General features: G+C 53.3%; 4 protein-coding genes, 1 long non-coding RNA gene and 1 other non-coding gene across 7 annotated transcripts; 3 read left to right on the top strand and 3 right to left on the bottom strand.

Annotated features, from left to right (window-relative positions):
- The first annotated feature begins 1353 nt into the window (after positions 1 to 1353).
- MPP1 (MAGUK p55 scaffold protein 1) lies at positions 1354 to 22625 on the top strand. Its single transcript, XM_003135524.5, has 12 exons — positions 1354 to 1603; positions 11983 to 12126; positions 12264 to 12342; positions 13375 to 13460; positions 16488 to 16556; positions 17494 to 17690; positions 18207 to 18313; positions 18953 to 19033; positions 19728 to 19808; positions 20809 to 21011; positions 21148 to 21222; positions 22052 to 22625. The coding sequence occupies exons 1-12, from the start codon at positions 1502 to 1504 to the stop codon at positions 22226 to 22228; spliced, it is 1401 nt and encodes a 466-aa protein (XP_003135572.1). The 5' UTR covers positions 1354 to 1501; the 3' UTR covers positions 22229 to 22625.
- A 1551-nt stretch (positions 22626 to 24176) lies between these two features.
- On the bottom strand, positions 24177 to 34120 carry DKC1 (dyskerin pseudouridine synthase 1). The gene is given in 15 exon segments (NM_001142668.1): positions 24177 to 24272; positions 24467 to 24595; positions 24827 to 24935; positions 25186 to 25289; positions 26149 to 26267; positions 26938 to 27058; positions 29284 to 29427; positions 29804 to 29934; positions 30119 to 30245; positions 30608 to 30672; positions 31285 to 31469; positions 31683 to 31774; positions 32861 to 32947; positions 33379 to 33449; positions 34093 to 34120. Coding segments are annotated over 15 exon segments (1566 nt in total). The 5' UTR covers positions 34109 to 34120; the 3' UTR covers positions 24177 to 24206.
- LOC146394841 (uncharacterized) lies at positions 27917 to 29128 on the top strand. Its single transcript, XR_014835202.1, has 2 exons — positions 27917 to 27971; positions 29083 to 29128. It is a non-coding gene; the product is annotated as an uncharacterized LOC146394841 (long non-coding RNA).
- Positions 29576 to 29709, bottom strand: LOC146394840 (small nucleolar RNA SNORA36 family). The gene has a single exon (XR_014835937.1). It is a non-coding gene; the product is annotated as a small nucleolar RNA SNORA36 family (small nucleolar RNA).
- Positions 34121 to 44019: 9899 nt separating the features above from the next.
- Positions 44020 to 94925, top strand: GAB3 (GRB2 associated binding protein 3). 2 transcript variants are annotated; one of them, XM_085007558.1, is made up of 11 exons: positions 44020 to 44120; positions 69060 to 69363; positions 71382 to 71595; positions 72053 to 72510; positions 80359 to 80414; positions 80867 to 81074; positions 82440 to 82521; positions 83349 to 83451; positions 90782 to 90898; positions 92250 to 92276; positions 93070 to 94925. In XM_085007558.1, the coding sequence occupies exons 1-11, from the start codon at positions 44049 to 44051 to the stop codon at positions 93172 to 93174; spliced, it is 1746 nt and encodes a 581-aa protein (XP_084863684.1). In that variant the 5' UTR covers positions 44020 to 44048; the 3' UTR covers positions 93175 to 94925. The 2 variants fall into 2 exon arrangements, with proteins under 2 accessions (XP_084863684.1, XP_020935555.1); XM_021079896.2 differs by lacking the exon at positions 93070 to 94925 and having other exon boundaries at positions 92250 to 92500.
- Positions 94926 to 101085: 6160 nt separating this feature from the next.
- On the bottom strand, positions 101086 to 102317 carry LOC102166335 (EKC/KEOPS complex subunit LAGE3-like). Its single transcript, XM_021080048.2, has 3 exons — positions 102027 to 102317; positions 101570 to 101698; positions 101086 to 101393 (listed from the first exon to the last, which is right to left on the bottom strand). Exons 1-3 carry the CDS (start codon positions 102266 to 102268, stop codon positions 101201 to 101203), a joined length of 564 nt encoding a protein of 187 aa, XP_020935707.1. The 5' UTR covers positions 102269 to 102317; the 3' UTR covers positions 101086 to 101200.
- Between the last annotated feature and the right edge of the window lie 5479 nt (positions 102318 to 107796).

Genomic DNA, 107796 nt, shown 5'->3' with positions numbered 1-107796 from the left:
CATGGTGGCTTGATGTGGGGTCTCAGTTCCCAGATCAGAGATTGAACCTGGGCCACAGGGGTGAGAGCATGGAATCCTAACCAGTAGACCACCAGGGAACTCCCTTTAGTTTGTCTTTTGTTGAGTAAAATTTCTTAAAGTCGAATTGGTCAGTATTATCTTATAGAAAATGGTTTATTTGCATTGTTTAAGAAATCTTTCTTTATCCCACAGTCTAAAAGTTCTTTGCTGATGTTTTCTGTCAAGAGCTTTAAAGTTGTGTTTTCGACATATTCTTAATTGATGTGGAATAGACTTTTTTTTCCATGCGGCATGGAGGAGAGTTCCCATTTCATGTCTTCCATACAAATAACCATTTCCAGCTTCAGTTAATGACAACTTACTTTCTTAGCTAACATGGAACCTGCATCATTTACACAGTTACACACATGCCAATGTGTGTTTCTTCATTTTCTAACCCATCTTGTTGCTCAATTATTCTATCCCTCCACCAACATCCCACTGTCTTAATTTCAATAGCTCTCTTCCGTCTCCCCCCCGCCCCCGTGTGGGCGCGTGTGAGTGTGGGTGTGTGTTCCTGTTATAGTTCCTTAAGGGTAATATTGGTGAAGGGAGCCATCAATCACGTGAGCTCAGGCTTTTAGCAGAAAACACTGGGCTATCTGGCTCCAAACTCTTGCCCTTGGATTTTCTCCTCTTGGCCCTGAGCTCCTGGAAGGTCCGACTAAGACTGCATAGAGTAACGAACTGCTTCTACTGGGAATTTACTCCCTTGGGGTCAAGGTGTGTACAGATGGTGAACAGCCCTGAGTTCTGGAAGCTCAGTAAAGGTTCCGTTCAGAATGTCTTTCGTCCTTCAGGCTGCAGTTTTAAGCTACGAAGGTGTCAGGATACGAAGGAATTCTGCTCTAGGATTTGTAAGAAGTGTTGGCTCACTTTGCTTCCACTGATCCCTCAATTTTTTCGTGGCGTGAACAGTAGGAGACGCAGCCTAAGTAAGAACAGTTTGCCGTTGGAGGCAAGCAGGTCTTCCTTCCATCGCTGAACTACAGGCGAAACGTAGATGACAGTGTACCCGCCGCACAGGAGCCTGAAAACGCGTTTCCTCAACGTCCTGTGCCGGCGTCGATTTCCGGGTAGAGCCTGGAGTTGGAGCGGCCGCCAGCACAGCCCGCGGACGCTTCCGCGCCGCCCCCGCGAGCTCGGGGAGACGAAGAGCCCGAGCTCGAGCGGGCGGGGTGGGGGAGGCCCCGCCCAGTCCGGGCCCGGGAGGCGGGCTCGGGGGCGGGGCGGGAGGCGGGCTCGGGGGCGGGGCGGGGCTCCTCCCACGCCCGCCCGGCGCGCCGCCCGCGGGGTGGTGACGGGCCCAGCCGCGCCGCGTTCCCTCGGTCTCCGCCGCCTCCGCCGCCTCCGCGCCGCAGGCCCGGGGCGCTCGCACTCCAGGCTCTGCCCGGCCCCGAGTCTCTGCGTCCCCGCGTCCCCGCGCCCCGGCTCCCGCAGGATGACGCTCAAGGCGAGCGAGAGCGAGGGCGGGGGCAGCATGCGCACGGCGCTCTCCGACCTCTACCTGGAGCACTTGCTGCAGAAGCGCAGCCGGCCCGAGGTGAGCGGCCCCCGGATCCCCCGGGCGCAGCAGGAGGGGCCGGCCCGCGTCTCTAGGCCGCGCCGCCCGCCGCGGCCCTGTCCTCGGGGGTCCTGCCCCCCGGGCGGAGGTCCCGCCCCCGGGGTTCCGTGCGGGACCTCGGGCGCGATGGGTTGTTGCCCCCAACGGAACCTCTGGGCGGGAAACGGAGAGGCCGCGGCCTGGCCAGGGAGCGTCTTAAGGTCAAGGAAAACTTCTCTGTGGACGGAAGTCTGGGTAACGGAGAGACACGAAGGAGCAGATCTGGGAGTAGGTCCGCTCGGTGTTGTTGAGATGCTTGTTTTTGTGTCAGCAAAAAGGCTGTGAAAGCCAACCCCGGCTCTAAAGTGCTCGCTCACCGGCCTCTGCATTTCGGCAGGGCCCCTGGTGCCGGCCGGCGGAGGATCCTTTCGGAGATGATTCTGCCCTCCAGACTCCCGGGGTGGCCGGGACAGAGCTCCCAACCACTGTCCCCAAAGACGCCCAGAGGGGAGGCTGGTCGTCTTCTTCTTATCTCATACTCGTAGATGCGGCTCGCACGCAGCACGTAGGTCTCTCCCGCGGGCGCATCTCTCATTGCAGCCACCAGCCGGCACAGGCCAGCGCCCCTCCGCGCAGCCTGGTGGCCAGGTACCAAGAGAGAGCGGCCGCAGGGACAGAGAAACAGAGAGCGCGCCGGGCAGAAGCACGGTGGCCTTTGAGAACCCAGGGTCCGAACTCACAGTGGGAATCTCTCGTGCACCACAGGGCAGGGCTGTTTCACACTCGCTTTTTACAAGTTAAATGCCTAGTAAGTGGGCCTTCCGAAATGTTTGCTGGATGAGTTGGAGACGGGAGAGCTGGCCGTGAGCGTCGGCCTCGCCTTCTCCTTGCGCGGATGAAGGACCGAAGATCCTCAGGGAAAGCAGACTGGGGCTGTGGGGAACGATTTTGTATCTGCAGAGCTGAGGCACAGCGCACATCCTGCCTGTGGTTTAGATTCTGCACCAGAGTGCAGTGTTCGCACCTGCCTGTCCTTTCAAGTCAAGACCTCGATAGTCGAGGCTGAAATGCGTGCCAGGCTGAGCAGGACACTGCAGTTATTCCGATGAGGGCACGGAATTGGAAGTTAGGCACTAGGAGGAAATCACAGTCTCAAACCACTTGGTTCCTCATAAGCTCGGACATGTGATTTTTTTTTTCTTCCTCACCATCAGCTCACTTGGCTGAGGCTTCACAACCACCGCCCTACACACACACCCCTGGGGGGGGGAGGGCAAAAAACTCCTTTAAATTTACTTCCAGCAATTGTATTGAGTTATAGTCGGTGTACACATAATGCACGAATTTGTGCGGTTCAGTGCTATTTGCCGGATGCATACGTACAACCGTGTAACTCGCCCCATAAGCGTTATGTAGAGCGTCGTGGTCCTTTCGGGTCGTTGGGAACACACTCACTTTGCCTCACCCGGGACTCCTTGCCCAGACCTCGTGCACGGCTGTCTGCGAGGGCGTTCCCGTGTGGCTCCGAGGTTAAGGAACCCGACTGGCATCCATGAGGACGTGGGTTCAATCCCTGGCCACGCTCAGAGGTTAAGGATCTGGCGTTGCCATGAGCTGTGGTGTGGGTGGTGGATGCCGCTCAGATCCGGCGTGGCTGTGGCTGTGCTGCAGGCCGGCAGCTGCAGCTCCGGTTCGACCCCTAGCCTGGGAACCTCCATACGCCGCGGGTGTGGCCCTAAAAAGACAAAAAAGACAGCAACAAAAAAATGCTGTCTGCGCTTGTGGCTGTGCTTGAGAGGCTGTGTGCATTTTTGAAAAAGAGGCCCCGTTGCTACCCTCTGATTGTTGCTGGAGCTGTGAGTTTATCCTGAAACACTGGACACGGGGTCCTGGTAGCCGGTTTGTTTCAGTGTATGAGAGGATCTGAAGAAGCTGAAATAGGAAGACTGGGTAAAGCCAGGAATGAGAAGCACCCCACTTGGGCAAGATATGGCCACGGGAGACTGCACGTGATGAACATGGCTTTGACCCCGTGAACCTGCTGATTCTTATTTCTTGAGGTTCACCGTCCCTGTGGGCTCTTTGCCAGGCTTTGCTGCCAACACGAGGCTCTGCCTCTCGCTCAGGTTTCTCAGCTCTGGAAAATGGACCTGCTCGAAGGGCTCTGGTGATGTTTACCTGACGTAATGCTTTCAAGGAATTCATAAACTTATGTTGGTGAAGGCTTCATTAAGGGGGATTGCTTTCCAGAAAAGTTTTAAAGTCTCAAAACCCAAAGTTTCACTCCTGATCATAACCCATATTTAATATTGGAAAAGTATCGCCTGAAGCTAATTTTGCAAGAGGTTTGAACTGTAGCCTGTCTCCCATGTTTAAGTACGTTTCCTTCCTTAGAAACTCGAAACTAATTTTATAAGCTCTCTTTGGCTTGTTCTTTTTTTTCTTTTTTTCTTTCTCTTTTTAGGGCCACACCTGCAGCATATGTGGAGGTTCTCAGGCTAGGGGTTGAATTGGAGCTGTAGCCACCCAGCCTACACCACAGCCACAGCCACACAGGATCTGAGCAGCGTCTGCGACCTACACCACAGCGCATGGCAACGCTAGATCCTTAACCCACAGAGCGAGGCCAGGGATCGAACCTGCATCCTCATGGATCCTAGTTGGATTCGTTTCCGCTGCTCCACAACGGGAACTTGTGTCCTTGTTCTTTACCGCAATCCTTCCGTGCACCTAAAATTTGTTGCAAAATGCCTAAGACTACATTTCTCTTCAGTCCCGTTTGAAATAGCATTTTCCCCATGACCTGAAGCAATAGGTTGAAAGTCCTGAAACATTCACCTGGGCCTAAAGCTACATTGAAGATGATCCAAGATGGACTTCCTGTTGTGGCTCAGCAGTAATGAACCCGACCAGGATCCATGAGGATGCGGGTTTGATCCCTGCCCTCGCTCAGTGGGTTAAGGAACCGGTGCTGCTGTGAGCGGTGGTGTAGGCCAGCAGCTACAGCTCTGATTTGACCCCTCACCTGGGAACTTCCATACACCTCGTGTGTGGCCGCAAAAGCAAAAAAAAAAAAAAGAAAAGAAAAGAAAAGAAAATGACCTAAGAAATTCCCTCAGGCTCCAGGTGTTTCATGGGGGAAACCTGTCTGCTGGCGGCACCCTCTGCACTGGGGCAGCTGAGTCGCCGCGCTGGCAGCAGCCCACATGGCCTGCTGTGCCCTCTGCCTCTGCGGGGCCAGTGGAGGAGCCAGGATGCCCAGGCGTGACTGGGGGCTGAGAGGGTGCTGGAGCCGGAGTCTGGAGGATGGACTTGGCAAAGAGCACTCCAGGCAGGGCACAGGCTAGGCTGACGGGGTCTTTTTTTTTTTTTTGACGGGGTCTTGAGACGTTTGCCCAATGTCCCTGGGGCAGGAGAGATGAAATCAGTTGACATTTCATTGATTGCAGACATTTTTCCCCTAAGCAGTGAGTTGCTCAAATCTTTCCCTGTTGCTAAAACAGGAGGGCTCGGTGGAGGGGAAGTGGCCCTGGGGCTGGGAAAGGGGAAGAAAACTCTGAATTAGCAACCAGAATACAACTCTTGTAACATGGAGTTTTCTTTCCAGATTCTTTATTTTCCCTTTTCTCCTTCATGTAGAGAAATATACATCAGCAAAAGCCGTAGACAGGTGACCCTGGAACTACGTAGGGACTGGAGAGGCCAAACCTCCAGGCAGTTAAAAATTGGTTCTAGGGAGTTCCCGTTGTGGCTCAGCGGGTTAAGAATCCAACTAGGATCCATGAGGTTGCGGGTTCGATCCCTGGCCTCGCTCCGTGGGTGAAGGATCCGGCGTTGCCGTGAGCTGGGGTGTGGGTCACAGACGCAGCTCCGATCCCGCGTGGCTGTGGCTGTGGTGTAGGCTGGCAGCTGCAGCTCTGATTCGACCCCTAGCCTGGGAACCTCCATGTGCCGCTGGGTGCGGCCCTAAAAAGCAAAACAGGTTGTGTTAACTTCTAGTTGGCCTTTCTTTATAACCATCATTCCGGCTGTAGAACCAACCCAGTGCGGATCATGTCGTGCCGTGGTATTTACTGCAGAAAAGAGTCTGCTTGGAAGTGGACCTGTGCCGATCGAAGCCGTCACGTGCCAGGGTCCGCTGTGCAGGTTTTCGCTGCACAGCCCCCTGCCCGGCAAGGCCGCTGGGCTGTGCCCCGTCCCCCATCCGCCTCCGCCGCAGGTGCCTGGCGCGTTGCGATCTGGAGAGAGCGGGCGCCCCAAACCCCGGCCCCGCTCGTCACCGCAGCTCTTGTGGTGGGTGCTTTCAGACACCCTGAGGGGCTTGGTTTTCTGTTTCCCGTGCTTCCCCCGAGGCGGAGGCCTCTGCCCTCTTTGCCCAGTGCTTGGCTCCTGGGCCCGGGCCTCCCCCCGAGTCTCCCTGTGGAGACAGTTGGCAAAGAGCCGGACTGTAGGCTGAACAAATGTTTGTTCTCTCCTCCGGTCGCTGTCCCTGGCCCCCCTCCGACTGTGGGATGAGAAAACGGCCGTTTAGGTGCCCCCCCCGCCAAGCTCCTTTGTTGTCGGGTCGTGATCGCAGCTCCCTTGGAGCCTCTGCCCTTTGCACCCACCGCGGCTGCGGCCTCGAGGCCCAGAGCCCGCCCATCCCACGCCCGGGCCATCGCTGCCCCCAAGGGGGGCGGGTTGGAAGCTGTGAAGTGACCTCTGCAGGAGGCAGCCTGGCACCTCTGACCACCAGCAGGACGTTGGGCGCCTCGGGTCCCTCACCAGCCACGTGGCCGTGCTGGTCCTGCTGGCGGGCAGGACTCAGAAAGCCCGGGGAGGACGAGCAGGTGGAATACAGAAGATGGGTGTGTGGCACATGGCAGCGGGTTCCCAGCTGGGGCGTCAGGGGCAGGACAGAGAGCTGGAACGTGGCAGGTGACGTGTCCACCGGACGAGCCAGTGCTCCCGATTGCAGGCTCTCTCTGGGCCTGCCGTGTGGTCGGAAGGCTGGGGCGACTTGTGTCTGAGCCCCCGCTCTTCTGTTGTCGCCACACCCGCCACCGAAGGGCACACGTGCCCCTTCCCCGCTCCCCCGGGTCAGGCTCCACTCTTGCTCTGTGCTCTTCGAGGGCTCAGAGTCGAGGGCCGCGTTTCTCATTTCTGTGGGCTGAGCAACCGAGTGCTTTCTCCTCAGAGCGGTGGACTGTTGGAGGCCCGAGAGCAGGACGATGCTGGATCCTGGAGTTCCCTGGTGGCTCAGCAGGTTAAGGATCTGGCATTGTCACTCCAGTGGCTCAGGTCGCTGCTGTGACACGGGTCCGATCCCTGACCCGGGAACTTCCACGTGCCGAGCTCTCTGGCCCTGCAGTCTCAGACCCGCGGGTCACAGCACGGCGCCACCTTGGCCCTGTGCACACGCACACACTTGGATCGGGTGTGACTGGACACCCTTAGCCTTCTTTCTGTAAGGTGAGGTCGATGAGAAGCCAGGCCCCAAGGAGGCCTTTGCGGGCTGTGTAGACAGGGGGCTCGGGGACGAGCCGGTGGTGGAGAGGACGGTACTTTGCAAGTTCGTTCCTGACCCACCACGTTGGAGGTTTCCGTGTATCTTACTCATCGCTCGAAACTTCTGACTCATCGCCAAGGGGAACATCTCGATGGATAAGCACATTTAAAAGACCAGCCTCTGGGATATTAGCGACTCTTGAACCTTTCTCCCTCGAGAAAGCTCTGCTGAGTCCTTAATTTAAAGGCTGACATGTTAAAAGCAATCTTGGTAATAAAGCTGAATAAGAAGCATATGACGCACGTTTGTCTGCCTGTTCTTGGAACACTGCTGTGGAGGGTTCTACCCCTTACAAAGGTCATCTTACAGTCTGTGGACCGACTTGCTAATCTGTCATTGTTGAGAAGCACAGGTCAATCGTCATAAATGCTTTACTGAGGGTAATTGCCTTGGACCTGCTGTACTTCCTGACGCCCGTAAATGGTACTTGCTGATAAATCCATACAAGTAATTTCTTTTTTTTTTTTTTTAATCTTTTTGTCTTTTTAGGGCCGCTCCCACAGCACATGGAGGTTCCCAGGCTAGGGGTCGAATCAGAGCTGCAGCCGCCGGCCTCCACCCCAGCCACAGCAACTCGGGATCCGAGCCATATCTGCGACCTACACCACAGCTCACAGCAACGCCGGATCCCGAACCCACTGAGCAAGGCCAGGGATCGAACCCGCAACCTCATGGTGCCTAGTCGGATTCATTAACCACTGCGCCACAATGGGAGCTCCCCTGTAGAAGTAATTTCGAAGTTGGGTTTTCAGCTTTCCCAACCACAACTACTGTGAAAAGAGATTTTTTAAGTCATCGTCAAGGAAACTGCTAACTTTTATTTCATGTTCTGAGGCCAGAAATTTGAGATTTGAGCTCGCCATTGATTCATAGTCAGTGAGCCTTGAATTCCTCATTCTACACATTCAATCTGTAACACATGCCCTTGGTGAAAGCGTACACGTAGTACAGATGCTTAATTTGCAAAAAAGCATTTTCTTCCCGCTTGATGCTGCTTTTCTTCCAGTCTTCTCGAGTCCACTTATAGAGATATTTGATCTCATTCTCTTTTTGCATTTTTTTTTCATACAGTCTTCTATCATGGGTCTGTCCTGAGACTGGATAGAGTTCCCTGTGCTGTGCAGCAGGACCCCGTTGCTTGTCTGTTCTCAGTGTCATGCTTTGCATCTACCGACCCCAAACTCCCTCTCCACCTTGGCAACCACAAGTCTCTTCTTCTCCACATCTGAGTCTGTTTCTATTTTGTAGATAGCTTCATCTCTGCCATATTTTAGACTCCACATATAAGTGATATCATAGGATGGCTTTCTCTTTCTGACTTACTTCACTTAGTATGAGAGTCTCTAGTTGCGTCCATGTTGCTGCAAATGATATTATTTTCTCCTTCTTTATGGCTGAGTAGTATTCTATTGTGTATGTGTACCACACCTTCTTCATCCATTCATGTGGCAATGGACATCTGGGTTGTTTCCATGCCTTGGCTCTTATGGATAATGGTGCTGTGCCCCTTGGGGTGCGTGTATCTTTTAGAATTATACTTTTGTCAGAATATATGCCTAGGAGTGGGATTGCTGGATCATATATGGCAGTTCTATATGTCGTTTTCTGAGGACCCTGCATACCGTTCTGCATAGTGGTTGTATCAGTTTATATTCCCACCGACAGCGAAGTCTCTTTAAATGGATCTGTGGCAGTAGCTCTACCTACTTAGAAGAGGTTTTTTTGTTTTTTTTTTTTAAATGGTTATTTCCCCAATAGATTTTTTTTTCTACTGTGCAGCACGGTGACCCCGTCACACATACATGTCCACATTCTATTTTCGCACAAGATCAGGCTCCATCATAAGTGACCAGACATAGTTCCCAGTGCGACACAGCAGGACTTCATGGCTCATCCATTCCAAAGGCAACAGTCCGCATCTCTGAACCCCAAGCTCCCAACCACCCCACTCCCTCCCCCTCCCCCTTGGCCACCACACGTCTGTTCTCCAAGCCCATGATTTTCTGTTCTGTGCCTTATATTAGACTCCAGGCATAACCTCCTGGGAAGAGTTTTAACCGCATGGTTCCAGGGGAATCTCGGGGTCTGAAAGCCGGCCTGGCTACTGTGTGTTTCTCAAGGATCTGCTACTAGGCTCTCAGTTCTACCTGCCAGCCATTTTGCTTGCTATTTTATGCAGTACCTTCCGCTCTTATCTGCTACAAGGTCACAGATAGTACCGGGTCAGCTTGTAGTGTCGACATGAGCTTGATGTGTGAGTGTAGTTCGGTGCCATTTTGTCATATGTGTAAAAATATGTGACCGCCGCCACGGTGACGCTACGGAGCTGCTCCATCACCACAAAGACCTCCCTGGTGCCACCCTTTTATAGCCACATCTGCCCTCATCACCTTGGCAACCACTAATCCGTTCTCCAGCTCTATAATTTCGTCATCTCAGAATGTTCTTTATTGCTGGGAAATGCTCTGCGGTCTGGATGGACCACAGTCTGTTGAGCTGCTCACCCATTCTAGGCCATTCTAGGCCATTCTGGTTGTTTCCAGGTTTTCGTTATTCTGAATAAAGCGGTTCTGAACCTTTGACTTGTGCTGTTGAGTTTTTAAAGAAAGGACCGCGACCTCTTGGCGAGTGGCTGTACCCTTGTGCATTCGCAGCAGCAGTGGATGGGGGCCGTTTCTTTGCATGCTCACCAGCATTTGCTGTCGGCACTCGTTTTGGGCGTAGCAGTTTGACAGGTGGCATTTCCTTATGGTTTGAACGTGCCCTTTGCCCTGCGTGATAATGATGGGACTGGACGTCTTTTCACATATGCCCATTGGCTCGCCTTCCTGTGTGTTTAGGGAGCTCCGAGCTGGGCTGGTGCTTGGGATTCGGCGCTTTCGCCCCTGCAGCCTGGGTTCGGTCTCCGGTCCGGGAACCGAGATCCCCCATGAAGCCACTGCACACCCCTCCCCCCGCAAGAAAAGCCACAAAAAAACGAAACCCCACAACAACAAAAAAGAACTTTCTGTCTAGCCCTCAATCCTGATGATGGTGTCCTGTGCTTTTTTCCCTAAACCATCTTGGGCTTCGTATATTTAGGTCCATGACCCGTTTGCAGAGGTCTGAGGTCTAGTTCAGTGCTGCTTTCTTTGCCTGCAGGTCTCCCACTGCTGCCGCACCGCCTGCTGGTTGTCGCTGAACGCAGGGAAAGCTATGTCGCTAAAATCAAGCAGAACTTGAGGATACAGCCCCCAGCCCCTCCTGCCTTTCGTGTCTTTGCTCCACTCGACGTCTGGTCTTTAGCTACAGTTGTCTCGTGACTCGTTCTGGGAGGTTCTAGAACAGGAGAGTCAGTACATGGGGTTTGCGATTGTGGCTAGCTGCCGACCCGCCGCTCTGCCCTCTCGCTTCTCCCACTTGAGGTAGCAGGGTGCCCGCGTCACTTCTCATCGTTGCAGCCCCTCGGGCAGCCTGGGCGGCTGTGCGGTGTCCTGCAGTCCTGCTGGTGACACATGAACAGAGCCCACCGGCCTGGGCCTTCTTCCTGCCTTGAAAGCGAAGGTTGGATTGGCAGCTTCTGGGGAGAGGTTCTCGAAGTCTGGGCCCCAGGCTGCTGCGTCCACCTTCCAGGCTCTGCTGTCTTCTCGAACGTTTCGGAACTCTCTCATCCCTTCATTTTCCCTCCTCTCTTTGCTCTCATTGAAACAGGGTCCCCTCCGCCTTGCACCCAAAGCACAGGGACTCAGGCAAGTTCTGTCGCGACAGCATAGAAAGCATGGTACTTTGTAGAGCCTGTGGGAGTGGCAGGTGTTCTTGAAATGACCTGGAAATGCAGGGTCTGAGCGGCGGCCCCGGCCGGGGTTTGCTGCTCCTCCTCAGGCTGCCGGCGCTGCTGTCTGCGTGCTGCTCTCCCATCCTCTTTGCTGCTCCCTGAACGATGCACCTTCACGCGTGGGCCCCGAGACTCCTTCCACAGCCCTGTTTGTTTGGTGCAGCCCGTGGCATGTGCAAGTTCCGGGGTAACCGGAGCCTCCCTAGGGACAGGGCCAGACCCTTAACCCGCCGCACCACCACGGGAGCTCCTAGACCTTCTGTGCGGCCCTGAAAAACACGATGAGGAAGACCCAGGGAAGGGGGCTGCCCCATCCAGACCCCTCGTGGTCTCAGGCCTGGGATCAGGGTGCCTGGGCCTCAGGCTGAACGTGTGTTTCACCTCACGTGCGACATCACTCGCCTGCTTCCCGCTGGCAGCACTTTTTCCGGAGCCAATGGGCTCCTCGGGGGTCTTGATGGAGACGCTTCCGAGCTTGCGTCCGCCTCCTCGTGGCCCGGCATTCTGCTCCTGGAGCCGAGGGAGTTCTCTGCGCGTCCGGCCTCATTGTCTTTTCGGGAGAACTTTTCGTCCTTGGTCGTTGGTTTTCTGGCCCCGCCCACGGCATGTGCAGAACTTCCTGGGACTTTGTCGTTGGGATGAAATAATCCTTGGCTTGCAGGCTGGTGCCTCGTCCACGAAATCGCTGCCTCTCTCAGGGCGGGTTCTCGATGCTCACACGTTCCAAAGCGGATGGGGGGGTTCACGGGTTCCGTTTCGTTGGCCGCCTTCTCCCAGGTGACGCAGCTGGTCCATGCTCGCTTCTCAGCCCTTGGTCCTTTGACCTGTCACGTTGGGAGCCGGGTTTGGAATATAAAACGACACTCTTTTGCCAGGGATCGCAGGCCCCGGCACTCTGTCCTCTGCCTCAGCGCCTTCAGGCTGCTAGTGAAGGCGTCCTTCTAGCTTTGCCGTTGTCATGATCAGGTGGCCTTGGGGTTTCCAAAGCGCCGCTTACTTCGTCGTTTGCCCTGACAGGCCCTGTCGCAGCAGGCCAGCGCCGTGGCCGAGGACATGTACACCAACGGCTCCGCCGCCCCAGGCAGCCCCGCGCAGGCCAAGGGGCAGGAGGTGCGGAAGGTGCGGCTCATCCAGTTTGAGAAGGTCACCGAGGAGCCCATGGTAAAGGCTGCCTGTCCCCGCCGGCCCGGCAGCGCCAACGCCCGCTCGAGTTGGGCCCCCCCCGGGGGTAGGAGGGGAATCTGTGCCCCAAGAAATCACCTGCGACAAAGCTCACGGTGCCCTCGTCTCTGTTTCAGGGCATCACGCTGAAGCTGAATGAGAAGCAGTCCTGCACGGTGGCCAGGATTCTCCACGGCGGCATGGTTCACAGACAAGGTGGCCTGGGCTGGGGGTCGTAGGTCACATGTCCCTTGGGGGTTGAGGGACATAGAGCTTAGAATCTTCCAGACCGGGAACATCTTTGTGTTTGTGCCAAGAGATGTTTTGGTGGCGTAAGAGCGGGCTCTTTAGCATAATTTTATGACAAGCTCTTCCTCTGACTTGCCCAGAGCCAGCGTCTCTCCCTCTGAGCATCCTGTACACGTGGTCACGGCAGTATTTTTCCACGTGGTTAACACTCGAGCCATTACTTTATGCAGCCCCTGCGTTCAACTTTGACTACATGACAATGAGGAAAACAGGCCATGTCTACCTCCTGGGGCCAGGAGTGAAACTGAGAAAATAGTAAAGAAGTAACTGACACTGACCGTTGTACCTCTTATTTTTTTGTCTTTTTGTCTTTTTAGGGCCGCACACGCGGCATATGGAGGTTCCCGGGCCAGGGGTGGAATTGGAGCCATAGCCACCAGCCTATGTCACAGCCACAGCAACGCGGGATCTGAGCCGCGTCTGCGACCTGCACCACAGCTCACGGCAACACCGGATCCTTCACCCACTGATGGAGGCCAGGGATCGAACCCGCAACCTCATGGTTCCTAGTCGGATGCGTTAACCATTGCGCCACGACGGGAACTCCCTGTTGTACTCTTTAATGTGAAGCTGCCATCAGCCATCAGATGCATGGTTTGGGACCCGCGCGTTGTTCTTTTGTCTAGGGTAGCACACGTGTTGACAGCCACTCTTCCGTGGCCCCTAGGCAGGAACTTCGGCAGTCGGTAGCATTCGGAGCTCTTGGATGAACAGCAGAGAAACATCGACCTTGCTAGTGTCTCTGCAGCCGGGCCACAGCCTCTGGACATCAGTAGGGCCTCTGGTGCAGGGAACTGAGGCCAAAGTGCTTTTATTCTGCTGTTGGGGTCCTGAGGCCAGGGAGGCTGGGTGTCACGTGGTGGTTGGATACCATGCTCCGAGCATCGCCGCCGCTTTTCTGTGCCGACTGCTACTTGAGCTTCTCTTCTTCTGCAACAGGTTCCCTCCACGTCGGGGATGAGATCCTAGAAATCAATGGCACCAATGTGACAGATCACTCGGTGGATCAGCTGCAGAAGGCGATGGTGCGTATCTTGACCTCACGAAGGGGCAGTCGACCTCATTTTTCTGTCAGTGTTTATACCTCGTTGCAGGGACTCTTACCACTGCTAATCTTGACCGTGTGCGAGAAGTGACAGCTCTCTGCTTTCATTCAGTAAACGTCTAAAGCGAGGCAAACAACCCAGAGTGTCTATCCGGAAAGAACATTGGGAGCTCCCGTCGTGGCTCAGCAGTGACCAACCTGACTGGCATCCATGAGGACGCAGGTTCAATACCCAGCCTCACTCAGGGGGTTAAAGGATCCAGCATTGCCATGAGCTGTGGCGTAGGCCGGCAGCTGCAGCTCCGATTAGACCCCTAGCCTGGGAACCTCCATATGCCGTGGGTGCAGACCTAAAAAGGCAAAAAAAAAAAAAAAAAATTGGGCGGGGTGTCACAACACCTCAGTCTTTAATGGCAGGTCAGTTAGCTTCTCTAAGTCATCTGTAAAATGAGGTTGGTAGTAATTGCCTTTTTTTTTTTTTTTTTTTTTTTTGGCTTCTTAGGGGCTGCCTTTGTGGCATATGGAAGTTCTCAGGCTAGGCATCGAATCAGAGTGACAGCCACTGGCCTGCACCACAGCCACACCAGATCTGAACCACATATGCACCCTACACCACAGCCTATGGCAACACCAGATCTTTAATTAAGCCACCGAGCAAGGCCAGGGATGGAACCTGCATCCTCATGGATCCTCGTCAGGTTCATAACCTGCTGAGCCACACCGGGAACTCCCAGTAGTTGCTCTTATGTAATCGATTGGTTATGAACAGTGAACGGGATATAATAGCTGAAAGTCGAATGTGCTTTTTCGATTCAGTTGATGATATTTGTCAGGCAGCGCCTATGAGCCCGGATCGTGCTTGGTGTCTGCCCCCAAATTGGACATGAATCTGATCCAACCGTTTTCTCGGTTCAGCTGATGATTTCTAGGACCTGTAGAGGGACAAGCATGTCCCTACCCCGTGCTGAAGTCTAGGGCCAACCGCCCAGTCCCTTCCACGCAACAAAAGACTAGAAAAGGAGGCAGCGTGGGGGGTACGGGCAGAGGAAGCGGCTTGCGAGGCCCGTCAGCCAGGCACACGGTGCGGCGCTTTGTTTGGATCCTGATGCAAAGACGGTGCCGAACTGCAGGCCCGAGACCCACGCGGTGGTCAGAGTTTCAGCCATGTCCTTGACCTTCTCCTTTGTAAACAGCCCCGCCAGTCACCTGTCCTCCCCACCCTCTGGAGCGGCCACAAACCCTGATTATAGATGTTCGTTCTGAGCCGATCCCTTCGTCCTGTGTAGACAATGTTTCAAATGTGTGAACATTCGCACTGTGTGCTTCTTTTTGATTTACGCAAATACAATCAACTGCCTGAAAGTTAATATGTGTCATGTGGCAAAAGACACCATAAACAATAGGCTGAGAAAAATATTAGCTGTGCATATAATAGGTAGATAGTTAATAACTCTAATTATTTTTGTCTTTTTAGGGCCGCACCCGCGGCATATGGCAGTTCCCAGGCTGGGGGTCAAATCAGAGCTAGAGTTGCCGGCCTACGCCAGAGCCACAGCAAGACCACATCCCAGCCGCATTTGCGACCTACACCCCAGCTCACAGCCACGCCGGATCCTTAACCCCCTGAGCAAGGCCAGGGATCGAACCCGTGTCCTCATGGATCCTAGTTGGTTTCGTTCCCACTGCGCCACGACAGGAACTCCAACTCTAAAATTTAAAGTACTCCGAAACTTTATTATGAAAAGAAAAACAACCGCATAAAGAACCAGACAAAGGATATAAGAATAAAAAGCGTATAGCCAATAAGCTTTTGAAAAGATGGTCAATTTTGTTTACGGTAATACAATTACAAAATAAAGCAACCATGCAATACTCTCCACCCATCATATTTGCGGAGATTTAAAGGGAATGTTAGAGTTCCCTAGTGGCTCAGTGGGTTAAGGATCTGGCATCGTCACTGCTGTGGCTTGGGTCGCTGCTAGGACACAGGTTTGATCCCTGGCCCAGGAACTTTCGCATGTGGTGGGCACAGCCAAAAAATAATAAATACATCAAAGGAATGTTAATATGTAATTCTGGTGAGTTTCAAGGGTAAGGGCCTCTCATATACTCCTGGTCATAGTAGAATTTCTTTGGTCTTTTAGAAAAGTCATTTGAGGATAGCTATTAATATATTTTTACCCTTCGATTCAGCACTTCCATCATGGGTTTCTATATAAATCAAATGCAAATATATAAAGACAAATGTTCAAGGATGTCTGTTCTAGCAGACTGTAGATTTTAAAAAAACTGGAAACATGGAGTTCCCGTCGTGGCTCAGTGGTAACAAACCCGACTAGGAACCATGAGGATGTGGGTTCGATCCCTGACCTCGCTCAGTGGGTTAAGTAAGGATCCGGTGTGGCTGTGAGCTGTGGTGTAGGTCGCAGACTCGGCTCGGATCCCGTGTGGCTGTGACTGTGGCGCAGGCCGGGTGGCTATAGCTCTGATTTGACCGCTCGCCTGGGAACCTCCGTATGCCGCGGGTGCGGCCCAAAAAACCAAAAAAAACCGAAACACACCTGCCAACCATGGACCTGGCCAATGATGGCGATGATGGCAGAGCCATTGAAGCGGATGCGCGGGGTCTTCGCGCATCAACTAGTGAAGTAAAGCAAGCTAGACAGGAACGCGTGCAGCATAATCCCGTTTTTGTGATAAACAGCAACACATGCATGTGAATATGTACATGTGTGTGTAAATATGTGTGATGTTTTTATTGGTGCAGATATGTGTGCTAGGGTTCATTTTAGGTACTGCTGGAACTTTGGGGGTCGACTCGGGACATTCTTCTTTGTACGTCTCCGTGTCATCGTGCTGGGTTATGGGGCACATGACACTTGCGTTGAAGGAGGGGTCATCCTGCAAGATGGCTCTTGGGACTTGGAGAGACTGGAAACATGAGTTAATGCAATTCATTCAAGTTAGTTTTACTTCACGATTTTTTTTCACCTTTCTTCTTGAATAGAAAGAAACCAAAGGAACCATCTCCTTAAAAGTGATTCCCAACCAGCAAAATCGGCTGCCTGCGCTGCAGGTGGGTGGCAACTTTGTGTCTGTTGCGACGATGGCAGGATTCAGGCCCAGTGGTGTGAGTCTCAGTATCTCAGTGACGCTTGCTGAACAAAACCAGCCCGTGTTATAACCGGCAGGGCTTCTTTTTGGGGAGTTGGCTATGTTCGCAATTCACACAGAGCTTATCATGGGTGGAAGAGGAATTTTTCAGAAAATCGCCTGAAGTTTGTCACAGGTTACTTATAGTATGATGGTATAATTTCATTTTTAAGTAAACGTTCTTTTTTTTTTTTTTTTTTTTGCTTTGCTTTTTAGGGCTGCACTCTTGGCATATGTAGCTTCCCAGGCTAGGGGTCCAATCAGAGCTATAGCCGCCGGCCTACACCAGAGCCACAGCAACTCGGGATCCGAGCCACATCTGCGACCGACACCACAGCTCACGGCAACGCCGGATCCTTAACCTGCTGAGTGAAGCCAGGGATTGAACCTGCAACCTCATGGTTCCTAGTGGGATTCGCTAACCACTGAGCCACGACGGGAACTCCCAGATTGATTTTTACAGTTGCATGGAAATGTATTCAGTAGAGGACCATGTTTAATTAATTCCCCATCCTTGGAAAATTAGGAGGTTTGCATGTGTCGTCACTGACGGCCTCTGCGGATCAGAGGGTGTCCACATTCCCAGACTTGGCTCTCATTCCTGCTGTTTACGTCACACGCTCAGGACAGGATTTGTCACGGGAACAGACGCATTTCCCGGAGTCGCTGCTTTGTCCTGAGAGGCCGGCTGCGCCCTGGTGGCCGCCCACACGTGAACAGAGAGGCGGTTCGGCTGACCTGGGCCTGGCTCGCGGCCCTGCCCTCCCTGAAGTCCGGCCGGGCCCGGCCCGGCCCCCTTTGTTTTCAGCAGCACGTTCTCCTTCCAGGCGCTGAGGCCGTCCCCGTGCCTTCTCTTTCAGATGTTCATGCGGGCCCAGTTCGACTACGACCCCAGAAAGGACAACCTGATCCCTTGCAAGGAGGCCGGCCTGAAGTTTGCTACCGGCGACGTCATCCAGATCATCAACAAGGACGACAGCAACTGGTGGCAGGGGCGAGTGGAAGGCTCCGCCAGGGAGTCCGCGGGCTTGATCCCTTCTCCCGAGCTGCAGGAGTGGTGAGTGGCTTTGTTGCGCTGCAGAACGACCCCGGGCCAAGAGGCCAGCCCGGTGGGCTTTTCACGCACCCGGCTTCCCGGTCGGAGCCAGGGTGGGCACAGCGGAAGCCCCCAAGCCCGGGACGTGTTGTTCGGAAGTCCGCTTGTGGAGGCAGTGCTGAGGCCCAAGTGTGTGGGCGGCCAAGGCCGACCCAGAGAGGAGAGGGAAATCCCGCTAGATGCCAGGAGCAACGGGGGCTCCAGCCACCCCCGGAGCGTATTAATGAGACGTGGAATCCGCGCCATAGGCTACAAAGCGTATTTCCTTTAAAAAAGGACATCAGGAGTTCCCGTCGTGGCACAGATGAAGCGAATCCGACTAGGAACCCGGAGCTTGTGGGTTCGAGAGGCCCTGGGTCAGAGAGGGAAGGGGAGCGGGGGTGAGAGAGGGCCACACGCGGGCCGTGAGGGGCGCAGAGAGAGCCGGGGGCAGGTGCAGGGAAGGAGGCGGGTGACCCGGGCTGTCTCTCCCACCAGGCGAGTGGCGAGCACAGCGCAGTCGGCCCCGAGCGAGGCTCCGAGCTGCAGTCCCTTCGGGAAGAAGAAGAAGTACAAGGACAAGTACCTGGCCAAGCACAGCGCGAGTAAGCGTCCGGCTGCGGCTCCCGGGACCCACGGGGCGCGCAAGGCGGGCCGCGTCCCCTCTGCTGCCCCTGGGCCTTGCCCCCCGGGCCCGGCCCACGGCCCGCACGGCCGCCGCGTGTCCGTGTCCGCCGCCTTCCAGACCTTTCCGCCCGAGCGCGACCCAGTGCAGGGTCTGAGCAGCCCCGCGCCAGGCAGGCGTCCCCGAGGGCTGGGTCTGCCTGTGTTCCTGGCCTGCTGAGCTTGGAAACACCCGAAAACGCGCGCCGGTCCGAGCGGACTGCAGGAAACGTGGGAATGTGCCAGTTAGACGCCGCCCTCCCGCTCCTGCCCGTGCGCTTCTGGATCAAAACAGGAAGGCGAGCAGCTCCCGGAACCTGAAATCCCTGCGCCGGCAGGAGGCCTCGCCGCTGGGGGGACAGAGCCAGGCCCGGGCTGGGGGCCCCATCCGTGCCCCCGACGTCGGCGCGGCTGCTGGCGGCTGGGGGGCGGGACGCGGGCGACAGACTGGGGAGGGGGGGTGGACGGGGAGGCGGGCGGGCAGTGGCCACCCGGACGCGCCGCCGTCACCCGCGCCCCCTGCTTGTCCCGGACACTGTCCCGGCTCCCGAGGGAACTTTGCTGGGTTTCTTCGTCTTTAGTTTTTGACCAGTTGGATGTCGTCTCCTACGAGGAGGTGGTTCGGCTGCCCGCGTTCAAGAGGAAGACGCTGGTGCTGATTGGTATCTGCCCGCAGCCTGGGGCCCCCTCCCCTCCCTCCGAAAAGGGCAGTGAGAGGCGGAAGCAAAAAGGCACACCCGAGGACTCTGTAGGGCCATGACCGGGACACCCCCCACCCCCGGGGTTCACCTTAGAAGCTAAAGGAAACCCGGCAGGAGTCCGAGCAGCTAATTCTCTCAGGTGCTCTGTGCACCTGCCGGCGCTCGGGTGTCCCCCCCACGCGGCTTTAACCGGCACAGCAGGGGACCCGAGAGCGCGGGTGGGGCCCCCTGACATGCCGCGTGCGTCCGGGCTGAAGAGATTAGCCGGGTTAGAGGATCTACATCCGGGTTCTGTTTAAAGTTCAGCACAAACTCTGGCTTCAGTTCCGTTCCCTTAGCTTTGGAGAGCGCCCAGCAGAGCGCGTATGCCTAGAAAATAAACAGCACATCCCGAGAGTGAGCTGGCTCCTCCGTGCAGATGACAGGCTCTGAATCCTGATCCTTAGCCTGTGGGAAGGGCCTCGAATCCTCCTCCACTTAAAGCAGTGCTTGTCCCTGACCCCAGCCTGGAAGCTGTGCCAACTCACTGTCACCTGTTGGTGATGTCAGGCTCTGCCCATTCATGTTCCAAGCCCCAGCTTTGTTTGGGGGGAAGAGACGGGAGCCCCCATTTGCCTCACAGCGGCCTCTGTGTTCTCCCTTCTCCCTCACGCAGGAGCCAGCGGGGTGGGCCGGAGCCACGTCAAGAGTGCCCTGCTCAGCCGGAACCCGGAGAAGTTCGCCTACCCCGCGCCCTGTGAGTAGCTGGCTCGGGGTCAAGAGTGGCTTTTTGCTCTGTGATTCTACCTTAAATGTTTGATTACAGAAACAGACGAGTGGTTCCCGCCGTGGTGCAGCGGGATCAGTGGTGTCTCTGCAATGCCAGGACGCAGGCTGGCTCCCTGGCCCAGCTCTGTGGGTCAAAGGATCCGGTGTTGCCGCAGCTGTGGTTACTGCTGCAGCTCGGATCTGATCCCTGGCCCGGGAACTCCATATGCCCCGGGGTGGCCAAACTGAAAAAGAAAGCAAGAGAAACATGAACATTTGGGTCTAAGATCCACATTTGTACCCATAATTGCTCCCCGTAACAAAGGAGCAATGCTGTTTGTCTCCCTAGCAGAAGCCGTGCTAGCCGTTTTTATCCTGCTCTTAAAAATGAAGTAAATAATGTTCTTAAAAACTTACATTACTTTTTCCATTTTATTTGTGGTATCAACATCTTCCCATATGCCCGCATCACTCTGAGCGCTCTTCCAGGCCCACTCGTTTTCACGGACTATTTTCCCAGTCACAGCCGTGCTCAGGCAGACCCCCGCGTGGCAGCGGCTGCCCAGAGGGAAGAAGCGGGCTGGGGGTCAGGTGGATGCTGAGATCCTTTCCAGCTCCAGAAGTGAATCTGTGGAGAAAGCTGGATGCTGAACCTGCTAGTGTTTTTTTCCTTGCCTCTCCACGTTTGCCTTTAGGGACATTCTGGGGTCAGAAAGCAGAAGGCTGTGGAGGTAGAACTGCCGGACGGCTGTTCCGACGAGTACCGATATGAGTTAGTTGTGTTCTTTCCAAAGGATGAGGAGGAGCCTTGACCTTAAGGAAATCCTGCCTGTAGCTTGTAGATCTGTCTGGAAAACATTTCCCGCCGTCACGCCTTCATTTCTGAGCTCCAGCGTCCCCGGGGCAAGGGGGATAGGCGAGCTGTCAGCCGGGCCTCGGGGGCAGGTGCCTCCTGGATCGATGGGTCAGGGCTCTGGGGTCTCCCGCAGATACCACGCGGCCGCCCAGGAAGAGCGAGGAGGACGGCGGGGCTTATCACTTCATCTCCACGGAGGAGATGACGCGCAGCATCTCTGCCAACGAGTTCTTGGAGTTCGGCAGCTACCAGGGCAACATGTTTGGCACCAAGTTTGAAACCGTGCATCAGATTCATCAGCAGGACAAGATCGCCATCCTTGACATTGAGCCACAGGTGGGTGGGAAAGGGGCCCGTGGGAATCCTGGGGAACAAGGGCCGGGCTTGGGGCGGACGCTGGTTGGCAGGAGTGCGTCGCGGCTGCCAACTCCGGTCTTTGCGCTTCTTCCTTCCTCCACCTCCTCTTTCCCAGACCCTGAAGATCGTTCGGACAGCAGAACTTTCGCCTTTCATTGTGTTCATCGCACCTACTGACCAGGGCGCTCAGGTGGGCATGAAGCTCTGGCGCGAGGCCCGGGAAGGGGACAGCTGTTCCCGCGCGAGAGAGGCCAGTGGCCACGCTCTGCAGCGGGACGGACACGTCCGTCACTGCCAGCCACGCAGAGGTGGACCATGGGGCAGGTCCTGACACAGCCGCCGTTCAGGCTTGAGAGGGACGAGCAGGGGTCGGGGAGGAACAGAGGGACCCCGCCTGCTGCATACCCACCCTCCAGCACGCCCGTCTCCCGGGGCGCTGGCTGTTCATAAGTCATATACTCTGGTCGTCAGCCGCCCGGTGCCTGTGGCATCTCACGGGTGCAGATGGACCTACGGGAAACTCCAGGTGGCATGGCCGGGTCAACGAACGTGTGGCCCGGGCAGCGGGCACGTGCCCCCACTTGCAGTCTTGGCCACAGCGGCAGCCCTGCGCTTGCAGCTTTTTTTCGCTGGAAGGGCCTGAGTGGCGGGTCAGGCTGCTGAGGGCTGCGAACTGCCTGGTCAGGTCCTTGGCGTACTGCTTGGGGTACCAGCCTTTGTTTCATTTCTCGGGAATTCCGCGGGGGTAACCAGCCCCTTGTGACGTCAGCTGTGCGTCCCCCCCAACCACCCCCACCCCCCACCCCCCGGGGCGGCCTGTCCTTCAGTGTTTATTGCGGCCCCGACGGGGTTCCTTTTGTGGAGTTGAGTTCTCAGGCACGTCCTCCAGAGTTTAAGGGCATAGGCGCGTGATTCAGAGCCAGGCGACGGGCACAGCCATCAGTGGCCACTGCAGATCTGTCTCTGGCCTGTCCGGCGGGGCGCGGACAGCCTGCTCATCCGTGCTCTCTCCTTTGCAGACGGAGGCCCTGCAGCAGCTGCAGAAGGACTCGGAGGCCATCCGCAGCCAGTACGCTCACTACTTCGACCTGTCGCTGGTCAACAATGGTGTCGACGAAACGCTGAAGCAGCTGCAGGAAGCCTTCGACCAGGCGTGCACTTCTCCGCAGTGGGTGCCTGTGTCCTGGGTTTACTAACTCGCGCTGCCCTTTGCTTTAAGACCGCCAGGTCGCCCCGGCTCGTTTTCTGTCAGCTTCCAGCTCTCCACAGCTGTCCTCGTGAGGCAAGTGGGTTTGTCTGGCTCCAGCTGCTGCTCAGGATTTCCAAAGGCTCTCTGGAAATCAGGGGCCGGAGGCCCTGCGCCGAGGCAGCTGCTCACCGGAGATGGCACGCGAGGGGAGGCAGAGCGAAGAGCCCGTCCCTCTAAAGCCTGCACTCCCTCCGCTGCCGTCCCTCTGGGCTTCTCCTTTGCTTTCAAAAAAGCGTTACCTGCAACTTTCTAAATGCCACCCTGAACCAGCTGTGCAATAGGACGCCGTGTGCACTAGGCAAACCCTCAAAAGCAATAAACGTGTCGCTGTGTTTAAACGCCAATGACCTGGCAACTCTCTGGGTTTCTACCTGCGGCCCCAGCCTCGGGGAGGGGCTTTATCTCCTGCCCCCAGAAGAGGGCACGCAGTGGGCTCTCTCCGGGGTCAGGCTTGGAGGCTTGGAGGCGGCGGTGGCAGCGGAAGCTGGAGGGGAGGGCGTGCAGAGGCTGGTGACCAGGTCCCGCCCCAGCAGGGAGCGCGGCCTGAGGTCCTTGGCGGGCCCTTGCCGCCCAAGCTGCCGTCTCCACCTAACAGCCAGTCCTCTGAGCGTTTCGCTCTACTCTCCAGACATGGCTTCACGGCACCCACCGCGACGTCCCAGGTTAAACTAACTTGTCCACACACAGCCGGGACGCACAGCAGCCCCAAGGCACTCACCCTGATGGGACCCCATCCAGGGCACACGCCAAACTTGCTGCTGATGCTTAGCAGAGGCCTACACTAAGGTGGCGCTTGGAGCAGGGAGGACCAGCCTCCTGACCTCTGTACTCTTCGCAGTGATTTTGGTACCGAAGGAGGCGGCGTCTCAGAGCTCTGCTCTCACCAAAGGCTCCAGATTCCCAACAGCCACCGCCCCTCCCCGCAGACCACCTCCTGGCAATTCATCCAGCCGCCAGCACAGGAGCCTGCCCATCCCTCCAGCCCCGCTGGCAGCCCCCGAGCATTTACTAGCCGCTCTCGAGCGGTTGGTTGATCACTGAGTTTGTTAAGAGCCCCTCGTACCTAGTCAATGTCTTGAGTGAAGATTCCAGAATATCTGATCCCATGCCAAATGAAAGGCCCAAAGGCGGAGAAAGGGAAGGCATCAAATTGCAAGTAGGCCATGAAGGTCCTACCTTTTTTTAATGAAAATACATTTCTTGTTCTACTAGCTTGAGGTCAGCAGTTAGAAAATCCAACAGGAATACTTAAAAACTTCATAAGTAAACTTTAATAAGTAAAAATTACAACCTTCTCCCAGCAATGAAAGTAAATGAAGGTTAAAATGAAAAATAGAGGAATGCTTTGTTGGCTTCTCTCACGAACACAAGCAGCCAGATGGGTTTAGGTGCATGAAGTGGGTACAAGCTCTGAACAAGGGCCAGAGGGGCTGGAAAGAGCTGACCAGATGCAACGCCAAGGCGCTTGGCCAGGCTTCTATCCGGAAGGAAACGGGGTGACAGAGGTGGCTCCGACGCTGGCATAGACCGCTGTCCTCAAAGGACACTGGAAAGACGGTTTATCCCCTCAATCCACAACCCAGCTCTACAGCATTTCGTGGAGCTGACTGAATGCTTCCGAACTTTCTAGACAAGGGAAGGGGCGGGGGAGCAAAGCAGGAGAGGCCCGTGACGCTACAAGGGTTCCTGGGTGGCGCGGGGCCTGAGGAGGAGGCCCCCCAACTCTCTCGGGCAGAGAAGGGGCGAGGCTAGGTCTGCCCGCTTCAGCGGATCCTTAGAACAGGACGAGGTGTGGGAAGGCTGCCCCAGGCCCGTCACCAGCTGAGCCGCGCGGGAACTCTCCGCCCTTTCTGGGCCTTAAGTTCCATTCCCTCGAGAACAAACGGAACGAAGTTTTCTCAATAAGGCTTTAATTTCTCCATCCACTACTCAGAAACCACTTCCACTTTTATTTTCTTCTTTTTCTTTTTCTTTTTGGTGGTGTCACTGTCCTGGGAAAAAGAGAAAGCAAGCCTGTGTTCACCACGGCCAGTCCGCTCGCAGGGCAGTGCCACGCAACCAGGCGGCCGGCCCTCGCAGCGCCTGCCCACAGCCCGGCTTAACCTCGATTCTGCCCCGAATGCCCGAGCCCTTTAACAACAGGGCGCACGCGGGTCCCCGGCTGCACACCCGCACGGCTACGCACCCCATCTCCCGGCTCGGCTGCGCCCTCGGGAGCAGCCTTGGGCTTCTTGTCCTTCTTCTTCTTCTTCTCCTTCTTCGGCAGCTGAGCAGCCGCTGGGGAGGTTTCATCACTTTCGCTCTCCCGCTTCCGCTACGGTAGAGACGGGACACGGGCGTTAGGGTTCAGGCAAGAACGGACGCGCACATTTCAGGTCAAAGGCACGCAGGACGGGCTCCAAGTGTCGCACCTCACTTGCAAGACACTTGCGCCACCACCGCCTGACCCGACGCTGTCGCGCAGCAGAGGTGGCAGTCAAGGGCAGGCTGGTTCCCAAGCCTCGGCCCCCAAAGGACATTCCAAACAGGTCACAGCGCCGCTCACCTTTGGGGTTTTTGCTGCTTCAGCCACCAGCTGTGGGGCTTTTGCTGCTTCAGCCACTGCCGGTGGGGCTTTCACGGCTTTGGCCGCCGCCTCCTTCTTCGCAGGATCACTGCAAGAGATGGCACCGTAAGCCATGTGCGCTGAGCGGCTGGCCGCTCGTAGCCGGCTGCCAACCAGCGTCCCGCGGGCCAGACTCGAAAGGGGTGACTGCGTGTGGTGTGGGCCCAAGGCCCTCCCAGACCGGGGCAGCCAGGGGAAGCACCTGCAAGGCCCCACGGGCCAAGTGCCCGCCATGGTGCGCTGAGCAAGCCGCGCCCCCCACAGCCCAGGCGGCACCGCGTGCGGCCAGGCGCCCCCACCTGTAGTCCACATAGTCCTGCGTCCAGGCGGCGGGCGTGCTGTCGGTGGGCTTGCCGTGCTTGTCCAAAAGGCCCTGCTTGATCATCAGCCTCTTCTGACTCGCCTGGGACCGGCGGGGGGTCAAGGTTAGAGCAGCGTCAGCCCGAGATCAGGAGCGCGCACAGCTCACACCAGAACTCGCCCTCCCGGGAGGAGCCAAGCTGGGGCTGGGCCCGGGCTGGGCAGAGGCTGCACGGCCGACCGTCCTGGTGGGAGCCACGTCACTCGGACCACAGGGCCTTCTCACCTGCCATTCCTGCTGTCCAGGATGCGGCGCGCACACACACACCCGCCCCCCTCCGCCCTCCCTCAACATCTAGCACCAGGAACCTGGCACAGCGCACCTCAAGTCCAGACCTGTCACCCAGAGTCCCTCACTGGGGACTCCGGAGGGGCCAGGCACCTCTGCCCCCACCAGGCTGAGATCTCCGAGGCCTGAGGCAGGCCCATTTCTACCTACCATGGACTCCCCAGGGCCCAGGGCAAGGACACAAGCTGCCGAGTGAGCGCTCAATGAGGCAAGACACGAGTTCCCATCATGGCTCAGCGGTAACCCGACTAGGATCCATGAGGAAGCGGGTTCGACCCCTGGCCTCGCTCAGTGGGTGAAGGATCCGGCGTTGCCGTGAGCTGTGGTGTAGGTCACAGACGCGGCTCGGATCCCGTGTTGCTGTGGCTCTGGTGTAGGCCGGCAGCTACAGCTCCGATTCGACCCCTAGCCTGGGACCCTCCAGATGCCGCGGGTGCGGCCCTAAAAAGACAAAAAATAAAGTTCACCTAACCCCGACTGAGAACCTTTTTGAAAAGCATAGAAAGAATCCGCCCCTGTCTCTAGACCCGACTTCCGATTAGCAAACATCACCATCATTCAACACCGCTGCTAAAAAAGAAAAGCACAAGGCGAGACAAGTCAGAGCGCTTACTTTGGGGCCTAAGCCCCACTTCCGAGGGTACGTGTCCCTCTCCATGATCACCCTCTTGATCTTGGCGACCACGCCGTGGTCGCAGGTGGAGATCACCGCCGTGGTCATTAACGCGACAGCTGCGGGTGGGGGGAGAGAGAAGAGAAGGCTGCGAAGGGGAACACTGGTGACTCACGGACCCCAGACCCATCTCAGAGCCTGAGCCCTACGGCCTCGGCCTCGAGGGGCCCTCTGCCGAGGACCGCGCAGAGAAAAGCCACTATCAGGGGAAGCAAGCCCGGGAAGTCACGTCCAACTTATCTTAGCAAGTTGAAAAAAAACCCCCACCCACGGGTGCTACTCCGTCCAAGAAAAACGGATGCTTCCTCGGCCCTTAGGCGAGGCCTCTCAATAAGTTAAGTCAGAGGCCTGTGTTTCACCCCTGTCACTTGCGCCGGAAAAGCAGCACGTCTTCAGGATCCCTTCCAGGTCTGAGCAAGACCAGCGCGAAGGCGCCCTCCCGGCGGACAGCAGCCCCGGACCAACCCTGAACACACGCGTCATGCTTGCAGCTCCGGCCACACACACGGCCCCTGCGACGGCCGGCCTTTGTCAGCGGCACTCACCGTCCGGGAGTGGACGAGGGGCTGTCCCCTCATCGCGGACGTGCACCCGTCCCCGGCAGGCCAATTCGCGGCGCCACGGCCCCCCACCGCAGCCAGCGGGACACGCGGCAGCGCGCCGCCCTCCCCGCCGCCTGTGCCTGCAGAGCCCCCTCGGTGGGCCCGGCTGGGCCGCTGCCCCTCGTACCCATGCAGATGGCCTCCCCTTTGGTGGTGATGACCACGATCTCCTGGTTGACCTCGATGCCGTCCTCGTACCGGAGGACGCCCGGCAGCATGATCTTCGCCCCGTAGCAGATGGCATTGACCTGCGGGGACGGCCCCACCGTGAGAGGCCGGCCCGGCGCCCAGCCGGCTCGGCAGCGCTTTCGCTGGAAAGCAGGACCCGGGCCTCGTTTCCTGCAGCGGCTCCTCCCCACCCCTCACGAGCGAGCGGGCGGAAGCCCTGGCAGAGCCGGGACACCTGAGAAGAGGCTCCCACGTAGCCGACCAGCCAGCCTGCCTCGCAGGGACCGTCGAGCCCTGGGGACCGAGGTCCAGGCCACCTGCCCCTGAGCTCTCGCTCCCGCACCGTACTCCACCCTCCCCGGGACTCTCCCAGAAGCCACCGTCTGACCCCGGCTGGTGGGGGGGGCACGCTCACGCTCTTCTGTTGGACGTGATTAAGCTGCTCGGTGACTGTTAGCACCTACACAGTTGAGGTCATCAAACTGTGTAACTGAAGACCCGCATGTGAATGAGGAAGCTCAAATTATTAAACGTATGCAAAACTGTATCTTTTTATGGCTACATGATCCTCAACAATAACTGACTGTGCACTTGGCCGCAAAGAATCTCACCTTCTGAAAGGCCACCTTCTCTGATCGTAATATGCCGTTAGAAATACAAAGGCTATTTACGCCACTCAGCAATGATTTGAAAAGGAAAAAACTCATCCTTAAATCACTACTAAAGAGAAAACCCAAACCAACACAATTAACTGTGTGTTTCCTTTCATCATGAGATGAATTACTCTAACTTTACTTAGTAAATATGCTTAGAAAAAAAGACTTGACAAGCCCAGTGACATTTGGGTTTTACAGCCTCAAACTAGGATTTAAACAAAGACTTGAACTGAGATTCCTAAAGGAGAAATACTTTATCTCTGAAACTCTCTAGTCTCAACCTTTTTTTTTTTTTGGCTTTTTGCCTTTACGTGAGCCACTCCCGTGGCATATGGAGGTTCCCAGGCCAAGGGTCGAATCGGAGCTGTAGCTGCCGGCCTATGCCAGAGCCACAGCAACGCGGGATCCGAGCCACGTCTGCGACCTACACCACAGCTCACGGCAACGCCGGATCGTTAACCCACTGAGCAAGGGCAGGGACCGAACCCGCAACCTCATGGTTCCTAGTCGGATTCGTTAACCACTGCGCCACGACGGGAACTCCTCAACCTTTTTTTTTTTCCCTCCTCTTGAGCGCTGTGCCCACAGCATAGGTTAAGTTCCCAGGCCAGGGGTCGAATCGGAGGTGTAGCTGCCGGCCTACACCACAGCCACAGCCACGCTAGGTACGAGCTGCGTCTGCAACCTACACCACAGCTCACAGCAAGGCCTGATTCCCGACCCACTGAGCAAGGCCCGGGATGGAACCCGCATCCTCATGGATACTAGTTAGACTGGTTTCCACTATACCACAGTGGGAACTCCCTAGTCTGAACCTTTCATCCCCATCAAAACAACCCTTGCCAGCAATAATTTAAATAAACCAAGGTTTCTAGTCACATTTCCCGAAGGGCAAATTTTCTGCACCACAAATTGCCTATTTCTTGAACCAAGTTACTTACTTTGGGCGAATTCTGAAAGGAGTTAACTTGCCTGATTTCAAAATGGAATTAGGCCTAATATATATTTGGGTTTGACTTAATGAAAAATTCATCATAAATGCTTCCATTGACAAAAATAAAAGAATCCAGTGTCCAATCTACAAAATCAGAAAAAAAGAAAATACACCCCAAATGAAAAAGCAATTACTAAGTTCAAAAAGTTGTATTTCATGCCTTTAAACAGAATGAAGTTCTCAGAACACTGAGCACAGCCGGTTTTTTTTTTGGGGGGGGGGCACGCCCGTAGCATGCAGGAGTTCCAAGACCCAGGATCAAACCCCTGCTACAGGAGTTACCCATTGTGGCTCGGCAGAAACGAATCTGACCAGCATCCATGAAGACGCAGGTTCGATCCCTGGCCTTGCTCAATGGGCTAAGGATCCAGTGTTGCCGTGAGCTGTGGTGTACGGAGGCTGGCGGCTACAGCTCCGAATGGACCCCTAGCCTGGGAACCTCCATATGCTATAGGTACGGCCCTAAAAAGACAAAAAAAAAAAACAAAACAAAAAACAAACCAACAACACCAAAAAAACCATGCTACCACAGTAACCTGAGCCACTGCAGTTACAATGCCAGATCCTTAACCCACTGTACCACCAGGGAACTCCCCACATCTCATTTTTTGAAATCACATTTTGGCCGACTGTGGACTCAAAATCCAGAACTTACCGCACTGTCTTTCATGACCAGCCGCTTATGAGATGTCAATAGCTTTTCCAAAGGGTAGACAACTCGCCGCAGGTAACTCTCATCCTTGTGGTTGTCGTACAGCCACTGGGCGTCAAGCACATCATGCATCGTCACCATGTGGTCCTGAAAAGCAGCCGCAGGTGAAAACGACTCCGCTGCCCCTCGGCCTCCAGTAGCCAGAGGCTCTCAAGGGTCCAAGCTCGCTGCTCTTCACACTTACGCCTCCTTCCCGAAGGCCTCCAACTGGGGACACGTAACCCTAAGCAGGCATCTCTGTCGGCCGAGGAGGCAATGAACAGAGTCACGCTCTCCGGTCAATCACCTCCCCGAGCCTGCGTTTCAATGTCCCAAAGTTTAATTAACAGAACAGGGGAGCAGCCCTGAACTGAACTCAACACTTTGGAAACTGCCTTCGCCAGGAGGGGGAGCAGGGAGAGTTCTATCAAGGGCCGAAGGTCCAGGCACCAGCCAGGGCGGCCACTCGAGCCACAGCACGTACCTTTTCACTCATGACTCCAGACCGAACTCGCCGAAGTTCCTGCATCTGCCCGCCAACGCCCAGCAGCAAACCAAGGTGTACGCACAGCGTCCGGATGTAAGTGCCGGCCTCACAACTCACCCAGAAGATGCCTAAGACACACACACCAGGGCAGCACATGTTTCTTTCCCTAAGTAAACCCAGGCCCGGCTGCGAAGCCCCAAGTCACTCCATCTGCCCCAGCGAGACGCGAGACCACGGCTGGAGGCCGCGCCCACACCAGACTCCCGCTCGGCCCCCGCGGCCGCCCACCCCCTCACAGGCCTAGCGGCCCACCTAGTCTCCTCTCGGGGTCGAACTCAATCATCTTGCTCTCGTAGACTGTCCGCACCCGCAGCTGTCTCTTCACTGCAGCAATGAGTGGGGGGCGCTGGAACAGGGCACCGGTCAGGGTTTCCAGGGCCTGAGAACCAGCACAAACCACAACAGAGACTCGCTGCATGGACTCTAAATGAGACCAAGGGCCGACGTGGGGAGACAAGCGAAACGCGAAGGGCCTCTCTCGAACCCTCGGGCCCTAACAGGTGCTCTCCATTGCCGAGGCTCTCGTCGGCTCCCCAGGGGCGGCTCAGACCCTCTCCTCAGAAGGGACGTGACTGCCCGTGCCTCTGCCACCTGCAGTCACGTGTCCCAGTCGGCTGCGGCAGCCATGGAAAAGGGCGCAAGACAGGCCAGCCAGGAAAACCGACCTGTCTCCAGAGGCCCGGGGACTCGGAGACCCAAGCTGCTACCTGAAAGGCGCCGGCCCTCCAGTCACAGACTTACCCTAGAGAGCTGAGTCCCCCCTTCGATAGCATTGTGCAGCCGGACAATCCCCACGTACTCTTTGCCTGGAAGATGACAAAAGAGTAGTCAGGCGTGGCCGCTGAGTTTTCTGTATCTTTTATACGCTTCTACCACTCCCACTTTGTGCAACCAGAAAAGGCAGGCAGTTTGACCTCCTTGCTGTTTCTATAAAATTTGCCTCAAGAGCAGGTTCACGGTGCCGATGTGAGAAACGCATGAGGACACCGGCTCCTACGGAGGTCAAAGTCCACAGACTTTCCCAGATGCAGATGAGGGGCGGGGGCTTCAGGCAGAAGCAGCAGCATGGAGTTACAGGTGACAGAGGCCTAGAGCCGGATTCAGCGTGCAGAACTCATACCTCAAACTACAAGAAAGGCAGACCCGCCAGGATCTGGCAGAGGAGAGGCGGTACGCAGAAACCAACAGAACCCCTGCTTATGTTCTGGGGATTTTCGGGGGTCATGCCTGCGCCACAGTAGTGACCCAAGCTGCTGCAATGACCCCCAGGTCCTTAGCCCACTGCACCACCAGGGAACTCCCCTTGTCTGCTTTTACTAATGCAGAGATCACTTCCGAGAACCAAGATGTCATCGAATGGAAAGGAAATGCAGAACGCCTTCCAGCCTCAAAGTGGCCCCCTCGCCCCCTCCACATACCTGCGCTCTGCTGGGACTTCACCAAGCGGGTGGCTCGTTCAATGCACACTATTAAACAGCCGGTCACCTTGGGATCCAGGGTCCCGCTGTGGCCCGTCTTCTCCACCCGAAGGATCCGTCGAATCCAGGCTACCACCTCATGTGAGGAGGGGTTGGAGGGCTTGTCAAGGTTGATGAAGCCTGTCCTGGAACACGGGAAAGACAGCATGGCGTCATGGGCTCTGGTCCTCTAGTGAGAACGCAGTCTGAAGAGGGAAAGAGAAGAGCCCGCCTCGGGAACGGTTACCCGTTACCCGGCGCTTCGGGCAACGCCACCGTGAGACACGCCCACACCTTCCGTAACTGAGGCGCAGGGGTCGTTTTGAGACGTTTCAACAGTCCTGCTCCCAACACCCTACCTGATATAGTCCCCGATCTCCCTCTTCAGAGGATTCGAACCACAAGGAAGAGGAGTGTAATGTGTCGTCCTTACATTTAGCTTGTCAAAATTCTAGAAAGCAACACAAAATAAACAAATCATTAACACGTTGAAAACAAGAGTCAGAACCCCCAACCGAGACATGGCTGCTCGTGGGGGTCTCCTTTTGGAGCCTGCTCCTGTGTTTTCATTACCCGCCTCTTTACAGGCTGCAAAGACTAACTTCCGTCGTGATGAATAAGAACGAGACCAACGTGACCTGTCCTCCAGAAAGATTTCTTGGGCTACTACGGAACCAACTCGGCTACGCGTGCAGGCTTATGCATAAAACATGGCCTGGCCTTGACCCACCAAAGAGGCCCAAAATGAGGAGGACTGGCGACAGTTTTGGCAAAACCCGACCAGCCTGTTTCTGCCACGTGCTCCGATCTCGCTTTTCTCAAGTCGGCCACCTTTTTTTCACCCTTTCCCAAGGCTCCGTCTGCAAGCACTCCCTTCAACCGAAGGCCAGCTTTCGTGTGACCCCGTTTCATTTCGTCTTGGTCCTATCGCCACCTCCCACCCCTAGATTTTAACTTTCGCGACAGTAGGGACAGCGCCCCCCTGGTTCACTCGCAGGTCACGACAGAGAACCGCATGCTTTCGAATGACACACGCCGGCCAAGCCGAATCTCGACTGCATGGACTCACACGAGCAAATCCCAGCCTCTTGCCTCGCTCACATATACTGGTTTATCCGAACGCTTTGTCGAGGGATCTTTTACTAACTTTACTCCCGATGTCAGAGCTGCTGCCCGTTACATTGTTTGTGAAAACTGTAATTCGACTCCTTGCTCGACTACGCCATTTACACCCAACCCAAGAGTCCACAAAGTCCAGGGAACACCAGGCGTAGTGTGCAGCTAGACACACTTCAGGGGTCAGGTCCTGTAGCCATCAGCCCGCCTACCTCTGAGAGAAGATACGATTTGCCAACAGCCTCAGAGGTTAAATGACTGGCCTAGGGTCACACACTGCCTGATGCGAGAGGTCTGGTGTCAGAGCACACACACTTTCAAGCACGGCCTGCTGCACAAACTGGTTCAAGTCTGTACCGGGAAGCTAAGTACGAAACTGAGAATGGTTAGAAGTGAGGCACCGACCTGACAGCATACGCACCTTTAGCAACAGGGGCCACTGAGATGTGTCCAACTGAGCCACTTTGGATTCAGGTTTGATGAGAAACTCTTCAGCATGCTGTATTTCCTGCCACAGGACAGAAACACAGCCTGTTAGACTTCCCACTTGATTCTGAACAATTCCATTCCTACCACACAAGTCTGTGCCTTTAAAATAAAAACCAAAGTAGCCTGTGCCTTCTCACCAGGACCTCCAAGGGAAAGCGGCTCAACAGCTCAGAAGGGTGAGTAAAGTGCCACCAAGATATGTGGCACAGGGTATGTGGGTGGGATAAGAAAGAGAATTTCAGGCAGAGCAGTTGGTGTGGCCAACACCCTTTAGCAAAGGCTACCTCTTTAGACAAAACGCTTAGGTTGGCTGGGGTTGTGCAGTTTCTACCCAACCACCACCCAATTCCAGCCCATTCTGCAGAAACCTTTAAAGAGTTATCTTCTGTAACTGCTGTCTCAGTAACCTTTCTTTTTAGTAAAAGCGAAGTAAAAGAAATTCCTACTCACAGCCACATCTTCTTCTGGTAATGATTTCCGCTCCTTTTTCTTCTTATGCTTCTTCGGTAAAATAAGTACTTCTACAAAACACGCCAGGATTGGAGTTTTCCCAGAAAATAAAGGCGACCAAGTTTAAGTCAGAGAAGGCCACCAGGGCAGGTAGGAAATGCACCGCAGGTGAGACGACGTGGGGGACCACATGCGCGGGCTGAACGCTCGGGTGACGACAGCACTGCACGTGTCGCCTCCCGGCCCGGCTCACCACGTGGCTGCGGCGGGGCTTAAACACGCCAGGGTGCGCGGCCCGCGGGCCCCTAACTTTCCTAAGTGACCGCGGATAATCCCCGAAGGCTAGTGGCTCCCACAACTTCCTTTCGACTTTGGGCTACGCGCTCGCCCGAGCCCCTCCGGCCTCTTGTCGGTCCGCGGCGTCCGACCTGGTGGCAGCGGACGCCTTTTGACGGCGACCCAGAGCCCTAAGGGGCCCTGGATCGCCGGCGGGAGACCCGGGCCGTGTGGCGTCAGGCACCGAGGGGCCCCTCGCTCTCCCGCCCTCACCCGTGGAGCCAAGGCCAAGAGACAAGGTCGACAGGAGGCCCGGCGGCTAGAGCTAGCAGAGCTCGGGCCTCGACGTTGTTCCCCGCACCACCGGCTCTCCCAGCGACGGACCTGGCCCCGGCCGGGGGGATTCAACCCGATCGCCCGGGGAAGAACGACACTTACCTTCCGCGTCCGCCATGTTGCCCGGCAGAGCGTGTGAGCCGCGTGGGCCACCCCCGAGGAAGCGACTACAGACTCCCGCCGCCGTCAGGCCGCGCCGCCAGGGCCCGCCCACCTGTGCGCCGCCCCGTGCGTGTCGTGCAGCGGGGCGGGGTGGGGCGGGCTCGGGCTGGCGGGGCGGAGCCCGAAGCGCGCGCGAGACGGCCGCACGATCTCATTGGCGGAAACCCCGAGCCGCGGCTCTTGCGCGCGTGCGCCTTGGGCCTCCCCCACCCCCGTCCCGCCCTCGGCGGCTGGGTCTGGGAGCGCCTGCGCCGCCAGGCCCCGAGGCTGGGATCCTGTGGGCGTGGCCCCGGCGGCCAGTGGGCGTGGCCCCGGCGGCCAGTGGGCGTGGCCCCGGTGGCCGCCCGCTCGGCTCCGGGGCCTGGACCTCGGCGGAGCACCTAGGCTCCCCGCTGAGCGCTCTTTGCGTCCTCTCGCAGGCCCTTTAAGGTTGGTGCCGAATCAGCCTGGGTTAAGAAACGAAGACGTTGAGGCACTGAGAGCTGGAAAGTCACCCCGTCCAGCTAGAGCGGCACTAGCCAATAGAAGTGGAGTGCGAGCCACTTGTGGACTTTTAAATTTTCCAGCCGCCACTTGGAACAAAAGGAAAAGGAAAAAGGTTAAATTGGTTTTAATAGCAAACTTTTTTGAACTCAGTGATCCAAAATATTATCTTGTGCTTTTAGAAGGACCAAACTTGACTTCTGCAGTATTCGTTTAAGAAAGGCTAATCATGAGGAAACATCATGAATAATGCAACATTAGGCAAACCCAAACTGAGGGAGGCCTGCATTCTTAAAAAATATGTAGAGCATGAAAGACAAAGGTTCTAGATCTGTTCCAGATTAAAGAATAATAAAGAGGCATTGACAAATAAAAAATATATATATTATCATGTCTGTAAACCAGCTATAATGGAAAAATAAAAATCATTAAAGTAAAACTTAAAAAAAGGAAAAAAAATTATCGTGTCAACTTATGAGCAACAGACAACATTATGAATGGAATATTTTATAGGGCTTCTTTTCTGTACCAAGTCTTTCCCGCGTGTGTTTTACGCGTCTGGCAAGCCTCAGTTTGGACTCCACGACTGGGCTCCATGCGAAGTGCTCTAGAGGCACAGCTTGCTTGCGGCTGTGGAATCAGACAGCCAAGGAAGACGTGCCCCCAGGTTCAAGTGCTCTTCCCATATCACTGCTGCTCTTCTCACTGCTGTGTCTCTTAACTGGGAGTCCTTAACGGAGCCTGCGCAGACGCGACTGATCCCTAATTCTTTATTGTGATCGTAAATGGAATATGTACCATCTTTTCTAATTCCTCGCTGCTGATAAAACAGGACAGCTATTGCTTTTCTTCCGTTTCCTCCTCTGCCATCCAAGGATTAGATTTTTTTCCATTTTATTTCACTCTGACTTAAAAATATAAAAATATATATGATTGGTTTTTCTCACTTTTATTCAATCTACAATTTATTTTGGTATATACCAAGACAAGAATACTAATGCTCTAACTAGACTCTTTTTTCCCTGTGGCTGCACCTGCCGCATGTGGAAGTTCCAGGGCCGGGGCTCGAACCTGCACCACAGGAGAGACAACTCCAGATCCTTAACCTGCTGCACCACAGCAGGAACTCCCTAACTTGACTTTTTATAGCTATCCAAAGTCCTCAATATCCGCCAATCCGTGCAACCAATTCCTTACTCCCCCCATTATTTTATAATGCTTAACTGATACAGACTTGGCAAAATTTGAGGTACTCATGCCTGGTTCTCCAACACTTCTCATCTGATCTACCAGCAAAGCCTGTCACTCCTGCTTTCAAGTGATCCAGAATCTGAGGGTTTTTCAGCACCGCAGTGCTGTCACTGTAAGCCATACCACCACGATGGCTCTCCTAGATTTTTCCACTGGTCTCCTGCAGTTCCCTGCTGCTCCTGCTTTTCCTCCTATACTGTCTCCTCAACACAAGCAAGTGGAAAGAACCATTAAACCGTAAGTCCCGTCATGTCCTTCTTCTGCTCAAAGCCCTTCCGTGGCTTTGCATCTGGAGTAGGGTGAAGGGCGGCCCCCACAAGATGTAGCCTAACCCCTCGGACCTGTGAATATGAAAGAGGGGTCTTTGCAGAAGTAATGAAGGCAAGGGTCTAGAGATGAGGTCATCCCGGGTTACTCAGGTGGGTCTCAAATCCAATGGCAAGTGTCCTTAGAAGAGGAGAAGGCCAGGCAAAGACGGGGGCAGAGACCGCAGTGGTTTGGGGCTGTCAGCCTCTAGATCTGTGAGAGAACGAATGCCTGTTGTTTAAAGCCATCCGGTTGGCAGGACTCTGTCATGGCAGCCCAAGCAAACTAATAAACTGTCTCGATTAAGAGGAGAAGCTGAAGTTCCCATTGTGGCTCAGCGGGTTACGAACCCAACATAGCGTCTGTGAGGATGCGGGTTTGATCCCTGGCCTTACTCAGTGGGTGAAGGAGCCGGTGTTGCCGCAAACCAGGGTGTAAGTTGGCAGCTGCAGCTCCAATGGGACCCCTGGCCTGGAAACTTCCACGTGCTGCGGGGGCGGCCCTAAAAAGCACAAAAAAAAGCAAAGAGGCAAAGCCAGATTGATTATGACAGCTGTCAGTTTCTGCTACCAGTGCTCCCTCTGAGTCCACTTCCTTGCACGCACACCCTTGCTCACTCACACCCATCTTGGCTGCTTAGGACCATTCCGCAGGCACACTGCCTCCTCTTGGGGCATTCGCATCTGCCTTAAATGCACCTCACCGAGGGTCTCTACACTAGCGTGTTAGCCTTACGAAGCCAGGACATTCTTGTCTACTTTGTCCGCTGCTGGATACCCAGCTCCTGGGAGAGGCTCAGTATTTGTCGCGAATCTTCTGAACCCGGAAACCCTTCGGGCCCCTCCCTCACCAGCAGAAGCAGCTCCTCCCTCCAGTCTGATGAGCCTGCCCCTGCCTTTCTTGGAGATCTTGTGAGGAAATCACTGGGTCAGCTACCAATTCTCCTGCGACCCACGCCTCCCGTCCCTCGTTGTTTCCAAGCCCAAGACTGGGCGAGGGGGGCGGCGGAATGAGTTGCCACGTGCACCCCACTGGCTCGCCCCTTAACCGCATCCCCTGAGAGGACATTCCTGTCGCCGAAACACTGAGACTACTCTGGTGGACATTCTGGAAAACTACTCTGGGAAAGGAGGTGGGAGGGGGTGCCAGGGACTCGGTGGGACTCTGATGGGATCCTAGGGCAGCAGAAGCTAAATCTCACAGAAACAGGACGGCTATCACGTAGGCAGCTGGAGCCCGAAGGGCTTCTCCCCAAGGAGCCTTGCTGGTGGCTGACTGATCCCAGTGTCCTGTTAGGAGGCCACCTGTAGGAGGTCATGGCCTGCAAAACCCCGACAATGAGAACTCTGGGGCCGGTGAATGGCGGCCTGCCGTGAATCACCCCAGTGGAAAATCATGGCCCCTCATCTAATTCCCAGACCCAGTCAATGCACAGACTCAGCCCTCCAGTGGGGGCGATGCCGGGTACACATGACACCACAAGTGTGTGCTCTCAGCCTGCCTCCTGCTTTCCCCTGGGACCACAGGATGCCACAGTGGGCGCCTGGTCAGACTCAGCAGGCGGCTCTCTCACTGTGGACCCCTGATTGCAAAACTGGAATAAACACAGCGGACAGCTGGAGAAGGCTCCACAGGGGCTTCCTGACTAAAGGACTGAGGACAACTATGGAAAGAATGGCCAAAAGGAAGCTCCAGGCACCGTCCCTTCAATTATCTGGCACCTCACGATCATAAGAAGTCCTCTGGGACTGGCTTGATCATCTCGTGGTCCCCCAGCACCAGACCTGATGCCTAGGAAGTAGCAAATAGTTCACCACGGAGTGGAGGATAAGCCCCAGGAACATCCAGGGACCCAAAACCTTCATCAAGTTTCTGGGCATCTCGGATGGAGGCAGACTGAGCTGGGTCCTCCAGAGAGCGGTTTCACTATGCCTCAGACCCACTATCACTGAGAAAGACGCACAGGGCTTGGGCCTCTTTCCGGAGGTGTCATATACCTTGTTAGGGCGCTTGGTCAAAAAACAGTCGGAGAAATCAAGTCTACTTTAATACTAACAAGAAAAAGAAAACCCAGTTGGGTAAATTTACGTGGGTCTGTTTCTGGCTTCTGTATCCCATTCCATTTATCTGAGTGTCTATTCCTCTGTCAATCCCACGGAGATGACCGTAGCCATGTTAGCTTCCAAAGCTTATTAGCCTTGAAATTGTGTCCTGCAAACTCGTAAAACTCACTTCTGGGAGTTTGTCCTGTAGATTCCTTTCGCTGTTCCGTGAAAACAGCTATATCATCAGCAAACTAAAACAGTTTTATTTCTTCTTCCCAACTCGTGTGCCTTTTGTTTCTCTTTTGTCCTTATCCCCTTGGCTAGAATCTCCAACAATATATTGAAAAGGCGTCGTTAGCATGGCTCTCCTCGCCGCCGGGTTCTCAGTCGTCGGGGAAAGTGCCCCGAGGTTCACCACTGAGTATGACGCCACTCGTGTGATGGCAGCCGCGGCGTCCACAGATACTCTTTAACAGCTTGAGGGAACTCTGCCCCGCCCATTCCTGGGGTTACCAGAGTTTTTGCCATGAATGGACATTGGGATTGTCAAATGCTCGTTTTGCGTCAGTTGATATACTCATGTGACTTTTCTTCTTTTGCTTGTTAAGACTGTGGACATCGTTAATGGAGCTGCGTGTACTGAAGGAACCTTGCATCTCTGGGATAAACCCCACCTGGTCATGGCGTAGAAGTCTTTGTGTGAATTTGTGGATTTACTTGTGAATTTTACTTTATTGGCTCTTGACACACATGTATAGCTATAGCCTCATGTCTGCTCCTTGTCCAGAAATTGGAGGAGCATTTTCCTTTCAAATTTTCTCTCTTTTCCCAGAGAATAAGTTAGATGCATGGCCGCTTTGCCCCTCGTAGCATAATGAAAATAGAACCTGTTCCTTAATAGCGGAAATTTATTTTCATAAATCCTTCTAGTTACAAGATGTGCAGTACTTAAAGAACTGCCAAACTAAACCTATTTCAAATAAGAAATGAGGAAGCCACAAAGGGAATCCGGGTTCTAAAAAAACACTTGTCGGGGAGTTCCTGTCATGGCTCTGTGGTTAATGAATCTGACTAGCATCCATGAGGACACGGGTTCGATCCCTGGCCTTGCTCAGTGGGTTAAGGATCCAGTGTTGCTGTGAGCGGCAGGTATAGGCTGCAGATGGATGCGGCTCGGATCCTACATTGCTATGGCTGTGGTGTAGGCCGGCAGCTGTAGCTCTGATTCAACCCCTAGCCTGGGAACCCCCGTATGCTGCGGGTGTGGTCCTAGAAAGCAAAAAACAAACAAAAAAACACTTGTCGGGAATTACTTGGTGGCTCAGCCCATTAAGGAGCCAGCATTGTCACCACAGTGGCTCCGGTCACTGCTGTTTCTTGGGTTCAATCCCTGGCCCCGGAACTTCCACATGCTGTGGGCGCAGCCAAAAAATAAATACATTAATTAATAATAACAATAAAAAAGCACTTTCTATTCATTTTATCTACTCTCCCCAGGCTGGAGTGCAAACAATCTAGGAAAGCTTGACTTTAAAATAGAGAAAGGAGTTCCTGTCATGGCTCAGTGGTTAACGAATCTGACTAGGAACAATGAGGTTTTGGGTTCGATCCCTGGCCACCCCCAGTGGGTTGGGGATCAGGCATTGCTGTGAACTGTGGTGTAGGTCACAGATGCGGCTCGGATCCCAAGTTGCTGTGGCTGTGGTGTCATAGGCCGGTGGCTACAGCTCCGATTAGACCCCTAGCCTGGGAATCTCCATATGCCATGGGTGCAGCCATAGAAAAGACAAAAAAATAAAAATAAATAAATAAAATAAAATAAAATAGAGAAAAAAGAAAGTTACAATACAAAGAGGTCATCTCTCCCTAGAAACTTAGCTGGAGATGAACAGTGGGTAACTGTGAAATTAATCAGGTTGCGACTTGAATTGTAGTTGCTATTCCAGATGACATTGTTTTCCTAGAGCAAATCTGCACAGCCCCTGGTGCCTGGGGAGCAGCTCTTTTTTTTTTTTTTTTTTTTTTTTTTTTTTTTTGCCTCTTGTCTTTTTAGGGCCGCACTCTCAGCATACGGAGGTTCCCAGGCTAGGGGTCTAATCGGAGCTGTAGCCTCCAGTCTATGCCATAGACACGGTAACGTGGGATCCAAGCCGCGTCTGTGATCTACCCCTACCCCACAGTTCATGGCAACGCCGGATCCTTAACCCACTGAGCGAGGCCAGGGATCGAACCCACAACCTCCTGGTTCGGGTTTGCTTCGATGCGCCTCTACGGGAACTCCTGGGGAGCGGCTTTTAGTCTGACAAATGCTCTTTTCTGCCTCGCAATCGGCACAGGTTATCAGAAACAGCTTGCGGAGTTCCTGTCATGGCACAACGGTAAGGAACCCAACTAGCATCCAGGAGGATGCAGGTTCGATCCCTGCCCCTGCTCAGTGGGTTAAGGATCCGGCATGGCTGTGGCTGTGGTGTAGGATGGTGGCTACAGCTCTGATTGGACCCCTAGCCTGGGAACCTCCAGATGCCGCAGGTGCAGCCTTAAAACAAACAAAAAAGCAAAGTAAAGAAACAGCTTGCTTCCATCTGGCAGGAACAAGAGTGTGCCTTTCAGTGCCTTACTTCAGGGAAGTGTCTGTCCTCTGGCTCTGTCATAATCTAGGGTGAATGAAACTTGCTTCTTTCGACAATCGTGGTGAGCATTGTGCTGGTCCGTCACACCGAAGACGTTTTATCAAGACGCCTACATGCCGGAGTGTGGGAGATAAAGCCCCTGAAAACTCCAGAGACTCCCCCTCGGTGACCTTTTGGGATGGTCTGGACCATGCTGGGTATTCAATAACCACCTACCGCCCAGAAAGAGGCCCCGCATTTGGTGGCTCTTCAGATCCTGGAGGAACACAGACTATGTGTCATTGCACCACCAGCGCATTCAGCCAGCAGCGCGTGAGGTTCCCTGTTTTCAGCGGCCCTGGGGTAAGTGCGCGCACCCTTCCCCTGGACTCACATGTGCAACCTCATAGGTGTGCCGGTCAAGGTCTCGGGTGGAGGCAAATGGTAGCCTCAGTGTGATTTTCACAGCAGTGAGGGGTCAGGCTCCCAGGGGCTGCCGACAGTTGACGCGATCACAGCCACCGCCACTGCCACTGCCATGGGCTCAACCTGTCCCCGACTGAGACTGACACGGAGCCCCCGGTCAGGCAGCCTGCGGATGGGTTTGCCATTTGTCCTCACCCGAATGCGTGCTTCTCGTCACTCACCTTCCTGCCGGCACCCCCCATCCATGGGCTCACTGCGCTTATTCGTGTTCACGGTATTTCACCAAAGGGCTACCCTCACCGCGTGCCGGAGACGATGGGGCCGTCCGTCTGGTGACGACGCGGCTACCCTGCTAGTCGGGGGCACGCACTTCCGACTAGGGAGCCCTGCACGGGCCTGCTTGTCCTGGGCCAGAATCCGTGGGGCCAGGCGTCAGGAAGTGGACGGGGGAACGGCTCGCTCAGGTCTCCCTTCCCTTGCTCGCAGGTTGGAGCTCTGTCAGTTCCCGGGGAGGAAGGCTTCGGCCGGGACCAAGACACCGCTTCCATCGCACTGCTCGAGGTGAGATCGCCACCGGCCGCTGAACCAGCAGGCCCAGCGCTGGGCTCCTGAGCCGGCTTGGATGGTGGGTGGCGATGATCGCGTGGAAACGGGGTCACCGTTGAACAAGGCGATTGGGAAGAACGAGGTCTGGCACCCCCGCAATCCTCCGGGGCACCTCCTGCCACTGCCACGATCGCGTTCGGGCAGGACCACTAAGGATTCAGACTCGGCGTGAATAAAGGTTTGGGTCACTCGGCAGGTAGAGACGTCTGGCCAGCGGAGGCTGGAGAGCAAAGGAGGGCAGGGCCGGTCGTGGCAGGAGGGCGTTCTAACGGCCAGTGATGGTCTCAAGAGCAGTTAGAGCAATGACACTTGTAGCGAAACCGTGTACCAGACCCTAAATCTTTGTGTTTTGAAGTAAAAGGCATTTCCTCGAGCCTCCCAGGCCTCCCCTCCGTCGCAAAAGGCTGACTCAAGAGTTCATGATTAGGAAATATTGTTACAGCTAAAAACTGGTTAAAACAGTCTCCAAGGCGTTATGTCCTGCCTTGGCCCAGGAACTTATTACTACAATTTACTTTCTAGTTAGAGCTATATTGCAATTAGTGTCTGGCTTTTCACAAACGGTCTTTTCCTGGTCTAATTGCTGTCTTTTACTAATGGCTGTTTTCCAGTCGCAGTTCTGTCGCACTCATGTTTCCCTTATTCCAGAGAGAAGGCCGAGGAACAATAACCCCAGCGACAGCCAGGAGCCATCGCCAGACCCGCTGACACCAGCCTTGATGACTCTGAACGGACCTGTGGATGAAGAATAGTAGGGATGCTTTAATCAACAACCCTGTCTTCTGAGCTAAACCCATACAACCTTTTGCTGCCCCCTCTCAGGACAGCACATGGTTTTGAGGCACTAGCCTGCTGTGTCCTCCTTTGCCTGGCGAAGCAGTAAAGCTGTTCTTTCTCTTCCTCGAAACTCTGTCTCTGAGGCTTAGTTGGTGCCAGTGTACAGAGGCTGCATTTTCGGCTACAGTAGCTCTGTGTGTGTGTGTGTACATATTACTTCTCCCAATATTCCTTCTTTCTGTATTTGTTGTATGTCAAATAAAGGCTGACAGAGGTGAGCTTTGTGCTATTCTATAGGTTTTAGGAGAGTGGGGTGAGATGCCGCCTGAACCAGAAGACGGAGGGAACAGAACTGGTCCTAGGTGTTTCTAGGGGCAGAGAGGGAACCCATAATGAAATCCCTAGAGACACCTAGAGCAAATTCCGTTCCCTCCGTGGACTCCTGACTGCTTCTAGAAGAGCAACTGTCTGTGGAAATTCCAGCTGTATGGTAGGAGGGTGAGAAGTCTTTCTGTAAGTCAAAGAAATGACGTGGCATTTGGGTCTTCCAAGTGTCACTTTCCCCAGGGAGCCGGTCAGACGGCAGGGACATTACCCAGATTGGCATGCTGGGTGCTGCCCGCGAGGTTGATACCAGTGCTTTTCTATTCACAAGGTGTGTTTCCAAAGGGCTGCGTGTGCTTGGAAGAGGGGCACCAGCCGCGCCTTGGATGGGTATGTGAGACGCCGCCGCCTGCCAAGTGCTGAGCACAGACACCAGCGCCGACGAGGGTCACAGCCTAGGTCGCCCCCAGCGCTGTTAATGCCGCTGCCAGAGTTGATGGGCTCGGGGCGGGCACAGTCCTTCCGGGCTCCGTCTGGTCAAACCTTAGCGTCTCAGAGACTGCGAAGGCCGTTTCCATTGCTGAACCTTTGCAGTGTGGACCATTCGCTTCCCCGAGGACTGGAGAGGTTTGCAGCAGAGCTTAGCGCCGAATACAATCGGCCGCCGGGAGGGCCAGAGCCACCACTTGGCAGGCACTCGGCTCAAAGGGCCGCGGGGCTTTCCTCGGCCCTCGGGACCTCCGCGCAGGTGTGCGTTCTCCTGCTCGGCGCCCGTGACCCCGAGGCTTGGGGACCGGCCCTCGTGACGTGGCCGCTGGGGATGGGGGTGAGGGCGGCGGCGGCCGGGGCGGCGGCGCCGGGACGCGGGCTCGGCCCGGGCCGGGGGCTCTGCCCGCGGGGGCTTCCTGCGCCCGGGGCGGCGGGCGGTGGCGCGCGCGCCCCTCCGCGGGGGTCGCCCGCCGCTGGGGCGGCGCCGGGCGGCGCTGGGCCCGCCCCGCCGGCATCCCGGGTCGACTTCCTCCCGCCGCGGGCGCCGACCCAGCTGGAGGAAGCGGCGGCGGCGGCCACGATGAGCGCGGGCGACGCTGTGTGCACGGGCTGGCTGGTCAAGTCGCCCCCCGAGAGGAAGCTGCAGCGCTACGTGAGTGCGGCCGCGCGGGGCCGGGGACCGGGGGCCGGGGGCCGGGGCCGAGGCGGCGGGACCCGGGCGAACGCGCACGTCGAGCCGGGAGGGGACGCGGCTGGGGCGGCCCGAGCCCGCGCCCGGCGGCGGCCGCGGCGGGCGGAGGGCGACGCGACGCGGGACGGGGCGCCCGCGCTGGCGCGCGCCCGGCGTCGAACCCCGGCTCGTCGCGCGGGCGCCGCGCCGCGCTTCCTGCCCGCGGACGCCGCTCGTTCCTGGCCCCGAGGGGAAGCGCGCCGCGCGCCGGCGGCCGGGCAACCGGGGGCCCCGGCGGCCCCGGGAAGAGCAGCTCTTCCTGCGCGGTCCGCGACCGTCCAGACTCCTGCCGACCGCTGGGCGTCAGCACGGCCGCCAACGCCCGGAGCGCGGCTCCGAGCCCGCGTCCCCCGCCCGGGCCTGGACTCGTGTCAGGGTCTTAGGAATCTCCGGGAAGTTTCCTGCTGTTTGTTCTGCCCGGCACCATTTTAGAGGAGTGTTCCGCTTCGTGTGCAGATGCCCTCGATCTGCAGGTCCCTAGATTTTTCGGTTGAACTGCCAGTGTACACCTGCATCGCTCTTTTGGCCTCTGCAAGTCGACGCGCACAAGGTCCACTGTTTCTCAGCCTCGGGATCCCTCGGCGACGCTCAAAGGAGGCAAAAGGAGAACCCCTTCCCCCCCACCCCTCGCGAGCTGCGTGGGTGGCAGAGGTTTTGTCACAGACCAGTGCTTGCAAAGCCAGCTCGAGGTAGGGTGCCTTCTGCCCTTTGGAATGGGAGCGAGTTTAAATGTTCCCTAGATATCGTCAGGTGGTGACGCTGGAGGGCAATTTCCTGGCAGACTTTCAGTCCCATTTGGTATCTTGTCCTGACCAGAGCGCCTTGCGAAGCTTATTAGTACTTCATCTGTTTTGGGAAGCCGTGCGTGTGTGTACCTGTTACCGCACGGGCTCCGTTCTTTCGAGGTGCAGTGGACGTGGGCCAAGTGTGGACTTTGCACAGCTCGTCCACGTCTGGAGGCTGTGATGGTGCCGGGACTGTGGAGGAGACATGAGCCTTCACCTCTCAGCCCAGGGCTGGGCGCTTTTTCCAGGGAGGGCCATAGTCTTTTAGACCCTCAGGGCCGTTTCGTGGAAAGCGTCCCTGGAGCACACCTCAAAGTCGGTTTTCTGCCGTCTCTACGCTCTGCAGGAATCCCTTGTTGCCACTAGATGGCGGTCACTTGTCAGCTGGGCGGCGCCTGGACAGCGCTCCTAACGCCCAGCCGCCTTTAACGCAGATCCAGTCGGGAGTATTATTTATTTATTCCTTCTAACGTGTGTAACACCCTCGCTTAACAGAGGTGGTTAGTGGCACAGCCGTGGCACTAACTCAGTTCTTGGCCCTGCCAGGCACTCTGTTATCGTTTGTTAAATTGCAAATGGAAGCTGAGTCTGTCTTTAGTCTAAGCTTGGCTTGTGTTTCATCCTCTTGCATCTAGGAGCCAAAGCAATCAGAACATTAGTTTTATCATTGCTCTTTTAAATGTAAGTTTTTTGTTTATTTTTTATTATAGTTGATTTACAGTGGTCTGTCAATTTCTGCTGTACAGCAAAGTGACCTGGCTGTCCATGTGTATAGTTTATTTTTCTCACTTTATCCTCTATCACGTTGCATCACAAGTGGTTAGATAGAGTTCCCTGCGCTGTACAGCAGGATCTCATTGCTTATCCATTCGAAATGCAATAGCTTGCATCTCCTAACCCCAAACTCCCAGTCCTTCCCACTCCCTCCCCCTGCGCCTTGGCAAGCACAAGCCTATTCTCCAAGTCCATGACTTTGTTTCTTTTCTGCAGAGGGGTTCGTTTATGTCATATAGTAGGCTCCAGATATGTGATATCTCGTGGTATTTGTCTTTCTCTTTGACTCACTTCAAAGTGAGTATGAGAGTCTCCAGTTCCATCCAAGTTGCTGCCAATGGCATTATTTTATTATTTTTTAATGGCTGAGTAGTATTCCCTTGTGTATCTATACCACATCTTCCTAATCCTTTCGTCTGTCAATGGACACTTAGGTTGTTTCCCTGTCTTGGCCATTGTGAATAGTGCTACAGTGAACACAGGGGTGCATGTATCTTTTTCAAGGAAAGTTTTGTCCAGATAAATGCCCAGGAGTGGGAGTTCGATGGTAGTTCGGTATTTACTTTTCGGCGGTACCTCCATACTGTTTTCCATAGTGGTTGCTAAATCTAAACTTCTAAATTTAACTGTAGTTGATTTACAATATTGTGTTACTTTCAGGTGTACGGCTTCAGGTTGTTTTCCATTTTAGGGTGTTACAAGACACTGAATGGCATTCCCTGTGCTATGCAACAGGCCTTCTTATTTATCTATTTTGTATACAGTGGTGTGTATCTGCTAGTCCCAAACTCCCAGTTTATCCCCTCCCCCCTTCCCCTTTGGTAACCATAAGCTTGTTTTCTGTGTGAGTCTATTTCTGTTTTTTATTTTTTCTTTCTTGCTTTTTTGGACACTCTGCAACATATGGAGTTCCCCGGCCAGGGATCAGATCTGAGCCACAGTTGTGACTTACGCCACAGCTGCAGCAACACCGGATCCTTTAACCCCCTGTGCCCTGCCATGGCTGGAACTCCTGTTTCTGTTTGATAAACAAGTTTTTTTTACTGCCGCACCTGCAGGATATTGAATTTCCCAGGCTCGGGAGTTGAATCAGAGTTGCAGCTGCAGGCCTACGCCACAGCCACAGCAATGCCAGATCCTTAACCCACTGAGCAAGACCAGGGAGCAAATCTGACTCCTCATGGAGACTTGTCAGGTTCTTAACCCTCAGAGCCACAATGGGAACGCCATAAATAAGTTAGGGCCACACCCAAGCCATAGGGACGATCCCAGGCTAGGGGCCGAATTGGAGCTACAGCTGCCAGCCTACGCCACAGCCACACAGGATCTGAGCTGCGTCTGCGACCTACACCACAGCTCAGGGCCGTGCTGGATCCTTAAGCCACTGAGCAAGGGCAGGGATCAAACCCGCATCCTCCTGGACCCTAGTCAGATTCGTTTCTGCTGCGCCACCACGGGAACTCCCTGTCTTGGCTATGGTGAATAGTGCTGCCATGAACCTTGGGCTGCATGTGTCTTTTCAAAGTAGAGCTTTCACCTTTTTCGAGATGTCTGCCCAGCAGCGCAGTTTCCGGCTCCCGTGGGGGCTCCGCATTTGGTCTGCGGCGGCGGTGCCAACTCTCACGCGCCCACAGGGCGGGCTCGCCCCCTCCAGCATTTGCTATTGGAATGGCCGCGCTTGTAAAGAGTCGATTCTTTGCCTTTGTATTTTTTGTTTCACAAATAAACAAACTTTTTGTACACAGTCAATCCACCTAGGGATAAATACCTTTTTTTTTTTTTTTTTTTGATCTTTTGGCCATTTCTTGGGCCGCTCCCGTGGCATCTGGAGGTTCCCAGGCTAGGGGTCCAATCGGAGCTGCAGCTGCCCATCTACGCCACAGCCACAGCCATGCCAGATCCAAGCCGTGCCTGCCACCTACAGCACAGCTCACGGCAACGCCGGATCCGCAACCCCCTGAGCAAGGACAGGGATCGAACCCGCAACCTCACGGTTCCTAGTCGGATTTGTTAACCACCGAGCCACGCTGGGAACTCCTAAATACCCTCTTTGATTCTCCCCGTGTCCTACCTTCCGCTGTGCCCCGCCCGCCCTAGGGAGGACAGTCCGTAGCGGTTTGTTGAGCATCATTCGCAGAAAATTTCTGGAAAGATACAATTTTCTTTTTGCACAAGTGAGATCCTATTATACAAACTGTCCTGCGGTTTCTTTTTTCACAGCAATCCTGGATGGCTTTCCAAGTTAGGACAGATCAATTCGCTTCATTGTTTTAAACCATTGCTTAGCATACTTTGTAACAGATGTAACATAATTGAACAATTTCCCTATTGATGAACATTCATCTTGCTTTCAATGCCGTAGCAACAATGATAAAAATGATGATAATTCACGTTTATCGAGTGGCTGTGTGTGCCAGGCACTACACCAAGGACTTTGCCAGAATTATCGCATTTAGGCTTCAAAACAATGCTAAGACCCAAGTACTGCTTTTATCTCTGGATACAAGTTCTTTGTCGGATATATAATTTGCGAATATTTTCTACCAGTCTATGGTTTTGTCTTTTTTTCTCTTTAGTATCTTTTATAAAACAAAGAATTTAAAATAATTTTGATTACGTTCAATTTGTCAGTTTTTCTTTCATGGATCATACTTTCACTGTTAAATCTTGGAACTCTGGCTTCACCCTAGATCCTGAAGATTTTCCCCTATTTTTTCTTTTCTTTCTTTTTTTTTTTTTTTTTTTTTTTTTTGCCCATGTGGAAGTTCCCAGGCCGGGGATGAAGCACAGCTGCAGCAACGCCGGAACTTTAACCCGCTGTGGCACAAGGGAACTACCAACTCCTGTGGGTTTTTTTCCCCTAAAAATTTTATATTTAGATCAATGCTTCATTTGAGTTAAATTCTGTAACAGGTGTGAGGTTCACGTTATGGTTCATTTTCTTGCAAACCCGTTCCATTTACTGAGTAGACTCTACTCCGTTGAAGTACTTTGTTCAAATCAATTGATCATATTTCTGTCTCTGTTTTCTCTCGTCTGTTTCGTTGAGCTCTTTGTTCGTCTTGATGCTAATACCGTGCTGTTTTGACGGCAATAACTTCCTAATACTTGAACTCGGGAAGTTTTTCTTTTCAGAGTTGTTTTGGCTACTTTAGATCTTTTGCTCTTTCCACGTCAGTTTTAGAATTCATTTGTCAATTGATTTTTTAAAATTACCCTTGTATCCTGCGACCTTGCTAACCTCGCTTGCTTATAGTTAGAACTTTCGGTACTTACTGTCAACATGATATAGAAATGATGAGAACGGGGGAAAGCATTGAGTCCTTCACCTTCTAAGCGTGGTAGCTGTAGGCTTTTTGTAGATGCCTTTTATCAAGCCGAAGTTCCCTTGTATTGCTAGTTTGCTGAGACTTTTTACTGTGAATTGGATTTTGTTAAATGCCTTTCTTGCATCTATAAAAATAAGTACATGCTCTTTCTTTTTTAATCTGTTACTATGATGAATTACTCTGATTGATTTTTGTATTTTGAGTCAGCTTTGAACTCCTAGGATAAACTTCCCTGGGTTGTAATATGTGATCCTTTTCATGTATTGCTGGATTTAATTTATAATATTTTGCTGAGGATATTTGTGTCTTTGTTCATGAGGGATATTAGTCTGTAGTTTTCCTTTTTTGTACTATTTTTTCGATTAGTGTAATGCTGGTACCCATCACTCTGTTCTCTGTATCTCTTTGGTTTTGTATGTTTTGTTTATTTTATTACACATATGAGTAAAATCATATGATGCTTGCTTTTCTTCACCTGATTTATTTCACTTAGCATGACACTCTCTAGGTCCATCCATAGTGTTGCAAATGGCAAGATTTCTTTCTTTCTTTCTTTCTTTCTTTTTTTTTTTTTTTTTTGATTTTAGGGCTGCACCTGCAGCATATGGAGGTTCCCCGGCTAGGGGTCCAATCGGACCTGTAGCTGCCCGCCTACACCACAGCCACAGCCACGCCAGATCCGAGCCACGTCTGCGACCCACACCAATGCCAGATCCTTAACTCACTGAGGGAGGCCAGGGATCGAACCCACAGCCTCACGGTTCCTAGTCGGGATCATTAACCACTGAGCCACAAAGGGAACTCCAAGATTTCTTTCTTTTTTATGGCTGAGTAATATTGCGTTGTGTCTGTACAGCACATTTTTATCCATTCATCTGTCAGTGGGCACTACGGTTGCTTCCATGTCTTGACCCTTGTAAATAATGCTGCACTGACCATGGGGGTGTGCACATGCCTTTTCACGTTCTTCACTTAGTGTTGATATGAGTGCAAGGTGAGGCATAACGGTATTTTCCAATAGGTGGTCAACTGATTGAGCACCGTTTGTTGGCAAGTCCTTCCTTTATATATATTTTCTTTATATGTCACCAGAGAGAGTGTATTTTTAAGTCATATATGCGTATGATTCAAAATCCAAGCATATTAAAGCGTATACAGTGTAAAATCCGTTTCCCTTTCTTCCCTTTCTCCTGGCTACTCAGTCTCTCCCTCCGGCTGCGAGCATTGTGGATTTTCCTTCCAGATATATTCCATGTGTATACAAGTGTATTTCTTTTGGACACTTTTTTTTTTTGGTCTCTTGTCTTTTTAGGGCCACATCCGCATCATATGGACGCTGCCAGGCTAGGGGTCGAGTTGGAGCTGCAGCTGCCAGGCTACACCACAGCCATAGCAACACGGAATCTGAGCTATGTCTGCAGCCTACACCACAGCTCATGGCAACGCCGGATCCTGAACCCACCGACGGGAACTCCACAAGTGTATTTCTTTTTAGCTGCACCTGCGCATGCAGAAACTCCTAGGCCAGGGAATGAACCCACGCCACGGCAGCAGCCTGAGCCACAGCGGTGATAATGCCAGATTCTTAACCTGCTGAGCCCCCAGGGAACTCCTACAAGTGCATTTTTTGAACAACTGGTAGCAAACTACGTTCCCCTTTCTCAACAATACATTTTGGAGACTGTTCCATATCAGCACATATAGATGTTTCTCGTTGTTTTTAACAACTTCGTAACATTTCACTGTATGGAGATTCCGTGATAGACATTTTCTCGTTTGCACTCTTGTGCTATTACAAACAATGCTGTGGGGAATCTCTTTGAACATTGGTTTAGGTAGTCAGGTGCAATTACGCTTACAAAAAATTCTTAGAAGTGGAATTTCTGAGTCCAAGTTATACAAATGTCAGAGACGGGTAGAGGTCAAATTGTTGTCTTACTGCCAGTTTCCCCTTCCAGCAACAGAGCACCCAAGTGCTTGTCTCTGCAGCCCCCCCCCCCCAGATACAGAGTCAGTGGTTCGTGAGCGGGATTTTGCTTTCATTGAATTTCTTTATGAGTGAAGTTGAGCATCTTCTCCTATATAAAAGCCATTTGTATTTGTTTCTACAACATGATTTAAATTGCGACCTATATCTTAAATCCTTACACGGGCTGGCTTGTTCAGTTGGTCTTTCTATCAATTCTTATGCTTTTTTCTCCGTTTTTAAGCATTATTATATTAACAGGTAGTATATTTCAAAACTAAAAAAATATATTTTAAACATACATCGAGACTTTCACCCTCACTCCTGTGTCCATGCATCTGAACTACTCTGCACACCATGCTGTACCTTAGTGTGTTCCTTTAAGGCCTGCAGGCAGCTGACAGGGACGGGAACAGAGGCTCAGCATCGCTCATCATCAGGGAAATGCAAATCGAAACCACAGTGGCATGTCACCGCACATGACACAATGGCTGGCATCAAAAAGGCAAGAGATAACAAGGGTTGGTGAGGATGTGGAGAAAAGGGGCCCCTCTGTGCTGTTGGTGGGAATGTCACTTGGTGCAGCCACGGTGGAAAAGAGTACGGAGCTTCCTCGGCACATTAACAATGGCACAACCATATGATCCAGCAATTCCGGTTCTGGTTACTTATCCAAAGGAAACGAAAACACTGACCTGAAAGGTATATGCACCCCCATGTTCCCAGCAGCTTTATTTGCAGCAGCCACCGGCTGGAAGCAGCCTAAGGGGGCATCGGTAGATGAAAGGATGCAGCGGCGGTGTGTGTGTGTGTGTGTCTCCACACAAGGGGACTCATTCAGCCATAAAAATGGCATCTGGCCATTTGCAGTGACATGGGTGGAACTTGAGGGCATTATGCTAAGTGAAGGAAGTCACGCAGAGGAAGGCAAATGCCAAGGCAAAGGCCGTCTGATCCCACTTTTGTGGAGAATCTTAAAAACAGAAGCTGAGCACTGAACTCAAAGATACAGGGGACAGCATGGGGTTGCCTGAGGCAGGGGCTGGGGGGGTGTGTGGAATGGGCCGAGGTGGCCCAAAGGCACAGCCTTGCGGTTATCAAATCGACAGGTCCTGGCGACTGTAGGCGGTAACGTCGAATTGTCTGTTTGTTAAGAGAGGAGATACTGAAGATTCTCCCTGAATATATATATATTTTTTTGTCTTTTTGCCATTTCTTGGGCCGCTCCCGCGGCATGTGGAGGGTCCCAGGCTAGGGGTCCAATCAGAGCTGTAGCCCCCGGCCTACGCCAGAGCCCCAGCCACGCGGGATCCGAGCCGCGTCTGCGACCCACACCACAGCTCACGGCCACGTCAGATCCTTCACCCACTGAGCAAGGCCAGGGGTCGAACCCGCATCCTCATGGATGCTTGTTGGGCTTGTTAGCCCTGAGCCACAACGGGAACTCCCTGCCTTTATCATATGTGAAATTTCCGTATTTATTTCTAGTTCAGTTTCTAGGTTTTTTGTTATCTTCTGCTGATCTCTCTGCCAATTCATATGTCAGTCTTTTGCTTTTGCTTCCTTCGAGCTGCTCCCACGGCACACGGAAGTTCCCAGGCCAAGGACTGACTTCGAGCTGCAGCTGCAGTTCATGCTACAGCTGTGGCAACGCTGGATTCTTTAACCCACTATGCTAGACTGGGGATCAAACCCGTGTCTCTACAGTGACCCAATCCGCTGCAGACAAATTCTTAACCCGCTGCGCCACAGCAGGGACTCCTCCTATGCCACTACCACGCTGTGTTAATTATGGACGTTTTACAGTTGCCTTTAACACCAGCATGGCCAGTCCCCTTTGATTGTTCTATTTTCAGAGCTTTTTGCCTTTTCTTTTCCCACTTGAGCTTTAGCATCGGCTTGCATACTTTCAGAAGAAAACCTGTCTTTATTGCGGGGGGGGGGTTATGTTAGATTTTTAAAATAACTTAAAACTGACCTTATGACGTTGACCCTTTCGATCCAAGAACAGGATATGTCTTTCCAGCTGCTCGAGCTGGCTTTTCTGTCTTGCGGGAGAACTTCCAGTTTTTTTCACGTTGGTCTTTACACAATTCCTGTTAGGCTTGTGCCTGTGTGGTTTTTTTAAGTGTTGCTATGGTAACTGTTGTTGTTTGTGCACCTAGGGCTACCACCTGACTTCCTCAGAAAACAGAACTTGAGCCATAAAGCTTCTTGGCCAGTGCTTTGCTGGGGTTGCAGTCGCAGGGCAGTGCGAGCGATGGAAAAAGGGAAGGAAGGGACATGCAAATCGGTGTGTTTCTGAGAAAACACAGGTCCTTTGAATGCAGGATGGGCTCCAAGGAACCCTTGGCACCGCAACAGCCTTTTGCACCAAAGAAGGGAGATCATTTCTCTGCTGTTCCCTGTGGCTCTTGTCTCTCACTGTCTTTCTGGGCAGCCGCCGGGAAGTCCGTGTTTTGTGGTGCAGCCTCTCCTCTGAATCCAGAAGCGGTGGGAGGAACTGGGGTACTTGAGGGTTGACCGGGGCTGGGGAGCCTCGCAGGATGGGAGGGACTCACGGCAGAGGCCCTGGCTCCCCGCTCAGCCAGCAGCCAAGGCCTGCAAAGCAGGTGAGGCCAAACTGATTTGGAGATGCACAAAACCGGGTCCAGCAGCAACATATTGATATTCTTCTGTATGCTCTTACCTTCGAATTCTCTTACTTTCTATTGTAGTTTTTCAGTTGATTCTTTGAGGATTTCCTGTGTACAATCATTTCATGTAAAATAGAGAGAGTTGCACTGCTTCTTTTTTCAATTTTTAGGTATCCCATTTTTTTCTTCTTCTCCCAGTGCGTTGGTTAATATCCTGTGGGAAGCAGTAGTATGGATGATGGGCAACCTTATTTTGATGTTGACTTTTATAGGCAGGCCTTCAATATTTTCTCATTAAGAAAGATATTAGAGGTTTATACCCACTGAACAACAAATCCCCATTTCCTCCCCCTCCCCCAGCCCCCAGCAAGCACCATCCTGCCACCTGCTTCTATAAGTTTGATGTGTTAGAGGTGTCATAGAAGTGCAATCAGGCAGTATTTGTCCTTTTGTGTCTTCCAGATTCATCCATTTTGTGACAAATGGCAGGGCTCTTCCTGTGGCATCTGGAAGTTCCCAGGCCGGGAATTGAACTGGCACCACAGCAGCAACCCGAGTTGCAACAGTGACAACACCTGATCCTTAACCCATTGAGCTGCAGGGGAACTCCTCCTTCCTCTTTCTTTCTTTCTTTCCTTTTTTTTTTTTTTTTTTTTGCTTTTTAGGGCCTCACCTGCGGCATATGGAGGTTCGCAGGCTAGGGGTCGAATTGGAGCTACAGCTGCTGGCCTACACCACGGCCACAGCCACGCCAGGTCCGAGCCATGTCTGTGACCTCCGCCACAGCGCAGGGCAACACCGGATCCTCAACCCACTGAGCGAGGCCAGGTATTGAACCTGCAACCTCATGGATCCTAGTTGGATTCGTTTCCGCTGCGCCACAATGGGAACTCCTCTTTCCTTCCTTTTTTAATGCTTAATAATGTTCCATTGTATGGACATAGCACATTTTCTTTGTTCAGTCAGTTGTCGGTGAACACTCGGCTTGTTTCTGGGTCTCGGTTATTGTGCACGATGCTGTCATGAACATGGGAATGCAGGTATCTCTTTGAGATCCTGATTTAAATTATTTTGAGTCTATACCTGGAAGGGGCATTGCTGGCCCATATTCGTGTAAAGTTTCGGTTATGCAACATAAATTATTTCTAGAGAGCTGCTGTACATTATGGTGCCTCAGAGAATGTTACTGAATGTGACTGAACTATTCCATGATTCCTGTATTACCGAGTAGTTTTTTTTTGTGAGAAATCATTGTTGAATTTTATTGTTTTTCAGCATTTCTAGTGATGTCATGTGACTTTTTCATTAAATCTAGCAAAGCAATGAGTTCTTTTTATATATATAATGGTTTTATTTTCATTATAGCTGGTTTACAGTGTTCTGTCAATTTCTACTGTGCAGCACGGTGACCCCGTCACACATACATGTCCACATTCTATTTCCGCACAAGATCAGGCTCCATCATAAGTGACCAGACATAGTTCCCAGTGCGACACAGCAGGACTTCATGGCTCATCCATTCCAAAGGCAACAGTCCGCATCTCTGAACCCCAAGCTCCCAACCACCCCACTCCCTCCCCCTCCCCCTTGGCCACCACACGTCTGTTCTCCAAGCCCATGATTTTCTGTTCTGTGGAAAGGTTCGTTTGTGCCCTATATTAGATTCCAGATATAAGTGATATCCTGTGGTACTTGTCTTTCTCTTTCGGACTGACGTCACTCAGGATGAGAGGCTCTCGTTCCATCCATGCTGCTGCAAATGGCATTATGTCCTTCTTTTGTGCGGCTGAGTCGTATTCCACTGTGTATATATGTACCACATCTTCCGAATCCAATCATCCATCGATGGACATTCGGCTTGTTTCCATGTCTCAGCTGTTGTGAATGAACATGCAGGCGCACGTGTCTCTTTTCAGTAGAGCTTTGTCCGGATAGATGCCCAGGAGTGGGATTGCGGGGTCATATGGAAGTTCTATGTATAGATTTCTGAGGTATCTCCAAACTGTTCTCCATAGTGGCTGTACCAGCTTCCATTCCCACCAACAGTGCAGGAGGGCTCCCTTTTCTCCACACCCCCTCCAGCACTTGTTATCTGTGGACTTCTTAATGAGGGCCATTCTGACGGGTGTGAGGTGGTATCTCCTGGTAGGTTTTTTTTTTTTTTTTTTTTTTGTCTTTTTGCCATTTCTTGGGCCACTCCTGCGGCATATGGGAGGTTCCCAGGCTAGGAGTCTAATCGGAGCTGTAGCCACCGGCCTACGCCAGAGCCACAGCAACGTGGGATCCGAGCCGCGTCTGCAACCTACACCCCAGCTCACGGCAACGCCGGATCGTTAACCCACTGAGCAAGGGCAGGGATCGAACCCGCAACCTCATGGTTCCCAGTCGGATTCGTTAACCACTGTGCCAAGACGGGAACTCCCTCCTGGTAGTTTTGATTTGCATTTCTCTGATACTCAGTGATGTTGGGCATTTTTTCATGTTTGCTGGCCATCTGTCTCTCATTCTTGGAGAAATGTCTCTTCAGGACTTTTGCCCATTTTTCCATTGGGTGGTTGGCTGTTTTGCTCTTGAATCGGATAAGTCGTTTGTATATTTTAGAGATTAAGCCCTTGTCAGTCGCGTCATTTGAAATGATTTTCTCCCATGCTGTAAGTTGTCTTTTTTTTTTAATGGTTATTTCCCCAATACAATTTTTTTTTCTACTGTGCAGCGTGGTGACCCAGTTACACATACAGGTATGCCTTCGCCAAGGGGGAGGGAGTGGGATGGACTGTAAGTTGTCTTTTTGTTTCCTTTCTGGTTTCCTTTGCTGTGCAAAAGCTTGTCTGTTTGATGAGGTCCCATTGGTTTATTTTTGCTTTTATTTCTGTTGCTTCGGGAGACTGACCTGAGAAAACACTCGTAAGGCGGATGTCAGAGACTGTTTTGCCTGAGTTCTTTTCCAGGGGTTTGTTGGTGTCTTGTCTTACATTTAAGTCTTTAAGCCATTTTGAGTTTATTTTTGTGAAAGCGATGAATTCTGTTAATGGCTTATCTAATATTAAGCCACCTTTACATTTCTAGAATAAGCCCCAGCTGGACAAGGTATATTTTTTATTGTGTGGTTGCAGTATGTATACTAATATTTTATATTGGCTATTTCCATCGATATTCATAAGTGAGATTGGTTTTTGGCTTTAAATTGAGCTTTGTTTATTTCTGTACAATCTTCAGCAGATTTTGGCACAAATGTTATACTTGGCTCACATAAAAAATTGGAAGTTTGCCATCTTCTAGAATATTTTAAGTAGAGTTGGAATTAACAGCACTTTAAAATTTTGGCAGAATTCCCCTCTAAACTGTATCTGGTGCTTTTTGTGTGTGTTTAGATCTTTGTCAACTGTATTTCTTTTGTGGAAATTGATCTGTTTAGTCTATCTTTCCCTAAGTCAGTTTTGTAAATTATACTCTTCCTGGAAAAGTGTCTGTTTCATCGTGGCTATCAAATTCATCCCATATAATTTCATGAAATCGTCTTACGATTTTTTAAAAATTCATTTTCGTTCCTCTGTTCTTTTTCCCGTGTTGGTTAGGCTGGTTGGTGTTTTCTATTTTATTGATTTTCGGTTTTGCAGCGAGCCAGCTTTTTGATTCTTAACTAGAGCTCCTTTGTAGCTTTTCTCTTTAATTTTCCCTTTCTATTTATTGATCCCTTCATTTGATTTTGGTATATTGTACACATGTGGAAACTTGGACTGACTGCATGCTCCTTGTAGGGTTTTAATTTGCAAGCAACACACATGTTGAGAGGGCTGGAGAACCAGCTTTGAGGTTAAACAGCCAGGAAAAAACACCCCAAACCACAACTCAAAACTGGTTCTGGTGAGAAATCCGCTGTCACTACTGTGTACCTGCAAAGCACAACGTATGGCTGGTTACTCTAGTTCTTGATTTAGGTCTTGGAGCTCGTCGTCCTTGTCCCTGGAGGGCTGCGGCACATGCCAAGGCCACGTGCCCTTCATCCACTGCTGCGACCGCTGAGCCCCTCCCCCACCCCAAGCCCCGGCCGGGTAACTAGATGGTTATTTCATTAGGTGGCATCTGCTGAAGCCATCTCCAGGCTTCAGCAAAGACTGGAAGGGAGCCTGGGAAAGAGAGGAGAGACACAAGAAGGATCTAGAGAAATCGGCTGCCCGCATTTTGGAACCAATCATTTGTTGGGACACTTTCAGTGGCAGGAAACCGGCTACTGAACAGGCCGCCCGAGTAACTGCGAGGACGCCGAGTGTCCCCCGAGAGTGTCCCCCGTGAGTGCCCTGCGCAGCCCAGGGCGGAGCCGGGCGCCCCTTGTCCTCCGGACGCTGGGCCGGGAGGCAGCCGTGCCCTTCCCATCTAGTCCGCTCTCGTGCCCTTGAGGCGTCCTTTAAGCCTGGCAGCTGGACCTTAGAGGGGTCACCTTTTTGTTTGCAGCGGGTCCTCCGTGCCAGTCTGTCAGGACCCTTTCGCGCCCTGGTTATGCCCTGGAGGGAGTGTGGGAGCGAAGACCCTGGTTTGGGACGAGTGTGCAGAGCTCGGGGTGGGGCCTGGGCTCAAGCGGAGTTGGGTGGTCCCTGGAGTGTGGAGTCTGCGGGGGTGGCGCTGAGACCGTGCAAGGCGAGTGTGATGAGTCAGAAGGAAAAGGAGCTAAGACAGAGCTTGAGGACGTGCCGTCGTCGGAGAGCGACAGGAAGGAGCTTTTGCACAGACGGAGCGGAGCGTGAGAGCAGGTGGCTGGATGCAGAGCGGCAGCAGCGGGGGACGGAGCGGACACGCGGGCAGATGGGACACGAAGGGCCACATGGCCGCAAAGCGCTTCAGCGGTTTGCAAAGGAAGGCCACTCAAAATCAAGGGACGCTGCTCCCGGACCCAGCCAAGTGACAAGGTGGAGCTACAGTGTGTGCGGTAGATGCGCTGGTCAGTAGCGTCCGGGGAAAGCCGCCGAGGTCTCCCCGGGCCGCCAGCACCTCCTGCTCGGAGCCCGGAGGTGGACGGCAGCTCTGCGTCGGGTGCCCACGGAACTGGAAGCTGGCGGCTTCTAGCGCCACCACCATGTCCGCGGACCCCCTGCCTCTAGACTATACGGGCCACCCTCAAGAGCGTCTTCTTCGGGGTCTTTTTCTTTTTTGGCCACAGCCACGGTAGGTGGCCATTCCCCGGCCAGGGCTGGAACCCGGGACACAGCAGCCACCCGAGCCGCTGCTGTGACAACACCGGATCCCGAAGCGCTGCGGGTCGCCAGGGAGCTCCAGCCGTGTGGTTATGTTGGAAGAGCCTCATGCGAGGGACCCACGGCCCCACAGGGGCCATTCCTGTGCTTCCACGAGGAAGACGTCGGGTCTGCCGGCCGTTTTGGGACTTCATGCCTGCCTGTCTGTTGGCGGGGTTTTGCCCGGCCCACTGGGGACGTCTTTGCTGGTAGCAGGCCAGGGAGCAGCCAAGGCAGCGCCCCGCAAGCAGGCACGCACCGGGAGTGAGGAGGGAGTGGAAGCGGCCAAGCAGGTGACGGAGGAAGACCCTGCCCGGCTCCGAGCAGAGACGGGACCGGGTTTGAAGCGAATCGAACAGGTTCCCTCGGCAGCTGGGTTGAGACTAGGCTGTAAGGACAGACAGAGCCAAAGCGGTGACTGGGGAGAGACGACGATGCTGCGACGGGCCGAGAGAAAGGCCTCAGGAACGCCAGCGAGTCCGGGCCCGGCCCCGGAGGCCGGCGCTGCGCGCCCGAGGCCTGGAAGCCTGCGGCAGGGGTGCTGTCGAAAGATGCCTTGTGAACGGCCTCTGCTCACTTTTGCTTTTGCAAGTTCGCTCTGGAGAATCGTAAACTCATTTTCGGCCGCCATAAATGATGGCATTAACGTCTACGAATATACATCACGTTTTGTGCACATGTTTGAAAATTTTTTGCCAATCCGAGGGGCAAATGTATCACATTTTTAATTTGTGATTTCCGGTCATGTGATTTGGGGCCATTTGTTTCTTCTGTGAAATGCTTTCGTATCTTTGGCCCGTTTTTCCTAGTAGATCACTTTCATTTAGCTAGTTTTTCACAGGAGCTCTCTTTTTTTGGCTGCACCTGTGGCATACGGAAGTTCCCAGGCCAGGGATCAAACCTGCGCCACCACCGTGACAACACTAGATCCTTAACTGCTAGGCCACAAGGGAACTCCCATAGCAGCTCTTGAGGTATTTTGTTTATTAAGTTGTAACTCCCTTCAAAGGAATGATCTCAGCTATGTTCAAGGGGTCTCTCGCCATGTAGATATTGCTGAATTTTTGTAAGCACATCCCGAAATTGGTTCCTTTATAGTTTCTGTGGCCTGTTGGGCATTTTGCAAGCATATTCATGTCATGATTAAATGTAAAAGATTAAAGGGAAATGGAGAAAATATTTTTATTCTCCTGTGTCGGGCCGGCCTGCCCCCACGTCTGCTGTCCCGGGGCTAAGGGTGGCGTCGAGGGGAGATGGGGAGCAGAGCTGGCTTCCCTCTGCGGGGAGCGCCCGTCTCTTGCCTCGTCTGCCTTCCTCCGAGCACCGTGAGCCACGGTGACTGGCTCTGGGTCACCGCCCCAGGGCCTGCAGGAGAGCCTCATCAAAGTGGGGCCTCCTTCCCTTGCGGGGTAGAGCCTCACAGGCCCACCCCACCGACCTGGGACGCGCGTAGCCCAGGCCTGTTGGCCGGAGACTTTCCCTCTGGGTAACTCGGCTTCCACATCACAATTTGCCTGGCTTTATAGGGACATGCCAGCTGGCTCCCCTCAAGGGCTGCTCTGCTGTCCCCTCCCAGCCTCCTTTTTGGTGGTTGTTTCGGTTCATCACCAGCAGTTCCTATTTCACAAGAAGCAAGTCTGTTACACTGTGGCTTTTAGTGTTGACAAGTCAGTGGTTTGGGGTCTTTGGCCACGAGCATGGTGTAACTAGAAACTAAACCGAAGTTTAAGTTATAATGTAACCCCACCCAAATTTTCACACCAAGTGAGAAGTACACTCCTCAAAGTCTTAGACCCTAAAATGTTATTCGGATCAATATGACAGAGTAAATAGGAAAGAAATTCAATGTATTGCCAGATAATTCACCTCCAAGACAGATGCTTGATGCAAAATGTTTTTATGTTTGAGACCGCTTGAACTTTCAAGAATGGATACCTTTCATACTTTTTAAACTAGTTAGGCACAGGAAGGAGAGGCAAACTGCTTCAATAGCCTTGATACCAAACTCATAAGGCGATTACCATACAACAAAGAAAACTATAGATCAATCTTACTAGAGACATGAGAAACTAATTACAGATGTGTCGTATTTAAATAGAAGAAAACGAAATATAATTTCTAGAAGCAAATGTGGTAGCATCTCCATCTAATCTAAACAGGACAGCAGAGCAAAAACTAGAATGGGAAAGGCAGATTTTTGACATGTGAAAGTAAAACACTCTGGCCGGTCCTGCCTGCTGTGGCTCAGCAGTAGCGAACCCAACTAATATACAGGAGGACGTGGGTTCGATCCCTGGTCTCACTCAGTGGTTTAAGGACCCAGCGTTGCTGTGTGCTATGGTGTAGGTTGCAGAGGCGGCGCCGATCTGGCGTTGCCGTGGCTCTGCTGTAGGCTGGCACCTGCAGCTCCGGTTCGACCCCTAGCCTGGGAACCTCCATATGCCGCGGGTGTGGCCCTAAAAAGACAAAAAAAAAAAAAAAAAAAAAAAAGAAAAGACAAGACAGTTCCTTTATTTATTCATTAGGTTAGTCCTCAACCAATGTTTGTTTAGTGAACAACTCCTGAGTAGCAAGCATTCTTTTAGACATTGGCACTTCAAAAACCACATAAGCTTATTAGGCACATGACAAAATACTAAAGTGTTTGCAGCACATGTGGCTGAATCACCCTTATCAATCGTGAGCAAAAGGTCAGCAGCTGAGTTAAAAACTGGGCAAAGTATTTGCAGAACGGTTTACAGGTGCTCTTTTTGCTTTGGCCTGTGTAACTGCTGGAGCTTTAAAAGAGGTTTTTTTCTGAGAAAGAAAGTCACATATTTCTGACTACGTGTTTATATAATTCCCCTCTGTGAAACTCATCAAGAAGAATGAAAAGAATCCAAAATAGAGCAGGAAGATCCAACCAAGTCATGGAAAGACCCAGACCACTTATACGTCTCATCTGCTCCCCCCTGCCCTGGGCAGAGTGCAGTTTTGACAAAATGGGAGAAAGCTTTCCAGAGGATTCCAGTGAAAAATCCCTGACTTGGAGATGATGAGCCAGTGACATGGGCTGATCCTCCATCTGGATTCTCAGAAGTCAGGAGCGGAACAGGAGGGGGATTCAAGCGTGGGCAGGTGGGCAGCGGGGCAGGGCGTGGGGCCTAGGCGAGCACTAAGGGCCTCCCTGCTCGAGAGCGCCCACGCTCAGCTGCAGGGAGACTTCCTGGCGGCCGGGCTGGTTCTAGACCCGTGCTCGTCGAGTCACTCAGCAAACCTTTCTGCATCCTGGATCAGCAGGAAGGAGGCCATGGGAATTCGCCTTGAACTGTGAGCAATAAAAAGAGTCTTCCTTCTGACAGATGGATGTGCTTTGAGCCAAGCTGGTAATGACACCAAGGTCCAGCTGAGGCTGTTCTCCTCTCTGGGCACCTGGGGAGACGTGTGCGGGCAGGTGCCCCCTGGGCCTCAGCTTCTCCCAGGCCAAGACAGGAGCTGAAATCCACGCCGTGGGCCCCTGGGCCGAGCAGCTTCTATTGATTCACAGTTCTGTGCCAGCCGGGAGGTGGTTTTGGCAACTTCCTGTCATCGAAGCGCCGTTTAGAGCTGATGAACCAGCCCAGAAACATCCCTCCGGGGCCGTGAGCACAGAGGCCGAGGGGCCGGCCGGCGCAAGCTGGTCCCCGTTTCCCTGCGGGTCCTGTTCGGGGAAGGCCTTTCCAGGCGGCATCGTTAGGTCAGTGGCCGCCCCGGTCTTTTCAGGGCAGGTGGAGGTTGCGTGTGTAAGTGGGAGTCTGCGGTTCAGGCACGATCCATTTGGATCGCATGCGGAACAAGGCCGAGCTTGCCCTGGACACCATTTTAGCTACGTGTCCTCAGTGCAAAAAGCTCCCACAGCTCGAAACTCAGTGCCCGAGGGACCAGGTTTGCCGAGGGCTTTTTCCAAATCCGCGTCTTTCCGGAGACAGCGAGGGAAGGCAGGCCTCTTGGAGAAACCGGTTGCTTCGTCTCAGTCCTGCGGGCAGGTTGGAGGTTTCATTGAATCCACCCCAGGTGCTCAGACCAGTTCCGGGCACACGTGTGACCTGGCGTTAGTGCTCTTGGATATTCTGGAGGGTCTGTGTCACCGCGTCAGTCTGTCGCTCTTCTCGTCAACGGACTCCCTCGGGGATGTGGGTACTGTTTTTTCCTTTTTCGTTGTAGTGCAAATGTACATACACCGCTCCTGAAATCATCAGTGTCCAGTTCAGAAATCACGAGAAGCCACCCCGGACACGCCGTGGAAGCAGATCCTGTGGGCCCGGCCATCTCCGGGACAATGACAGGAAGTCATTCCACGCCCGGGACAGGCCCAGCTCTATCTGGTAGCAAGCACGAGGTTACCGGCCATCAGGCTGAAGGGTCACGGGCCATCCCAGGACGAGTGGCTCTGGGCCAGGACAGAGACGGGGGGTATAACCTGCTGCTGGAAATTCCCGGCCCTGCCCTTGGGCCCCAGGCCTCTGGGGTCCCGGCAGGGAAGCAGGAGGCGGAGTAGAGCGCGAGGAAAGCAGAGCATTCACCAGAATTTCGTTTCTTCCGTGATGCTTACCCTCTGCAGCACCTTACAACCCCCAACTGCTGAGTGTTGGCAGTGAGGCCACCGGGAAGGCGACGGCGCTCAGGCTTAAAGGGTCCTGGCAAATCACCAACAATCTCCGAGTTGTCACCCTTCGGTCACCTCTTGTTCCAGGACTGCATCCAGGATGCCCGGGGGCCTCACTCGGTCGTCAGTGATTGAGCTGTTGCTGGGCTGTCTGAACACCAGTTTTTACGAAGTGCATGTCAGTAGCAAGACAACAACGGCTGCAGCTTGAGTTAAAGCACCAGCTCCACACCTTGGCTGCCTGCAGGGCCTTAGCAGCACGTTGCCCTCGTGGCCCCTCTAATCTGAGGCACCTCTCGCGGCCTGACAGCCCTGGGCAGAGCAGCGCAGAAGAGCGACCCGGGCAAAGCCATCAGGTGGCCGGAGGCTGAGCACCAGACCCTGGGGGTCCGGCCACTGGGCCAGGCCCGCGTGGAGCACGGCACGGGTCCGAGGGCAAGAGGCCCGCGGTCCCACCGGCAGCTTACGTCAAAAACTGCCATTGCCAACATGACAGCAGCCTGGAAGGACCGAGTCCGAGGGCTCCAAGTGCAGCTCCACATCGGCTCCGTCCCGCCCAGGCCGGCTGTGGAGGCAGGTTGCTGACCCGTCCTGTGCACACGCGAAGGAAATGATTTCATAGCTTTGGGATTTCGCGCTGCGGAGGGGGCAGGGCGCCGATTCCGCTGAAACAAAGGGACAGGAATCACTCTTGCCAGAAAAGCAGTTGAAGTCAGAGGTGTCTCTTTACAGCCGCAGAGACTCTCAGGATGTTTCTCAGCTCATTTCAGTGTCTTTCGACAGTGGATGCAATCCAGACGGGCCACTTCAATGTTATTGGCGTGAATTCTGGAGCCCAAGAAGTGAGGCCTGCTCTAACCTTTCTTGCGCGAATGGAACTGAGGGCAGGAATGAAGTGCAAAAACTTCTTTCTCCACTGTAATCTTTTTTCTTTTCTTTTTTCTTTTTCTTTTTTTTTTTTTTTTCTTGTCTTTTTAGGGCTGCACCCGTGGCATATGGAGGTTCCCAGGCTAGGGGTCCAAGCTGCCGGCCTACACCAGAGCCACAGCAACACCAGATCCGAGCCGTGTCTGCAACCTACACCACAGCTCACAGCAACACCGGATCCTTAACCCACTGAGCGAGGCCAGGGATCGAACCCCCATCCTTGTGGATACTAGTTGGATTCCTTTCCACTGCACCACAACGGGAAGTCCCCATTGCAGCCTTGATAAGCTGTCTGATTAACTGACAAAAGCTCATTTTAGCTGTCTTTAGCCGGAAGGCCCAGTTTCATCCCGAACAACATGCTGCAACATCTGGATACAGCATTTGCTTTGTCTGAGTTCAAAGGTCCTGCTTAGAGACGCCGTCTGTGTGGGTCACCATCGCACCCCGTCCCGAGCCCCTGGTCATGAGGTTTGTTGTGAACCCACAACACTTGTCATGTTTCTCAAGAGTGGTGTTTTCAACCTATAGGTCTAGGACGCCACGAACTTGTGTGTGAATTCATTTATTTGCAGAGCCTTTACTGAGCAAATATTGTGTTCTGGGCACCCGAGAAGAAGCAGCGATCAAGACACCAGTAGGGGGGCAGGGGTGGGCGTGGGGGCCAGACGTTACTCCCCCAACACACAGACCAGAAAGGAAAACTCTAGGTATTGAGAGTGGTATGTGCTGGGGGGTCCGAGGAGGCGACAGTTACGTTATAGGCTTGGTGACAGGAAGCTGAGATCTGGCGAAGGGATATATCAGCAGAAGGAGCAAGGGGGGCAAGGGCCCCGATTCGGTGTGAGGTGGGGTGGCAGAGGCGGCCGCGGGCAAGGCACTGGGAAGCCTCTGGAAGGGGCTCATCAAGCGAGCACCGCGGATGGGTCCTCTGCTGAGAATGAGTTTCTGGGAGGACTCGGGCTGGGGCGGCTCCCTCGGGGGCCCCTCGGGGGTACATGGAATGTTTCGCAAGAGGAGTCAGCAGAGCTTGGCTCACGATTTGGGCTTGAGAGTAGAGCAAGGTCGGCAGGCAGAATGACCGAGTGGGTTTGGGGCACATGAAAGTGAGGGCTTCGCTGGGGGCACGGTGACGCTGAGAGGCGAGGTGTAGGTTGGCCGCGGCTGCCTTGGCAAAGCTCTGGCGGCTGGAAGGTCAAGGCCTGGGCGTCTGGCGCGTTACATGAATGACCTTGTTGTGGCTCGATGACCTCTGTCTGCAAACGAGCGGACATTCTGAGATATTGAGGACTAGTTGGGGCGTGAACTTGTGAATTTTGGAGGCGCAAACACGTCACTCCGTAGGCCCGAGGCCACGCTCTCTCTCTCTGTAAACAAACTGCGGAGTCAGCAAGTTGCACTGGTTCAGAGGCACCTCGCCCCGGGGCTCCTGCTGGCGAAGGAGGAGGTGCAATGAGCCTCTAACACCGCCAGCCCTGGGATCTGGACACAGCTCTGTGTTCGAGAAAGGAGCACAGATGTTTTCCCACAAGGTTACCGGATGTTGCAGGGGTCTGTCGCTGGAGATGATACTGGTGCGGTGTTCATGAGTCACCTTAGTGGCCGTGGCAGGAAAAGCCCATCTTTTGATGGTCAGACCCCATCCGTGCGCAGTGGGACACCAATGCCATTCTCACTTCTAAGTGGCTTTCAAACCCATACTGTTTTTCTGTCCGTTTCTCATTGGCTCACTGCAGTCACACCACAAGGGCAGTTTCTTAAATTCTCCATTTAACAGATGTCACGACTGAGGTTCTTTAATGGCTCAAGGTCACCCAGAAAGTCTGTCCTGAACTGCTGACCTTAGCCTGCTCCATGACCTGCCCAGCTGAGGAGCCCAAAGACGGAATCGGGGGTCCGAGGCAGCCGTGTGAACATGACCCCGCACGCGTGCTGTCAGACAGGCCACGTTTTCACATGGACGACTGGTAGGCGAGCCCCCAGTGACCACCCCTGTAACCGCATCTCCGCTGACATGTATTGAACTCACTTCTCTGCATTGTAAATGTTGTTGATGGAGTTCCCATCGTGGCGCAGCAGAAACAAATCCGACTAGGAACCAGGAGGTGGCGGGTTCCATCCCTGGCCTCGCTCAGTGGGTGAAGGATCCGGCGTTGCCGTGAGCTGTGGTGCAGGTCGCAGACGCGGCTCCGATCCTGTGTGGCTGTGGCTGTCATGCAGGCCGGCAGCTGTATCTCTGATTCGACCCTTGCCTGGGAACCTCCATATGCCACAGGTGTGGCCCCAAAAAGCTAAATAAATAAATAAATACATATATATATATAATTAAAATTACAAATCGTGGCAATTCTCACTTAAAAAAATAAAAATAAATGTTCCTGTCACTTGAAGGCCATCCCTAGACAGTATCATACGTGGAGTACTTACTACTCAGCCCCGCAAAGCATGAAATCATAGGCCATTGGCAGCAAACATGGATGGACCTACGCCTTATCATGTGAACTAAGTCAAAGGGAAACAGCATCTGAGATCACTTATATGTGGAATCCAAAATATGACAAAAATCAACATATCTGTGGAACAGAAACAGAGCCCCAGACATAGGAAACAAACTCAGGGTTACCAAAGGGGAAAGGGGCTGCGGAGGGATGAGGTAGGAGTTGGGCCTCAGCAGACACCCGCCGCCGTATGTGAAAGAGAGAAACGAGAAGCACGGGGAACTATTCACTGTCCTGTGAAAAGCCATGATGGAAAAGAATCGGCAAAGAACCTGTATGGGTATGTGCACAAGCGGACGGCTTTGCTGTAGCCGGAACCTCGCACGGCTTTGGAGCACAGCCTGGGTGGATACAGGCTTAGAACACACGGACGAAAAGAGGTTTCCCTTCCTGCGTTGTCCTGGGGAGGCGGGATGAGGCTGTTCTGGTCCTTCCCTTTCCCCTTCGCCCGTAATGAAGTGCGTCTCTCGCACCCTCTGGGGCTGATGAATTCTTTTTTCTTGTGCGACATCATGAGGAAGGCATGGCTTTCAGTGCAGTGGATGGAGGTCAGGCCCCTGCCATGACTGTGTTTAGTGAAGCTCAAATTGTTCCATCTTCAGCTGGGCTCCTGGGTCCTTTTGCCAACGTGCCTGCGGAGGTGTTTCGCTGTGGAGAGGGTCACTGTGGCGCGGGCCGATGGCTTCTGGGGTCTCTGTCGCTTGTCCCTCTCCTGCAGAAGTCCAGAGGCCTGCTTCCACCTGCTTAGCCAGGGCTCCATCACGGCTGCTTTGGGAGGATCCCACCTCTCAGGCGGAGATGGAAAACGAGATGGGGGCCGGCCCGCCTGCTCCCTCGATCTCGCCCGCAGGCCGCGCTGGAGGGCGCAGCGGCCCAGGGGGCGGCCCGCCCGCCTGCCTTCAGCCCCAGCCCCGAGTCCCGCTGGGCCTGCGACTCGCGGATGCCCGCGGCATTTTGGTTCTCCCTGGGTTTTTCCGTCTGCCCGCTTTCCTGCTGCCTGGGAGACTGGCTCGCTCCGCTGCCCCCATGTCTGCCTGTGAGGACGTCAGCAGATCCGTGTTGAACGAATGGCCGTGTCATTGTCTCCCTAGCGGCGGGCACACCCCCGGGCTGGAAACCCAGTCCCTGCAGCTCTCTGCCCCTCTCGGCAGGACCCCTCCTCCATGTGCATCATGTGTTTTTAAAGGATGAGAAATCGGCTTCTGTAAAACTAAGAGCAGTTAAGTTGAAACTCGTTTCGGCGTCCAATGCGACTTCCTCTTTTCAAATCATTTTTGGGAAGTACAGCAAAGTTCCTCTTCACATTTCCCTACCCAAGTGGCCTTGGGAAAGTCTGGGGCACCCCAGGGCCGCAGGGCCGCCTCTCTCGTCCGCACGGGCTCCTGCTCGGGTTTAGTGGCTCCGCCCCGTCCAGTACCTCATCCCTCAGCCCAGGAGGACACAGACCCGCTGTTATTCCGCCCGTCTTAAAAACAAGAGAGTTGGGCAGTGTCGCTCAAGGCAGAACCAAGGCAGGGCTCACCTGCCGGGCCCCGTCCCCTCCTGACAGCTGCCCTGAGCGTGGTCCTTCTATTTGAATCATCAGTGGGGCTTGTGTAGAAAGACAATCACGCCTCTCTCCTCGCCAGCGTGTCTGACGTTTCTTTTCTCGTTGAGCAGTTCTCTCCAAGGTCAATAGCCATTCACACGGGCTATGGCACATGATGGGCCGACAAGGCCTCTGATTTGAATGTATGATACTGGCTTTTAGATTTGAGGTAAGAACGCGTCCTTCCCGTTCCTCATTACTATGATGTTTTTGAAGCCTGAAGTGCACACGCCTGGGCTGCATCAGTTGTGCCGACCATATAACTCTCGCCCACCCGTTGGCACGAACCCCACCCCCGCACACCCCAGGAATGGCCAAGCCTTAAAGCCACCGACTCGAAGATGGTGCGCTGGCCCTTTGGTCCAAAGCCGGGTGGGCTTTGCCTGTCACCGCGAAGGTGGCTGGTGGACTCTTCAGCTGTGCTGGGCGTGAAATAGGGTCTTGGCAGAGTGCGGGCAGCAGGAGCCACGGGCCTGGTAACTCCCCGTTGAACTGCCTCTCCGCAGGCCTGGCGCAAGCGCTGGTTCGTGCTCCGGCGGGGCCGGCTGAGCGGCGACCCGGACGTGCTGGAGTACTACCGGAGCAAGCACTCGAGCAAGCCGCTGCGCGTCATCGACCTCAGCGAGTGCGCCGTGTGGCAGCACGCGGGCCCCGGCTTCGTGCGCAAGGAGTTTCAGAACCATTTTGTCTTCATTGTCAAGACCACTTCCCGAACCTTCTATCTGGTGGCCAAGACCGAGGAAGAAATGCAGGTCTGGGTGCACAGCATCAGCCAGGTCTGCAACCTTGGCCGCCTGGAGGACAGGGCAGGTGAGAGCGGAGCGGGCGGCGCTGGAGGGCCCCGGGAGCAGAAGGGCCGGGATGCTCCCCGGCGCTGCTGCTGCTGCTGCTACTGCTGCTGCTCTGTCCCCATCGTTAAGCCGTGCTGGGAGCTCCGGCTTGTCTGCTGTGTATTGGGCTGTTCGGTACTCGCTGGCGGAAAGACTGAGCGGGGCGGCTTGTCACAGGCAGGGAAGACGTCCTCTTAGCGCCAGGTGGCTCGAGCTCTCTGCAAGGGGAGTCAGCTCTAAGTTTGGTCTGAGCTGTTTCTGGGCAGTGAGAGCAAGTGACTCACGACGCTGGCTCTTTTTTTCTCACTCTCGTTCTCTCTTTTACACACGCGCGTGCGCGCGCACACACACACACACACACACTCACACACACACACACACTGCCTGTTCTATATGATACGCTGGCTGTAACGCACTTGGGGTTACAGTTACCTCCCCTTTATGCATTTTGTCATTGGGCCCCTGGCACCAAGGCCTGATGCTCAAACTACAGGACCTCAAATCTAGTTGCTGTTAGCCTCTTAGTCTAGTAGACAGAACCCTCACCCTAACCCCGTTCCTGGCCGAGGTTGCTGCAACATTCCCGCCGGGCCTGTTCCGATCATCTGCCACGGAAATAGCCACCTTCTAACACTAGGTGGCGCGGAAGAGTCAGACTTGCCTCCCTCTGTGGGACGGGCGACTTGGTTAGCAGGAAGCACACACACCCGCACATGAGTGTCCCATGAAAGAATGCCACATGCATTACCCTTGCCACAACAGAGCAGGTTCACTTGCAGAGCAGCAGTGAAGCCGTCCTGGCCTGGAGTCCGACGCTGTGCAAACCAGCAGAGGCTCCCTGACCGTCTTCCAGCCTTGCCGCTCACTCTTGGCCCCCAGTCCCTACCTTCAGCCCCGCGTGGCATGTCGTCGCCTCTGTTTCTGTCCTCATCTGCGAGTTACGCTAAAACACAGATACATGATGGGAGATGGAAATGAGCAAGGCACCGGGCAGAAGCCAGAAAGCTCTCACGCGGGGCTGGAGGAAGCCGGAAACCCTCCTCTGGCCTCTTTCATCCCCTTGTAGGCTCCCGAGGTTTTAGGAGGATGTCAGAGCTGGGCTCTCTTCAGCTGAGAACCCAGAAGCGTGAAGGGCTCGTCTCTGCGGCTCTTCACATACAGTAGTTGGCTCTGTCTCCACCAACCACGGGTGTGTGTCCTGGCCGGGAGCTCCGTTAACGCTTTTGTGTCCTAGCTCGTCCTATCCCTGACGGATTCTGTGGCATGCGCGCCATTGGCACATCCGCTTTACAGATAAGGAGACGTGCAGCAAGCGGATCACTTGCCCAAGATCACAACAGCTGCTCTGGGCCACTCTAACTCAGGAATCCTAAACTCCTGCCAGCTTGGTTCAAAAGGGAAATAAAATCAGGCTTTTCATGGGCAGTCAGTCTGAGAGTGTGACTTTTCGTGGGGAGTCTTTTCCGCCTTTGCCTTAGACATGCTAACAGCGGAGGCGTGTTACCTGTCTGTCCCCTCCGGGCTCTGAGTCCAGTCTGGGCAGGGTCTTTGTATTGGCTGTCTTGGCAGACTTGGAACGGTTCCAGGCACATAGTAGGTGCCATCGTGGGCATCTAGAAAGACATAAATATTTTTATACGCATACATGCATGTGTGCACACACGCATCCGTGGGTATGTGTGCATGTATCTGCTACGCATTGAGTATTCGTTGAGCGAATAAACAGTGACGCAGGGCTGCGGCTGAGGGCCGTAAGGAAGCCGTGCATAGACCGTCTAAGGGCAGGTTCGTAGGCCCAGAACGCTTGGGCTTTTGCTCCTAATCGATTCAACACTTCACCCCGGGAACACGGGCCTTCTGTCGCAGACGCTGTTTCTAGCTGGGGGAAATGGCCTCCTCCTTCAGGACAAACGCCCACGGGGATTTGCCTCTTCTCTTGGGCCTCTGCCACGCTGTTGGGGACACGGTGTTGCAGCCGGGACCTGGTTTCTCGTGCAGGTTCCTCGGAGAGCCCCCCGCCACCGGCAGGCGCGCAGCCCTCTCCCGCCAGCCCCCTGCACGCCGCCCGTGCCGTCAGCTCCTCCTCGCCGGGGGGGGACCCGAGCACTGGTACCGTTGCCACTGAGGAAACCAGAAGTGAGTCAGAGTTGCTCTTCCTTCCTGATTATCTGATTCTGTCCAGCTGTGAGACGGGGCGGCTGCACCACGCCAGGTACGCTCTGCGCCCCACCGCGCTCGCCTGCCTCTTGCACACGTGCTCGCGGCGCCTGCCGAGGGCGGGTCGCTTCGCTCCAGCATCTTCTCGTAGCTGTGTCTGCAGGGACAGAGATCCCTATCAGCCACTACAAAGGCCAAAGCATGTGGCACACCAGACGAAATGAGTCATGCGTTTGGCCTGGTGGTTTTCGTTTCTAACCCTGCATTTTCATATGCATCTGACACTTAGAGGATGAAAAAGTCCACAAACCCTTTCGTGCCTGCATCAAGGGGTTGGTGTGACCGAGGGTGGTAGCTGTCACTCTAGAGGTGAAAAGGAAGGCGGCACAAGAGGCATGGCGATGATGCCAGCGCGGGTTTTAGGGCGGATCGCTGGTGTCGCTGTGGGACCAGCTACAGCTGCCGGGGCCTTGCTGCATTTCCGTCCAATCCCTGTGCTTTGCTTCCTTCAGTCTACCCACCAGATGCGACAGCTGGTCGAACTCAGACCGCTCACTGGAGCAGACTTCATCTGATGACGTTTTTGTGGACTGCCTGCAGCCCCCGCCCTCCGGTAACTTGGGGTGCCCCTCGCACCTCAGCAACGGGTCTCAGGAGGCGCCTTCCACGAGGCCCCAGGCTGCCCTGATCTGGGGGAGAGACCACTTTTCTCTCCCGTCGCCAGAAACTTCCTTGAATCCCACCATCCAGATTGATAAAAACCAAGGCTCCTTGCCCTACGGGGCGAAAGAACTAGACGCTCTGGCCAGCATGCCACCTCCCCGGCCCCCCAAGCCGAGCCACCTCTCTGAACGGCGCCGAGAGGAGCAGGTCCCGCGCAGCCCGGCCCGCAGCATCAGGAGGCCTGAGTGCGCTGCGGTGCCGCGAAGAGTCTCTCTGTCCGGCTTAGACAACGTGCGAGCCGAGAAAGGTAAGTAGTCAGGTCCCGGGTATTTGTTTGGAGCCACCCAGGCACCCGCGTGGTACCCAGGGGTGTCTTTGGCCTCACCCGGACCCAGCTGCAGTCGCTCCCTCCCGCGTGCCGGCTGAGTCCCGGCGCTGGACCGCTGGACCGCAGCGCTTCTGTGTTTCAACAACCCCGCCAGCCTCATTTGTCACATCCCAGCTGACAGGTCCTTCCCGAGTCAGCCCCGTCCAGGCCCTGCTAAGGGGGCCCTGGCGGCCCGGCGGGAGCCGTCTTTTGCCTTTTTCTTTGTTTATTTTTAGGGGTTGCCTCTCGAGCCCCCTCCCTTTCTCTCTGTCTCTCTCCATCCAAATGGAATCACGCCCAGACCGCAGCCTATTAAAGCCCTGTTTTAAAGGAATTCGGGAAATTTAAGGAATGCAAACGTGAATTGGCTAAGTCTCTCATTGTGACTGACCAACTACATCACACCGACAGCCTCCCATGTCCCTAGTGATGTAACCATTGCACGCGTTATTCCCTGATGAGATGAGTGTATGCTGATGACACAGAATGTCTTTATGTGATAACATGTGCCCAGTGGACCAAAAGGGAAAACTGAAAGAATGGTAAGCAGGTTTGGAAAGTGAAGGGAGTAAAACCAGTGAAATACTCGAGTGTGAAAAGGCATCGAAAGTCTCGTGTCAGGGGTTTCCGCTGTGGCTCCGTGGATCACGACCTGGCTGGTGTCCATGAGCATTTGGGTTCGATCCCCGGCCTTGCTCAGTGGGCATCCACTGTGTGTATCGCTCAGCAGGATCTGGCGTTGCCGTGAGCTGTGGATGCCTCGTTGCTGGGGCCGTGGCGTAGGCTGGGGGCTACCGCTCCGATGTGCTCCCTAGCCGGGGAACTTCGGTGTGCCTCGGGTGCGGCCCTAAAAAAGGGGGGGAAAAGTCTCATATCGGGAGTCCCCTGTGGCGCAGCAGGTTAAGGATCAGGCGTTGTCACTGCTGTGGCTCAGGTGTGACTCCCGGCCTGGGAACTTGCACATGCCGCTGGTAGGGCCAAAACAATGTTTTTTAACATCTCATAGCAAAGAACAAAAAGTGAAAATATGAAACAGTTAGGTCGTCATCTTTTACACAAAGTGCAACGAAGACTCCGGCCTTTGGTAGGTTCTTGACGCCTTTGGGTGTCCTCCCACGGCGTTCCTGTCGGGGAGTCGGGTCGTTCCAGGACCAGGTGGGGAAAGTCTACGACCAGCGACCAGACCAGCGGTTGATCTCACGCTCAAACGTCTCCCACCCAGTGCGTGCGATCCTGGATTCAGGACCTTGCGCTCACCTTCCCTTTGAGAAGCTGTGAGAGGGGAGGGTGTGACATCTCCCCGCTGGTCCGAAGCCTCCCTCCACCTGCTCCCGCGAGGAAGGCGTAGCTCCCTGCGGCCCATCGCGCCTCCGCCCAGCAGGCTGGGTCCCTCCCTCGGCCGGGACACAGCGCGTTCCCATCTGGTTCATCCTGACGCTAGTGTTTCTCCATGGTCTCTGTGCACAGGTCTCGCTCTGCATGATGGATGCACAGTCTGTTCTATTTGGGAGCGGGACCTGTGATGTGTATGGCTCTAGAGATTAATGTGGGAGATTATCTTTTGAAAATCAAAATGAACTATCTTGAACTGTTTGAATTTCCCGCCCCCTGATCCCTTAAAGGCAGTTAACATAAACCTTGAATTATAGGACTTGTCCTCGTGGCTCAACAGTAACAAACCCGACTAGTATGCACGAGGATGTAGCTTCGATCCCTGGCTTCGCTCAGTGGGTTAAGGATCCGGCGTGGCTGTGAGCTGTGGTGTGGGCCGCACACGCGGCTTGGATCCTGTGCGGCTGTGGCTGTGGCTGTGGTGCAGGCCGGCAGCTGTAACTCTGATTCGACCCCTAGCTTGAGAACTCCCATGTGCCAGAGGAGCGGCCCTAAAAAGACAAACAAAACAAAACAACAAAAACCCCCTTGAATTATAGAAAATTTCACACACATTTCCAAAAGGGGGGCAGGGTTTAACAGCCCCCGCGTTCCCCTCTCCATTGACCGATGACTGATCTTACTGCATCTATACCCGTGGATTATTTTGAACCATTGTACTTGCCATCATTTCATTCACAAATACTTTAGCGTATATAAAATATAAGAACTGTTTTAAATTCCAGCATGTATATCACCTGTATTCCTTGAAGTATCTTTCCTGACTTAATGTCTATAGTGTTTATATTCCTTAAGGTTTTCAATTGCAAGTGATTATTTAGTCAGCAACATCTTTAACGCAACACGTTCCTCGCTTGCTTTGTTTTTATGGTATAAGTAGCGCGTGGATACATTCTTTTTTTTTTTTTTCCATGGCCACACCCACACCACATGGCAGTTCCCCGGCCAGGGATCGAATCCAAGCTGCAAGTGCGGCAGCTGTGGCAGTGCCAGATCCTCTAACCCACTATGCCAGGCTGAGCTGCTGCAGCCAGATTCTTAACCCACCCTGCCACAGCGGGAACGCTCACGAACATGTGAAATCTGAGGATATTTACTGTAATGAAATTCGCTACCGTTAGATCACAACATCACCAGTCTCGCCTGCCTCTAATCTGTTTTCCAGACCACAGTCAAGTGATCTTTTAAAAATGTAAATCAGATAGTTCCTGCTAAAAAGCAATTTCATGACCTCGCTTTGCACTTGGAATAAAATCTGAATTTCTTACCCTGGCCTGTAAGGCTCACTGTGATCTGTCTTGCCTACATTCTTTATCCTTCTTTCGTCTGCCAGTGTTACTGAGATGTTACTGACACACAGCACCGTGGAAGGTTAAGGTGTACAGTGTAATGATTGGCTTAAACAACGAGGGCCACAGTAGGTGCAGGGAGCACCCATCATCTCGTGTAGGTACCAATCAAAGAAATAGAAGACCAGTTTGCCTCGTGAGCAGCACTCTCGGGGCTTCATCCTTCCGACGACCTTCGTGTAGAACGAGCACCATCCCGAGGCGTTTCTTTTCCGAACACTGCGAGTTTGTCCTTTTTGACACTGCCGTCCGCCAGTTCCCCCTTCCTCCAAGGCCACTAGATCAGTGTCCCTTTCTGTCTTGACTCCCGGTGAAAGAAGTCCGCCCACGTGTTCTTCAGAAGGGCCGAATGCTTGTTCCAGGCCAGTTTCAGATGCAGCTGCTCAGGGTCCAGACAGGCATTCGCAGCAGATATATTGTGACGATTTGGCATCCTTATAGTACATCCTTCTATTTACATAGGACTTATTTTATTTCTGTCTATAATTTTTACGGTTTTTAGTGCGGTCTTGTGTATCTCAATGTATTTCTAAGTATTTGTTATTTTTTATGTGGTTCTCAATGGTTTTTTACTTTAAACAATTTCTTCGCTGTTGCATACAAATAAATTAGTTTCATACTTGGATTTCGTAGCTACCTTTTCTAAGCTATACACTTATTTGCATTGTCTTTGTATACAATCACATCACAGAAAATATTAATAACTGTTTATTCTTTTATAAATACTTATATCTTTCATCCTTTTTTTCCTTTTGTCACTGCTTGGGCTAGGAAGTCCAGGACGTCTTATTCCTGTTCTCAGATGGAGGCTTCCAGTGTTTCACTCATTAGATTAAGGACATTCTCTGATATTCCTACTTTGCCAAGTGTTATTTTTTTATTTTATTTTATTTTTATTTTTAGGGCCGCACCCTTGGCATATGGAGGTTCCCAGGGTAGGGGTCCAATTGGACCTGCAGCTGCCAGCCTACACCACAGCCACAGCAACTCGGAATCCGAGCCTCGTCTGCAACCTACACTACTGCTCACAGCAGTGCCGGATCCTTAACCCACTGAGTGAGGCCAGGGATTGAACCTGCATCCTCATGGATACTAGTCTTTGGTTCATTAACCACTGAGCCACGAAGGGAACTCCAGTTAATGCGAAGAAGTTCTATAGCTGATTTCTTGAAGTATAGTTGATTCACAATATTGGTTCCAGATGTATAGCATAGCAATTCAGTATCTTTACAGATTATACTCCGTTAAAAGTCATTACAAAATAATGGCTATAATTCTCTCTGCCGTACCTTATATCCTTGTAGCTTATTTACTTGATACACAGTCATTTGTGTCTCTTAATCTCACCCCCATCCTGCTCTGACCCCTTTCGCTCTTCCCACCGATAAACGCTAGTTGGTTCTCTGTATCTGTGAGTCTGCTTCTTTTGTGCTATAATACATTCCTTTGTTTTGCTTTTTAGATTCCACATGCAAATGATATCACACAGCATTTGTCTTTTTCTGTCTTTTTTTTTTTTTTTTTTTTTTGGTCTTCCTGTCTTTTTAGGATCGCACCCGTGGCATAATGGAGGTTCCCAGGCTAGGGGTCCAGTCGGACCTGTAGCCTCCAGCCTACACCACAGCCACAGCAACACGGGATCTGAGCCGCGTCTGCGACCTGTACCACAGCTCACGGCAACGCCAGATCCGAAACCCACTGAACAAAGCCAGGGATCGAACCTGCGTCCTCATGGATACCAGTCGGTTTTGTTCAGTGCTGAGCCACAACAGGAACTCCTGTCTTTTCCTGTCTTATTTCACTAAGCATAATATTCTCGAGATCCAACCACATTTTTGCAAATGACAGAATTTCGTTCTTTTTTATGGCTAATACGCACATGCACGCCCCCCCCCCCCCATCTTCTTTAGCCTTTACCCGTCCATCTGCTGATGGGCACTTAGGTTGCTCCCATGTCTTGGCTGTTGTAAGTAACACGCTATGAACGCTGGAGTGCATGTGTCTTTTTGGATTAGAGTTTTCCTCTCTTTTCCTGATAGATGCCCAGGAATGGAATTGCTGGATCATAGAGTAGTTATGTCTTTAGTTTTTTGAAGAACCTCCATAATATTTTCCTACAGTGGCTACACCAATTTACATTCCCGCCAACAATGAACCAGGGCTCCTTTTTGTCCACATCCTTGCCAATTTTACTTTTGTCTTTTTGATGATGGCCATTCTGACTGGTGTGAGGTGACACCTCATTGTAGTTTTGATTTGCATTTTTCTAATAGTTGGAAATATGCTGTGCTGCTTTTCATGGGCCTGTTGCCCATCCGTATGTCTCCTTTGAAGACATGTTTATTCAGGTCCTCTGCCCATTTTTTCATCAGGTTTTTGATAAATGAGTTGTATGAGCTGTTTCAATATTTCTCCCAGTCCGTAAGTTGTCTTTTCATTCTATCAGTGGTTTCCTTTGCCGTGCAAAGCTTTTAAATTTAATTAGGTCCCATTTGTTTATTTTTGCTTTTATTTCTTTTCCTTAGGGGATATATCCCAAACAGTAATGCTGCGATTTATGACAAAGAGTTTCTGCCTATATTTTCCTCTAGGAGTTTTATAGTATCCAGTCTTACATTTAGGTCTTAATCCACTTTGAGTTTATTTTTGCGTGTGCTGTTCCAGAGTGTTCTAATTTCATTCTTTTCCATGTAGCTGTCCAGTTTTTCCAGCACCACTTATTGGAGAGACTGTCTCTTCTCCACTGTATGTTCTTGCCTCCTTTGTCATGGATTAATTGGCCGTAGGGGCTTGGGTTTATCTTTGGGCTTTCTATCCCGTTCCATTGATCTATATTTCTCTTGTTGTGCCTGTACCATGCTGTTTTGAATACTGTACCTTTGTAGTACAGTCTGAAGTCTGGGAGTGTGATACCTCCAGCTTTGTTCTTTTTTCTCAATATTGCTGTGGCAATTGGGGGATCTCTTGTGGTTCCACATAAATTTTAGGATTATTTGTTCTACTTCTTTGAAAAATTGTCATGGCTATTTTGATGGGAATTGCATTAAATCTCTGGATTGCTTTGGACCCTTTAAAGAATATTAATTCTTCCGATCCAAACACAGGGTATCTTTCCATTATTTTGTATATTCTTCAATTTCCTTCATCCGTTTTGTACAGTTTTCAGAGCATAGGTCTTTCACGTCTTCGGCTAGGTTTTTTCTTGGGTATTTTATTCTTTTTGATGTGATTTTAAATGAGATCATTTTCTTACTTTCTCTTTTGGACAGTTTGTTACTGGCATGTAGAAATGTGGCAGGCTTCTGTATATTAATCTTGTATCCTGTAGCCTTGCTGAATTCATTCAGTAGTTCTAAAAGCTTTCGTGGAGACTTTCGGGTTTTCTATATAGAGTATCGCTCCTTCCATTCTAAATAATAATCTTGCAGGGTACAGTAACCCGGGTTGCGGGTTTTTACTTTTAGGGACTTGGAATATATCTGGCCACTCTCCCCTGGCCTGCAGCATTTCTGTAGAGAAACCAGATGAAGCCTTATGGGGGTCCCCTGGTAAATGAATCTTTGTTTTTCTCCTGCTGCTTTTCGAATCCTCTCTTGAACTTTTGCCATGGAATTGTGCTACACCTTGGTGTGGGTCTGTTTGTGTTCATTTTCTTTGGGACCCTCTGCGCTTCCTGTACCTGGACATCTGTTTTCTTCCTTGGGTTTGGGACGTTTTCAGCCACGAGTTCTTCAAATCCATTTTTTTTTTTTGTCTTTTTTGCCATTTCTTGGGCCGCTCCTGCGGCATATGGAGGTTCCCAGGCTAGGGGTCGAATCGGAGCTGTAGCTGCCGGCCTACGCCAGAGCCACAGCAACGCGGGATCCGAGCCACGTCTGCAACCTACACCACAGCTCACGGCAACGCCGGATCGTTAACCCACTGAGCAAGGGCAGGGACCGAACCCGCAACCTCATGGTTCCTAGGCAGATTTGTTAACCACTGCGCCACGACGGGAACTCCTCAAATCCATTTTTGATCCCCTTTGCTTTGGTCTGCTTTTGCTAGCGCCTAGAAGAATGGAGTTTTTTCATATGCTTTGATACAAATTAAATGAGTCCCCTTTGGCAGAAAAGCTGCTGGTCTTCATGGCTCCCCTTCCCTTGGGAGAACTACTGCTGAGTGAGCTGATCTTACCTGGTGTCTGGTAATCTTCTTTTTTTTTTTTCTTTTCGATAAATGCTTCTCAATACAATATACAATCATTTTGTTGTATGCTTTTGGTAAATTTTCAGAGTCTCCAAGTAGCTGTGCTTTTACAATAATTTTATATAGTTTTGTCATTGCTTTTTGGGGAGTGGCTTTTCTGAGCGCCTCACTCAGCCATTCCAGTAGCACCACCTTCCTCTGCTAATATTATATTTAGGATTTTTGTATTGATAATCAAAAGCGATATTGGTCTGGAGTTCCCATCATGGCTCAGTGGAAATGAATCTGACTAGCAGCCATGGGTGCAGCCCTCAAAAGACAAAAAAAGAAAAGTGCCACGAGAGCTATACTTGCTTCGTAAAAAGAATTAGAAATATTCCTTAAATTTCTAGACCCTTTTTTTTTTTTTCGTTTTTGGCCGCCTTGAAGCACATGGAGCTCCTGGGCCAGGGATCAGATCTGAGCCGCATCTGTGACCTAAGCTGCAGCTGTGGCAACACCAGATTCTTGAACCCACTGTGTCGGGCTGGGGATCAAACCCGGGTCCCAGCACTGCCAGGAAGCTGCTGATCCTATTGTGCCACAGTGGGAACTCCAAGCTTCTGAACTCTGGAAGCTCAGGAATCCATGTAACAAGGAGCATTTGTTAGTCACTTGCTCCCCCTCCCCCGGTCACAGCAACAGCCGAAGCCACGCAGAAACCTCTTCAGAGTCCGCTCTGGCCTCCGTGTGCCGCCAGGGGCCCGGCTAGACGGTCGCCAGCCCACGGGAGCAGAGCTTGGGGCCCGCGGCGCGTGGCCGGGAGCCTCGTGGGGCTGGTGCTGTTCGCATGTTCACCACCCTGGCTTGTCTCTTGCAGCCGACGTGGAAGGCCAGGCCTTGAGACACCGAGACAAGCGACTCAGTTTAAATTTGGTAAGTTTGGTGCTGGAGTTTCTTTAAGCCTTGGTTTTACCGAAAGATAGCCTGGCCTGTGTGTACCTCGATGTCCTGTGAGACTCGGCACGCGGAACCCCGAGGAGCCTGCCGGGCGCCCATGAAGGCTTGAGCCTGCCTGGGAACCGGTGGCTTTAATGTTCTAGAAGGACCCTGCCGACTCTCATGGGCCAGATTCCTGCCCCACTCAGGGTAGCTCCTGAAGCCGGCACATCAGACCTAAAGACGTGGCATCCGTTCAGCAGCCTGCCTTCCAGCACGAGGCCCGGACAGGATCCCTGCCTCCGGCGCTGAGTCCAGAGGCAGAACTTGAGTTAGGGGCCTTCCTGAGGAAGCTGAGTTATTCCGGGACCTGTCGCACCCACGCCCCAGCCTGCGGCCGAGCTGCCCGCTGGCCACGGTGCTTTGCAACCCGACCCGTGCTCTTGCAGCCGTGCAGGTTCTTCCCGGCGGCGCAGCCCGCGGCCTCAGCGGGGGCCGAAGAGAGCTACGTGCCCATGGGCCCCGGGGCTGTCGCCCAGCGCGGGCCTGCTGACTACATCCCGATGAGCTCCGGAGGCAGCTCAAGCCGGTGGCCCGAGCTCCCCGCAGACCTGGAGCCCCCGCCCGTGAACAGGGATCTCAAGCCTCGGAGGAAGCGTAAGCCACCGCAGCAGGCCTGCTGGGCACAAGGGGGCGAGGTCCCTGCGGCCACCCACGCGGGGCAGTTGCCTGGCGGAGCCAGAGCGGAGGGGAGGGACGGGGATGGGGTGGCAGGGGCTGGGGAACCTGGCGGCCCCAGACGGTGGCATGGGACAGAGTCGGGGCGCGAACTCTCCCGGCGGCCCTGCACACGCGGGCTCCCGGCCACGTGCATTCCAGGGCTGCTCCTTGGGCGACGAGGGGCGGGGCGGCAGCACTGACACGTGGTCCCAGTGGGCGCCTGGGCACACGCACCTCTACTCCCGCCGGTGCCCAGCCACAGGCATTTGGGGCCGCCGGGGACAGAGAAGGGGGGGCGCCGCAGCGCCTTTCCTGTGTGTCCCTGGCATCCCTGGCATCCCTCCTGCTGGGCCGGGCTGGGCGCTGGGGGCCGGGAGGCAGCAGAGGGGGACAGAGAGCCCCAGACGCCCCTGGGGAGAGGAAGAGGAATCGGCAGTAAATAGGAGAACAGACCACGCCATGGGGGATTTGAAGAAAGAACGATTCACTCTGGTCAGAGCTGATTTCCCAGGGCCTGCGACTTGAGGTAGATGCTGTTTGCTCAGTGATTCTCTGCCCGGCTGCCGAACACTAGAAGCGGCCAGTGCAGCTGAGGAACCGCACGTTATGTTTTATCTCCCTGTGATGCACTTGCATGTGGACAGACTCGCGTGCTGGTGGCTCCCATGCTGGGCACTGTGAGAGCTGCTCATCGGAGGGTAGAGGTCCTGGGCAGACTTGGGTCCCGGGCTCATCGGGCAGGGAAACCTGATGCCAAGAGAGACCTTCTCCCCAGCGGCTGCACGATCCTGTGTCCTTGTGCAGCCTGGGGCTCCTGGTCTGTCCCAGGTAGTCCATGGAGGAGAGACACGAAGGCAGCTGGGCAGGGCCATGGTAGTGGGATGCGGGCATGGGCAGCTCAAGGAACATGGAGCTGAGATCCAAAGGTGACTGTCACCCGGCAGAGATGGGGAAGAATGTTCCAGGCAGAAGGACCTCAAGTCGGCAGTGGACCGGAGGGGTGGGGGAGATTAGAACCTGGTAAGAAGACAGGCAGCCCGGCCAGGGTGAGACAGGTGCCTCCGAAGCCTAGAGCCCGGCCGGACCAAGAGCGCACTGGCGGTCAACGTGTGCTGGCTGCCCGTGACCCCAGCTGCTGCTGTGAGCCCTTGCTCAGAGTCGCCCTGTCTGCTCCCCGTGCTGCTGCTGAGGAAGCATGGGTTTGATGTGCTGGGCAGGTGGCAGGTCACAGTTGGACAGCCCGGAGGACCTGGCCTTGCCCCTGAGAAGTGACCGCGCTGGGTCCTTTGTGCTGTCTTGCAGCACGGCCGCCTCCCCTGGACCTGAGGAGCCTCTCGACCATCCGGGAGCACGCGTGCCTGACCCGGACCCGCACGGCGCCCTGGTAAGGCTGGGGCCGCTCCCGCTCTTGGGCCTCTTGGTTAAATGTAGCGGACGCCCACCGGCTCCAGCTTAAGCCAAGGGACGGCCGGGTTCCTATCCTGAGCCCCCAGCATCTTCTGGATCACAGAGGGGGTCCAGGCCCGAATCGGGAGCTCTCCCGCATCTCACATCTCCTTCTCCACGTCTGCTCGCTGCTCTTGCCTTTGACAACTCTCTGCTCAGTCGCACAGTCCTTGGGGCCTCTGCGTGCTGTCCCTGGGTGAGCAGGCTCAGCGACAGCCACGGCAGAAGGGCCCATAGTGCCCACTGGGCTTCCAGAAGCCCAGCTTTGTGAAGGGAGTGGGGAAGGGAGTCTCGGAGGAGGAGGGTGGTTCATGGGCTCGGCAGACAAGCCCCTTAAGTGTGTCTGCACGCGCTCCTCTCGCCTCGTAGAAGCGGCGACTTCAGAGCCCCAGGCCTGGCCCAGGAGCGGGACATGAGCCGTCTGTTCTCGTTCTCACGCTTCCTTTCTTTTCGTTCTGACTTCATCTGGAGACAGGAGCGCCTCAAAGGAGCGTTTTTCTTTCGTTCTGCTTTGGTTTTCCCTAGAGGATGCGATGCCGAGGTCTCAGCTTTCTAGAAAGCTCCCGAGGCATGTCCCATGGCGGGGCTTTGAGCGTTGGACGGGAGGCGCTGGGCGTCTCCGCAGCCTCAGGGGTGGCTTCGGCCGGGAGGAAGTCGGATCCGGAGGGGGAGGGCTGAACGCCGCAGGGGCCCTGGCAGGTCTTGGCTGCCTTTCAGAGCAGCTGTAAGACATGGCTTTGACCTCCTCTATATTTTTGTTCCCAGCAATCGAACCAGCTTTCTCTCTCCGGAAAGAAATGGTCTTAATTCTGCGAGATTTTTTGCCAGTTCTGTTTCCAGAGAAGAGGAAGAAAGCTACATCCAAATGGTAATCCCATAGTGTCACACTCCTTTTATGCTTCGCTCTGATCTATGCTTTTAGGAGTTCACCGCAAAGGAAACATATCTTTCAGGGAGTCCTGAGCAATCTCAAGACAATTGCTTGATGGTAATAACAGGTTACAGTGTCCGCCGGGCTGGGAACCAACTGATTCCTTTCCTGCACTTCTCAGCTCCGCCCACTCGTTTGAGCCCGTGTGTCCCGAGTACCCAGGGCTGAGACGTGTCATGGGAACCGGAAGGGCCAGCCGTGCTTGTCACAAGGGCTGGGATATTGTGTTGGACCCCGGTGGGTTTGCAGCCGCCGGACTGTCCAGAGTCTAGGCTGTGAAAACTGCACCTTGGACGTTCCTTTTCTACCCCCCCACCCCCGCTCCCCCCCCCCCCCCGGCCCCCGCCCCCGGCAGCCCCGCCTGACTGCCTCGGAACCGCCCCAGAAGACAAAGCGCTTCAAGGCCCATGGGACGGGCCCAGTGTCCTGGGTCATGGGTGTGCCGTGGTCTCGGGAAACTGCTGTTACAGGGGCTTCCCTTTGACCTGAGTGGATAGAGACCCACCCTGTCCCCCGCCCTCCGTGGCCCCTTCTCGTCTCTTTACCATGGACTCTGCTGAGAATGGGCTTCTGAGGAGAGAGGGGGGCCTTTCCCACCTCTGGCAGTGATCAGGCCCTTTAGCCAGAACCGTGGCCGTTCTGCAGTTTCGAGATGTAGGAGGCTATAGAGAGAATCTCGGTTTGAACTGTTTTGAAAAGGGGTGTCAGGCGGACCAAGTTCAAGGCCCTCCAGTGCTTTGGAGGAGATGGTTCCGCCTTCCGGCACCCGACGGCCGCAGGCGGCCGCAGCTCTGAAAACACTGGCCGTGGTGCAGCCGTCGGTCGGTCGGTCGGTCGGTCGGTCGGTCGGTCGGTGCCTCTCTGCTGACAGCGCTGGGAGTACACGCGGCCGCCTGCAGATGGAAGGTGACTCATGGACACATCCGCTGTGCTAGTCCCAATATTTTTCACACTTTGTAATGGCCCTTGGGAAACTTCTAGAAGAAAACACTCATAAAAGATACTGACCAGCTGTGCTTTGTCTCTGGAGAACAGAAAAGGGAAGTGAGTCTAACCTCCTGGAAGGGAGCACCCAGTCAGTCCGGACACCAGCCGCTCACTGATGATCTCGGAGGCTGTGAGAGAGCCCGGGGTTTCACTGGCGATGGAGGGAAGGATGGCTGTCTTGCCTAAATTTATAGTCGCGGGTCACGGCAGTGTCCGTACATTTCTAGGCGATTTGCTGCAATAGATTCAGAGCCCAGAATACTGGCCAGAGGAAGGTACCCCCGAGGCAGCCAGCACGTAGATGCGTGTAACGCCACCTCATCTCATTCCATCGTGTGCTTTAGCCGCAGCAACGTGATAGTTTCAAATGACTTTGATTTGCATGATTTCAGTAGATAGAAGGAATAGGATTCAATTTTGATTTTGCGCATCATCACAGGCATTCATTTTTTTCTCCTTAAGGACAAGTTCTTAGCCGAACGTAAAAATTAAGGCTAGGGGAGTTCGCATCGTGGCTCAGTGGTTAACGAACCCAACTAGGAACCATGAGGTTGCAGGTTCGATCCTTGGCCTCGCTCAGTGGGTTAAGGATCCGGTGTTGCCGTGAGCTGTGGTGTAAGTCACAGAGGAGGCTGGGATCTGGTGTGGCTGTGGCTGTGGTGGAGGCCGGCAGCTATAGCTCCAATTGGACCCCTAGCCTGGGAACCTCCACAGACTGTGGGTTCAGCCCTAAAAAGCAAAAAAAAAAAAAAAAAGGCTAGGGACTGAAATACAAGTTTGGTTTGATTAAAGTCATGTATCCTTCTAGAGCTACTTTATTTTTTTTTCCAACTAAAATTTGCTTTGTAGGGTTTTTTTGTTGTTGTTTTTTACTTTTTAAAAAGTTTTTTAATTTTTTTTGTCTTTTGTCTTTTTAGGGCGGAACCCGAGGCATATGGAGGTTCCCAGGCTAGGGGTTGAATCGGAGCTGTAGCTGCTGGCCTACACCACAGCCACAGCAACACCAGATGCGAGCCACATCTTCGACCTACACCACAGCTCTTGGCAACGCCGGATCCTTAACCCACTGAGCGAGGCCAGGGGTCGAACCCAAAACCTCATGGTTCCTAGTTGGATTCGCTTCTGCTGTGCCACGATGGGAACTTCTTTTTTTTTAGTTTTTAAATTGAAGTATAGTTAATTGACAGTGGTGTGTTCCATGCGTGTGCATGTGTGTGTGTACTTTTTCACCCTTTTCCATTCTACACTATTAGTAGGGTTATTCCACATCCCTTAGTTCCTCTGCAGTTTCATCTTGCTCTTGGTCTAAAACATGTTGCTCATTTTGTCTAAATGGCTATTTGTATTTTTATGTATGTGGTCGGTTAGTTCTGTTAGGATGTGTCCTACGCATCCCACTTGCGCAGTCCCCTCTCATCACTCAAGGGCCCAGGGCCAGCTGGTGCCAGAGTAGTGCCTGGCCTGCATTTGCAGACCTGGTCTGTAGGCTGCAGGACTGTAGTTTTATTTCTGGTGTGTGGTGGCTGGAGCTGGGTCTTGGCCGCCTGGTGGGCAGGGCAGTGTCTCGGGGCAGATCTAGGGGTGGCTCTGGGCTCAGGAGATCTTTAGGCAGCCTGTCTGCTGATGTGTGGGGCTGCGTTCCTGCCCAGGCTGTTGTTTGGCTGTTGGGTGGGGCCAGGTCTTGGTGCTAATGACCCATGCAAGACGCCAGCCTCCAGGTGCACTGTAGACCTAAATGTGAAAGGGAAAACTATAAAGCTTCTGGTAAATAACCAAAAAAGGAAAAAAGAAACAGTATTCTCGGTAGGAAGTGTGGGCAAAGTTACTTGATCTAAAATTACTGGAAGTGGAACCACATCTGTTCCATTTTTTTGTAATTTGTCGAAGCACTTCAGTAGGCAAGGTACCATGAAAACCATGTCACCACATCCAAAATAACCTTCAAATGGTAGAGAGAATATTTCTAAAATCCAAAACGCAACTGCCAAGAAAGGAAAGGGGGTCTCACCTGCCAAAAATATTGAGAAATTACAAATCCCGAGAATCAGTAGGAATCACAAACAATAAAATCAAACATAGAAGTAAGCCATTATTGGAAATACTGGATTTTAAATATAAACTCATTATGTCTTACATATTTAAAAAACAAGATGAGGAGTTGAAAATTGCACTGAGTAACAAGATACTATTTAGACATTAGAAAGGGCCATTTAGAACTTCCGACATAAAAATAGGGATGAAAGTAGAAACTCAGCAGGTGCATTAAACATACTAAAGCCAAAGAGTGAAGAAGTTATTGACAAGTCAGGACCAGGAGATAAACACATAAAGCCTCGATGTCCGAGGCAGAATGGAGACGGCGGGTATGTGGTCTTCGTAGCGTATTTTCTTCAGTTTGACTGATGATCAGAATTTTTTGTAATAACAAGTTGAAGAAATACACCCCACAGAAGGAAAATGAACAAAGGTGAGAACAGAAGTTAACCAAATAAACAAAATTAGGAGTTCCCATTGTGGCTCAGCAGGTTACAAACCCGACTAGTATCCATGAGGACACAGGTTTGACCCCTGGCCTCGCTCCGTGGGTGAAGGATCCGGCGCTGCCGTGAGCTGGGGTATAGGTCGCACAGGTGGCTCGTACCCTGCGTTGCTTTGGCTGTGGTGGAGGCCGGCGGCTACAGGTCTGATTGGACCCCTAGCCTGGGAACTTCCGTGTGCGGCAGGTGCGGTACTAAAAAGAAAAATAGAAACTAAAGATGAACACCGACCTAATCTACTCTTTGAAAAGACTAAAATTGAACATCACCCATCAAGAAAAAGCAGTGGCTACAAATAAACAATGTCACAAACATAGAAGAGGTAATATTTGCACACATATCCGAGATAAATGCCGCAAGCGGATATTATGAACAAGGTCATGCTAGTGAATTTGAAAACCTGAGTGAAAACAGGCAGATGCTCAGAAAAAATTATCCAAAACTGAACCAAGTAGAAATAGAAAACCAGAATGACTATATCATTAGAGAAACTGAATACGTAGGGAAATTTTTACAGCAAAGGATCACGAGGCCCTAAAAACTTTACAGACTTGCTACCAAAAGGAAGAGATTATTTTGCAACCTTACATGAATACTTGCAGGGAATGGAAAAAAGAGGAACTATTACCCAGCTTCTTGTATAAAGCAAAAATAACCTGATACCAAAACAGATAGCGTTCATATGAGGAGAAAACCATATCCCCATCTTATTCGTGCAGGTTAAGAAATCCTAAACAGAAGAAGTGCAACCGAATCGTGCACAGGCACGTTCATTAGCCCCCGAGGGAAAGCGGCGGAAACGCTCGCCGGCTGATGAGGGCGCAGAAAGGAAACGAGAGATCCAGGGGGCGGCGGGGACGGACCCGGAACACAGTGCTGAGGGACAGAAGCCGGTCGCAACCGCCCTCTCCCCGCTTCCCCGCTTCCCCTTCCGGGGCCGACTGCAAGCCTAGACTGGGCAGCCGTGGCCGCGGGGACCCGCCACCCCGTCCGAGGGCTGGGTTGACTGGCTAGAGCGGCGCCGGGCCTCAGGGAAACACAGCTCACGGGCTCCTGGGCTTCTCATAAGAGGATGTAACTGAAAGGCCACATGCATCTTTCTTCTAAATCGCAAGGTCCCCACCCCCTACCGAATGTTTACTTTTTTTTTTCTTTTCTTTTTACGGCCACACCCGCAGCATACGGAGGTTCCCAGGCTAGGGGTCGAATCAGAGCTACAGCTGCCGGCCTACGCGGGATCCAAGCTGTGTCTGCGACCTACACCACAGCTCACCGAATCGCCAGATCTTTCACCCACCGAGCGAGGCCAGGGATCAAACCTGCATCCTCATGGATGCTAGTCAGGTTTGCTAACCGCTGAGCCATGATGGGAACTCCCATCGAAAGTTTACATTTTGTTGTTGTTGTTGTCTTAGGGCCGCACCCACAGCATCTGGAGGTTCCCAGGCTAGGGGTCGAATCGGAGCTGCAGCCACCGGCCTACACCACAGCCACAGTAATGCCAGACCTGGGCCGTGTCTGCGACCTACACCATGGCTCACGGCAATGCCAGATCCTTCACCCACGGAGCGAGGCCAGGGATCGAACCTGCATCCTCATGGATGCTGGCGAGATTCATTTCTGCTAAGCTGAGATAGGAACTCCTGGAATGTTTACATTTGTATGAAATGTCTAGAATAACACATCTCTACAGACAGGAATTAGACTACTGGTGGTTGCCTAGAGCTTGGGGAATTGTATGGTGTGGGTTTATCTCAACAAGGCTGTTTACAAAAGGAATTCCAAAGATGTTAGCAAACCAAGGTCAGTATTTTATAAAGCTGAAAATATGTATGCACAAACAAGTTGGATTTATTCCAGGTATGCAAAGTGGGTTTACCATTTGAGAATCTGTTCCTGAACCTCTCAGTAAATAAGGCAGATCGACCACAGGCTTCTGTTTTCCCTGCAGCCCAAAACATCCTCTAAAATCGTAGTAAAAGGATTTGTTAAAGGCATAAAGCCACCAAAACGTGAGGAATCGAAGAAGACAACAGCAGTGACGTGTTGGAAACTGGAAAGCAGAGGCATTTGTAATAAATGACTTATCAGGCCCAGGAAAGTTAAACAAATGTTGATCTTAGTAGCATAAGAAGAATTCCTTAAGCAAAATATAAGAACAAGCTACTTGGGAAAATACTGATACATGACGTTAAAAGTGAGAATTATTCATTTAGAAAAATACCATAGTAGTTCCTGCAGTGGCACAGCAGGTTAAGGATGTGGTATTGTCTCTGCGGCAACTTGGGTCACTGATGAGGCACAGGTTTGATCCCCAGCCCAGAACAATGGATGAAGGATCTGGCATCAGGTTCAATTCCTGGTCTAGAAACTGCCATATGCCATGGCTGCGGCCAAAAAGGGGGAAAAAAAAAACATAAAAAGAAAGAGCAATACAGACTCTGCTGGGTTATTAGCCTGGGTGTACAAGGAGCACTTCAGTATTAAAATGAGCAAAATGCAAACAAACCTGAACAGATAGTTTACAGAAGAGAAAACAGAAATGATGCTTAGATATCTGGAAGGATGGCCAATTAATTAAATTACCAAGGGCATGGCCAATCAAACAGCAGTAAGATGGCGCTTCCCCGTGTCAGGCCCGCGACAGTGAAATTGAAGGTGCACGTCCCAGGGATGCAGTAGAGATTCCCTCCTGGTGCATGACTGCCTGCAGCAGCACTGCTTCTAATAGCCTCCAAATTGAAGCAACTCAAATATTCACTGTCGGTGGCACAGTTAAATGATGCAATGGTCACATCTATTTTTATGGAGAATGAATGAAATCAGGTTGGTGCGTGGACACGAATGAATGTGAAGTATGTAATATGGAGCAAAAATCAAGGCCACCAGGGAGTTCCCATTGTGGCTCAGCAGTTAACGAATCCGACTAGGATCCATGAGGTTGCGGGTTCGGTCCCTGCCCTTGCTCAGTGGGTTAAGGATCCGGCGTTGCCATGAGCTGTGGGATAGGTCGCAGACGCAGCTCAGATCCCGAGTTACTGTGGCTGTGGTGTAGGCCAGCAGCTGTTGCTCTGATTCGATCCCTAGCCCAGGAACCTTCATATGCTGAGGGTGCAGCCCCCCAAAAAAACTGAGGTCACCAAAAAATGCATACAATGTGGTTCTATTGGTAAAAGTTCCAATCAGGCCATACTAAACTATTGGTCACCTAAGGCTGCTCACACACTCATAAAACTATTTAAAAAGACTCGTGATAAAGGCACGGTTCAGCTGGCTGCTCAGCCGCTTGAGGGGGAGAGGCAGGCATGCCTCGTAAGGTTCCACTTCTGACGCTGGACGGTGCAGCCATGGGTGGCTGTTGCCCATGTGTTATTGCTGTTTTATTGTATAAAGTATCTTTAAATGCAATTGGAATGCCTGTACTAGAGCTTTCATAAGTGATTGATTGTTTCAGGATTTAATTTCCAAGGTTCCAAGGGCCTATCAGATCCCTGAAACACATTCTTCTTGGGGGAGACGTCGGCCAATTTCCATGGTCAATAAAATACAGCATCGCGTGAAGGCCAGATTGGCTCGCTTGTCTTTCTGAGCCCTTCAGACACACAGGCTGATCGGCTCAGGACTCGCCGGCTCGCTGTTCCCATCTGACAGCAGCTGCTCAAACGGGCATTCGACTCACCGCCAGGCTGCGCCGGGTGGCCCGGCCCAAAGCTAAGCCGCTCCCTGTGCTGTTGCTTTTCCAGGGGGAGAACAGAGCAGCCAGCTCCCCGGGCAGTGGCGTTCTGACGTGGGCAAAGAACTTCAGCCTGGATTATTTAGCCCTGGACTTCAACTCCGCGTCGCCGGCCCCGGCACAGCAGGTACCTTTCGTGTCTGAGAATTCCCGGGAGACGCTGTTTCCGTTTAGGTTTGGTTTTAATGCTTCAACCCTGCGTGCTCTTTTTGAAAGGTCTTAAGCATACAGAGTGTACACTGAAGAATCTTAAAATCAGCCCTAATTCTGCCTCCCGGAAACCCTGCTGAGTTAATCCGTGTAAGGGACTCTAGGAATTGGTCGCTCACTGCACAGTGTGAGCCGTGGAATGCATGCGTGGTCATGAGTGGATGGCCCGCGAGGACCACAGACGAAACAGAGCCTCACGGGAGTTCTCTTGCGGTGCATGCAGGTCATTAAGGATCCAGCACCGTCACTTCAGCAGCTTGGGTCGCTGTTGTGGCGCAGGTTCGCTCCCTGGTCCGGGAACTTCCGCCTGCCATGGGTACGGCAAAAAGAAACAAATTAACCTGTGCCCAACAGTGTATTGTTTGATGAGAAAACAACCTGCTGAACAGGATATACAGTGTGATTCCATTTGGGGTGTGGAGAGAAAGAAAGTCTGGAAGACTTCCCTTGCCTTCGGCTGAATGCATTCCCACTTGCCCTTTACCTTTCATTTCATTCCAAAGCCGTAAAATGATCCTCCAGAGAAGCTGGTCAGAAGGACGAGACAGATGGTACAAAAGGCGCATCAGTCGGTTTGGGCAGGTCTGCAGTGAAGACAGCCCCACATCTCAGTGGCCTTTCCAGTTGTTGCTCCGGGGACAGTCCATCGCAGGCCAGGGCCCTGGTGTTTCAGGTCATCTTCAATCCAGGGCCCACGTCAGAGGAGCAGCCGCCATCCGAGACGCGCTGGTGCCCTGGCAGAGGAAAGAGAGCTCGCAGGATTCTGCGGCCGCCTCTTCTCCCTGTGGGATGGGCCCATGTCCCTTAAACTCACACCGTATTGGTCAGGGCAAGGCAGGTGGCTGGGGCAGAGGTGAGGTGCGATGGCCGCGCAGACAGACTCTAACTCTTCCGCAGCTACGGCCTAGGCGGCAGCGGCAGCAGGTGCCTAACGACGCTGGCATCTCCCACACATGGCCTGACACTTTCCTGATTTTTTCTTTTGTCTTCTTTTGCCATTTCTTGGGCCGCTCCCGCGGCATATGGAGGTTCCCAGGCTAGGGGTCGAATCGGAGCTGCAGCTGCCGGTCTACACCACAGCCACAGCCACGCAGGATCCAATCCGCATCTGCGACCTACACCACAGCTCACGGCAACGCCGGATCCTTAACCCCCTGAGCGCGGCCAGAGGTCGAACCTGCGTCCTCAGGGAAGCTAGTCAGGTTCATTACCACTCCCTGGATTTCACAATTAAATGCACTGCAAACCTTCTTGTTCTCCCCCCACAGAAAGTGTTCCTTTCCGACGAGCAAAGGGTGGACTACGTCCAGGTGGATGAGCAGAAGACGCAGGCGCTGCAGAGCACGCGGCAGGAGTGGACGGATGAGAGGCAGTCCAAGGTGTGAGGCCGCCCCGCCGCCGGCCGCGGGCGGGAAGCTCGGCGCCTGCTCCGGGCTGCGAGTCCCGCCGGGCGAGATGCGCGGAGTCACACCCGCGCTTGGCCCGCACCTCTGGAAGGAAGGCGGAGCGGGAGGAGGCCGCCCCCGTCGGAGCCCGGGGCCGCGGGCCCCACGGTCAGGAGAGGCAGCGCGGAGGCCGCCGCGGCCATGGACCGCGGCCGGGACAAGGCCATGCGGGCGGCGTGGGCACGAGCCGGGCAAGACCTGGGAGACCGCGTTCCCGGCACTGGGCGAAAGGCCCTCCCTCGGGGCAGCATTCGCCCCTCGCGGGGAGGCGCCTGGAGGCCACCTCGCCCCCACGCCTCAAGCCCAGTGGCGGCGGCAGAGGCGGCAGCCCTGCCTCCCAATCGTCTCCACCCCGAAGGCAGACAAGTCGCCGGCCGGGCCCCCGGGCCCCCGACGCCGTGATGAGCACGTCAGGCCGCACCTCGTCTCTCCTCTTCGAGACCTCAGGAGCTGGACTTGCCGACGCCGTTGCCCCTGCTTCGAAGGGAAGAAGACCAAGGGCCGGGCAGGCAGCACTTGCCCGAGGCCACTCCCGGGCCTCCGCGGACCCCGGTGGGTCGGGCAGCCCGGGCAGCGCCGAGTCGTGCGGGAAACAGGGGCAGACTCGGGCGGGGCGCGCCTTCGTCTCCTCCCGCTTGGGCAGGATTTTGAGCGGGTGCTTTTAGACTTGAAAGGCATGCGGATCCAGCCAGGGCTCCTTTGTGTGGTGTTCAAACCGGACGCTGACCGAGTCGGTCGTTCCCATTAGAAATACCTCCTGACAGTCAGGGCGAAGGCCTTTGTGGGCTCCCGCAGTCCCCGAGCTTCCTGGGAGCTGCCAGGGCCAGCAGGCTTCGGGCCGCCTTGAGGAAGGCCATCGCTGGCCATCCGAGCAGGACGGCGGGTTTTGAGTGACAGTTCTGATCTGGGAGAAAAAGCCCAACCCCAAACCAGCGACCTCCCTTCTCAGGATTCCTGGCTCGCGTTGCCCTTGTGCCTCCGTGGGGACGAGGCCCGGAGGCCATCTCGTCAGCCCTTCCTGGGCTCAGAGGACCCAGACGGAAGGCCCGCTCAGGCTCCGACTTGTACTCAACTCCCCTTCCTGACCCTCTGAGCCCCTGCCGCCAGCACACACATGTGAACGAATGGCTGGGTGCTAGGCAGACACTGGCCCTCGATTCTGTCACTCTCTGCCAGGCAACTGCAGGCTTTGCTGCAGGTTTCAGTGTTTCAAACTGCTCCAAAGGTAAGTGCCAAAGTCTTGCTTTTTCAGACCATACAAAAGTAATTTTCGTGTCCAAAGCAGCAGGATCTGGTGACATCATTTTCTTCTCAGAGCAAGATGGAGGAGAGTTGCCAAGTGCTTTAAATTAAGAGTCCTTGATGAGCCCGAATGCACCAACAAGAGGGCTCCGGCACCCTGGGGCCCGCTCCACGTATGCCACACGGGCCCGAATCCAGGGCTCCGGACTGCCAGTCCTGTCGGTGGCAGCTTCCTCCTGGGTGCGCCCCCTGTGCTTAGATCTTGGATTGCCTGACACAGGCCGATGCAGAAAAGCTGCCCAAGTGTCAAGAACCAGATGGAAAAGAGAACACAGCTGAAGTTATGACACTAATGAAATGTCGTCCAATCGACCAAAAAAGTCTGTCTGTACAAAACATTTCCAGGGACGTATTTACAGCACAGAGCAGTAGACACTTGAGTGACTTGTTTGGAAGTCATTAGGGATTAAAAAAATACCTGACTTCACCCTCATTTCCAGGGTGTGTGAGATTATGTGTTGCTTTGATAAAACTGCTAAGGAATGGCTACCCAAAAGCATGACAATTCAGGGACACAAGATGATACAGAGAGTTTTCCAGCTGCCAGCAGCATATGCTACTGAGAAAGGCACCCTTAATCAAAACGATGCTGGCCAAATCTTGTTTTCTGGCAGATAATCCATCTGTAGCCAAGGGCTACCATTCTGGTGGGGTCTGAGGCTTGTTTTTTTTCATAACAGTAACGATCCCAGATACCACCCCAAGTCAAGTGCGTGTCCGTACACCGTGCAGAATACACCTTTCTGGAAAATTTGGGAATCAACATAACAGGACAATGCAGCGATTAATCACACATTGTTTTCTGTAGTTCCCTTTTGCTTCATTTCCTTCCGACTCGTTTCGTTAGGAAATACCTCCAGATGGCAGGTTGGGTTATGCAGAAAGAACAGAAGGGGCTCGACACTTCAAGTCCCTGGGTCCACAAGCCAGCACCCAGCCTGGCTGCAAGTGCGTGGGGTGACCCTGAGGAGGCAGTGTCCAGGCCCTTCACCCTGCAGCAAGCGTCAGCTGAACTGTCACCCCGTGGGTCCAGGTCAAGACTGAAGGCTCCTCTCTGGCCTGGTTTTCCCCTCTCGAGGCCTCCTCCTTGGCCCCCTGCATACCACCTTTGTATACACAAGCATGCTGATTTTTTAAAATTCACTGTTTCCACTATTTCATTTCTGGCATTAATAATAAAAGTCTTATAAGAAGGAATCGTGACCTAAGTGCCCTCTTCTTTGCTTTAAGTGATGACCTCTGATAAAAATACAGATAACCTTTTAAAAGATGAGACCTCGTTGCCATTTTCTTTTTTCTTTTTTTTTTTATGGTTCTAGCAGCATTTTATTTATTTTTTTTATTTCCCCAACAGATTATTTTTTTTTCTACTGTGCAGCACGGTGACCCCGTCACACATACATGTCCACATTCTATTTCCGCACAAGATCAGGCTCCATCATAAGTGACCAGACATAGTTCCCAGTGCGACACAGCAGGACTTCATGGCTCATCCATTCCAAAGGCAACAGTCCGCATCTCTGAACCCCAAGCTCCCAACCACCCCACTCCCTCCCCCTCCCCCTTGGCCACCACACGTCTGTTCTCCAAGCCCATGATTTTCTGTTCTGTGGAAAGGTTCGTTTGTGCCCTATATTAGATTCCAGATATAAGTGATATCCTGTGGTACTTGTCTTTCTCTTTCGGACTGACGTCACTCAGGATGAGAGGCTCTCGTTCCATCCATGCTGCTGCAAATGGCATTATGTCCTTCTTTTGTGCGGCTGAGTCGTATTCCACTGTGTATATATGTACCACATCTTCCGAATCCAATCATCCATCGATGGACATTCGGCTTGTTTCCATGTCTCAGCTGTTGTGAATGAACATGCAGGCGCACGTGTCTCTTTTCAGTAGAGTTTTGCCCGGATAGATGCCCAGGAGTGGGATTGCGGGGTCATATGGAAGTTCTATGTATAGATTTCTGAGGTATCTCCAAACTGTTCTCCATAGTGGCTGTACCAGCTTCCATTCCCACCAACAGTGCAGGAGGGCTCCCTTTTCTCCACACCCCCTCCAGCACTTGTTATGTGTGGACTTCTTAATGAGGGCCATTCTGACGGGTGTGAGGTGGTATCTCCTGGTAGTTTTGACTTGCATTTCTCTAATCATCAGGGATGCGGAGCCTTTCTTCATGTGTTTGTTGGCCATCTGTATACCTTCCTTGAAGAAATGTCTATTCAGGTCTTTTGCCCATTTTTCTTTTTTTTCTTTTTTCTTTTTATTTATTTATTTATTTGTTGCTTTTTAGGGCCACACCCATGGCATATGGAGGTTCCCAGGCTAGGAGTCAAATTGGAGGTATAGCCGCCAGCAATGCAGGATCCGAGCCGTGTCTGCAACCTACACCCCAGCTCTCGGCAACGCCGGATCCTTAACCCACTGAACGAGGCCAGGGATCAATCCAGCAACCTCATGGTTCCTAGTTGGGTTTGTTAACCACTGAGCCACGACGAGAACTCCCTCTTTTGCCCATTTTTCCATTGGGTTGTTGGCTTTTTTGCTGTTGAGTTGCATAAGTTGCTTGTATATTCTAGAGATTAAGCCCTTGTCCGTTGCATCATTTGAAACTATTTCCTCCCATTCTGCAGTTGTCTTTCTGTTTTCTTTCTGGTTTCCTTTGCTGTGCAAAAGCTTGTCAGCTTGATTAGGTCCCATTGGTTTATTTTTGCTTTTATTTCTGTTGCTTCGGGAGACTGACCTGAGAAAACATTTGTAAGGCTGATGTCAGAGAATGTTTTGCCTGAGTTCTTTTCCAGGGGTTTGATGGTGTCTTGTCTTACATTTAAGTCTTTAAGCCATTGCGAGTTTATTTCCGTGCATGGTGTGAGGGTGTGTTCTGGCTTCATTGATTTGCATGCAGCTGTCCGGGTTTCCCAGCAAAACTTGCTGAAAAGACTGTCTTTTAGCCATTTTATATTCTTGCCTCCTTTGTCAAAGATGAATTGACGGTAGGTGTCTGGGTTTATTTCTGGGCTCTCTATTCTGTTCCATTGGTCTGTCTGTCGGTTTTGGTACCAGGACCACACTGTGGCTGATGATGACTGCGGCTTCGTAATATTGCCTGAAGTCTGGGAGAGTGATGCCTCCTGCTTGGTTTGTGTTTCTTGGGATTGCTTTGGCAATTCTGGGTCTTTTGTGGTTCCCTATAAATTTTTGGATTGTCTGTTTTCAAACACAACAAACTTAACCTGACTCCCATGGAACATGGCCTCCATCCGGCCGAGAGCTGAGCAGGTAGCTGTCCTGAGCACCGTTTCTGCTCAGCGGACCACATCTTGACATCTTTTTTCTAGGTCAGAAACGAGCTTCGCTAACTGGCAGTAAAGTTAATTGCATAAAGTTGATCGCATAACCTTCACCATTACTGACATTAAAAAGCGACAGCTCCCAGCCTCTTGCCCCCGGCAGGGGTCTCCTGTGCTACCACCTCCCTTTCCCGCGTGGCCGAGACTCACAGCCGCCCCAGCTGCTGGGTCAGCAGCATATCTAGGCCACCATGCAAGGAAGACACAGCCGGCGTAGCAGGGCTCGGGCCCGGTGGAAACAGGCCAAAGGCAGAGATGCTGCAGCCCAGGGGAGTCCTGGTGCTGAGAGAAAGGAGGAGAGGCCACGGCAAGTTCTCACGGGGCCGGGCTGTGGCCGGGTCCTGTGAAGGCTCTTTGCTGACACGCCCCAGACCAAGGCCCTGGCGAGAGGAGGTGGGCCCACGAGGCTGAGCTGAGAGGCAGGGGCCGGGGAACCTTGGGCCCCTCATCTCCGACCCCTTTACTCCCCCGACACCTCCCGAGATCTTCCGCTTTCTTCTTCTTTATTTCCTGGGTCTTAAATTGCATTTCTTGTTATCATTTCCTTATTGTAATCGGGCCATTTGTTTTTGTAAATTCAGTTTTTATCTTCTGCAATTCAGAGAGAGTGTCATTGGTGCAGGCCGGCACAGGGGACTCGGCGGGGAGAGAGCAGAGCTGAGACGTGACTCCCCCCAACCCAGGAGAGCCTCGGGGACAGGACAGTCACTGGAGATCCAGGGGGACGATAGTGAATCTTGAGCCCACTCGGCCGCCACGCACCCAGCGGTTCCTGTTGAGCCTCAGTGGGGAAGGCGTGATAGTCCATCTGCTGTCCCCTCGCCTGATCGGAGCCCTTTTGCTCCTGTCACCACTGCTATTTTGGTCTTTGCTTTATGGACAAAGCCCGGATTTTCCTGAGTTTGGGCCTTTGTTTACCTTCTTGTGAAAGAATGCAACCTAACTGTGTATCTGCTTGAAATTTTAAATCATTTCCATTTTTTTATTCTTCAATATGAGACAATTCATTTGCATACTCGATGGCGACACAAGTGAGAAGAGTGGTCACCTCTATTGGGATTATTATTGTTTAGAAAGGGGGCACAAGAGAATTTTCTGGAATGGTGGAAATGTTTGTATTTGAATCTGAGCTGTGGTTATATGAGTGTATACATTGTATACACGTGTGGCATATGGAAGTTCCCAGGCTAGGGGTCAAATTGGAGCTGCAGCTGCCGGCCGACGCCACAGCTTGAGGCAACAAAGGATCTGTAGCCCGATGAGCAGGGCCAGGGATCGAGCCCACACCGTCTCCAACACGACATCAGGGTCCTGACCTGCTGAGCCCCAACGGGAACTCCAGAAATGACTTGTTTGTTTGTTTGGCTTTTTAGGGCCGCACCCATGGCATATGGAAGTTCCCAGGCTAGGGGTCGAATGGCAGCTGCAGCTGCCAGCCTACACCAGAGCCACAGCCACACGAGATCCGGGCCGTGTCTGCGCCCTACACCACAGCTCACGGCAACAATGCCAGATCCTTAACCCACTGAGCGAGGCCAGGGATCGAACCCGCAACCTCATGGTTCCTAGTCGGGTTCATAACCCACTGAGACACATCGGGAACTCCCTAGAAATGATTTTTTAAAAAGGAGGAAAAGGGGTTCCCTGGTGGCCTAGCGATTAAGGCTTCAGCGGTGTCACTGCTGTGGCTCAGGTCTGATCCCCGGCCTTCCAGCGTCAGCGAGCCTTGGGCAGAGCCAAAAAAAAAAAAGAAGAGAGAAAGCAAGAGGCCCTCGCTGTAGCCACTCGGGCCGCCGCTGCACGCTGCCCGGGGGAGCCGCCGCGTCCTCGCCGCGACCCCGGCCGGCAGCCCCCGCACCTCCGTCCCCCGCACACTGCAGGGCTCGCCGGCTCCGCGAGGGCGGGCGGTTCACGCGCGGCCCCCGTGGGGACGGGCTCTGCCCTGCCGCTTCCCTGGAAGAAGCCCCTCACACCCGGCCACGCGGACGATACCCAGGCTGCGACGGAGCCGGGCACCAGGCGGGGCGGCCGGTCGGGGACGCGATCGGAGGGGAAGCCGGGCCCCCGCCCCCGGCTGGGGAGACCGAGTCCCGCCGCTGCGGGGCCCGGGGGGCGGGCGGGGGTCCTGCTGGAGACCTGACGGAAACATCCCAATTCAGGTCACAACATGTACAGTCCTCAGAGGGATCTCGTCTCAATAGCGTAAAATATCTACTCCACACTAAAAGCTGCTCTGCTCTCATGGATCAAATCTTAAGGCAAGATCGAACTGTTTCTAAGTTAACAAAATTCGATTTTAAAAGTTCCGAACTATGTTTAGGGGAAAAAATACCCAGCACCCAAGAAAATGAGTATGCCAAGGATCAGAAAAATCCAACCCATCATGAGGAGATAAATGCATCAATAAAAGGCATCCCGATTGGAAAGGAAGACAAAACTGTCTGTAGACCACACACGACTGTCTGTGTAGAAAGTCGAATGCAATCTACAAGAGTGACTAGAAGGAATCAGTGAGCTTAGCAAGATTGCAAGAGAAAAGATATATTCAAGGGCCTGTAACTCCCGGTGCCCAAACATTCCTCCCTCCATCAGTGACAAAAGGCTTATTTTAGTGTGCCTAGGTTTTTTTTCATGCAAACTAAGTTTTTGTAGTAGGAAAGCAATCCACTGAAGGCAAGGATGTTGGGAAACCAGAAAGCCTGTGGTAGGTGTGTTTTCTGAAGAGCAACTGTCATCAAGATTCTTCAGAAAGAAATAGAAAAGTAAACATTAGGTCGGTATTTCTACCTTTGGAATCTACTTTAAGGAAATAACCTACTCACGGAAAGAATTATATACGTGCATTCCACTGAATCATTAACCACAGTAATGAAAAAACTGGAAACTTAAATGTTCAGTAATTACATTATGCTGCATCTTATATGCATCCACTCGGTAATTTTTTTTTTTTTGTCTATTTAGGGCCGCACCCACAGCATAAGGAAGTTCCCAGGCTAGGGGCTGAATCAGAGCTGTAGCTGCACCACAGCCACAGCAACGCCAGATCCAAGCCACATCTGCAACCTACACCACAGCTCACAGTGACACCAGATCCTTAACAAACCGAGTGAGGACAGGGATCAAAACTGCGTTCCCATAGATACCAGTCAGATTCTCATTTCCACTGAGCCAGGACGGGAACTCCCACTCAGTAATATTTTTGAAGAGTTTTTAGAAAGTGGATTTATGCTAAATGAAAAAATATTCAGGAAAAAATTTAATGCTAAACTTGTTAACTTTTTTTTTTTTTTTGTCTTTTTGCCATTTCTTGGGCCACACCCTCGGCATATGGAGGTTCCCAGGCTAGGGGTCGAATCAGAGCTGTAGCTGCCAGCCTACACCAGAGCCACAGCAACTCGGGATCTGAGCCGCGTCTGCAACCTACACCACAGCTCACGGCAACGCCAGATCGTTAACCCACTGAGCAAGAGCAAGGATCGAACCCACAACCTCATGGTTCCTGGTCGGATTCGTTAACCACTGTGCCACGATGGGAGCTCTTAAACTTGTTAACTTCTATATCATATGTTGTTATACATTTAATGCACAACTAAGGGGTTTTTTTGTTGTTTTTGTTTGTTTGTTTGCCTTTTAGGGCTGCACCTGGGGCATATGGAAGTTCCCAGGCTAGGGGTCAGATTGGCACTACAGCTAATGGCCTACACCACAGCTCAGGGCAACACCGGATCCTTAACCCACTGAGCGAGGCCAGGGATCAAACCCGCATCCTCACGGATACTAGTTGGCTTCATTACCACCAAGCCGGCCTCGATGGTAACTCCTAGAAAATATTCTAAAATATTGACAGTATTTCGTGCTTACATAGGGTTTCATGTTCATTTTCCTAAACTGTATTCAATTACCTTGTACTACTGGAATACTTGAATTCCAGCACATTCCTTCCAACACGGAGGGCAAGGATAGAAAAAAATCCAGAAGTGCATCAGCTGAAAAGAAACTGAGACACCAGAGAGTAGCTCAGTTTTATTTTCTGCAGGAGTAAGCCTTTAAGCATCCCACTCCTCAAGCAACTGGGAAGCAAAGCAAGTGACAAAAGATACCAAGGGCCAAATAACCAAGTGGTAATTACTCTAAGTTTGAATTCCCTATGCACTGCCTAGTAGGAGACACAAAGTTAGGCCTCAGCCCCCTTTCCTCCCTCAGGCTTTTGGCAGGTGGGGGCACAAAGCGCCGAATGTTCCGAATCACCAGGCAAAGCTGATCGAGGGAGGAGTTGATGGAGCTTCGGAAGAGAGCAAGGTCTGCAGCAGTCCATCTGCTAAAAGTGAGGGAAAGGAGCATCAGGTTTAAGGGGACAGGCTCCTGGAGGTCCAGGGCCCCAGCCGCCCCATGCCAAGCCCATCCGTGCTTCCACCACACTGCTCTTAAGACTGAGGTTGGACCCCAGGACCTGTCGCCACCCCTGCCCCTACCGCGGACTCTACTAGAACTGACATAGCCAGGGCACTGCCATTCACTGTAAATTCTCTCTGAATGCCGTGTTGATGGCGCTGGGCATCTGGGATCAGAGATCTGCGGGCCATGTCTGCCTCCAGGGGGGATCGTAAAGTCACAGTGAGCGTGCTGGGGGAGCCTTAGTTAAGGCACCATCTGCTACTAAAGTAGCCGGTATCTCAGGCTTCCTTACAGCTCAGACCCGCCTGTACCAGGGGATGACCAGACGCTCCCTGCCACAGGCTCAGACCGCCCTGAGCTGCGGCTCGAAGCTTTCAGTCCTTCCCAACCCTCCAGGCTCTTCAGACACGGACATTCAAGCCCCTTTCCTGCCAGGCTGCCTACTCTTGCTGCCCAATTGTCCCCTGCGCACCCACTGTCTCCTCCCCAGGCTGCCGCCATGTTTCCCACCACCCTACCGCTGCCCCTGCCCAGGGAGGCTCCATGGAAAGGATACAACTCCAGCGGTCCGCTTCCAGGCCCTACAGCCATGCGCACTGCATCTCCACCAGGCCCTTGGGCAGGCGGTGCCTGATCAGGCCTGGGAGTAGCCAAAGCTGCCTTGATCACTGCTCCTTCATTCCCAGGGCCACCCTCGCCTTCAGGGCTGCCTGAACTACTATGGCAATCTGGAAGCTGGGAGCTGTGCTGGCCACTGGGCGTCCCTGCGCCGCCCTCGCCATCGTCCGGGGCCTGCATGGTGGCAGTCCTGTCCTCCTCCCCGCCAGCGACCAACTGAACAGAAGCCCAGGTCCTCCCAAAGCCCCGCCCCTTCAGCCCCAGGCGACCCAGTGCGCCTGCGCAGGCCCCCTCGCGGCGCCTCCTGGCCTCTGATTGGTGGCCACCAAGCCCGCCCTGCCACGCCCAGGAGACCCCGTGGCGCCTGACAGACTCTGCTCCCGCTCGAAGCCCCCATGCTCCAGTGGCCGCCCCCGCCCGGCGGCCTCCCCCCCCCCCCGCCCCCACCCCCACCCCCACCCCCGTGCGCCTGCGCACACAGGCCCTCCTGTCCTGGACCAGAGGGCTGGGCGTGCAGGCCCCCGGGTGGGGCGGGCCCGCCCCAGAGTCCAGCCCGAGGAGGGGAGCCGCAGAGCGGGCTCCCGGGGCTGACAGCCTGCTGGGGACGGTGGCCCCCCTGCTCAGGACGTGCAGTGCCCCAGGGACACGAACTCCTTGTCCCTGCGCCTGTGTCCCTCGCGCGTGTGGCAGCGGGCCGTGGGCACACGGTGACGGGAGGGGAGCTGCGCCAGGAAAAGGCCCTGCCCGTCCCCAAGCACGACGAGCTTCTGAGAGACGGGCCAGTGAGCCCCGGGCCCCGGGCAGCCCCCCTCCTCGGGCCGCCCCGGAAGCACGTCGTCCCTTGAAGACGGGCTGCGAGGGCGCCCACGTGCCCACGGACGCGCCGCCAAGACGGCGACGACAGCCTCCCTCCCCAAGGCCTCGACGGCACCTTCCGAGCCAGCTGCTCCAGCTACTCGGGGCCGGCCGCCTGCGGGGACCGATGGTCCTCCTCCTTCCTCCCGACGTCCTCCGGCCGCTTGTGCCCGCTCCCTGTGCCCCCTGCCTGGGCGCCAGCGCGGCCCCTGCCGGCCTGGCCGGTGCTGCTGACGGCTCCTGCCCCTGGGCCGGGCGCCCCTCACAGCTCAGGCCCGAGAGGCCGCACGGGCGGGCCTTGTCTGGGCTCCTCTCGGCTGCTTGCAGGCCGCCTGCTACCTGCTGGGCTGGTGACCCGCCCGCCCCAGCCGTCCCCACCTTCCCCTCCGTGTTCCCGTCCCCCACAGCGGTCCCAGGAGGTGCTCCCCCCGGTTCTGGGGGGTCTCGGGGCCAGACTTTCCCAGCCCCGCTCCGGAGCCGAACCTCCGCCTCCCCCTGACCCTCCGGACCCGGGCCCCCAACCAGCGCCATCAGCCTCCTCTGGCTCGTGGGGTCGGTCGCAGGAGGAGCCCCAGTGGCCGGGGAAACGCCCAGCTCCAGTTCTGGGGAGCCTGGGTGTGCACCTTGCGGTGGCGAGGAAGTCCTTAGTGGGTCCCTGGGTGGTGCTTTGCCAGGCTGGCAAAGGCACGCGGGAGGGCGGGCAGGTACACGTGCCGAAGCCGCGCTGAGGCTGCCCCCGCCCCGCGTGGGGCAAGGGGCCAGGGTAACCAGCCTTCTGGCAGGTCGCTGGCCGGTCCCCTGCAGGGTAAGCCCTGGGGCTCGGCGGGACTGGGGCCGAGCACCGGCGCAGACGTGCCAGATGGGCCTTGGCGAGCTGAGGACCGGCCGGCAGCCCCCTGCCCACAGGCCTGGCTCCAGGTGGTCGCGCTGCGGCGCCCCCTCCCTCAGGTCCAGCCCGCGAGTTCTTCCCACCCAGCGGAAGGCGAGGCTGCCCCCGGCCTTACCCTGAGCCGCGCGCTCCCCTCCCCGCTGGCGTCTCAACCAGCAGCTGTGGGGAGACCGAAGGCAGCGGCGGGGACAGCGGGGACCTGGGCCCCCCGCCCCCGCTGCGCTCCGTCCCTGTCCCCCGTCCCCGAGGGCCCGCGCCTCTGCCCTGGCGGGGCGCTCTCTCGCAGCATCCTTCCCCGAAGGCTTATTTCTCCCCGGTGTTATTATTATGATCTCGCCTCCGGCCCTGCCGCCGCCCCGCGTGCTCTCCTGAGGTCACCGGGGCCCTGGAGGACACCCCCCCCCCGGGGCCCTGGAGGACCCCCCCCCCGGGGGCGGGGGAGGAGGGGGCTTCCCTGAGCGGGAGCAGGGATGACGAGGCCCCGACGACGACGCAGCAGCAGGGGGGGCCACCCGCTGCGGGGTCGCCAGAGCAGCGAGGACGCGGCATGGGCCAGGCCCCCGGGCCGGCGCCCAGCCAGGTGAGTCCCTGAGTCGGAGACGGGGGGACCAGGCCGGGCCCGAGGGACCCAGGCAGGGAGCCCGAGCTGTTAGCGTGTGTGGCTCTGCGTTTCCGAGACGTCTCTGCCTGCGAGTCTACAGGGAGGGCTGCCTGCGGGCGTCAGGAGGGGCCGGGCGAACCTTGCTTATCTGTGACCGAGGTGTGACCGGTGCCTAGAACGGCTCGTGGCTTGAGGAAGCATCTCACGGTCTCCCTGATCAAAGTCACCCAGGAACTCCTGGGGCTCGGACTGTCTCTGCCAGTCCTGTCCATTGTCACTTTCTCCTGCGCAGGCAGCTCTAGCCTCTCAGGCAAGTGCAGGCCTTCATCTCTGGAGCCGGAGTACAGGATGCTTCAACATATGCAAATCTCTCTGTGTGGTACACCACATTAATAGAATGAAAGATAAAAATCACACAACCGTCTCAATAAATGCAGAAAAAAACATTTGACAAAATACATCTTTCATGATTAAAAACAAAAAACAAAAAAAAACCTCAACCAATTGGGTATAGAAGTAATATGCCTCCATAGAATAAAGGCTGCATATGGCAAAACCCACAGCTAATGTCACAACCAACAGGAACAAGACAAGGATAGTCAGAATGTATACTCTGCAAGTTTTCAATCTGTAAAGTTTTTTTTTTTTTTTTTTTTGGTCTTTTTGTCTTTTTAGGGCCGCATCTGCAGCATATGGTGGTTCCCAGGCTAGGGGAAATCGGAGCCGTAGCCGCTGCCCTATGCCACAGCCACAGCCACGCCAGATCCGAGCCATATCTGGAAACTTCACCACAGCTCATGGCAACACCAGATCCTTAACCCACTGAGCGAGGCCAGGGGTCGAACCTGCCGTCTCACGATCCCTAGTCAGATTCGTTTCCGCTGCACCACGATGGGAACTCCCAATCTGTAAACTTTTAAGTTTACTGAGAATTGGTTTTAGGCCTAGCAAATGCGTTCTCTTGGTAAACACAGCATTTGTACTTGAAAGGGACATGCAGACTATACACATCTAAAATTTATATTTCTGATTTTGTGTCCTAAAAATATCAATTCAATCATGGCAGCTGATAGATGGCTCAGATCTTTTATGTCAGAGGCCAACAAACTCTTAATGTAGAAGAACAGATAGTCAAATTTGCGAGTTTTTAAGCCACACAGGGTCACCGTTGCTGCTGCTGCTGCTCCTTCCACTCCTCCCAGCCCCTCCCCCCAAGCTACTGCAGGGAAACACCATTCTTAGCTCAGGGGCTATTAAAAACCAGGCCCAGGGCTGGATTTGTCCAGGGGGCTGTAGGTGGCCTATCCCTGTTCTGTGCTTTAATAGATTGTTTTGTCTTGTGTTCTCACTTGTTGAGAGAGGATGTTAAAATCTCCAGCTGTGATTTTGGATTTGTGCCTTTCTCCTATTAATCCTATCAGCTCTTGCTCTGTGTGTTTTTGAGGGTATGTTATTATTCACAAACATATTTATAATTGTTTTATCTTCCAGATGGATTAACTGCTACTTGTAAATAGATTTTTATTAGAGTATACCTGACTTGCAATGTTGTGCCAATTTTTGCTATACAGCAAAGGAACACAGTCACACATATACATACGTTCCCTTTCCGATATCATCTTCCGTCCTGGTCTATCCCAAGAGACTGGATAGAGTTTCTCGGGCTATACAGCAGGACCTCATTGCTTCTCCATTCTCAATGTCAGAGTTTGCATCTACTAACCCCAAACTCCCCGTCCATCCCACTCCCTCCGCCTCCCCCTTGGCAATCACAAGTCTGTTCTTTGTGTCTGCGAGTCTGTTTCTGTTTTGTAGATAGGTTCATTTGTACCGTATTTTAGATTCCACATAGAAGTGATATCATTTAGTATCTGTCTTTCTGACTTACTTTGCTTAGTATGATAACCTCTAGTTGCATCCATGTTGCTGCCAATGGCATTATTTTGTTCTTTTTATGGCTGAGTCATATTCCACTGTGTATATGTACCACCTCTCTTCTTGATCCACTCCTCTGTCGATGGACATTTAGGTTGTTTCCATGTCTTGGCTGTTGTGAGTAGTGCTGCAATGAACATACAGGTGCATGTCTCTTTTTGAATGAAAGTTTTGTCTGGATAGATGCCCAGAAGTGGGATTGCTGGATCACATGAGAGTTCTGTTTTTAGTTTTCTGAGGAACCGCCATACTGTTCTCCACAGTGGTTGTACCAATTTCCATTCCCACCAACAGTGTAGGAGGGGTCCCTTTTGTCCACACCCCCCTCGGGCATTTGCTATTTGTACATTTATGAATGATGGCCACTCCGACCGGTGTGAGGTGGTACCTCATGGTCATTTTGATTTTCAGTTCTCTAATACTTAGTGCTGTGGAGCATTTTTGCATGTGCCTGCTGGCCATCCATATGTCTTCTTTGGAGAAACATCTGTTTAGGTCTTCTGCCCATCTTTCAATTGGGTTGTTTTGTTGTTGTTGTTGTGGAGTTGTGTGAGTTGTTTGTATATTTTGGAGATTGAACCCTTGTCAGTTGCATCATTTGCAACTCGTTTTTCCCATATTCCCTAGGTTGTCTTTCATTTTTAAAATGATTTTCGGAGTTCCCATCGTGGTGCAGTGGTTAACGAACCCGACTAGGAACCATGAGGTTGCGGGTTCGGTCCCTGCCCTTGCTCAGTGGGTTGACGATCCGGTGTTGCCGTGAGCTGTGGTGTAGGTTGCAGACGTGGCTCGGATCCCGCGTTGCTGTGGCTCTGGCGTGGGCCGGTGGCTACAGCTCCGATTGGACCCCTAGCCTGGGAACCTCCATATGCCGCGGGAGCGGCCCAAGAACCAAGAGATAGCAACAATAACAACAACAAAAAGACAAAAAGACAAAAAAATAAAAATAAAAATAAAATAAAATGATTTTCTTCACTGTGCAAAAACTTGTAAGTTTGATGAGGCCCCAATTGCTACTTATACTATGAGCTATATCCCTTTATCTGTGGAAATTCAGTTTTCCTTGAAGTCTAATTTGTCTATTATGGATGTGACTACATCAGTCTTTATTGCTTGCTGTATCCTTTCATGCCTTTTTCCAATCTCTTACTTCCAACCTGTCGATGTCTTTATGTTTTTAATGTGGCTCATGTAGACAGTATATAGTTTAGTGTTTTAAAAATTCTAACAATGTCTGCTTTTAAGGTGGATAATTTGGCAGAGTCACAGTTCATATAATTACTGATGTGATTGGATTTAAGTCTACTGTTCGCTATTCATTTTTTGTTTGCCCCTTCTCTGTTTTCACTCTACTTAGTTGAGGTGAAATATACATATACAAAATGCAAGCATTTTTTGGCCACTCCCACGGCACGTGGAAGTTCCTGG

This window comes from Sus scrofa, chromosome X (assembly GCF_054392235.1).
Source record: "Sus scrofa isolate SSC_HxYL_T2T_F1_AM1 chromosome X, Sscrofa_HxYL_maternal_Yorkshire_Landrace_v2.0, whole genome shotgun sequence".
Taxonomy (NCBI): Eukaryota; Metazoa; Chordata; class Mammalia; order Artiodactyla; family Suidae; genus Sus; species Sus scrofa.
Note: the sequence above shows the minus strand (reverse complement) of the source record. Positions and strands in the feature narration are given on the sequence as shown.

Coding starts and splice junctions, on each gene's coding strand:
- MPP1 (XM_003135524.5), top strand. CDS start 1,502: ATGACGCTCAAGGCGAGCGAGAGCGAGGGCGGGGGCAGCATGCGCACG. Junction 12,343..13,374: donor CGGCATGGTTCACAGACAAG/GTGGCCTGGGCT, acceptor CTTCTGCAACAG/GTTCCCTCCACGTCGGGGAT. Junction 17,691..18,206: donor TCTCCCGAGCTGCAGGAGTG/GTGAGTGGCTTT, acceptor CTCTCCCACCAG/GCGAGTGGCGAGCACAGCGC.
- GAB3 (XM_085007558.1), top strand. CDS start 44,049: ATGAGCGCGGGCGACGCTGTGTGCACGGGCTGGCTGGTCAAGTCGCCC. Junction 71,596..72,052: donor GGGCGGCTGCACCACGCCAG/GTACGCTCTGCG, acceptor TGCTTCCTTCAG/TCTACCCACCAGATGCGACA. Junction 83,452..90,781: donor AAGAAAGCTACATCCAAATG/GTAATCCCATAG, acceptor TTGCTTTTCCAG/GGGGAGAACAGAGCAGCCAG.
- LOC102166335 (XM_021080048.2), bottom strand. CDS start 102,268: ATGCAGGCCCCGGACGATGGCGAGGGCGGCGCAGGGACGCCCAGTGGC. Junction 101,699..102,026: donor GGAAGCGGACCGCTGGAGTT/GTATCCTTTCCA, acceptor AGGCTCCCCCAG/CACGCTCACTGTGACTTTAC. Junction 101,394..101,569: donor AATGGCAGTGCCCTGGCTAT/GTCAGTTCTAGT, acceptor CCTCACTTTTAG/CAGATGGACTGCTGCAGACC.